Source organism: Dasypus novemcinctus, chromosome 21 (genome assembly GCF_030445035.2).
Source record: "Dasypus novemcinctus isolate mDasNov1 chromosome 21, mDasNov1.1.hap2, whole genome shotgun sequence".
NCBI classification, from domain to species: Eukaryota; Metazoa; Chordata; class Mammalia; order Cingulata; family Dasypodidae; genus Dasypus; species Dasypus novemcinctus.
This window is the reverse complement of record NC_080693.1, coordinates 19,533,256-19,677,434: the sequence shown is the minus strand read 5'-3', so window position 1 is coordinate 19,677,434 and position 144,179 is coordinate 19,533,256. Positions and strand designations below refer to the sequence as shown.

General features: G+C 40.2%; 1 long non-coding RNA gene across 1 annotated transcript; it reads right to left on the bottom strand.

Moving 5' to 3' along the window:
• Window positions 1-24,370: 24,370 nt before the first annotated feature.
• On the bottom strand, window positions 24,371-139,454 carry LOC139437128 (uncharacterized). Its single transcript, XR_011646780.1, has 4 exons — window positions 139,284-139,454; window positions 124,139-124,217; window positions 119,943-120,195; window positions 24,371-26,998 (listed from the first exon to the last, which is right to left on the bottom strand). It is a non-coding gene; the product is annotated as an uncharacterized lncRNA (long non-coding RNA).
• Window positions 139,455-144,179: the final 4,725 nt, after the last annotated feature.

Below are 144,179 nucleotides of genomic sequence, written 5' to 3'. Positions count from 1 at the left end.
TAATCCAAATATCAGACAACGTGGGGCAATACTTAAAGAATTTTGAGATGAATAGATTGTGAGGTGAGACTTTTATACCCAGCCGTTTATGTGAGAGGACACTAAAAATTCTCAGAAAGTCAAGGATGCAGAAAATATAACTACCAATATATACTTCTTGTAAATTTACTTAGAGGGCTCTAGCATATTACGAAATGAGTTAAAGTTAGGATCCCAACTTCCTTTCCAAAATGGCAGAATAACCATTCATATATCTCTCAATTTCCACTCCAAATCCCAGGGAAATAACACAAGGAGTATAAAAATGAGATTAAATATTTAACTCTCCTGGAAAACAGAAAAGGTTTACCAGCAGATCAGAAATTTTAAGGAATTTTGGGAAACTCTAAAGCAGACTGGTTTGACAGGGAGAACAGAGCCATGAAAATCACAAACAAATAGATACATCTGCAAAGGGTCACTGAAGAAGCAAGTACCAGTCTTCTACACAGAACTCTGGAAAAACTCCAAGATCATCATCAACTAGGGCTAGAGATATTTGTTGAACGATGTTGAATGAATGAGCAGACTGTGTGGCAATTAGCAGCATAATTGATTGAGGGGATGCCAGCCCAATTGGGCTGGTCCTCAACTCTGGCGCACAGAGTGGTTTACTAGAGCTTTGTTCTCAGGATATAGCAGACAAAGTCAGCTATCTAAAGAAAGTAGGGATGTTGTCTATAGGAATATGAGAAATAATAGGAAAACAGTTCTATAGAGAAATGAAATGCCCTAAAACTTTCTGCATTCCGAGAAATGTCTTCTCTAGCTTACTCGTAAGTCACTTAATGCTAACATGTTCTCTGCCTACCTAACCTGAAAGAAAGTCTATTTTTAGGAGCATTCCTACCCATCCATGCAAAAAATCCCAGAGTAAATCCCATTCAGGGGAAAGACCTGGTGTAGCCTTCACAATTGCTAGGAAAGTCAGTTAAGTGAGCAAAATAGATCATTCTAGTCTTCTATTCATATTATAAATGGACAAGCAGGCATTTGAGGCAGAGCAAAGCATTAAAGGGAAACATCCATAGGAGCAGATGGAACGGATGATCACTGAGACATTACAGAGAAAACCCAAGATAATCATATTTCAACTACAATCCTCAAAAATATTTGAAAGGTTATTGAATGTATGAAAAAAATGACAGGCTTCTGTGAAAATGAACTAAGTTATAAATAAGAAAGGGTGTGGGGGATATATGGGGACCTCATATTTTTTTAATGTAATATTAAAAAATACAGACCAAAAAAAAAAGACCAAACAGAAAAAGAAAAAAAAAAAGGGAAGATAATTTTATCCCTCTTTTTATTTAACCCGCCCCCCCCAAAAAAGAAAGGGTTTGAGAAATTAAAAACATGAATACTTGAGAAGAGCTGACTAAGGGAGCGGGTATAGCTCAGTGGTTTGAGCGCCTGCTTTGTATGTGCAAGGTCCCAGGTTCAATCCCGGGTACCTACTGAAAAAAAAAAAAAAAGAAGTGCTGATTAGTACAATAGACAAATCTAGAAATCAGGAGAGGAGAAATATAGAATGTAATAATAGCAAAGATATGAAAAAATATTACTGTTGCATTGAAGTAACCTTCCTTCACCTCTGTTTTTTGTATGAATAATTTAGCAATTTCAGTATCAAATGTATCATGGTTTATCTTTCATTCTTTTAGAATGGGTAAACTTTCTTTCATAATTTTGGGATTTATTTTCTCTTTCCATAACTGCCTTTTCTCCTCATGGAACTTCTGGTTAATGCTTTTCGAATTATTGAATACATTTGCTATACCTCTTAAATTTATTGTGAAAATAGGACTGTCTCATTTTTATTTTTAATATATGTTCATGTGCTTAGAAGCCAAATTAAAGATTTTTATTAATCTTATCTTTTTCTTTTTGATTACTTCATTTTTGAAACTATAATAATAAAAATTTAAATAGACAAGATCATATTATTTATGAAATACATTTTTAGTTGAGTTTAATTCTTTAGTGGTTTTGTTGTTAATTTTTACTCTTTTGCTTTTTTTAAAAAGGAGTTTGGAAGATTTTATTATAAATATATGGGCACAGAATTTAAAGAGTCAAAAGGTTTGGTATGCAAATCATAAATCTCCTTCTGGCCACCATCTCATTTCCCCTTCCCAAAAGAAAACCACTATCAAATCTTTTAGCTGATACCCATGGTGTTTATTTGTATGTCTCTAATGCCTTGGTCTTGCTGTTTCTTGATTTTTGGGCTTTACAAATTTCTTTTTTTTTTTTTTAAAGATTGATTTATTCATTTTTCTCCCCTTAACCCTCATTCCCCATTGTCTGCTCTCTGTGTCCATTCGCTATGTGCTCTTCTGTGTCCACTTGTATTCTCATCAGGCAGCACTGGGGATCTGTGTCTCTTTTTGTTGCGTCATCTTGCTGCATTGTTCTCCGTGTGCGCGGCACCATTCCTGGGTGGGCTGTGGTTTCACTCAGAGTGGCTCTCCTTAGGCAGGGGCCACTCCTTGCATGGGGGGTACATTTACATGGGGACATCCCTGCATGGGCAGGCACTGCTTGCATGCAGCAGCACTGCACTTTGGCCAGCTCACCACATGAGCCAGGAGGCCTTGGGTATTGAACCCTTGGACCTCCTATATGGCAGGCAGAAGCTCTATCTGTTGAGCCACATCTGCTTCCCTACAAATTTCTATTGACTTCCTCCTTAGCAAGATGAGGATTTAACTTTGTTTTTCATCTCTTTAGTCCTTTCCATAGAAACACATCTTTCTCTCTCCTTTAATCTTTCATTAAAATTATACCGCAATTTTAACTTCATCAAATATTTATTGCTTAAATTGTGATAACCGTGTACATACTGTTGAGAGCCGAGCCTAGTAAATTATAATAATGTTTTCTTTCCTACACAACGTTTCACATTTTCTTGTTAATAACTAACTTTTTGTTCATTTGCTTGCTTAGTTTCCTATGAATTTATCACCCATTTAATCATAATTCTATAGCAATTGTTTGAATCTCTTCTCAATAAATTCATTCACATTGGATATTTTAATACATTCTTCTTGAAGACATTCCTCTGGATTCTTCCCGACATGTTGCCAGGTGGAATGGCTGTCTTCTCCAAGGGTGGTCGCAGGTTCTCCTGGGGATTTTTCATCACTTCTCTCTAGTGTTGGACGTCCTGTTTCTTTGATCTATGTCTTCTCCTTTTTTGGTTAATTCCCTGACTTTGGTGGAACGCATCCTCTAGTGCCTTCCTTCAGAGGGATACTTAAAAGGCAAATTTTTGCAAGACCTATAATTTCCAAAAATGAATATTTTTCTTTTACCCTGTCACATGATGGATAATTTGGCTGGGCACATAATTTCAGGACTAGGAATAGAAAAGGAGACAGTGCTCATATCTCTTCTAGTTTTCAATACTTGCAACTGGGAAATCTGAAGTCACTGGATTTCTAATCTTTCATATGACATTTATTTATTTTTTCCCCCTCTGGGAACTTATAAGACTTCCTGATTACCTTCTGTATTTCCTCAATTTTAACCCTTCATCAATTAAAAAAGCACCATAGGGGAATCATAAACCCCATTCAAGATAACTGCAAATTACAAGATGCTTCAAGTAAAAGTTCAGAAATGCTTTAAGAAAATGTGAATTTTAGAATAGGAAAAATGTCTATGAAATTGATGGTTATGACCAATATTGGGAGGTAATTATCAGTTGATTAATGGTGGGCCGCCAATGAGAGATGTTTTGGCACAAAGAGGAATGGAAAACGCTGCTAGGTCAGCTGTAGTAATAGATCAAAAAGTGATCCATTTCCCTAGGAAGGCAGAGGGTAGCATGAAAGTAAAGAGAGAATCCTGTCTGCAGAAACTGGAGGTGAGCTTGGAGCCAAATGGACAAAAAGTCCTCAAGGTAGCCTAGACTGTGAGAAAGAAACAGTGGCTGGATGAGCTCTATCGTCCCCCTTAGTCAGGGAAACCTCAATTTTGATCAGACTTTAAAACCTGGTATGAAAAAGAAATCTCGCATTTCTTCAGGAGTTGAAGTCTGGGCCCTTTGGGGCTAATTTATGTTCGTAATTATGGAGAGTGGGTGTAGCTCAGTGGATGAACGCCTGCTTCACATGTAGGAGATCCCGGCGTTTAATCCCCAATACCTCCTAAAAAATGCTCATAATTATCTTGTGTTTGGTCCTGATATAGACTGCAAAATAAACTGGATTTCTTTCCCTGTTGAACACAACACATAACTATAGGAATAAATTCAGGAGAGCACATCACCTGTTAAGAGTAATTATTGGGCTTACGTGTCTGGGTCCACCCTGGTCAAAACTGAAAAATGGGCAGAAATGGTAGCGTCACTTACCCTGAGGCTTGCCCTCTTTCTCTCTTCTGGTGTACCCCCTTCCTCGCCCAGGCTCTCTGCCTGTGTCAGGGTTCATCACACCTCACAAGGCTAATCCTAGGCAAAGGGTGGGCAAAATTGCTTATGGATAAGGCACCTTCCAGAGTGTGAGTACCTTAAAAAAAGGGGGGGGGGGGAGGGAGCACCACAAAAGAAATGCAGACTTGAAGCAATGCCCAAGAAGATATTGTATCAATTCTGAGAGACAGTTATAGGGGGATAGGAAGGTATGAGATTTTTCCTTTTGAAACAGTGAAAACGTTCTAAAATTGACTGAGGTGATGACAGCACAACTCTGTGTTGAAAATGAGAGCCACTGAATATACACTTCGAATGGATTGTACCAACCATGGGACTGTGTAACACAGGGAGTCCAGCGGGAGAAGACGGACTGTGGATAAGAAGACAAATATAGGGAAGCAGACTTGGCCCAGGGGTTGGGGCGTCCGTCTACCACATGGAAGGTCCGCGGTTCAAACCCCGGGCCTCCTTGCTCCTGTGTGGAGCTGGCCCACGCGCAGTGCTGATGCACGCGGGGAGTGCCCTGCCAAGCAGGGGTGTCCCCACGTAGGGGAGCCCCACACGCAAGGAGTGCACCCCGTAAGGAAAGCCACCCAGCGCGAAAGAAAGTGCAGCCTGCCCAGGAGTGGCGCCGCACACACGGAGAGCTGACACAGCAAGATGACGCAACAAAAAGAAACACCGATTCCCGTGCCGCTGACAACAGAAGTGGACAGAGAGGAAGGCGCCGTGAATGGACGCAGAGAGCAAACAACCAGGGTGGGTGAGGGGGGAAAAGGGAAGGAGAGAGAAATAGATAAATAAATAAATCTTAAAAAAAAAAAAAAAGGAAGACAAATAGAAGAATAATCTCTCACAAATAATAACAAATATATAATGCAAATACAGGATGTTAGTAATCGGGTGGGTTGGGGGAAAATGCACCAAAAGTAAGATATGAGCTTTAGTTAATAGTAATATTTTGACACTGCCCTTTCATAGTTGGTAACAAAGTTTCACAACAATGCAAGGTGTTCGTTGTGGGGTGAGGTATGGGAGCCCTGTATGACGGTATGCATGTTCGTTTTTTAAGTTTATAAGTTGTAACTTGTAAACACTTACTGTTTATGGATGTTCACGTACGAATGATGTACTTTAATAAAGTTTTATTTTAAAAAAGATATGCAGACTTTAAAACAGTGACACAGAGTTTTGATCTAAGAGTGAACACTGTGATCAACAAAAATATGGGGTAGCAAGAAATCAGATGCTGGAGCAAGAGTGGCTCTCACCAAACACCTACAGGTCAGTACTTTACCAGGCATCATTTCATTTAACTCTTACAATAAAAACCTCCTGGGGTAGATGGATTGCTCTACTTTATGGATGAAAAAACTATGCTTTAGGGACATTAAGTGTTATTCTAAATTTCATGTGACGGTAAGTGGTCCAGTTCAGATGTGAACTGAGAGCCCACGTTCTTGCTTCTCCATACAAGACTTTAAAAACATTTTTTTATTTCTCTCCCCTTCCCCTCCCCCCAAGTTGTCTGCTCTCTGTGTCCATTCACTGTGTGTTCTTCTGTGTCTGCTTGCATTCTTGTCATGCAGCACCAGGAAACTGTGTCACTTTTTTGTTGCATCATCTTGCTGGGTCAGCTCTCGGTGTGTGTGGTGCCACTCTTGGGTGGGCTACATTTTTTTTGCATGGGGCAGCTCTCCTTGAAGGGTGCACTTCTTGCGCATGGGGTTCCCTACACAGGGGACACCCCTGCATGGCACGGCGCTCCTTATACGCGACAGCACTGTGCGTCGGGCAGCTCACCACATGGGTCAGGAGGCCCTGGGTATCGAACTCCAGACCTCCCATGTGGTAGGCAAATGTTCTATCAGTTGAGCCACAACAGCTTCCCTCCATACGAGACTTAGGATTAGAACACAGCGGAGAGACCAGCGCCAGGCACCTGGTGCCAAGGAACACCTTCAAGTGTCCAAGGGAGGCCTGGGGCAATCCTCATTCACCCGAGGGATTTTGTGATATTCTGAAGCACCATAGGCCACTGGAATCCAGCAATTATTGATAGTATCTACTCATAATCTTATCTCTAAAAATAAAAATAAATGGAGTTCCCACCTCATTGTAGTTGATATTTGCAGACAGGCGATTTGGCCTCATTCTAACATCCTACTTTTTCCACTTCCCATCACCACCAGGCTCTTGTCCAGAACAGTGGCCAAACTTTGACAGATGTGTGCAAAGCTGAGACGAGAATGGGTAAGCGGGCCATTGAAGCCAAAATCTACATGTGTCCTTTGTCTGTGTAGTAGAAGGTGGTTTTATTTTTTGCCCCCATACATCCCCTCTGTTCTGGAATACAATCTCTCTTTTCAGCAATAACCCTGATTCTGGAGTAGAATGCTGATCACTTGCTATGAGAAGGCTGTGGGATTTAAGGAAAAGGGCAAGCTTCTTGAAGATGTGACTCCATAAAGAAGTGCATTTCCAGCACTATCTTAGGAGAACCACATGTCTTGCCCACTGCCTTCCTCTACCTGAGATAAATTTAGAGAAAGTCAGCTTGCTATTCCTTTGGCATGTTGCTGAGCACACTGTGAGAGGCATCCAAAGACATATTGAAATAAATACATGTAAACATATATATGTATTTTTAATCATAAAGTCAATTAACACCTGTGACAATGCCACTCAACAGTGACGTGCTGGTATGCTTTTTATTTTTCTCTCTCTCTCTTTCAAGGTCTGCCCCCATGGCTAAATTGAGATGATTCCTTTATTCCAGTAGGTAAGGTATTAATAAAACCAAGACCCAAATTTTAGAACACCATGGTAATTGCCTCGGGACCGGTCCTCTGGGAGACCCCTATTTTGCTAAGTGATGGGTAATGACTCAGGGAGGTGACTCTTTAGCAAGGGCTGAAAAACATATGGCACTTGTGGAACCCAAGGAAGAACAGAAAGCGGCCTCTGACATCCAGAACGGAGCTGAAGTTCGCAGCTCGACCTCAAAATTATTCCGAGCTGGTCTGAGCAGGCTGTTTTGCTCTCTTTTTGCACATAAACAGCCTCAAAGAATACCAGCCTCACACAAGGTTACTCTGAGTTTGTGATAAATGAGATAAAACAAGGGCATGTCACAATTTTTCTAAGCACAGATGGAACAAGGTCACTGTGCCACCCACAAAACACCTAATCATAGAATTCTCCACCACTCTACGACAGGATCCAACCTAGAGGGAATCCTTTCTTCTTTAGAGTTTCCCTCAAATCTCCTAACCAAAGTGCTAATCCTATAATAGAATAGGGTCTTTCTAGCTCCCTCTTACTGCGACAACCCCCAGTTCTCCGTGACGTGTGTCCTCCCTCCTGGAACTTGTTTGAGCACAGGTGGGGTCCTGGTGGGCGTTGACTAAAGGGTGTTGGTACACCGCAGAGTGGACCCGCACCTCCACCACCATTAAGGCAAAGTCCTTCCTTGGCCCCACCCAGTGCCTGTGATGTTCACAAGTATGAGGGTTGTGAGGGTGGGGTACACTTTTCCCTGCAGTCCTGAGGACAGAAGATTCTCAGCATCCTAAGGGTTAAAGTCTTTTGTTTCTAGGCAGATGGCCAAGTCCTCTGCTTCACAGGATCGAATTCAAGGTCTCTTCCACCTCAGTCAGGAGGGTACAAGTGGTGGACCTTGAGATTCACCTTCATTCCTGATGGCATGTATCTCCTCATCTAGAGTCCACGAGAGACTCACTACATCTGCCTCATGCAGGGATTTGTGCAGAGTTGCCAGTAGACTGATGCGAGGCACAGGCTACCAGACCTTCGCTCACCACAAATGTGTGTGGCTGGGCACGTCGTCACCATTCCAATGATGGCAGGGCCAAGCCTGGTATGTACATGAGCAGCAGGAGCCAGATACAGTGTAATACCAGGTGATGGGTCTTTGGTAAACTGGCTAGACCATGCCCTTTCTAAAGAAGGGAGCAATTTATTTGCCCAGTTTAATTGCTGCTGGCTGCTGCCGTGAGGCTGTGGGATCTCAGTTTGGCCAGATCTGATTTTTCAAGATAAGTGGAAATGCAGACTTTAAAACATGAAACCTCCTATTTTTCAGATGCCATTGAAATCAAATTTTTAAAAATGCTATGGAGGAGGAGTATTTTAAAAACAAAACCAAAGAAAATTCAGTCTGTTGGTTTTCGGTTTGTGATCCTGCCATATCACTTTTTCCTACTCTACTGAATAAAGGCAAACACTTGAACGTCTAGATTTTATTTTATTTTATTTTAGTTATAGAAGTAGGCCCCTCTTTTTGGGTTTTCCTAACAATATGAACTTTTAAATATTTGGATTTCCTTATAAATACATACAATTCTTAATGATAATTATTTCCATCAGGCTACTCCCCATGAACAATTCTAAGATAGCATGATGGAGGTCCAGGGAAATGAGCAAACTCACTACTTCTTAAAATGTCAATTGCACTTTGAATTTAAGGTGAAATATTAGAGGCAAGGCACATTTTTTGTTTTAAAAATATTTAAAAATTAAAATAGGATTCTTTGATCAGGTCCTTTATTAATATTAATTATTTGACAAGAATATAAATTACTATGAATTGTTAATTAAAGAAAGGGAAATTATAAACCTAATTCTAAGATAATGGTTTATGTGTTTTATATAGGAATATGCAGCAAAAAGATTTTTTTCTGTTCCATCACGGTGTTTGTTTTCCATGGTTATGATCTTTTCTGATGATTAGCTGAGGTTTTGCTAACTCGATTGCCAAATGATATGATAATTCATTTTTCACACCTCTTTTGCGAATTTCTATTTTTATTCGGGAATAATTGTCTAGGACTTGGCAAACCTTCAAAGAAAACAAATCTAGCCATAAATATCAACCATTGCGTTGAAGGTTTAAACTGGACAAGCCTCTTTAGAATACGAAAACTCGTAATATAGCACTTGCCCTAGAGGGATTTATAATCAAAACTTACAGTCATAGGAATAGAATAATCCTCACTCATTATTAAATCCAATTCCAGCCATTCCAATCATTCAGCCTGTACTCAGATCCTTTGAGTAATGAAGAACATATAAATCCCACCCCCAGTTTATCTTGAACTGCTCTAATTAAAAGACCTTCCTTCCATGGGCTGATAGCCCCCATTATTTTGACCTAGTTCTGTATTTTGGGTTCTACAAAACATTTGCAATCCTTCTTTCATATGACAACCCGTCAAATAGTTGAAGATGGGTTTCATGTTGTCTGCAGGCTAAACAGAGTTCCATCAATCTCTTGCCATCATGCTTCCTTCAAACACCTTCTGTGTTCACCATTGTAGTCACTTTTCCTTCCTTGTGCTTCAGTTAAACTACATCCACTTTAAGAGGCAGGAACCAGCAGCAGTGTGGCTAGTAGAGAGTTCTTTATAACCAGGATAAGATTCCTTTAGCTTTTTTTTCTTCCCCTTCCCTTTGCCCCCCCTGCTGTTTTTGCTGTCTGTGTCCATTCATTGTATGATCTTCTGTACCCATTTCTTTTTTTGTCTTCTCTTCTCGTCTTTCTCCTCTAGGATTCATCGGGATTTGATCCTGGGGACCTCTGATGTGGAGAGAGGCTCCCTGTCAATTGCATCACCGCATTTCACGGTCTCTGCTGTGCTTCACTTTGACTCTCCCCTTCGTCTTTCTTTTCTGTTGTGTCATCATCTTGCTGCGTGACTCACTTGCATGGACACTGGCTCACCATGCGGGCACTCATGCGGGCACTAGGCTCACCACGTGGGCACTTGGCTCACCACGTGGGCACTGGCTCGCCATGCAGTCATAGTTTCTCTTCTTCTTTTTCACCAGGAGGCCCTAGGTATCAAACCTGGCTCCTCCCATATGGTAGGCAGAGGTTTTATCACTTGACTCACATCTACTTCCCTGCTTTAGCTTTTTCAAAGGACCTTATCAGGTGGTTGAAACATTTTGCATTATTGTCAACTAAAACTCCCAAGTATTTTCACTTAGATACGGCTACCAAGGCACACCTACATCATGCTGCTTTTGTGTAATAAGTCCCTTGGATCCAAAGACAGACTCTTAGAGCTAACCCTGTTGCATTTCACCTTGTTAAATTTGTGCTTTACTCTAGTCTGGAAACGTCCAAAATTCTTGCTTGAGGGTAGCAGCTTAGAGGTTTGTGCTGTCATGTTGGGAATTAATTCCTTTATGATACTGCTCTTTTGAACTACATATTTTTATAATCTTGGTGTTTTTCTCTTTTTGCTCATCCCACAACTAAGAGGTTTATGTTTGTCCTACATTCAGAATTGAGAGGAATTTGTTCAAAAAATTGCAGGACTCTCTCTTCAACTAGTGAGGGTCCAGATAAGCACAGTGGGGAAAGTTCAGATTTTTGCTAACTTTACTTGGCCAGGTTAGAGTTTCATTTGTGTGGGGGGAGTTGGGATGGCTCTACAGCTGGAGTCGGCTGTGGGATACCCCCTCAGTGACAAATCGTTTCTTTTGTTTGTTGTGGCAACCTGCAGTAAGCTGGGACAGAGTCCATAGATGCTAAGTGGCAGGATGTCCAGGGATTCCATCCTCAAGTTCATTAGTACTTTTGACAAAATATCTGGATCAACGGCTGCCCGCCTCCCTTAGTCCCAGTCTATATCTCTCGTTTCCCCTTTGATCTGAAAGAATTCTTGCTTGAGCTTCAGAAATCTATATACTCCTTGAGTTCTGAGAACCAGGTTCTATTGGCATAAAGGGTTTTCCTTGGAAAACTTTGGCCATGATTATTTATCCTTGGTTATAAATGGGTACTGAATATTTTCTTTTAAAAAAGCAGAGTGGGGAAAATGAGAACACTACCAACTGTATAAAGATAAGTAGCGATAATCTCACAATGTATAATAGGCTGTGATAATAATGCCCTTGCGCTGTTAGATTTTGTCTTGTGAAGAAAATTAGTTGTTAGTTAACCAATGGGAAATGAATACTTTTTCTGACAGCATGATGGAAGAGCAAACTTTGGTCATGACTCACTGTTTTAAAGGAAAAGCATCTTGCTATTTGGATCCCATCCCAGATCTGGCTCAACACTCTTGCCTTCTGAGGGGAAGAGATCAGCTTGGCATGGTCCATAGAAGGTCTTACCTGAATCCTAGTCACAGAAAATCAGTTGTAAATGATCTCTTCTTAGACTGAAGGGGATTTAATACATTGATCCACTATCTGGTACAATAAATGGGTTCCTGTTCATGGTGCATTAAAATTACCAACCCCCAATCAGTTAATCAGTTAAGGATTATAGGATATAAACACCTCCTTTTGTCTGAGGCAGTGAGGCCAATCTATGAACTTTATCTCAGAAAGGAGACATGCCTTATAATAAGTCTCTCTCACACCCCACACCCTGATGCTCCCTCCCCAGGAACTAATAAGTTTGGTTCTAAATCAGATCAGGAGCCCTTGAACCCAAGGGAGACCCATTTAATGAAAATTCAGAAGCCAACATAACATCTTGTAAATGGAATCTCTTGCATCCAAATCATATTCGTTTAACTCTAGTCCAAGTCACATATAGTTAAGATGCTAAAGCCATGACAGAGGCAAAGACAATAATATTAATATATCTAAAAACAAAAAAAAAATTAACTTGTCAAAAGAAAGACAAGTTCAAATTAACACAATAAGGTGGGGTGGGGAGTGGTAAAAAAAAAGCTTTTTGAAAAAAAGTATAGCAACAAAATAAATGCCTCTGATTGGAGATAAAAATAGAGATACAAAAAGTTTTGGAAAGAGAAAAGAAAGCTAAAATCACAGGTCATCGTCATCACCAACTGCACTTACCTGCCATGTATTATACACTAGGCAACTTTCCTGTGTTTTACATGTATGAATTCCTGTATTCCTCACGACAACTCTGTGATGTAGGTAATATGATTATTAGTCCTTGTTTACAAAAGAATCAAATTACCAAGAGGTTACATAAATATCTGATGTTTCTAACTCTGATATATTTTTAGTTTTATAAAAGTTATACATTACATGTGTTTTGTAAGTTCTCGAGGTAGTAGCAATACTAGCTACTTTGATTTATATCTTTCCCTCAACGACCACATCCAACATCTCAACAAGTCCTGCAAGTTGTACATCCAAAGTATGTTCTAAATCTGTCACTTCTCTCCATCTGAACTACTGCTATCCTAGGCTAAGGTACCATATTTCACCTAGAGGACAGCAGTGACCACCAGTTTGGTCATCCTTCCACTCTTTCCCCTTCGCAATCCATTATCCAGCCAACAACTAATGTAAGCTTGTAAAATAAATCAGATCCTATTTCTTATTCCAAACTTCCCAGTGGTTCCGCATTGTACTTAGAGTAAATCTGAATACCTTACCATGGTTTATAATTCTTTACATGATTTGCCTCCACCCTACCTCTCCGACTTCATTTCATTCTACCCTCTTTCTTTTTCATAGTTACAGGGGACTTAAGTTCCAATAACTTGTTCTTTACCTTAGAGAAAAGACACCCTTGTGCCCCCAAGCACTGGATTGCTACGAATCTCACCAATGGGGCAGCTCTCTGAAACTGTGAAGGGTTTATATCTCACTCTTCAGCAGGCATGTGATTTACAAGAGAATCAGAGCTTGCCACTTCCTTCTCATCGTGTCTTATTAGCATAATTTCAATGCGGTGAATCAGCATGCTGTTCTGTGAAATGCCAATCAAGGGCCCTGACTACTATATTCTGGCAGAGAACAAGAGAATTAATAAGGCCCTGGAGAATTAATAGAGACAGTGAACATGAACTGCTGTCCTTCCATAAAAGTAAACTGCTTCTGATTCTCCAGGTTGGTAGTCATACATCAAGCACCAGAGCTCTGTTGATCTGTCCAGGTTAAGATCTCGCACCTGACACGGCAGCTGGAATTGGGGCTGCAGCCCTCCACTTTCATCCACGGTGATTCATCTGTTCTTGCTGGGACCAGTCAGTTGAATTAAAAGGAGATGGGGTGGGACCACCCCTGCCTTATTTAATGCCTTTCGCAGTAATCTTCTTCAATTCGCCCTAGAAGGCAGTATAGCTTCTAATTTACCTTCTTGGCTAGGATCCTGTGGGATGGGTAATTTCTGGTTCCTTTACTAGCTTTTCCTATCATGACTCTTACTGCACAAATCCTAGAACCATTGTGAGAGTTCTGCCAATTGCTAAATATATTCATGCCAATTACACACTTGGGGGTTGGGGAAATAACCACAAGTTGTTTCTGCTGACTCACAGCAGCCACCACGGACTCGTTGCAGGATTCCATTATGATCAGGATTCCATCCGTGTCCAGTTTCACTGGAGGACCACGCTGACATTTAAGGTGCCCTGGTATCACTGTCATCTAAGACTCCTTATCCAAGGGTCCTTAAAATATCTGGGTGTTCCCTGTTCCCCAGTGTACAGTTTATTTCGGGGAAGTGCTAGGGAATGTCTACAGTCAAGGGGACTGGCATCCACATTAATGAATGCTTCTGAGTCTCCGAACAGACTTGAATCTGGAAACCGTGTAAAGGATTGCAGTTTTCCTTTGTAGCTACTGTCATTCTTCTTTACAAAAACCTCTTATTTATTGCACTTCTACTTTTACAAAGTAAATAACATCCTAGCTGGCAGTCTATATATGTTGCCCTGTAGGGCATCATGACCTATTAGCAATTGGCAGAGGGAGGCGCCTAATTGTTGTCTTGCTGCCTATTAACAATAATGACACCCACCTTGCCCCTGAAAGCCAAGTGCCTTACCAGTTGTCTGCCATTATAGAAACCTAGCACCCTTACTGACACGAGGGCCCAATCTACTATCGTCAGTGCTCGTCTACGAAAGACGAACACCACCAGACTTCTCAAACATGCCAGCTCCCCTTCTGTGCTGCACTCCTCATTACATAGAGAAGCATGTGTCTTCTGTGTCCCCCTGGGGTTTACTGTCAACTGGTGGATTTTCTGATCTCATGTGATGAATATATCCTAACATCCCCACTTTCCTACACCTGCTTGATAACTTCTTTTTTGACCAAGATACAGAGTTATCCCATCAGTATTTCAGAATCACCTCCTCGAGGCTTTGCTAGGATGTTGAACCTGGAGTCATAGGAGAATGTTCCCATGTCAATAAAACCCCTATCTGGTCCTATACTTCATTACTCCCTTTTCCCAACCCAACACCCTCAAGATCCATTTTCACCGTTTTCCCCAGTTCTTGCCAAAGAGTATTAACCAGGTTCCTTAATTGCTTAGTGTGTAGTTAAGGGAGTCTAAGGGCTGCCTCTGTCAGAATTAAGAGGCATCTAGAAGCTTCATAATCTCAGGCTCATCCACCCCAAATATTTTCAACAGGGATGTAATGCTCTCATTCTTTTCCTATAAGGAAACCCATCCAGAGATACTTCAGATTCCAACAATATGGAATAACAGAGACCAGGCTTACCCTTTGGCTTGGGAAAATAAAACCAACAAATGGAAAAGACAAAATATATGAAAGAATGGTTTCAAAGCACTGGACATCAAGCAATGAAGGGGAGTGATTGCCGAGTGATCCCAGCTTTGAGAGAGTCTCAGGTCATGGCACAGGGAGCAGGAAGCCAGGTCTTGCCTGGAAGACTCCATGAATTCAGGAGATGGATGGAGATAAGAGTACAGAAAGATAAAGGCAGCTAGAATTTATACAGCAAATTTCCAAAGCAATAAGAGTTTGAATTTAAAAAAATATATTTCATTCCCAATAGATCATGTTCATTGGTGGAAAATGTATTTCTCTTCAAATTAATCTATAGATTCAACACAACCCTAAACAAAATCCCAGCAAGTTTCTTGTAGAAATTTATAGGCATGCTCTAGAAGGGTCAAAGTACTTTGATAAAGAAGAATAAATTTGGAGGACTACTCTACTCGATTCCAAGATTTTTATAAAACTAGAGTGGTGGATACCTGTGGTATTAGCATGAAAACTGACAACAGAAACTCCAGAATTCAACCCACATAAATATAGACATATTCTTTTTGTTCACAGGCTATTTGGTGAAGAAAGGATTGACTTTTCAATGGAAATCCTCAGCAAAAATAAATAATTTTCTATCTATACTTCTCACTACTACAAAAATTAACTCAAAGTGGATTGTAGATTTAAATGCAAAACCTAAAACCTTGAAATTTCTAGCAGAAATATAGAAGAAATTTCTTAGTAACCTTGGAATAGGCAAATATTTCTTAGAAATGATCCAAATGCACTATTCACTAAAAAATTAATAAATTCGACTTCATCAAATAACAATAACTGTCTTCAAAAGACAATTAAAAGCATGAAAAGCAAGGCATAGACTGAGAGAAAATATTTTCATACCATATATCTGATAAAGATTTTTTCCAGAAAATATAAAGAACTTTCAAGACTTGAATATAATAAGATAAGAAAACAACCCTAATAAATATTCAAAAGATTTATAGACACTTTATTAAAGACAATATACAAGGAGCAATATTTTCTTGGGGGAATATAAAATGATACATTCATTGTGGAAAATAGTTTGCCAGTTTTTTAAAAAGGCAAACATACTCCTACCATATTATGCAGCCATTCTTCCAATAGGTATTTATCTAAGAGAAATGACAGTAAATATCCAGACCAAGACTTGTAACAGCCTTTCACATTTAGGTCCATAATCTTCCTAAATTCATTGTTGTGTCTGGTGTTAATTATACACCAGATCTCCATTTCTCAATGTGAGGGTCCAATTGTCCCAGCGCCCTCTATTGAAAAGGCTGTCCTTTTTATATTGCTCTGTGAAGTTACCTTTGCCATTAATCAAGTGTTTGGATATTCATGAGTCTCCTTCTAGGTTCTCTGTTATGTTTCTTTGGTCTACTTTATTTTTCATTCTTGCATTAATATTACACCCTTGGCCCTTAGCATTCCCAAACACATTTTGAATCATCCTGTCAAGTTTCACAAAAAATGTTCGAGTTTTCATTAGAGATGCACTGAATCTATGAATCAACCTGAGGAAAATTAACCTCTTTGCAATATTGAGTTTTCCGATTAATGATCATGACATATCTTTCCATATGTTTAGTCTTGTTTAATTTTAATTAATAATGCTTTGTAGTTTTTAGCACAGAAGTCTTGCAGCTCTTTTGTTTGATTTATACTTGGGAAATTGACAGTTTCTGATAATAAGGCATCTTTTAGAATTTTGTTTCTAACTCTTTGCTATTGGTATATGGAAAATTCAATTTTTAATATTGACTTTGTATCTAGCAATCTTGCTAAACTACCTTACTAATTCTAATGATTTATTTGTAGGATTTTAAAAAAAGATAAATCCTATTGGCTTTTTTCAATAGTTGGCATTTTATTAGAATAACTTTGAAAGGGAGAATCAGCTAGATGTACACAGTATAAAAAATTTCAGGATGTTTTGTTCAAAAAAAAGGGTACACAGTATAGAAATAATACGTCTTTTGTAACTCCATGAAATCATTACTCATGGGGAATAACATGATATTTATATCTAATTCCTAAATTTCGGTCTCCAGTAAAGTTCTCTACTAAAAACAAGACAAATTATTAAAACAAAATCAAACAAGGTGTCTTGGAGTAGAAATAAGTTAATATCTTGATTATTTAGTTTCTAGGGAGTAAAGATTCTTTCCTATATTCAGAGGTATAGTTAAAAAGCACAGGATGGGAAACGGACTTTGGCCCAGTGGTTAGGGCGTCCGTCTACCATATGGGAGGTCCGCGGTTCAAACCTCGGGCCTCCTTGACCCGTGTGGAGCTGGCCATGCGCAGTGCTGATGCGCGCAAGGAGTGCCGTGCCACGCAAGGGTGTCCCCCGCGTGGGGGAGCCCCACGCGCAAGGAATGCGCCCTTGAGGAAAGCCGCCCAGCGTGAAAAGAAAGAGCAGCCTGCCCAGGAATGGCGCCGCCCACACTTCCCGTGCCGCTGACGACAACAGAAGCGGACAAAGAAACAAGACGCAGCAAATAGACACCAAGAACAGACAACCAGGGGAGGGGGGGAAATTAAATAAATAAATAAATCTTTAAAAAAAAAAAAAAGCACAGGAAACAAAACTAAAAGGGGTTTCCACTGGTTCATTTGTGACATTTTAAGTTTTAAAAGAAAATTAAAGGGAGTGGTTGTAGCTCAGTGGATGAGAGCCTGCTTCCCATTTATGGGGTCCTGGATTCAATCCCCAATACCTCCTAAAACATAATAAAATAAATCAATAGTTTAAAAAAAATTATAGTTAGACAAGTTCAAGCTCATCATGGTTGTCAAAAGAAAAACTTTTTTTTTCCTTCAAGTAGCTAGTGCTCATATTCAAATTAATTTATTCAGGAAAACACATCCAGATTTAAAAAAAGAAAAAGGCTATCAGCCAAAAACTTTTAAAGGAATTAAGTTGAAAATGTCCTTTTCTATGAATAGCAATAGGGCATTTACATTAAAGGGAAACTTGCCACGAAACTCTATGATGCTTTACAGAATTAACAAAACAGCGACTGCCCATGCCACCCAGAATTACACCCTCTTCATTTCTTTTTAGAAGGGTTTCTGAGATCTTCAGACTTTCTGCTAAAACCAAATAGTCATATTCTTAGAAGGATGGTCACCTATTAAGTAATATTTTACTGAATCTTTACAAATCTATACTGGATTCTGGTAAAATATTCACTTAAAAACGCATAGGCTGTCCTTGTCAGCACGTTGTTCAAGGTATCAAACTCCCTCCCTCCCTCCCCGCCTCTTGCAACAACTCATCCACTTTCCGTCTTTATCATTAGCCTATTCTGGACATTTCACATAAATGGAATCATACAATTTAGGGCTTGTTATGTCTGGCTTCTTTCACTAAGCATAAGGTTTTCAAAGTTCATCCATGTTGTAGCATGAATCCATACCATATTTCTTTTTATGGCTGAATAAGATTATATTGTATGGACTATTACACAGCTATTAAAAAAACTTGATAGGACTTTGCAGACATGGGAAAATACTCATGACATTGTTTTAAGTACATGAAAAGGTGAAGAATTATGTATGTTGTTACTAATTATGCTTAAAAATCAACAAAATAAAATCATAACTTTTTATCTACTTGTGCATGTGTTTGCAAAAACCTGTAAAAACACTGGAAATGCACATGCCAAGCTATTATCCTTGGTTATTTCTGTGGATAGCTGTGGAATTTTGGCCAGGTCTGGGGTGAGGGTAGGATGCAGGGAAGGAATGGATTGTTCAAGAATATTTACTATGCTTTGTTTGATATTTTAAAATTATATGTATAATGAAAATAAATTTATGCAATATATCAACATACAAAATTATTGTCAGATTTCACAGGAAAATTTAAATAATAATTACCACTATGGTTGTGAGAAGTTAAGTGTAAATTTAATTTTCTTATGTGTACTTTTTGATCTCTCCACATTTTTCTATAATAAACATGTATTACTTTGGAATAAAAAAATACAAAAATTTAAAATTTGATACAAATAAATATAAAGAGTAAACTAGGGATTTCTAAATACTGTTTTTAAATCTTGCCTAATTGTTGGGACAAAAATTTATTTTTGAACAGTAGTGCAACTTATCTCTTATAAAAATATATATAAAACTTGGAGAATATACTTTTTATGGCCCTAGAAGCTATCATTAGTAAAATAATGAGCTAAAATGTTTGTTTCCCTTTGCTTTGTATGGGACTGCTATATATTACGACTGAGAATTTCTTAGAGATTCCCAGAAGGTTTTCCTTGAAAATTATACCTCCAAATAACCTTTGCTCATATTAAAATCCAACCATAGTCCTGGAAAGTAATGTAATCTTTAATTGAAGATATGTGGTTAAATTCCAGAAGATGAACACAAGTTTACTCAACCTTTCCATCATAAGTTCTTAAGCCCTTTGAAGTTATAGACTGAAATGTATTTTATATCCACATGACAGATGTAACCCGAGAAATGCCATTGAATTTTTAGAATTTCTGCTTTGATTGCTCAACCCCTCAAAAGCAATCTCTTAAAGGTTTTTATTTTGTTATTTCTTGTAAGACTATGATATTCTGCATACAAACATCACAGTAATCACAGGGCTAGCATAAAGAGTTTCTAAAGATGTCTTGAAATGAAGCGATCTAATTGCAAATCTACTCTCTTACTCCTCCTGAAATACCCTCGTCATCATAGTCATCACTAAGTCTGCTGAAAGAATGTGCTAGCATCATCCTCTCTGCCCCAGAAGAACCCAGATTGATGTAAATGTCCCAATACTACAACACCCCCAGACAAACCGGTGTCTACTAATGTCAACTGCCTTCCTGGGGTTATAGAAAAGAAAAAGTGACCCGAATAAATAACGTATTGCAAATGTCAAAATAAATTTCAGCTAAAAATGATATTTTTCAAGAAGATCTAATGAAAAACCTGTTCAAAAGGCAGCGTTAGAGTTTCCCGGTTCCGCATTTAATTAACTCAATCTGACTTTTATTGTGCTTTGTGTTATGTGTTTCCCTGTTCAGTAAACAAACAGCAGAAAATTAAACTAGGGCAACTGCCAACGAGCAGTAAATTTAATTGAAAAATAATGAATTGCCATGGGGTAGCATAGGGTTTTGTGCAGATAAACTTATTTCTCCTGGAAAGTTTCCACTTGCATTTGTCACAACATGGTCTATAAAAGAACAAAAGCAGTGAAATATGGTCCTTGATGGTAGATGTATTAAGAGAGGAATGGCCTTGGAGGATAATTCAGGGACTGGTTTCTAGTACTTTACACAGGTCAGCCGTGTTGCCTTCTGACGGACAGAGTTGGCTGCAAGGGGAATTCTAACTCTCTGCCCCCGTGGGTCTGCAAGAACCTGCCTAAATCGTGCCCTATCAACTTTCAGTCAAAGGGGAGCTCACTGCGGAAGAGAGTTAACCATGCAAATAAGAAGGGAGCATGATTTAGAGAGAAGGGAGACTTCAGACAAAAAAAAAAAGGATACTCCCAAATAACTCTGTTCTATGTGACTAATAACTGTTTCAGTCACTCAAACTTGATATTAATCAAATGCATTTCCAAACATTTGGCTGTCTGTTTTCTTTGCTTGATATCTTTTCCTGATGTGTAGGTACTCTTCTAATAAGTCTCTGTTTGGGTTTATGTCCAGATAGGGAAAGGTTTGAATTAAACATGTGGATGGGGGGAGGGGGAAATCTATGTCTGAGTGATATGAAAATGTCTACATCCAGTTCTCTCACTGTGTGGAGAACAGGTGTCCGATTATCTTATTGTAGATTCTATCTTCCCAATTAGGAGTATGTGGGTGGGAGGGTGGACAACTCCTGCTCCGTCTCCTTATTCCCCCAAGCGGGAGCAGAACCACTGGGCTCCACACCTGAGTAATGTTTTCCTCTTTTGTTAGTATTATCCTCCCACCAGCAACAGTTTCCACAGATGAACCAGGACACTTTTGGATTTCTCTCTTGGGAGACTGGCATAAGAGCATCTACCATTTTTTGTTAGACATTAATTTAGAATCGATATCCATTCTTCGTGTGCTAAAGAGGCATTGGAGAGTCATCCATTCAATCAATATTTTCTAAGCACAATTATGTGTCTGGCACTATTCTACGGACTAGAGCCACATCAGGGAACTTGAAATAAAAAACAAAAACAAAATAACAATTTGATTTTTTTTAAAAATCGCCAAGGTTGTAGAACTTACAAGCAAAAAGTGAATATTACAACTTACAAAGTGATCATTTGTAAAGAGAGATATACAGAGTTTCCAGGTCAGCAGGGGCTTCCAGTAGACCTCCCTGAGAAGTAAGCACTTGAGAAGACTTGAAGGAGGGGAAGGCTGAGGGGAGGACTTCTGAGGGCAGAGTGGTCAAGCAGAGGGACGGTTCCCACAAAGCTCCTAGGCAGGAGCACGTCCAGGGATCTCCTAGGACCGCCCGGAGGTCAGTGGGGCAGAAATGGAATGAAGGAGCAAGAGATAAGTCAGCGCGGATGGCAACCAGATGGCACTGTGTGGATTCCCACCCGTGAGCAAGGTGAGAAGCTACTAGAGGGCATTGAGCAGAAGTGAGAAGATGTTACTCCAGCAGACTACAAGGGACTGGTGGGGGAAGCCGGAGACCAACGAGACCCTGCCGCGCTGGCTAATCAGTGAGAAGTGAAGGGCTAGGAAGTAAAGTAACTTTTTTTAGCCAATTTCATAATCTGTACAATGAGAAAATGAAACCTGATGGACTTGGCTATTTTGAGGACTGAAATAATGTATATAAAGTGTTTGGCACATGTAATTCATGTACAATTAAAGAACAATACCAATTAATTTCCAGAGAGATTTAATATATATACACAAAATTTTTTTTTTAGAAAACGGTTAGACTTTATAAACCAAACTCATGATGGTTATTGCACTGGAAAGGAGGAAAAATGAAGGGGACTGTTTAGTGGAGATAATCAAAGGGAATAGTAGCTCTATTGGGGAAATTTTGGTAATAGATGGTGGTGACAGTAGCACAACATTGTGAACGTAATTATCAGCTTTGAATTATATGTGTGAGTAGGGTTAAAGGGGGAGATTTTAGGTTGTATATATGTTGCTAGAGTAAAATTATCTAAAAGAACCCATGCAATCGCACAACACAAAGAGTGAACCCTAAGTTAAACCATGGACTACAGTTGATGGTAAAATTATAAAAATGTGTTTTCATCAATTATAACAAATGCGCACACCAGTGCAGATTGTTGATAATAGGGGAATATGTGGAAACCCTGTATGTTATATACATGATATTTCTGTAAACACACTTCAATAAATAAATAAATAAATAAATAAATGGAATGCCTCCCCACCCCCGCAAAGGGGAAGGAGACTTCTCGTTGCGTTGTGTGGTTTTTTTTTTGAGAGACCGGGGATTAAATCCAGAGCCTCGTATGTGGGAAGCTGGCCCTCAACCACTGAGACATATTGGCTTCCCTGAGTTAGTTCTTTTGTTTGTTTTGCTTGGTGTTTGCTTTTTGTTTTTTAGTTTTTGTTTTTTCAGGAGGGACCAGGAACTGAACTGGGGACCTCCCATGTGGGAAGTAGGTGCTCAACCACTTGAGCCATCACCACTCCCGAGGGGACTTGTAGTTTCATCATTGTTATTTTTCATTTTTTTCCCTTAAAGCGACTAGGAGGAAATATTACTAGTTGTCAAGTCTGCATGCTATCAACAAAGGTGTTTACTATATTAAGCCTTTTTTGTTATGGAATTTTTTTTTTAGGTACCGGGTCTGGGGACTGAAGCTGGGACCTTGTATATGGGGAGGCCACACTCAACCAATAAGCCACAGAAGCTCCCCGAAGCCAGTTCTTTTGTTTGGTTGCTTGTTGTTTGCTTTTGTTCTTAGGAGAAACCAGAGTTCAAACCCGGGACCTCCTATGTGGGAAGCAGGCACCCAACCACTTGAGCCATATCTGCTCCCCTGTGAAGAAATATTTAAATATTAATTTAAAGATTAAACAAAAAATAGAAGTAGGTAAGGGAGGTGAAGAATAAAGAGAAGAAGGAAGAATAAATCTTTAAGAAGATTTTATTTCAATTTGAAATTTTTAAAGAAAATATTTACCAACAACTAGATGTTAATTGAAAATCATATGCATCATTAGTGACAATATAAACTGACATTAGAATGGCACTTTACAGATTGCAAAGCCCTTTCATATAGCTTAATGCATTTAGTTCTCAAAACAAGCCAAAACAACAATGTAGCAGTTATGGAATCTCCTTTTTACAAGAAATTACCATCCAGAGTGGCAAAATGATTTTCACAAGATCTCACCTGTCTGGTTCCATGAAAAATTCTATGCTTTGAAGATTGAAGCAATTCCGATGATGGAGCTAATACTTACATTCTCTTTCACTTATATCCTCCTACCCAGAAATAACTGCTATTGTTGGTATTTATTTCTTCCAGGCTTTTTCATTATTGGATTTAAGTTCACGGGAATATACGTGAATAGATTCTCTTTGTTAAAAAAATGAAAATGGTAAGGGAAAGGTCTCAGGTGTTTGTGATCATCATCTCCAACACTAAAGTCCTCTTTGGTGGTAATTACAATGGCCAGTATAGAGTATTTCCTTCCAGAACTTTTTATTGTTGTTTGTTTGGCTTTTTTAAAGTGGTTTTATTGAGATATATTCACACTCCATACAATTCATCCAAATTGTCCAGTCATTTGGTCTCCGTATATCACAGAGTTGTGCATTCATCCCCACAATCTATTTTAGGACATATTCACTATTCCAAAAAGAAAAACCCCACACCCCCTATACCTCCTACTGTTGACCCTTAGCATTGGTGTGGTACCTTTGTTATAACTGAAGAAAGAAAGTTAAAACATTCTAACTATAGTCCATAGTTAGCATTGGGTGTATTTTGCTCATATACCACCCTCTCTTCAACACCCTGTAATAATGACACACATTTGCTATAGTTCATGAAAGAATATGCCTACATTTGAACCATCAGTCACTGTCATCATCTCCAACAGTGGGCAGGTATAACGCTGTGCTACACAGTCCCATGCCTTAGGCATTTATTTGGATGTAGGCACACAAAATACATACAGGACTGATGTTTAGCCGGTCTACAATCATATGTTTTTACTGATTATTAAAATATGGATCTCCTTCTGTACTGCTTGCCAGAGAGCGCCCACCTCCTCATACAAGTCCCCTCCATGGGCTGGGCCACACCACCCCTTTCTCAGAATCTCACTCTCACCTGCCGTAAATTCTTCATGATACAGTACCTGCTCACGAGGAAGGGCTAATGCCTCAAATAGCAATGGCCCCCGTCACTATAGCTAGCATCTTTTTTTTTTTTTAATTTATTTCTCTCCCCTTCCCCTTCCCCACCTCGTGCCCCCCCTTTGTCTGCTTTCTGTGTCCATTTGCTGTGTGTTCTTCTTTATCCACTTGCATTCTTGTCAGCAGCACCCGGAATCTGTGTCTCATTTTGTTGCACCATCTTGCTGCATCATCTCTCCGTGTGTGTGGCCCGACTCCTGGGCAGGCTGCACTTTTTTCACGCTGGATGGCTTTCCTTGAGGGGTGCACTCCTTGCGCATGGGGTTCCCCTACGCGGGGGACACCCCTGCGTGGCACAGCACTCCTTGCGCGCATCAGCACTGCACATGGGCCAGCTCATCACACAGGTCAGGAGGCGCAGGGTTTGAACCTTGGACCTCCCATGTGGTAGGTGGACGCCCTATCCATTGGGCCAAATCCGCTTCCCACTAGCATCTATTTTGATCAACCAGTCTCCTGCATACTGGTTGTTAAGTAGGTTGACTGTTGCCCTTGATTACAAACCACTCCTTTGTCTTAGTAAATATGTAAGACTTACAATTGAGTTAAAAAAACCAAATTGTAGAATGTGGTAAGCAGAATCATGGATCCCCAAAATTGCCCTCATCCTAATCCCTATAACCTGTGAATATTGTATTACATGGCCAGGGGGAATTAAGGCTGCTGATGGAATTTAAGGTGGCTAATCAGTTGACCTTGAGATGGGGAGATCCTGGATTATCCTGGGGGGCCCAATGTAATCACCAAGAGGGATGCAGGAGAATCAGCATCAGAGAAAGCCTTGACGATGCTATGTTTGTTGGCTTTCAATATGGAAGTGGCTACAAGCCAAGGAATATGGGTGGTCTCTAGATGCTGGAAAGCAAGGCAATGGATTGTCTCCTAGAGCCTCCAGAAAGAATCTGTAGCCCACCCAAGCCTTGATTTTAGACCAGTGAAGCCCATTTCAGATTTCCAGTCTCCAGAATTGTAAGATAATACATTTGTGTCGTTACCACTAAGTTTGTGGTAATTTGTTACAACATCCATAGGAAGCTAATATGAGAAACCAAAAGTACTATATACAATTGTTAAAATTCATGCTTTTAATTCATTTATAAATTCCATTGATTTGTAAATTCATTTATTTATAAAAATAAAATAATTTACAAATTCATTTATTATAAAGCTGTTTCTGATCTGTAAATTTTCAGAAAGCCATCCCTTTAATAAGCTCCTGATCATGGCATTTAATGGACTAGCTTTAGTTCTCATCTTACGAGTGTTAGTGGCAATTGCCAACGTAGCCTCATGTTTTCCTCTGGAAATGCCTTTTTCTCTTAATTTGCATGTTCCTATTTTTTCTTTCCCAGTTCTCCCCCTGCGTCTTTCACAACCAGCTTTATTTCACAAGCTCACTGCTACTGCTACTGCTGCTTCTCCGTCTTCTTTCCTTTCTTGCTGCCTCTAAAGTATTGGTGTTCTGTAAGTTCTGTTCTCTCCTTCCTTTTAAATCTATATGGTCTCCTTTAACAAACTCGGTCTCGCCTGTAACTCCACCCTCTCTCTGGTAATGACTCTCAAATGCTTGACTCTGGCTCAATTATTAAGAGGGAAGTTTTATTGAAACCAGGGTGGGACTCAGAGAGGAAAATGATTTATGGAGGCCAATACAGGAGAGACATTAGATGAAAGAACAGAAGGGAACAAGGAAAGCAATTATTTAGACCCCCAAGGTTCTGCACTTTTTGGGTGCACTAAGCCTCTCTTTAAGAGTAAAAAGACTGATCCCGAGACACTCAAGGCCCCTGCAGTGACTAGACATCACTGAAGAGACTGTGCTTCTGTGTTTTATAGAAAAAGGTGGGATTCCATGACCAGTCCAGAAAAAGAAACCTCCACTCAGAAGCGTAGCTCTAAGGCCATCTCGCAGGAGTTTGATAAGCCAGAGAGAAGAGCTTTGCTGGTCTCCCAAGACCTGGCTTGACTTGGGCTTGTTTCTGCCTTGTTCAATAGTTAAAGCTACAGACTGGACAGTGGCAGTGGGGGAAAGATGCCTCGGGGAGAACCTGGGGTGGGAGCCAGCCCGTGTATCCTGTAGCCTTTTAACAGAGATGGCTGCTCACTTCTGGTTTATCCCGGTGCACGAGAAGCTCTGCCTGCACGTGCAGCTGAGTTTCCTATGGGGGCTGATGGCATCAGTTCTGGTGCAGCGATGCCCAGAGATGTACTCACCAGATGCAATGGATGTGTCACGATGATGGGGGAGAGTGTTACTGTGGGGGGAGTGGTGGGGTGGGGGCGGTGGGGGTGAATGGGGACCTCATATTTTTTGAATGTAATATTTTTTTTAAAAAATCAATAAATTGAGTAGAATTTGGAAAAAAAGAAAAAGAAAACAAACAAAACAGACTCGACTCATAGACCCAGATTCTTTCGTCATGGAGTGGAGGGTAAATAAACTTAAGGGTATGTGCTTTTTGAGGGGCCGTGGAAGCTTACTTGGAGAGGAGGAGCAGAGTGGAAAAGACAACTTTGCTTTGAGAAACCATAATGAATCTCTTTTGCAGTGGTGGGTACAAACCCTTCTTTTTAGCCAATTCCAAAAGAACCATCTGCCTCTGGGGAATAGCTGCTGAGTAGGCGCTTCCTTCTGCAAGAATGCAAGGAGAACAAAAACAGTCAGTTTTGGGTATCCAAAATAAAATTTTGGAACCAAATAATGAACTCAAAAGCCAGGCCATCTCAAAGGATTTTCTGGCCCATGTGGATTATTTTCTTTATACACGACAGTTCCCTGCTGCCTCGCTAGACCCCTCCTGCTCATATTTTGATGTCATGCCGGCTTTCATTTTGCTGTTACGCTGTTGTTGCACAGTGTTTGGGCTGAAAACTGGTGGTTTTGGCTGCCCGGAAATGCCCCTTTCTCCTTCTTTTGCCTTAGCAGTGCGCCCCCACCTCCAACCCCAGCTTTAACGGGTGGTCAGATTGGTGACTGGCGGCCTTTTGCGTGGTCCCCCCTCACTGGCCCCAGTGGCCGGTGTGCAGTGAGTTGCTACATCGTGGGGACACAGGTTTAGGGCACAACAGAAACTTTCAGCAGATGATCCCATTATTACTGGCATGGTATAGAGTCCAGGAAGGGCAAATGATGTCTTTGTCACTTAACAGAGCACAAAAAAAATCCAAGAGAGCAGGGAAAGAAGTCCCATCCTCAACACTCTCCCAGCGTGGCCGAAAACTGCTACTTCTCTGGGTCAGGGCTGTGATGTGGAGGCTCCACCTGCCCCACTTCGTGCCGTGGAAGCGAGACCAATGAATACCACTCGAGTGTGGTTTCCACCCCTCGCGGGGAGGGGCCCTGCCTTGGGGAATTTCTATTCTGATGAGCATCTGGGGCTGCTCGTTCCCAGTTTCTGGGTTTAAGGTCTGGCCGGGCCTTTTCATTAGACTCGACATCTCCCCCAGCTCGTGGAAGGCACACAATGGAAAAGGAGATGGGTCAGTGGGGGGCCGGAGCATGGGTGCTTAATGTGTGTGTGTGACTAATCCAGAGAAGAAGGTGGGGTAGGGGAGGTCTGGGCGATGAGCTGCTGAATGGGTGTTTTTGATTTCCCTAACCACTGGCTTGAGGAAAGGGCAGAAAATCCAGGGGAACCAATTAGGGTCCTTCTTTAAAATGTATATGTGTATTTAAATTGTGGTGGTGGTAACATGCATGACAAAATTTTCCATTTTAACCATTTTTAAGTGTAAAATTTAGTGGTATTAATTCCATTCGTAATGTGTGCTACCATCATCATCAACCTTTCCCAAAACTTTTTCTTCACCCCAAACAGAAAATCTGTACCCATTAAGCATTAACTCCCCACTCGCCTCACCCCCTGCCCTTGGTAACGTCTAAGCTACTTTCTGATTCTATTATACATTTCCTTATTCTGGCTATGTCATTTGTGTGGAATCCTACAATATTCCTCCTGGCATATTTCAGCCAACATGATGTCTTCAAGGCCCATCCCTGTTGTAGCAAGAATCAGAATGTCATTCCTTTTCACAGCTGAATAGTACTCCAGTGGATGGGTACATCACACTTTGTTTATCTATTCATCTGTTGAGGAACACAAAGTTTACCTTGGCCTTTTGGCAATTGGGAATAATGTTGCTATGAACACTGCTGTACAAATATATGTTTGTGCCTCTGAGATCTTTTGAACCGCACTGAGTGTCAGTCTTTCCTCTCTCTGATGATTAAGCTCAGACGACGTTAAGTCCAGAAACTGTCAGGAGCCACAGTTTCAGTGTTAAGGGAAGAGTCCTGCAGCAGGAGGGAGGAAAGCTGAGATCCAGGCTCAAGCAGAGTCCAGCCAACGCTCAGAGGGAGCCCTGACAGGACTCAAATCCTCCACGCCTACCTGGCCTGCAGCTTGGCTGCATCGGACAATAAATTTCCCTGTTTCATCCCAGTTTGCTCAAGTTTGGTCTCTTCATTTTGCAACTAAGAGTTCCGACTGTGCAGTGTTCCAATGAGTGTCTGAAGTATAGCAGCATCAAATGACACTCCCCTCATTATTTCAACCTTGCAATGCAAGATAAAAGTATTCCTAATAAATGGAGACACTTCCTAGAAAAGATCTGGAAAATATTTATCCATTTGTAGAAAATTTAAAATAGCCTTTCCTTTACATCCCTCTTACAAATAATACCGGCTACCTTTTGGAATGAACAGACAAAAGGAAGAATTGTTCTTCAGAGATGTGGGATGTCATTCAACAACTCATTCTTTGGGGAATGATTTTGCTATATCTCTATTTTTCGGAGATCAAACAAAGGAAAAAACACATGATTTTCCTTTGTGTGTGTGTTTTAAATGAACACAATTTTCAAAAAAGCCACCAAGACCCTCTATTAGTTTCAGCTCAACTCCTTCAAGCACCATCATATACCTAAGAACCTGGTAGTGGTATCTGTTTTCACAGTTCTTTCCAATTTTAATGAGCTCTAGAGAAGTTTATTTCAAAATAATCCTTCTGTATTAAGAGTTGGCTCATTGACAGGTCTCCTTTTATCATAATTGTATGAAGTTTATTTTCCAAATGAAGGTTTATTTTTGCATGGAATTCTGAGGTTTTGCATTGTGTATATGAAGCAATTAGTTTGGGATTTTTGGAATTTATTGTAGAACAGACAGATGTCTTCAATTTACACGCTCTAGGAGGTGACAAACCCTATTAACATTCGAAAGCTATCAATTTGCTTTATCTTTGTTCTTCAGCATTCTCAGCTATGATCCAAGTGAACTCGTTTTTATTTGCTTGTTTGTTTTTAATTCAGCTGTGTCCTGTGTTTTCATGTAGAACAGAAACAAGAATTCGAGAAAAAGATGGAAGATAGCTTTAGCAATTTCATCACTGTCACAATCCATGGGGTTACTTTAAGAACTATTTATTTTACCCTTAATAGGAATGTGTCTTTTGTAGTTAAACTTCTTTCCTTTTAGCAGTCATAGTTTATGCTTATGCACTTTCATGCTAGTTTGCTCATCGTTTACTCATGCTTTATTCTATAACGTCTTGTGGTTCTTGGCCTAAATCTGATGCTCCTTTGCCTTTATTTTCTTTCTTTAACTGATGATTGTTTTTGTGCTGGTAATATAAACATGCGTTTAAGCACAACACTGGTTTATTCTTGTACTTATTAAGAAAATCCCTTGTAATCATACCGCTCTCGTGTGCAAAGTTCTAAGCTCTAGAGACTTAGGGCAGGAGGTTCTGGAGATGTTCCCACTCACTTTTATTCTAAAATTGAAGCCCACCCCAATTTTATTTTATTTTTTCAGGTACACGCTGCAGCCACTAGATGGCTCAGTAGATCTGCTCACGTCTTCAGAGGCATGACTTCTAAACCAAACACCCAAATTTGCAATTCATTACTCACACTGAAGTCCAAAACTGTTCCGGGATTGTGCTGATGATAGGATTGAAAATGAGGGCGCAATAGACCCGGAACTCAGTCCCAGCAAGCGCACCCCACCACGCGGCAATCCTGTTTATAGTGTTTGCTTTATATTACGGCTGCCGTATTGTATTTTCAGTGACTGTGGAGCATATTATTACTGGCAAGGAGAAGATTATGGACTACCAGATGTCATTAGTAGTGTCAGATCTAGATCAAATGTAAAGTTATTATACTTCCTGACATAGTTGTTTTTGAAATATAGGATAATCCATTATGTACAGGATATCTGACAACTCTAGTTTTAGGGATATTTCACTTGACTTTGAATTCACACTGTTTCCTTTATCTTGGATTAAGCTATTTATGTATGAGTCCAATAGAGCTAAAAAACAGTTAGAATTAAAATGAGAAGGATACTTCCTTAACCTATCTATTTCAAACAAAAGATCAAACCTGTTTAATGGTGAATTCCATAGGCTGGTCTATGGTATGAACAAGAAATGTATACTTGTCATCATTACTTAAAAACGTTTTTCTGGACATCTAGAAAATGCAGCAAGTCAAGAAAAATTTTAAAAAGATCTTAGTATTGGAAAGAGAGACAAAATCCTTATTGCATGTAAATTATATTATTTTCCTCCTAAAAATAGAAAGTTATGATAAGGCAGCATTGTAAGTGGGCCAGTTACAAAGCAATTGTATAAAAATCATTAACTTTTTACAAATTAGTTGTACAAAAATGTTTAACTTCTCTATGCACAGCAATTATTAACAAAAATATACTTCAATTACCATCATATACAGATACACTTAAAAGAAATGTATGTGACCATATGGCAAATAGTACAAAATTTTCCTGAGAGGCATAAAATTATGTTAAAAAAGAAAAGATTACCCACTTCGTTTGGAAAAATATTATGAACCTATTAATTTCCCCTTAACTAATCTAAAATCTCCGATAGCCCAATAAATGTCACCCTGGGATATTTTTCTCAAATTTCACAAAATATTTATTAAGTGCATGGGTAGAATCAATGGAGGAAAAGACCCAAGAAAGTAACTGAATAGAAGAATGAGGATCATCTCCATTGTTAAATACTTTATGATTTAGCATAAAATTACAGTAATTTCAAATATTTAGTAATAAACAATTAAAGAATAACAGTAAGAGTATGTATACATATGTTTAAATATATATTTATCATTTTAAAAAATGGCACTTAAAATTATTGGATAAAGAATGGATTATTCAATAAAGTATGCTTGTTTAATATTTTAAAATAATTAATTTAATTTCCTACCTTGAATTTTACAGTCAAATAAGATCCAGGTGGATTATAGAAAGTAATGATAAAATATTAAAAATATGTTTTGAAATGGCCTCTCGCCAGCAGCGTTCCCAGTACTGACCTCGTCTGTCCCTCCCCCTACCCCCCCTTTCCCCACTGCTTTTGTCCCCCTCTCCTTCCCATATACACACTCACATGCACCATTTTTATTTTGGGGGCCATTACCCTACATCCCTTATTGCTGCCAAAATCACATGGGAGTGGGGGGGGGGGGCGCTGGATGTACAGGTACCTTTACCCATACCCTCCTGTGTGTGGTTGGAAAAGTTTTTTTTGGTTTTGGTGGGGGAAGGGGGTTCTGAATAAAGATTCTACTACAAAAAAAAGTCTTGGTTTGAACATTGGTATAATAGCGGAGTAGGGAAATTCTCTTAAGCAATTAATTAAAAGGAAAAACATATTATTCTAGAATAAACATTTCCCCCACATCTTTTTGAATGATAAAGCAAATGATCCACAAGGACTTTTTTCTTTTAACTTTAATGAACAAATGCTATCATCCTCAATATACTGAGCTTTACAAATAATAAAAAAAGCACCATAGTAGAAAGTAAGGGCAAAGATGTGAACTGGAAATCAGCAAGGAAGAAATATAAATGGAAAACAAACATTTCTTCAAATATTGAACTGTACTCATAACTAAAGACATGAAAATTAAACCAACAATGAAATACACCTTTTGTTTCAAATTGGAAATAATTAGATGGAAAAATGAATTACACAAGTACTGGTCAGTGTACAGAGAAATGGACTTTCTCATAGGCAATGGTGGGTATGTAAATTGGAAGAGCATTTCTGGAGGGCAATTTGGCAGTGCATTTCAAACACATTAAGATGTGCATATCTTTTCACCAAGGAGTATCACATTTAGGAATTCATTACATGAACATAGAGGTATCTGTGCAAGAGTGAGCACCGTTCTATTTTTCATTTCTGTGCAGACTGGGACCAAATTTAAATGTTCAGAAATATGAGAGAGATGAAATAAACCACAGAAGGTACAAATAATTCTTTTATGGAGTCATTCAGCAAATATTTACTTGCAAGAAGAAAATAGGTACTCAGATTTGAGGAAAACAACAAAGGGCTGAGGGAATGTGCACGGCACATTGCTGAGTGGCAAAAGCATGGAAAGGAACTAGTGCGAGGGGAGAGCCCATCTTTCTGAAACCTCCAGCCAGTGAAGACGTGAAGGAGGTTGTAGCAGCATTAACGAATTGGCCTGGCGTACAGAGCCCATGACTAGACTGCAGGGTCTTAGCTCCTGCTCAAAGGTTTCCTCACTTGTTATTCTTAGATGAACATAAAATTGGCTAGAACCCCCTATCCCATATCTGGCAGGAGGTTAAATAACTTCCCAACATTTCTGAGAATTTTAAGGATTTAACATCTTGCAGTCTTTTCAACGTTCTGATATTCCTATCTTACCAGATTCTGGAACCTCCTTAACCTGGCTTTGAGGCCAACTTAAACATGGAACATTGCAATGGCATGCCCCACTCCAATGTTTAAATAAATGTCTCTAATTTACCATGCACGCAAAGCCTAGTTATGTGCAGCAAACTTACTGCAAGTTTGGATGATGTAGTTGGATACAATTCAGAGCACCCACCCTCCCCAGAGAGTCCTCATGGGTGCATAGTTCTCTATTCCATCCTATCTCTTGGTAGCACTTCTATCTCTTTCCTCTGTAGTTTCTCTGCAGTTTCTACCTCAAATTCCTGTTCAGTTCTTTGAGCAGTTTAATTATCTCTTTGAAAGGAATCCTTTCAAACTAATTACAACCTGGAGCCTTTACCTTTCATTCCCTTCAGACCCTCAAGACAATTTCCTAAACACTCAATGGTAGGGTGACCCCTTCAGGGATAGAAGCATCTATACTCTCTTGCAACCTCAAATAGAAAACCACAGCAACAAATCTTCCTAGGTTTACATGTTAAAACAATAACAGCAACAACAACAAAACCCTCTGTACAATGGAATGACAGATGGTTGGTTTTTCTGTTTGTTTTGTTTCTTTAATATCTCAGCACTATTTTGCACTTTTAAAGTTTCCAGCAATATTATATTGTAATGTTATTTTGTAACGTGGGAAAGCCTCTAGGAATGCATTCATTTTAGCAAGCATCTATCTGTTTAAACTTTACCCATTGATTATTTACAAAACGGACCTTAGGGTGGGGACTGTTTATAATAATAATACACACTTAAAGAATGCTTTGCTTCTTACCATTTTCGCAAACATTTATTATTTTATTTGCTTCCCGGCATCCTGTGAAGTAGTCAGGGAAGTTTTTACAGTTGTCACTGTAGAGAAGTAAACCTAAGGCACCAGGAAGTGCCCTTGCTGAGATTCAAATGAGTCATGTGGCTCTGGGGCAGTGTTGTTGTTTTTTTGTTATCACTTACAGCAAACTCTGCTTTGACACAGGGCAGAGCTGCCCCATGTGCTGCTCACTTCTTTACTGCTATACATACTAGTCAGGGGGAAACCACAGAGACATATTCTGTTGCATCCTGTCTTCTTCCTAGTAGCAATCATGGAGTTTTTCACTAATAAATCCTGTACTACGGACCACACGGTATACCTATTTGTGCTTCCCTGCCTTAATTAGAGGACAGAAGAGGACTTGCTGTGGACTTAAACGACGGCACCAGTTCATTCGGCAGTTACTGTACTCCTCGCCTTGCTGTCCTTTGGTTCCTATTAGATTTTCTTCTTTTTACTAGCAAACTCCTGGTCTTAGTTTCTCACGGACAGACCTGCTCTAGAATTCACAAAGTTCTTCCTTAGGGAAAGTTCTCTTGTTCCTTCCAATTTAACATGTGGAAAACTACAAAACAGTTGTCATTCCATTGACTCTTTTCTGGGACTAAAAGATCATTTGTTATGGAAATAGGCTTCAGAAAGCCATTTTTTGTTGTTGTTGGGTGTTTCTCAACAGTGGATCTAAGTGAGAATGGCATACTCAATGGAAGAAAATGATTCTGAATATTTCATTTGCAAGGTAATTGTGGTAGTTTGAGGGTTTTATGGATTCCAGAAAAATCATGTCTTTAGAGCTAATCCATTCCTGTGAGTGTGAAGCAATTGTAAGTAGGGCTTTTTGATTAGGTTACCGCAGTTATGGACCCTTTGATTAGGTACTTCAATTAAGGCATGACCCAGGGTAGGTGTTAATCCTCTTCCTGGAATCCTTTATAAATGGGATGAATAGAGACAGAGAGAAAGACACAGGTATAGAGAGACAAAGCCACAGAAGCTGAGAAAGGAAGCCATGGAAACCAGGAAGCTGAGAGTGACAAGATGACCCTGGAGGAGAAGGGAGAGACCAGTAGATGCTGCCATGTGACTTCCCACATGAAAGAGAAGTCCAGGATTGTCAGCAGCTGGTCTTCATGGAGAAAGCATTGCCTGAAAATGCTTTGATTTGGACATTTTTCTTAGCCTAAAAACTGTATCCTTGCAACCAAATAAATCCCTATAGTAAAAGCCGCCCCTTTTCTGATATATTGCATTTCAGCAAACTAAAACAGTAATCATTAGGCATTGTAAATTGTATTGCAAATTCTAAGCGCAATCTAATTGAACATGTAAAATAAAATTATGTTAGCAACTTCTGGTTGCATATATTATAGGTGCATGGTTTTAGCTTTATTTAGCAAAATCTAATGCTTATTTATATTATGCTTATTTAATGACTTCTGTTTTAAATACTTTAGCAATAATAACTCATTTAGTTTTCATAACCACTCTGTGAGATAGATATTATTATGACTTTCATTTTCTAGATAGAGAAACTATAGCATGAAGAGGCTAAGTAGTATGTTCAAAGCCACACAGCTTGTAAATGGTGGAGCTGAGATTCCACCCCAGAGTTTGCCTGTTTACTTTATTGTTTTAGTTTCCTTATTGCTAAAGCAAATACCATACAATGGGTTGGCTTAAAGAAAGGGAATTTATTTGTTTGTGGTTTTTAAGGCCAGGAGAAGTCCAAATCAAGGCATCATCAGGGAGATGTTTCCTCCTAAAGACTCCTAAAGACTGGAGTTCTGGGGATGGCTTCCTGGCGATTTGGGGTCCTTGGCTCCTCTGTCACAAGGCATTGCACATGGCGGCCTCTCCTGGCCTCTCCTGGCCTCTCCTTTACCTTCCAGAGTCCATTGACTTTCAGCTTTTGGCTGTTCTTGTGACTTTCCATCTGTCTGAATTTCATTCTGCTTATAAGGGACTCCAGAAATAGGATTAAAACCAGTCCTGAAATTCGGTAGTGGTTGGTGGTGATGGTAGCACCACATTGTGAATATAATTAACAGCACTGAAATATATATATGAATGTGGTTAAAAAGAGAAATTTAAGGTTATATATATATAACCTAACATATATATTTATAAATATATATATATAACAAATATATTTTCAAGAAGACCCATACTGATTGAGTTTAGTCACACCTTAACTGAAGTAACCTCATCAAAAGGTCCTACTAATGATGGGTTCACACTTACAAGAATGGTTATATTTAAGAATACGCTTTAAAAATAAATTACCACACCTCTCCTCTGGGCTTTATACACATCATACAAGTCCTTGCTTTAGATGGATTTATTAGACATCTTCTCTAAACTCTACACTAGGCATCTTATATGCTATCTCAGTTCCCCTTAAAAGCACCTTTTTCCTGATGGGGAAAATAAGATGTGGGGTGGTTAAGTCACTTCCTTATGGCCCATCAGCTAAATATATATCACTTGGTTTCAAAGCTATATCCATTGACTCCGAATTCTCAAATTGATCTGATTCTAAAATATATGCTATATTGAGTATGCGACACTTCACTCCTGATATTTTCTTTATGGAAGTGCACTTTCTTTCTTTTTCTCCCCCTCCTCCTCCCTTCCCTCCCTGCTGTTTTTGCTGTCTGTGTCAATATGGTGTGTGATCTTCTGTATCTATTTCTCTTTTTCTCTTCTCTTCTCATCTTTCTCCTCTAGGAGTCACTGGGATTCAATCCTGGGGACCTCTGACATGGAGAAAGGCTCCCTGTCAATTGCACTACCTCAGTTCCTAGTCTCTACTGTGCTTCACCTTGACTCTCCTCTTCTCTCGCTTTTGTTATCATCTTGCTGCATGACTCACTTGCACAGCCACTGGATCACCACGTGGGCACTTGGTTTGCTGTGCAGGCACTCAGCTCACCATATGGGCACTTGGCTTATTGTGTGGGCACCCATATGGGCACTGGGCTCACAGCATGGGGCATTCAGCTCACCATGTGGGCATTTGGCTCATGGTGCCAGCACTGGCTTGCCATGCAAGCACACCTTCTCTTCTTCTTTTTCACCAGGAGGCCCCAGGGATCAAACCTGGGTCTTCCCATATGGTAGATGGAGGCCCTATCACTTGAGCCACATCTGCTTCCCCCTCTTGATATTGAATGCTATATTTTAAGTTAAGTAATGAAATACCTGAATGTTTTTATGGGAGAGTATTTAACAATATTCTTTGGGTGTGCCTAGTGAATACTTAAAAAGTATTATCTCATCATGAGAGTCTTGCTTGAAGAGTCCATGATAGTAAAAATAGGAGGCATAGAGAGGAGGTCTGAAATCCCATGCCTGCAGTGAGGGGGCACTGGAAAGGATTACAAAGGAGCACATATACCCCATCAGGAAAGAATGTAACGGGGAAACCCCTGAAGGGACTTTCAGAGAGCTTCTGTGTAATCACAGGAAAGTTTCATCATCAGGACACCTGCCACAGAGCAGTCACCCATGGCCAAAACAGACAGTGTGGAATTTCAAGGCTGTATGTACCCCAGAAAATCATTTCTTGAAACTGGTCCATTCCCGTGGGTATGACTCTGTTATAGGTGGGACAGTTGGATTAGATTACTTCAGTAAGGCGTGACCCAGGATGGGTCTTAATCTTCTTACTAGAGTCTTTTATAATGGAAAAATACAGAGAGAGGGGGCCACAGAGACAGAGAGAAATCCCCATGTGAAAGGGGTTCTGTGGAAGCCAGAAGCTGAAATCAATGGAACACAGAATCAGAGAGAAAGCCACGAAGAAGGAAGCATGGGCAACAGAGCCTCAAAGAGGAGGGAAAGTCCCAGCAGATGCTTCCATGTGCTTTGCCATGTGAGTAAGGACTCAGGATTTCCAGAAGCCAGTCTTTGGAGACAAAAAGCATTGCCAGATAAAGCCTTGATTTAGAAATTTTTCTCAGCCTTGAAACTGTAAGTTTCTAAACTAATAAATCTCCATTGTAAAAACTAACCCATTTCTGATATATCACCTTGGCCACCTTTAGCAAACTAAAACAGGTGGACAAGTGCATTTACCAAGTTATAAGGCTCTAACCCTTTTCCTCTAACCCTGGAGAAACAAGAAGCAGAGGCCTGAGGAGGGAAAGGTAGACTAAAAGACCACGGAGGTACATGTCTAAAAGAATTTAAAGCAGGGGAATTGAACAGACACTTGTATGTATGTGAATAGTTCATAGCAGCATTATTCACAATAGCCAAATGTAGAAGCATCTCAAGTGTCTTTCAGCAGGCGAATTGCTAAACAAATGTGACATGTACACACAATGGGATAATATTCATCTGTAAAAAGGAATGAAGTTCAGGTACATGCTACAACACGGATGAACTTTAAAGACATTATATTGAGTGAAATAAGTCAGACATAATAGGACACGTATTGCACGATTCCACTTATATGAAATTCCTACAAAAAGCAAATTCATAGAGACAGAAAGTGGGTGAGAGGCTACTAGGGACTGGGGTAAAAGGATGAGAATGGGGAGTTAATGCTTACTGGGTACAGAGTTTCTGTTTGGAATGATGAAAAAGTTTTGATAATAGATAGGGATGATGGTTGTATAACATCACGAGTGTAACCAGTGCCACTGAATGTTACACTTAAAACGGTTAAAATGACAAATTTATGTTATATACATATGTTACCACAATGCAATTATTTAAACAAAAAGAGTATAAGGAGTAAAAGGAAAATACAATTTTCCCCCTGTGCTCATCCTTAGGGTTAGATGGACTGGAGAAACTGAATTAGGTCTGAGAATGAAGTTTTCACTGTGACTAGATGGAACAAACTTTTTATTTCTCAAAGTATATGTTAACTTGCACGAGAATGCCTTGGGTCTGAAAACAGCCAGAAGGGTTTAGAACACGGACAGCACTTCACCACGAAGCAGGAAGGAGAGCAGACGGCGCTCTTTTGTCGCCTCCTCCTCTAACGAGATGTGTGCGGGTGGCGGGTGTCTTATCAGGGCTCACCCAGCCCCGACGGCCTATGTTCCCCGGCGATTCTCTCCCTTTCCTTCTCATGCCATGCTCCTAAGACACCTTTAGATCAGCGGTCACGCTCGACGGGTGCTTTGGGACTAGGGTAGGTGTTCTCAGGACAGGCACTGTGAGCGTGGGGTCAGTTCTCCACAGCAATACTGTGACATTCTGAATGCCACACGGCGCCAGCGAGCATCACTGAAGCAATGGGAGAAAGGACGCTCTGGGTATTCTAGTGAAATCCACTATCTGCCTCTGGAGGCCCGAGGGCATGGGCAGGCGCCGCCGCTTCTCTGAACCCCTGGCGCTGGGAGGATTCCTTCCGACGTCTTGGACGATTCTCCGGCAGCAATTCCTCGGCCTCGCCGTGAGCTGGTCTTTCTTCTCCCCTCACTTAACAGTTCCTAGAGCAGAACCATCCGCCCCCCCAGTCAGCACTGTGCCTTGCGTGTGGCGCTTGCTCAGTAATTTATTGCATTTAAATGAATTAAATGTCTTCCAGACTCTTTTCTTCATCCAGTGGCCCAAAAGATTAGACACTATCCTCCTTAGTGGGATGAGTTCTCTTTTTCTTTCTGGATAGAATTTATCCTCAGAGAGCTAAAAGTAAAAATATCCCCTTAGATCAAACTGACCTCAGAAGTGCCAGCCTCCTGACAAGTGGAGCTTCACTCATGCTTTTAAAATTATTTTTAAAAAATTGAGTTTAATTCAAGAACCATACAATTCACCCTTTTAAAATATAGTTCAATAATTTTCATTGTCTCCACAGAGTTGTGCAACTATCACCACTACCTAATTCCAAGAACATTTTTGTCACCCCAGAAAGAAACCCCAAACCCATTAAAGTCACCTCCCGTTCTCACCCGCTCCCTCCCAATCCCTGGCAACCACTAATCTGCTCTCTGTCTCCATGGATTTGCCTATTCTGTACATTTCATATAAATGGAATCATACAATATGTAGCCTTTCGTCCTTGACTCCTAATTTCAATTCAGTACTTTAATCACTAATCTAAGCAATTCACTAATTCAAGTGATAATCACATGCAGGAAAAACTAGATCTTGTAGAAAAGGTTAATGCCCGCTAAGCGAGGGCACCTATCTCCACCTTTAAATACGGAATTAAGTGACAATAATTATTTGGTTGAATCCTTTCCATGCTATAGTCTCAGTTATTCTGACTGATTATTGTCTAGAAAGGACCAACAAACAGAAATCTATAATCATAGTCCATATGCCATCCCAAATTGAATTTTACTCTGGAGATTAGATCGCAAGCTCTGGAGTCAAAATACCTTGGCTCAAATCTTGGCTCCACCCCTTACCAGCTGTGTGATTTAGGGTCAGTTATTCCACCTATCTGCTTTGCCATCTGTAAAATGTTAGTTCCTACTAACATAGGGCTGTTATGAAGATGAAATAAGTCAATGTATGTTAAAAACATGGAAACAGGCTTCTAATACAGTAAGCAATAAGCATTAGTATAATTAAGAGGAACAGAGAGCTGTGGAAATGCCGTGCTTTGTATTCGCATCGATTCTAGTCACTAAGCTTTTGGAGGTAACTTCTCTCAGGGACCATCTCTCCCAATTGCAGAACTGTATTTGTCTTTGGCAAAGTCTGTTACTGTGTGCAGAAGAGACATCCAAACTATGTAATAATCTGTAAGGAACAGGTAGTGACCAATCAAAACAGAAAGACACTGCTCCAAAATGCATCCTACTATCAAGCTTTTAGATGATGGCTTATGGAGAGGTCTGGCGGTGAGGCAGCTGCTGGCTGCTGGGGTGATAATGGAAGCCCCCCAGGCACTCAGAGAGGCATCTAATTACCAACCTGTGGAGAACTAGTTCAATAGTTTTCCCATTGGCAAAATGGATGTCAGCCTTGTTTGCACAATTACCATATGAATAATATTCTTTTTTATTGTCTGTATCAGTTTGCCATGTCTGCTATGACAAATACCCCACACTGGTTATTTTCCCAACAGTTGTGGAAGCTAAAAGTCCAAAATGAAGGTGTCAGCAAGGCCATTCTTTCTCTCCAGCCTTCCAGGGCTGCCTTGCCACAATCCTTGGGGTGACTTTGCCTCCTGCCACATGGAGATCTCTTTCCTTGTGTTTGCTCTCCAGATTCCACTGACTTTCAGCTTCTAGTTCTTCTGGCTGTTTCTGAATTTTCTCTCTTAATAAGGCCTCCAGGTGTATGGACCAAGGCCCACCCTTATTAACTTGGGCCACACCTAAATAGGATCTTAGAAGATTCTATCCACAAAATGAGTCCATACCCTAACTGATACTACTTCTTCAAAGAGTCCTATTTAAAACGGGTTCACATCCACAGGAACAAGGACGATGGTTAAGAACACATCTTTGCTGGAGTATGTGATTCAATTTACCCAACCCTCCTTAACCAAAACGAAGCAGGAAATGATTTTAACTAGAAAATAATGAAAGAAGTTTACATTCCAATTAGTTTCAGAGAAGTTAAAGCATATTTCACTTTAATTTTTTAAAAAAGTAAGGTAGAACTGTATTTAGATTGTTTATCCATTACATTTCTCCAAATTGGTGAATGAACCTGAACTTGAAAGTGGCTCTGCACTAACTAGCTGTGTAGCATGAGTATGTTGGACTAGGTGATGTTTTAGATCTTTTTATCTCTTTAAATTCTATTACTTTTTCTTCTTTAGTCATACAATTACAATCTAAGGGAAGCAGACTTGGCCCAATGGTTAGGGCGTCCGTCTACCACATGGGAGGTCTGTTGTTCAAACCCCGGGCCTCCTTGACCCATGTGGAGCTGATGTGCTGATGTGCACAAGGAGTGCTGTGCCACGCAAGGGTGTCCCCACGTAGGGGAGCCCCTCGCGCAAGGAGTGTGCCCCATAAGGAGAGCCGCCCAGCATGAAAGAAAGAGCAGCCTGGCCAGGAATGGTGCTGCACACATGGAGAGCTGACACAACACAGTGACGTAACAAAAAGACCAGACACAGATTCCTGTGCTGCTGACAACAACAGAAGCAGACAAAGAAGACGACGCAGCAAATAGACACAGAGAACAGACAACCGGGGCAGGAAGAAGGGGAGAGAAATAAATAAATAAATATTTTTAAAAAAACAGACAAAAAAAAAAAAATCTAAGCTACAGCCTGAATCCAGAGCTTAGCCCAAATCCAAGATGGTAGGAGTGCGATGATAAATCTACTGCATAGTGAACTCCCAGGATGATTCATGTGCCCCTGAAAAAGGTTTTGCTGCTACAATTTTTGTTCAGAACATTTGAGCCAGCAGTAGTTTGGTCTAGACACAAAGTGGCCAACATGCTTTGAACAAATCTGCTTTTAATGTGCACAGTGTTCTTGTTTCCGGTTATTATTCTGAATGATTAAACAAACTGCCAAACTTTTGCTTGCAGCAGTCATCCTTTATTACAGAGATACTTATAGGGGATTAAATAGTATTCCATTTAAAACAATATCTTGAACCTTATGAATTCAAAAGAAAAGAGATGTATTTTTGGCACAAATTGATAGAGTTTCAAGATTTCTGTGATTATATACACGCAATCATATTATTGAGGTGAATGAAATCTGTTTCCAATAAGCAGTATTTACTGGGATTTAGCAACGATGCAATAGTTACCTGTCTATTACATGGTAGTCAAAGCTAAAGAAATGTGTTTTTCATAATCAAGTTGCATTTCAAATAAATGCAATTTATTTGAATAAATTGAATAAAGGAATTTAAATTTGAATAAAGGAGATAACTGCCATATGAAATCTGAACCCAGATTCAACCCATATTTTAGACTTGTTCTTGAGTCTCATTTTTGAAATTGAGGTATCAATGATTGGTCTTTATAAAAGGATTCTATCATCAAAGGACTACAACTTTTTTTTCTTTTCTCTTACACCTTCTCGCAATCTTTTCCCATTCTTCCTTTTCCTCCTACTTAGCATTTATTTCATTACACCTTGTATTATAAGTCGTCATGATTGAATTCCTCCTATATAAAGAAATATACCCTTTCTCCTAATTGGAAAAGTAAGTAACTACAAAGCATCTTTAGCTCATTTCATCTGTATCCAGAGAAAAGAGATGGAATAACTCGAGACTGTGGCGATGGTAAACACGTGGTGACAGCTTCGCTTGGTAATAACGCTTCTGTAACTTTGCAGTTAGTATTTCAGCCACTCTAAGCCCCAGGGCCACCGTGAGAACAGCCCATTCCCCCACACGACCACCAATCCTGCCTCTTTAGTATATGCATTTGGCAAATATTTATAAGGTGCCTGCTCTATGCTAAATTGCTCTACCAGGTTCTAGTGCCACAAAAATAAAAGGAAATCTACTTGCGTTCAAGGAACTCTGTTGGACGGGAAGAGGGATGAGTCAATCCTCAATCGCAGTACCTTCCTCTCAGGTAGCTGCAGTTTATAAAGCACCTCCCTGCACCCTCCTTCCCACCTTGCCTGCTCCGCTCTTTCCTTCGCCTCACCCCCAACAGCGCCCAGCTCCACAAGTGCATCTCAACCCAAATGTCACCACCTCCAAAGTGACCACCCTCTCAGAGGCGCGCTTCCTCAAACCCAGACCCCTTCTTCTCTCACATCACCCTGGTTTTCCCCTAACACTAGGTACGCTGTCATGATCTCGTTTGGGTAACAGTTTGTAATCTGTCTCCCCCTGCTTGATGGAAGACCCACAGGGCAAGAATCTTGCCCACCCTGCAGGCGGCAGAAGCCCTCACAGGTCGGCGGAAGAGCAGCTGCAAGAGAAGGACTGAATCTGCAATTGTTGAATGAATAAATTCACAGACTTATCTAGCTATTTAAGCTTCAGGGCAACAGTCACCCAGGCAACCACTGGCTGAGACTTTTTGGATAAGTGAATGCCATTGGCTGAGGCTATTTAAGCTAAGCATTGTCATTGGCTGCAACTTTTTTTTTTAAATTGAAATGTGCTCATAAGTGGCATTTGGTATAATTATAGAATTATGCATTCATAACTTCAATCAATATTAGAGCATTTTCATAACTCCAACAAACAAAAAAACCCTACTCCTTAATCACCTCTCAATCTCTCTATCCTTCTGCCACACACAACTACTCATCTATTTTTGCTCTATAAATTATTTGTATTTACATTTTGTATAGATGGAGTCAAACAATATATAGTACTTTTTGTCTAGTTTCTTTCACTTAGCATACTTCCTTTTTTCTTTTTTTACTGCTGATGGAAGACAATTAATATACTACTATACACTACTGTTCTAGTTTGCTTTGGTCCTATTTTCGCTCAAATAACACCCTGATATTAACATCTTGTAACATTAACTTACCCTTGTTCTGTTTCAGAGAAAAAATTCTTATATACATTCTATTAACTACACTCATTTTTTTACACAAGTGTTCACTATGCTATACAGTCCCATGTTTCATTTTTCAGCTTTCCTTATAGTGGTATACATGGCCTTAGACTTTTCCTTTCAGTCATTAACATACGGCTGGGATTTTTTAAGCTGGACAATGCCATTGGCTGAGACTTTTTAAGCAAGTGAATGTCATTGGCTGGAACTTTTCAAAGCTAGCGAATGGCATTGGCTGAGCATTTGGGCAAGTGAATGCCATTGGCTGAGACTTTCTGAGCCAATGAATGCCATTGGCTGAGACTTTTTGAGCTAGTGAATGCCATTGGCTGAGACTTTTGGGGCGCGTGTTCTATTACCTAAGCAATAACATGCTGTTTAGGAAGTGACACGGAAGACTGGGCATTAGGTGTGACTTGGTGCCCATGCACAGGTTTGCTTTGCCTCCTGCCAAATCAGCTCTTCCTCTAGAAACATCTAGAGGGCTCCGTCTGGGGAGGATCCCTGGATTTTGTACTGATCATCCTCTGTCCCACGACCCATCTCCCCGGTGAACTCTGGCAATGAGAGCGACATCCAGTCTTTCTGGCCAGACGTGGCCTGACGTGGCATCTCAGCTTGTCGCTAACCACAGCCTCCCCCGCCCCGGAAGCCGGGGCAGATAACTGGAGGAAGCTCAAGGCAGGAAGTATGCTCCCGCGATGCCAAAGCCTCTTAGGAATGAGAGCTCATTAAGAGCATGTGTCTCCACTCACCGCTTCTGCCAAGTGTCAAACTTCATTACAGGGTTGGGGGAAGATCAATTGCAGAGCCCCGTTAGTCTGGCCAAGGCAGGAGTTCCCTCCCGAAGCTCCAAATGGCTTGGGTAGCAGCTCTGCAGCGACTGGCAACTGCGGTTCCACTTGTCAGACCGTGAGCTTTCCGTGGCATTTATCCACCCCAACACGTGCTCATTTTGAAAAGCAAAGATCTGTTGATGTCGAGAGGTAATCCATTTTCCATGGGGTCTCCTAATTCTACCGCCCACCTCTCCTCACCTGTCCTTCCCCCTTTTTGCTCCCCATTTTGCATTTTGAGAACCCACGTAAGGACGCTTTTCTTTGTGGCTTAAGGTGATTGCTTGTTGGAGGAAGTTTATCCTAACAGTAATAATATCTTGAATTTGCACAGTCCTTGTCAATTGGGGATTATTGTTCTTAAAATACTGTTAAACAACTATTAGCTCATTTTGAGTTTTGAACCTAATTAATAATTGTGAGATGGCATAATTCTTTTAGACATGAAAGTTTTAGACATGAAAGGAAACTGAGACTCAGAGAGGTTAAAACGTTTGCCCAAGGTCACACAGCAGATAAGCGATAGAGAAGAAAATGCAAGACTTTGCTTTGCTTTGCTTTGCTTTGCTTTGCTTTTTTAAGACTTCTGTTTTCTCTACTGCATCACCTCATGTGGCTCTCTCGGTAATTTCTAATTAAGATATGGTTTTGAGAGACAGAAAAATTCCTTCATGGCTTGGGAAATATTCCTTTCTAATCTAAAAGAAAACAATAGCTGTATTCACAGAGAAGCTTTGAAATTAAATATATCAGCAAACATTCACATATAGCAGGTGTAAATGCAGCTCATGCAATGAGGTGTATGTGGTTTTTCATAGACATTTTTAATATTCCAAAATATGTCCCTAAGGATGAATTCTTTGCAAATATACACACACGTTTCTCCCTCTTTAAACACGGCCATAATTTTGTAATCTGATATTGAAAAGGAAGCAATATATAGTTTTTACACCACAGACGCTGTTTTACTCTGTATTAAAATTATTGCTTGATGCTTTTAAGTTTTTATGAATAGTAATCCCATTTCATCTGTTTTGTTAATACACATAAAGTCTCTCTAATCTGAACTCTACTGATTGGAAACTCATGACCATTCAAACATGAATTCTTTTACTTTTGTTTCACTAATGGAGAAAACAGGTAGCCAAATGAAATATATAAATGCTAAGTGTTTGATACACTTAAGAAAATACAGAGTTTAATCTCTTTATAACCAGCTGCTTATAGTGTATACACACTTGATTTATTTATTCATTAAGACCAGTCCCCAAGGATTTCCATATGCCAGCAATTGTTGGCTTAAGTATGAAGTTATAGTAATAATTCACTTTTTCTTAAACTTTAATGGTTTTCCAAAAATGGACTGATTTGAGCTAAAGTACTTCCTATTAGGCCAGATTAGTAATATTTAATAGCAGTGGGAAGGACCCAGGGGTTAGAGTCAGACAGACGTGGATTCCAGAGCAGTCACTCTTTAGTTGATTGTCTTGAGCAAGCATTTTCATGGATTTCCTCATCATCTAAGCCCAAACACTTCTGAAAATAAGGGGTGTTCTTCATAATCACTTTGCAACAAGAAAATCAGAGTTGGTCTGGGCAAACCAGGCTGACGGTTACTCTAGCAAATGTTTTTCACCTCTCAAATTTCTCGTCTTTGAATTATCTAGGTTGGTACTACATAGTGCTTTATCAGTCATATTCAGTCATAAATATGTGTGTGTGTGTGTGTGTGTTTAGGTACCAGGGGCTGGGGAAGTGAACCCGGGACTTCCTATGTGGGAAGCTGGCACTCAACCACTGAGCCACATCGGCTTCCCTGAGTTGCTTCTTTCATTTGTTTTGTTGTTTGTTTTCACTTTTTCAGGAGACACGGGTACTGAACTGGGGACCTCCCATGTGGGAGGCAGGAGCTCAACAACTCGAGCCACACTCCCTCCCCAATAATTCTATTTTTATCAACATTGTTCAGTGATACGTTCAGGCATAAAAGAATACTATCACTAAGTATAAAACTTCAATCTCACAGGTAACTCAAAGTTTTTCTCCTCTCCCCACGATATCAGGCCTGACATAGCCCTGAGGGCTGACGTACAAGAAAGGTGCATTTTTCTCTTTCCTCTTTTAATCCTACTTCCTCTCTTTCATCTGCCACTTCTAGCTCCTCCAGGGTCAAGGCAGGGAACATGGGGATTACAGCAAAGGGGCAAAAGTCCCAGGCGGTGACTGGTTCTCTTGGCCTCGCCTGGTTGTGCTGCCCTCTGTGCACTGGTGTCCATGTGTGCGCATGTCCCAGGCTTTGGAAAGACTGGAGGTTGCCCCTCCACTCACGGGCCTCGTCCCATTCCTCCTCCTGCTCCCCCTGGCTGTACGCACACTGAGTGATCTCCCGGGTATTTAGCCAAATGAGTTGAAAACACATGTCCTCGCAAAAGGCTGCGATGGATATTTACAGTAACTTTATCCATAATTGTCCCAGACTGGAAGCAGCCAAGATGCCCTTCAGTAGGGGAATGGGTCAACAAACTGTGGTATATTCACACAATGGAGTATTATACAGCAATAGAAAGAAATGAGGTCATAAGCCACAAAAAGACACGGAGGAAACTTAGTGGACATTGCTAAGTGAAAAGAGCCCATCTGAAAAGTCTCCATATTATATGATTCAAACTAGATGGCATTCTGGAAAGGGCAAAAGTATAGATAGAGATACTAAAAGACCAGTAGTTGCCAGGGGTTCTGAAGGAGGAGAGGAGGGATGAACAGATGGCACACAGGGTATTTCTAGGGCAGCAAAACTATTCTGTAGGATACTACAATGGCAGATATGTGACATTATGCGTTTGTCAAAACCCATAGAATGTACAACACCAAGAGTGTACCCTACTGTCATCTCTGGACTTAGTTAATACTGATGTATCAATATTGGTACAATTAAACAAATGTACCACACTACTGCATGATGTTAATAATTAGGGAAACTGTGGGGTAGGAGGGAAAGGGGATGTGGGAATTCTCTGTACTTTCTGTACGATTTTTCTGTAAAACTAAAACTGCTTTAAAAAGTAAAGTTTATTTTAAAACCTGTGCCGATGGGGGCTTCAACTGGCATCCTGTAGGCTAACAGTGAGGTTGACTATTTTTTCACTTACACTTCTCTTCTGTCGATTACTTATTTCCATTGACTTACCTTTTTTGACTTATGTAAGGCTGTTTTCTTTTTTCATTTTCTTAAAAAATGGATAATAAACAGCCATGTCTATAATGTCCCTGCCTAAAAAATGAGGGTCACTCACATTTCCTCTCTTTCATAAAAGATACAAGTCACTACGATAAAATTGAGGCCCACCTTACAGTCATATGAAACAGTGAGCCCTAAGAGCACGTTATTGTTGTGTCTGGATTTTAAATGCATATAAATGGTAAAATACCATACCCACATCATGTAAATAGTTTCTTACCTGGCGATATGCTTTTTGGATCTTTTCATTATTTATGTAAAATACATTAAATATGCTCTTTTTAAAAGTTTCTTTTAATTGTTATATCGTATTCCACATGCGCATAAGATTAAGGCCCTTGTAACTGCCATAGAAATATTCCATCATGATGGTGCAGCAAATATCCTTGCACGTATCTCCCTGTGCTCGTGTGCAAACATTCCTTGAAGATGGTTGCTTAAAGTGGAATCTGAGTCATAGGATATGTACATTTTTCATTTGTCAAGCTCCTGACAAAATGCTCTTATGTTATTTATACTTTATACCCCAGCCAGCTAAGGGTGATATACTGCATTTTCTCCACATTCTTACCAGCAATTCATGCTGCCAAATATTTCCATTTTTGTTAATGTGGTGAATGAGAAATAAAATTTTGTTCTAATTTGTCATTGTCTGATCTATTTTTTGTCTCTGTGTTCTTTACTCAATCAATGTTGAGTTTCAACAGTATTTGCTATGTTTATTGGCCACTTCTGCTTCTTGATTTGGAAATTTCCTGTTTGTATTCTTTGTCCATTTATCTTTTGGAATAATCGTTTTTAATGAGTGTGGTTTAATAGATTTAAATTTACTGAGGATAATAGCTCTGATTCTGTTCCAGCTTATATTTTTTCTTTATAAGTGTCTTTGTGGTGTTTTAGACACTTTGAAATTGTAAGTATTTTACGTAGTCATACATTATTTTCCTTTATGGGTTTTTCTAATTCTTTTATATTTATTATATTCGAATGCATGGATGGAGGTGAATGTACCTATAAAGCTATTTTAAGATAAAAAGGGAGCTTGAGGGGAGCCGATGGAGCTCAGTAGTTGAGTGCCTGGTTCCCATGTATAAAGCCCCTGTTCAATTCCCGATACCTCCTAAAAAACAAACAAACAAGCACACAAACAAAAAACCCCAGCTCTCACCGGGGAGCCGATAGAGCTCAGTGGTCGAGCACCTGCTTCCCATGTACAAGGTCCTGGGTTCAATTCCTGGTATCTCTTAAAAAGAAAAAAAAAAATAGGGAGTTTGATAAAGCAACTCATACTGTAGATTTAATAGTTTTAAATGGACTAGCAATATTATAGAAGAAAGGTAATATATAGTGTGGAAATAAATAAAAATATTACTTTGAATTTTTTTTTCAGGAAACATATATAATTTGATCTTTGTCAGGAGTAAAGTAGCATTCCAGAGGATGGCTCCTTATTTAACTCATCCTTTTCAGAATAGGATAGTCTCAGTCCAATCACCTTCAAAACTACTCTTATGACAACTATTTCTAGATTTCATGTCAAAAGTAATACAGAGTCGTTCTACCAACACTGTGAACTTAAGAAACGTATTCCTTTTGGTGTCTAGCTGGCCAATGAAATAAGATTACTCCAGGATGATTATAGCAGAGAGAGACGTACAATTATCATGTGGACAAATAACCGATATAAACATAATCAGCCTCTTTTAACAAGTGACACCTGAAGTCCCTGGGTTAGCAAAGTGAACCTTCCTGATATTACACAGAGGCAGTCTCTGACTGACATTTCCTGTGTATAAACTCGACTCCATCTGTAATTGTCGGAACTGATTATTTAAGTGTCCGGCAGATGATGTACTTCTCTGGACCTGGCATGTGTCTGAGCCCCTGCCTCCCAGGCTAATATCCTTCATGCAGGGTGCTCTGGGATTCGGTGTCCTTCCGGGACCGGGTACTGGGAAAGAAACGTAAGATTCAGGAAACTGGTTTCCACAGGATGACACTCGGTAGGGGGGAAACACTCGTTGGCTGTTGGTCCTTACCAATAAAAGGTAGATGTAAATGATATACTCTCCAGAGACTGGCCTGAAGAAATAAGGATATTAAATATTTGAATGGCTTCAACCCCAACTCGTTAACGCCACCCACATTGGCATGCCATGGTATAAACGAGCTCTAGATGCAGTGGGAATCTTCCCATCAGTGCGACCATATCCATCCCTAACCAGCTAAGAGTATCAGATACAAGCTTCTGCTCCATTTGGGACAATCTCATCATCTTATTTCACCTGATTCTTTAAATAAAGATCCTTTTCTCCTTTTTCCCTGTGGTTGTGGGAATAATGTAATTTCATTTGCTTCATGGAGAATTCCCTTTTTTACCTGATGTGAAGGCTCTCCTACCCTCATGTGGAGAGAGGAAAGAGTACTTTTGAAGCTCCTACCATGTATGGTAGGTTGAGTTATTTATCCCAAAAATACACCTTCTTAATCTAATCTTCAGTCCTGTGGCTGCGAGCTCACTTGTAAATAGAACCCTTTGAAGATGTAGTATCAGTTAAAGTGTGGGCTCATTTGTAAATAGGATCTTCAGAGGTCCTGTGTAGATGTGGCCCAAATGAAGAGGGTGAGCCACGTGACTAGAGACCTTCTTAAGAGAGGAAATTCTGACGCTGCAAAAGGAACCCAAACGCGGAAGTCAGCAGAAACCCGAAGAGCAGACACAGGAGAGTGAGATTGTCATGTGACTGGATGCAGAGCTGTGAGCCAAGGAACCCCAAAAGCCTGGCAGTAAACCAGTGCCAGGATGCTATGGATTTTGGGGAGAAAGCACAGTCTTAGCAATACCTTGATTTTGGATTTCTAGACACCAAGACCATGAGCCAATAAATCCCTACTATTAACCCAACCCCATTGTATGATATTCGTCTTAGCAGTCCTGGCAAACTAAGATACTGTGCCATGAGCTCAGTCATGGGCTATGTTTTTTCAATCCACTTTTAAAATTAATCCTCACAACAGCTCTGTAAGTGTGATGCAATGGTCCACACCTTTTGCAGACCAAGCTACTGAGATGCAGAGAGGCCAAAGGTACATTCGTATGTGGACAGCCCAAGATTCAAACCATGTTTACCTGAGATTAAACCTCTTTTTTTTTTACTGTTACACTCTTATTGTACCTGTTTGATGTCCTCATCTGAAAAATAATAAAGATAGGACAATATCAGCCAAACCACATTATCTTTCTTCTCCTAATTCATAGTGCCTAATGTGAGAATGATGAACTAAATAATTACAAGCATTCGTTTTTATCTCAAAAGTCTTCCAATTCCATAAAAAGGAATGGAAATGTTGAAGTTTCCAGATAAGTAATTATAACAGAGGCAAACTAGAATCAAAATGAGATAAAGCCTGTGGGTATGATTTCTCTCCATATTAAACAAAACTTTCCTAAGTTTTACCATATACAAAATGAATAGAACATTTACAATGCAATTTTCACTTCTGGCAGTAGCAATGATATATATATAATTGCAAGTTTATAATCCAATTAATCTTATTTTTCCTTCAAATGTTTGTTTACTATATGTGATATATTAAGAATTAACATATCAAATAATAAATTGGCAAATCAATAGCAACAAAATTTATAAAAATAATCACAAGTTAGCCTAAGAGAAATATATGGGCTCTATAATTATTTGAATAAGTACATGGAAACAGTTTCTTGGAAGAAGATTTATTGTAGAAAAATGATAGATTCTCTTCAAATGAACATAAATTTAATGAAATGACAGTAAAAATAACCATGCGGTTTGGGGGGAAATTAACATAATTTTAATGTTTACTTGATAGAATAAACACATAAGAAAAGTCAATTTTTGTTAATGAAGGCAATTTGGGGATAGGGAAGGAGTCTTGCCAGATTTTCAGTTGCATTATTAATTTTTGTTCTAAAAATGCTAAGCAAAGTTTTGATGAAAATGTTAGAGAATAAATAGGCTCCCTTATCCAATATATCAATTTAGCATTTTAGAGATTTAAATGGGGTACCAAGGAGTCTGTTCAGGCATAGTTTAGAATAGTTAAGGATGAGAGTAGACCTCTCAAGAACAGGGTTGAAGTTGGCGTTCTTACCCATTAGCTGCCTCATACCAACACAGACATTCGTTGTATCACTTTTGGTGTTTGGTAGGGATTGAGTGTTACCTAGGATGGAAAGCAGCTGTGAGCATCTAGTCCAGAGAGGGAGGAAATTTCTGCTCCCAAATTCTCTTCGATTACTTACTCCAGATTTAACGTTGCTATCCCTGAAGTGGAGCCTTCATTCTTTTGGTTCAAGACGATAGCCTTTACATAGTAGGCAGTAAGATGGGGGAACAGGCTAAGAAGTGGAAGCAGGCAAAGGCCATGGACCAATAGCCTTAAAGAAAAGTTCCTGAAAGTTGTCTTCTTCTTATATCCCATTGGTCAAAACCAAGTCGTGTTATACCCAGCTTCCAATGCCACTGGAAAAGTTTGTCTTTTTCTGAGTAACCAATGGCCAGCTGAAATTCTAGTATCATGGAAAGGAATGGATCTTAGTAGATGACCACAAAAGGAAGATAGAATTGAAGAGGGAGTGATATGGGAAGGTATTATAATTTAGAATTTTGGGACCTTTTTGTGAACTCTAGGTAGAGATGAGATATTTTGGTAAGTATACTATCTATCATGAAACCTGCAAAAGTCTCCTAATACCCTGCCAGTCTGAGTCATGCAGTGTTAATTTATGTTACTTATATAATTTAAGTGATTCCAAAACCTAAAGCAACACAATTCTAGGTAGAATAGGTTCTTGAGGTAGAAAATAAAATAATTAATAAAATAATTTTTGAGGCCATGGAATCATGCTGCCTATAATATATTTTTTTAATTAAAGTTAATAGATCACAAGGAATGTTACATTATAAAAACAAAAAAACATAAGAGGTTCCATATATCCCACTGCCCACCCCCCACCACATCATTTTTGTAAATTGTACTTTTTGAAGATATACACATTACAAAAAAAATGTTACACTAAAAAATATAAGAGGTTCCTATATACCGCCCCCCCCCACTCCTCCCACACCAACCACCTCCCTCATCATTGCGGCACACTCATCGCACTCAGTGAACATATTATGAGGCACTGCTACACTACATAGATAATAGTTTACCCTGTTTTGAAGTTTGAGACTATCATCTATAGCAAGAGCCGATACAGAGTGAGAGATTCCCGAAATAAATACATGTTTTTCTTTAAATAATAATGTGCTAATGGCTTAGTAGCATGTCGCCATAATTTATTTTACCCATACTTCATTGTCAGATTGCCACATACATGTAGTTTTTGTCACAACAGGCAGAGCAGCCCCTGGCTCAGCCAGATTTAAAGACCACAAGAAGGCCTCTAAGTATCAAAATCAAACAAACAACTGCTCGACTACTACAGAACCCGTTTAGTTTAAGCCTCTTGCTCTGTTTTCTCAGGATCAATTGTCCTGGCAAGTCATTAATCCCAATTGCTCACTTGGTTTTAAAGGATTTTCCCCCCTTTCCCTTTAATCAGTGCTACCAAAGGAAACCACAAGGAGCTCTGCCTCTCAGGTATCAAAAGCTGTCTCCCAGGTCTGTGACAGGTTGAATCCGATGTGTGCTACAGAGGACACAGAGTGTTGGGGCATGGGCAGTCTGGGGCCCAGATGGCCCTAGCCCGTCTTGTTTTACTTCTCAATCGAGCTGACAGACAACAAACAGGATATTTCACATAAATATCCAGAGCTCTGGTTTCCCTTAAAATATCAGGATTTTAAAAGATCAGATCTGGTTGTTCCTGACCTGCACACTCACATGACAAGGAGCTGGGACAGCGTAGTGACCGTCCCCTTTAGGAAATGCACTCTAGCTCTGCTCAGGCATCATCAATCCAAATGATCCCCTCGACTCTGAAGCCATATGTCAGTTGCATTTATAAACATGCAGAGAGGGGTTGGTTTTCTTGCGAGAGTGAAATCTTTCTATCTGATTATGTCTCTCTAAAATTGAAAACATGAAAAATAAACCAAGAGGGCCGCCTCCTTCCAGAAAAAAGTGAGAGGGTCCATATTGCTTTGGGCAACACAAGGTTCTTAAATAATTGCATGTCGCATCAGTTTCATACAATTATGCTATTATCTTATTGGCCTCTGTAGGTATTAGAGTTTGAGACACCTGGCATACAGCTTACTCCAGAAATGTTTACCCAGTGGGAAATCTGACTAGAAGTTTCATCTCGTAAGAGAAACCATCCCCGTAACTTTATCCCATTCTCCATCTTCTCATAGTGCCATCTTGAAGTGACAGAGTAATGCTTCAGGATTGTCTGATAACTCTAGTCATGCTCATGATACCATTCATTCTGAGCATCTGGGACCTTTGCTTCCAATGCTAAGGTTTTCTGCTTTTCACATCTTGACTTTTTTTCCTACACAGATCTCATCAGCTACAAAGAAAACGATTGCTTCTCTCTACTACTGCTGTTTCTTCCTTTCACTGCAGATACTTAAACAGACAGCGTGTGGTCCCTGCTTCAAGCTTTGTTGTCATCCATGTCATTGGTCTCACTTACTTCAAGCCAACCTTAACTCCATGCCAACTGGGGTCCATACCAACAACTTTCCTGATACTTCTCTCATCAGGATCACTGTGATGTTCAAGTTCGTGGGTCAACTTGGCCAGGCTATATGGTGTTCAGTGGTTTGGTCAAGGCCTCATTGTTATTGTGAGGGTATTTCATGAATTGTAATCATCAGCCTGTTGATTGTATCTATGGCTATCATCTACAATCAATATTGCCCCAGCAATGAGCAAACTCTCATCCAAAAGTTGAAGACCTTAAAGAGAGAACTGGTGACTTCAGCAGACAGAAAAGAAGAATTTCTAGCTCTCTTTCAGCCTCCCAACTTCTGGGGAATTCATGGAAACCTTTATCAGAGTTCCCAACTTGCAGGCTGCCCTGTGAAATTCAGACACAATTGTATTAACCAATTGCTATAACAAATTTCTTAATATTTACATATATTGTTTCTTTGGAGAATTCTGCCTAACTCAATCACTGATGGTCTCCTAACCATTTCCAGTTACTTTGCTTTCATTGAACTTTCTGGGTCTTTTAGCAATATTGACTTTGCATACTTTCTTGAGACTTTGTTTCCCTTAGATTCCATGATAATATACAATTCAAATTTTCTCATCCCTAACAGCAAATGACTTCCTTGCTTCTTTATTTCCTCTCTATCAACTCTTGATGTTCTCTGGAAAGTTCATTGATATTTACCATGTTAATTATGACATATATAGTGTATACCTCCAAAATATACATCTTTACAAAATCTTTTACCTTTATATTTGTACAGCCTTCTAGATTTCGGAAAAGTATTTTTCAATAAATATTTTGTCATCTTCCCAACAATGCTAATGTGGATACTTTTATTACTACTCCCATTCCAGAAATGAGTGAGTCCAGAGAAATTAATGTGCGCTGCTCATACATGATCAGGAATTCACGTCAGGTCCAACTTGCTGGCTGAAGGACCACTGTAATGGGGAAGACTGACTGATGAGAATGATCAGGCACCATGATTGAAAGTAGGAAATCCATGTTGTGATGGAGTTTAGTGCCAGCTCTGTTACTTGGTAGTTAATATATTTTAATAACTATATTAAATGATTGCTCTAAAATGAAGAATATAATAGTAACAAAAGTAACCGCAGCTGGGGTCTGGGACACAGGTCTTGCTTTTAGAGTGAAGACATCTGCAAAGTCTTTCTCCTCCTTGTCTCCTTGTTTGTCCTACCTGAACCAGTGTGATTTTCCATTTTACTTTCCTGAACATCCTTGTTCCCCCATCCAGCCTTGTCCTGTGGGTGTTAGAGTGAGAGCATGCTCCCTAATATTTACAACTCCAGCTGGGTGCTCCCTCTGTATTCTCCATCCTCTGGGAGTTTCTCACTCTCAAGGTAGTCTTGGCCCTCAAATTCACCATTTGGAGTTCATTTCAGTTATGGCTTCAGTGGTTTCTGCTCCAGGTAAGCAGACCTCGGCTGGACTCTCTACAGTCACCTATGTCTCCAGAGCATGGGGTGACGGTTTACTCTGCAATATCAATTCTCTGGTGGGCATAAGTGAAGTTTTTGATTTTCAATTTATACAGCTTTTTCTTGTTATAAGGGCAGGAATGACAACTTCTAAGCTGTTTATGTACTACAGCTGAAACTGGGAGTTTATAATTCCTTTTAAATCACTTCTTTGTATTCCCCAATCATAATAATTTATGCCCTTATCATGCTTTATCTAGGGCTTTCTAGGAGACTTCTGCCTTGTCCTTCTGCTTCAAGCCTTTTTTCCCCTGACATCCACAATTTCATGTCCATTATGTCATTCTTCTATTCACCAGCTATCAATGACTACTGGTTGCAAATAATTTACACAAATGCAAAATTTTTATCCTGACATTGAAGGTTGTTTGCAATCTTTCCCCATAATTTACCTTCAGCTACTTTCCAACAAGAAACTGATGATGCAATCTGCAGTGTTGTTTCATGGTCCCGCCAGTGCTAGTTATGCTCACTGCAGCTGGAATACTGGAAAAAGTCTTTCAAATAAGTCCTCCTTTTTCTTTTAGCTACTATCTAATATCTATCTTTTCCATTAACCTTTTACTGACCACTCTGTGTCATAAATTTCCAGATGATTAGAGAGAATAATATTACTGAAAGAGACCTCAGAAATCTTCTGATTCATTTGAAGAAAGGAAGGAAACCGATGGGCTGAGTTGAAGGGGCTTTCCCGAGGACTCGTGGGCAATTAGGGTTAAAATTGGATTTAAGAACCTACCTCCCATTTCAGTTCTCAAATGTCAGTATGTGCAAGAGCCCCCAAGGGGACTAGTTTTTGTTTGTTTATTGTTTTAACTTTCTTAAGTCCCATCCCCTAAGACTCTCATTCAGTAGGTGACAGCTGGAACTCAGGAATCTGCATTTTGACCAGAGGATCCAAATGCTGGTGGTTCAAAAATTTCCTCCGAAAAACACAGTTCTAGAGGACATTTATGGGATATAGACTGGTGGTCCACACCAGGGAGTACAGGACTCCCTGCAGCCGAGTGGGAAAGGAAGTGATTTCCACCCAGCTGCTGTTTCCCCCCCAAAAAAGTAAAAAAAGAAAGAAAAGTTTTATTGTTGGCCTTTTGGACCTTTAACTACAAATAAAAATCTTGTTAGCATTATTACACACATATACCCTTAGTTTACAGGGAAATTAGAAAATGGTTCAATGTAATTCAATATTGGAACTTAAAATATATGTAATCACTATTATAGATTAAGAAAGAACTCACTCATCCAGGCCTTCAACCTCTACTTCAATGAGAGTGAACTATATGCCCATCGAGAAATTTGGGGGAACACTGAGAAATACAAATATATACTAGGTATTATTTATTGAACTTCTTATTTGCCAGTACACTGTGTCTCCTTACCTGGATTATCTCATTTAATTCTTGCAACTGTTCTATGAAATCGGTTTTTAAATCTCCATTTAATAGCTGAAGGAAGTGAAGCTCAGAGAGGTTCAGTGTCTTGCCCAAAGGCACACAGCTAGTGCACACCAGTGCCAGAATTTAAATGTGCATCTCAGATTCTAAAGCCTAAACACTTAAACACTAGAATGCCTTCCCATGAAAAGCTGTATCATTCCTAATTCTGTCAACTAAAGGTAAACCTCATTAACACTTCATGCCATTCCTTTCAGTCCTTCTGAAGCCACATGAGTCTAATATTGAAAAGTCTGGACTTTGGAGACACAATGAGCTTGGTTCAAATTTTGGCTTTGACACTAACCATGTAAGTCAGAGTAAATTTCATTTTACTTCTCTGAGCTTCAGTTCTCTCAGTTGTGAATGGTAAGAATGATATCTTTCTTGTAATAGGGAATAATTTATTTCGTTAATGGTTGTCAAGCATTTAATGCAGTACTTAGATGACTGTAAGTGCTCAGTAAAAGTAAATATATACTTAAAATTGGGCTCAGACTGAAAATAGTTTTATATACTATTATTTTGCCATCTTTTATGATCTAGTCAAGCCAAGTATCCAAATGTTTGTACTATAAACACTCCCAAGAAAATCCAGTAAAGTCTCAAGGGGATTTTACCTGGAATTTCCAATATGACTAAGTTAATTAATTTAGAACAATAAACTCTTAGCAATAACTAAGAAAATGAGTAATAAAGAGTGTCTCTCTGCCAGCTTAAAACTGTATCATACATTAAAGTAATGAGATAGAGTTGTGGTTTACATAGACTGATCAATGAAACAGCATATAAAGTCCAGAAACAGATTCACGAGCATATACAAATCATTACATAATAAAGATGGCATTTTAATTTACGAGGGGAAGGACAAATTTGCCAATAAATGATATCGAGGTACTTGGCTCACCATTTTGAAAAGTATGAATCCAGATGCTTTTTTCACACCCTTCACCAGCTAAAATACCAGAGGAATTAATAATTTAGATTTAGAAAAGGAAACTGTAAGTAGCCCATTAGAAGAGACAGGTGAATATTATATTATCTTTGGTGGGGAGCAAATTTTCTAGGTAAAACTTCAATGGCTTCCATCACAAAGGAAAATATGATGGATTGGACTACATAAAAAACAAAAACATTTGCCCAGAAAAAAAAGGATTAACCAAGCAGAGGCTAATGCCAAACTGGGAAAACTGTCTGCAACATGTATACCAAAGGATTAGTCCTCTTTCTCTAAAGAACCCTCATAAGTAATTAATAAAAGGCATAAACCTCCTTTTAGAAAAATCGAAAATGGACACTGCATATATAATGTGGTTTGCTTTCTGTGTTGTACTTTTTATAATGTATTTATATGCACACTTTATGTATATATGCTTGTATATGTTTTGTGTAAAACATATGTTTTTAATATTTTCTAATGAAGGGAGGCACATCTTCAGTGCCCAGGGTGTAACCAAATATGCCATTTTTATCTTCTAGGACAAAGGAGTAGTCCAGATGGAGGAAAAGCACTTCTTATTCACTTGTCTCCAATAAGGCCAGGCTGACTTTGAAAAGGTAAACCCACTCTGTCATCATTATTGTTTCATAGGTATGGGTTTGGGATGATGAAAATTGTCTGGAAATAGATAACAGTGAAAGTTACTCAATATTGTCAATGTACTGAATGTCACAGAATTTTCTACTTAAACATGGTTAAAATGATTTTTATGTTATATATATTTTTTGCCACAATTAAAAGTAAATATAATTTTTAAAAAACATATCTTTTTAAAGAAGAAAATGAATGAATTTGATACTTAGATTAAAAATATAACTGAAGATGCTTATTCCAAATTGTAAAAAGTAGAATAGGATCACTGGCGATTTTTGTTGACTTCTTTTTTTAGCTTTCAGTATTTTCCAAGTTTTCCACAGTGAACAGATTTTTCTTATGTAAGCAGAAAAAAATTTTTTAAAAACAGGTGAATTGATGTAGTCAGGGGCATTTTTTAGGGTAGTGAAACCATTCTTATAACAGTGGATGCATGACATTATAGTACGTAAATTATGAAATTTAGGTACTAATAATGTATCACTATGGGTTCATCAGCTGTAACAACTGCACATACTAATTTGAGATGTTAATGATAGGCCATAGGTGTGGGGGTAGTATATGAGTACCCCCTGTACTTGCTGTGCCAATTTTCTGTAAACTCAATTCTGCCCCCAAAGTAAAGTTTATTATTTAAAAACCCTGAAGCATATGAATGCTGCGATGACTCTCTACCCGATTTTGTTGGATATTGCAGGTTTTCTAAAGAGGCTCTAATTCTAGGGGGCACCAGAAGCTTTGAGGACAGAGTTCCTCAGCAACAGTGTTCTCTGGAACCCCCGGGCTGAGCCTGGCCGCTAGGTTCTGACGTACCACACAGAGGAAGCCATTGTAAGAACCAGGCTTGCTGGCCTGTCTCAAAAAGGCGTGTTCCCAGGACCAAACTGAAGAGCACAATGAAGAAAGAAAGGATCACAGTCTAGGCTTATGTTACAATAAAGAGCAAGCACGCCTCCAAGAACTTTCCAAGGCGTTTCCAACTTGGCATTTCCTTCCTTGACCTTTTAGCTTCTAACTTTCCTTCACATACACTGGCCCAAAACTAAAATTAGCATTATCTTTAGAAAAAGGCAGTTTCCCCCCAAATCCAAACTACAGCCCCCTGAACGCAAGAAAGCATGAGCCAGGGGCCTAGCCTTGCACTTGGCCTATTTAAGGCAAAGTTGTATCACTGTGGAATGCCCCAGCCTGAGTCAGGCCTGGCAGTTGGTGCCTTCTCAGACATGAGAGAAGTTGGCTATTCCATGAGTTTTGCCTTTACAAAAGCGTGACATAGTCGAGTACTAATGCAGATTCATTGTTATTTAATTCTGCAATCTCTCTTCATTGATTTCCCTTGACCTGCCTCCAAAGAACAAGATCTTGCTTTTCTATTTCACACTGACGACAGTTTTGGGTTTTTTTTTCTTTTTAGGAGGTACCAAGGATTGAACCCGGGATCTCATAAATGGAAAGCAGGTGCTCAGCCACCAAGCTACACCCGCTCCCCGACAACTTTGATCATTGGGATGATGTGGGCCCTGGTAGAAATCAGCAAGGAGGGTCAGAAGGTTTAAATATGTGGGTGATCTTTATGGTTTTTGAACTTGCCCATTGCTCCAGCTCCGTCTCGGCTGCCACTCTTCTGCCCCCTAAGTTTCGGGCATGCAGAATGGCTTGGGGACCTCAGAGTAACTCGTGCTGTTTGAAAACCTCTGGTTGCCCTCTGGGAAAACTGCCCCCATCTGCCTTCTCTGCCTGGCTAATGCCTCCCTCAAGTCCTAACCCTGTGGACGTCCTCAGGTGCTCTGGGAGCATCCTTTCATTTCCTTGAGTCAAGACGGTATATGCTTGCTGCCCTTTTGCTCCTCTGGCCCCCGTACCTCCCTCCATGTCCCCTACCCACCAGGTGGCTGTGCAGCTACTGAAGAGCCTGGGCTCTGCCATCAAAAGGCCTGGGTTCAAATCCCTTTTCCCCGATTTATGTGACTCAAACTTCTAACTTTCTCTTCCCTCATGTATAAAACCCGGATGGTGGTAGCAACATCTTTCTTATAAGTTTGGAGTGAGGTGAAACCCGTGATGGCTTTGCCCAGTATTGGTTACATAGTAAACCGTCAATGAATTTAGCCTCTATCATTCTTGTCAGCTTACGGCTCAGTGCTCACCACATATAAGGCTCTGTTCATGTCCCTGTTTTGCTGCTCTTCCTCTCACTAAGTTTTATAGCGAGTAACTGTCTTAGTTTGCCAGAGCTGCTATGACAAATAACACACAATGTGTTGGCTTAAACAACAGCAATTTATTATCTCTTGGTTTTGGAGGCTGGAAATCCAAAACGAAGGTCTCGACGTGCCGAGCTTGCTCCTGGAGTCTGCTGTGCTCTGGCGCTGGCGTGCCGCACCCTTGGGGTTCCTCGGCTTGCATCTCTGCCTCCGTCGCACGGCTTCTCCTCCTGGCTTCTAATTCTTCTGCTCAGACATCGGTGTCTCTGTCTAGATTTCCTTGCCTTATAAGGACCTCAGCCATGTAGATTCAGGCCCACCCTCGTTCAGTTTGACCTCATCTAAATAGGGCCTCGGAAGATCTACTCCCAAATAGCTCTGCACCCTAATTAATAATAGTGTCTTCACGTGTCCTATGCACAGATGGATTTACACCGAAAGGAATGTGGATTGGGACTTGCGCATGCGTTTTGTGGGAGGCATGATTCAATCCCCAACTGAACCTTTCTGGAAGTTCCTAAAAGAGTTCACCTCTTTCCTGCTACAGGGCCTTGGCTTTGGCTATTCCCTATACCAGCTCAGTTGCCACCTCTTCCAAGCGTTTTCTGGACTTTTTCATGAAGGCAGGTAACCTTAACCCCACCCCCAACCCCGTTTTATCTCCTATCACAGCACCAAGTTCATTTCTTCTACAATCACATTATTGGTTTTCTTCTAGGTTGCCTATGCCTTGTACCAACTTGTAAATTCTCAGAGCCAAAGCTCATCTGCCTTTTCTGTTGGTATCCCCAGCACCTCTATAGCATCTGGCTCAAACCTCAGTAAGTATTTGTTGAATGAATAAATTAATGGGCTGAAGAAATGTACTCCTCTCACAAAATTCAGCAAATGGAAAAGTGGACAGCTATAGACTAGCAGGAAATCCAAGTTCTTGTTTAGAGTCAGCTGCTAACACGGAAGTCTGTCTCCATTTTCCCTTATCCAGCCTGACCAGACCATGCAAAGAGACTTGAGGTTCTTCGAGGGGAAGAGCAAGGCACAAACACTAAAGATACTCTTATTTCTTTTTATGAATTCAAAATAATTTTTGAAAAGGAGCAGGCCTTCTCTAAGTATCATACCCACGCAATCTTAGCTTGAAGTAGCAAAAAAAAAAATCCAGATAGTTTTATGATCTCTAATGTAATGCAGATGGAGAGGGTAAGAATTTGATGGTCAATTAATTTAGAAAATATCCAGGGCCTAGCTGAGGTTCAACTTATTGACTTTGAAATTTGACTCATGATTACAAGGCCCTCCCCCTACTCTTTTCCCCACCCCTAGATATAAAAAGAAAAGAAAGCTTGTAATATTGCTTATGGAATGTTCTAGAGGGGTGGGTAAGCTGTTCTTCATAAAAACTCTTGGACCACATTTTCCAGGCCTTTTCCAACTGGGACCATTCCTGAGCATTGATGTGAAATAATATTAAACTGGCAGGCTGCTGAGAGCCGATTATTGTGGGGAGTTGAAAGGAAAGTGCTGGCATCTTTGTGCTTCATTAATCTTCAAGGAAAGAGTGCTCTGGTCACTGGACCAAATGCCCACATCTCAGAGCTCGATTTCCTGTTCTCCGGGGTTTTGGTCTGAATGTGAAGCAAATGTTCCAGGGAGGTCCAGATAGCTAGAAGGCATGCTTCTGCTTCCACGTGGCCAGCCTTGAGCTCCTTGATTAACCTCCAGTTTCGAGGAAGCCAAGAGCCATCACAGCTGGAGGCAATACGGTGCGGAGAGGTGCAGGCACAGTCGGCCATCAATCAATCAATCAACGAATGGGTTTTGAACTTCCCAATGCTCTTAGACAAAATAATGTCCATCCTCCTCCTTGGGTGCAAAGTTCTTGGCACTTACCTCTAACATGGCATTTTCCACATTATATTGCATTTGAATATGATGTTTCCCTCAATAAAGGGCAAACTAGGTTGTGGCATTTTGGGGTAACAGCTTTATTGTGATATCATGCACATAGATGACAGTTCACTATTAAAGTGTACAATTCAGTGGTTTTTAGTATATCTGCAAAATTGTGCAATCATCCTAGCATTCAATTTCAGATCAATTTCGTCATCCCCAAAATAAACCCCATATTCTTTAGCTATCACCCCTCTATACCCTCATTGCCCCTTGCCAAGTAAACCACTAATCTACTTTCTGTCTCTATAGAGTTGTTCATTTCAGACATTTTATATAAATGGAATCATACAATATGTGGTCTTTTATGACCAGCTGCAATAACATTTTATTTATGACTTATTAGCACGGTGCCAGGCACAAAAATGTTCTCAATAAAACAAGTTATTTGAATGAATCTATCCACCACCGCTGTGCAATAACTGTCTAGAAGGAATATAAGACATAAAGCTAGACCACAAGTTATTTTTAATGTAGATGTTGAAGGAAGATTGATATAAAGCACAATTAACTAAATTATATGAGCTAAAATGTTCCAGTAAGTGGTACATGGACTGGAAGAATGAAATGATACATCGCAGTGTGGCACTTCAGAGCAAAATTGGGGACAAAAATTATTAAGTAATACGCTTGATAAAAATAGTTTATACATTTGGATTCTAACTTAATTTCTCATCAAAACATTATTCTCTGCTCTCCATCTCTATTTATATGTCTACATCTATGTCTATGTCCCTATCTTCATCTCAATGTTGTTATCTGTACAATCTACTTCTATTTCTACCTCTACATCTATATCTCCCTATATAATATTTATCATGTTTTGGAGAAGCATTATAAAGCATTATAATTTTCTTTCATTCATTGCCATAGATTTTGAACCTAAACATAAATAAGTAAACACACACCTGGAAGAATATTGGGCAACCTCAAGCGAGATAACCTTTCAATGGCTCCCCAGTACTATTTTTTTCCTCCCCCTGGTCCTTAACTCGGCACTATTCAAATCTAGACTTCAATTTGTTCATTTGAAATGCATCACTATAACTTTCTCTGAATCAGGTGTGCCTTTCTCCAACAGGTCCTTCCCACTTGGTTACTCCATCTGGCATCAAACTCAGTATGCTTAAAAGAGAACTCATTTATCTTTTTCTCATACCATCCTCTCCATTCTCTTTCAATGAAACCATTCCTGCCTGAAACTTGAGAATCTTATTTGACTCTTCCCGGTTGTTCATATTCTATTTCCAATTAATTATCCAAGACTATGAATGTTTGCCAGAGATGGTATTTTACCAGTTATTTTTATTATTTTTTTGCTTTTTCTTGAATCCAACTCCCTAGTCACAAAATGCAGTTAACTCTTCCCACCCCATGAAGGACACTGTGAGTAACAAAAAGAAAAGGCACCCAGTCTTTATAGTCGCAAATACACAGTCCTAAATGTGGCTCCCAGCCCTCAAGTTTGTCTGAGGGTTAGCTGTGTGACCTTGGAGAAGTGAGTCAACTTCTGTGGTTCCCATACAGGGGAGGTACTAGTAGCATGGGGTAGAGGCATGGATTAAATGAGATGGACTATAAGCAATGTTTAGGAGGGCGCCTAGAGCAGAATAAGAACTCAGGAACTGGGGCCTCCTGGTGGAAACGCACATTTTGTGGGTGTCTTGCTTTTCTACACAGAAGGACCAAGGAACCCCTCTCAGGCTGTCCTAGCACAGCTCGGCAGGTGTATGCCCTCCACCCACCCTCACCGTTATCAACTTTTACAAACACGTGGCGCCTTTTGGGCTTTGGCCAGTGAGACATCGACAGGGCTTGGTGCCAAGAGACTTTGTGAAGATGATTGGAGCTGGACATCTAGGAAAAGTCAAATATTTAAAGCATTTAATATAATTTCCTGTTATATATATATATATATCTCTTAAAATTTCAAGTCTGCTATGTCATAGGGAACCCTGACTGAACCTGAATGAATTTCAATGGGATGCTTTAAACTTCCAAACCCACTTTGCATTAAGCCACAGTTTTGCTTCAGGGCTAGTCTCAGATTTCCACTGGAAAGGTAACACAACACATGCAAAACATCCCAGACATCGTTATGTCCCACCCTGACCGGCTCACTTCCTTTCCATTTTGCTTTTTGTTCTTTGACCTAGAAGAGAAGTAATAAATATCAGGTATTTCATTTATTTGTTTATTTAGTTTTAACTGTAATTTTACTTTTAATTATCTACCTTATTCTAAGTGATTTTTAACTGTTTGGAAAAAACACAACCATCCACAAAACATGTCACAGACGCAGGGGCCCACAGTGGGCTCCAGAAAGGATGTGAGGAAGGGGAGCAGGATTTTATAAGTTCACGGTCTCTCCAGGGGCCAATGTACGATATTCCTGAACTCACTTGTATTCATAATGTCTGGTATGTTGGTTAAAAGAAATCAGTCTCATTACCTACATAAATTGAAAAAAAAAAAAGTTCGTTATTATCTTTGAATAAAATCGACCTGTGTTTATCCTGGTATGCAGCCATTTCCAAAATGCATTTTCTTTGGCTGTTGATTTTATGCATGTTCACAAGGAAAATCTAAAATAGCCCATTCAACTGGAATGCAAATGTGGCTTGAGAAGGAATGAGTGTTCTTATAAAATTTCCCAAAAAGGGCCAGTCCGCTATTGGATCCTCAGATCCTTCTTCCACTGTGAATATCAGTTACAAATCTATTAAGGGGCCTCATGGTTTGACCATCCTGTCCTAACACAAACGTTCAACATACTCAGACAGAGATGTGCGCACAGGGTCACCGCAGACCGTGCGCCTTTGTCCTCCTGGGGCAAAGAGCCACCATCTTCAGAAGTAGCTTCACAGTCTCTTCTCTGAGGTTTGGGCTCAAGCAGCTCATGCTTGTACCACGGGGTTGTAGATGTGAGACTTGCCCAGTCTCAGATCCAACTGGCAAGGAGGTGGCAGTCATTAAAAAGAGATCATTGCTAATAGCATACTTAGAAAATGCAGACAACAGTCTGGTTTTCTTTTTTTAGTTCTGATGAAAAAGTCATGTTAACCAGCAAAACAGCATGGGGACTGTTTTAAAATAATGCCAGATACTCCCCAACAGCAACCCAAGAAAGAGGACAGACGTTGACTTAAAAATACCACTCTTTTCTAGGCTTTTCCCCTTCCTTCATTATTCGGATGAATATTTAGTGGTAGTTTACAAGGCACCAGGAACCAGTGGGTAAAGTAATCCTAATCCCTGCCCTCCAAGAATTTACTGTCTAGTGGAGTAAGCAGAAGGTATGTGCTACTAAAAGAGGGTTAAGTGTAAGGGCTAAGAATCACCTGGAGAAGTGTTTACTACAACCGTGAGGGGTCAAGGAAAGCTTGCTAGAGGAAGTGCTATCTACGTTGAGACTCAAAGGATGCATAAGAGAACCAGGGAAGAGTGAACATTCTGGGAATATAGAAAACTTGTGGAAAAATCTGAAGATTAGAGTATGGCACAGAGAAAGCAGTCCCCTGTAGGAAACATTAAGGCATGTTAAAGAACTTGGGGCAGGACAACTAACTAAAGGATGATGATAGACAATGCCCATCCCAAAAGACAGAGAGTATCTACAACTGCTAACAAGACACTTCCATCCATCTGTCCCATGGTCTCTAAGCCTCCTCTCAGTTAGAAGCAGAGTAGGCATCACCATCCCTAAATCCTCAAGATCAAAGAATGAACACACAAAAGGGGGGGTGGTGGTGACTATGACTAAAGTAGACTTATTATTACTCTAGTAATGAAAGAATTTGTAACAGTGATAGAAAGACAGTGGTCACCAGAGGTTCTGAGGGGAGGGAGAGGGAAGAATAAGTGGCATTCTTGGGATATTTTGTCCTGCTTGACATTGCAATGTTTGATAGAGGTCTTTGTACATTTGGTCAAAACCCATAAAATTGTGTGGGACAAAAAAATGTAAACCATAATGTAAACTCTAGACCATGGTTTGCAGCAATGCTTCAAGATGTGTTCATCAATTGTAACAAACATACCACACTAATGAAAAGTGTTGTTAATGGGAAAAAGTGTGAGAGGGAGAGTGGCTGGGGCATATGGGAATCCCCTTTATTTTTTATGTAGCATTTATGTAATCTAAAACTTCTTTAAAAATGAAAGATAAAAACATTTTAAAAAATCTAGTCAGGAGGACGTGGTCTAAACTTATTAGCAACAGTGGGGGTGGACGTCCTAGCTGCATGAAGGTCCCTCTCTGGAAGTTGGACCCATGCTATGGATGGGATTTCTGGGATTACTAGAGATGAACGTCTGTGAATGGTACTGTCCAAAGGCCATTTGATCAGGATACTTTGTACCTCCTTATGGAAAGAAGCGCGTTAGGTGAGTTGGAATTTGGGGGGCACTATAGGCAGAGAGCTGAAGTAGGGGGCGACTACAGTAGCTTTAGCCAGTGGATTTCAAACTCCACTAAAGAGGGTAAAATGGAATCTCAGAAGGAAACAGGCCACCAGAGAAGTAGAAACAGGCCAAGGGACAGCAGTGCCCTGTCTCCCATCTTCAGCCACATCAGTTCATTTCTCTCTGTTTCTATGTATATCTGATATTTGTAAGTGTATTTGTCTGTGTATATATATATATATATATACATATATGTCTGATATTTCTACATATATATCTATCTTGCATATATATATATCTAATACACACACACATATATATGAACATACCTGCATATGTACATATATATAGATGGAGATAGAGTGATAGAAAGGTATAGAGATAGAGAGATATAGAAGTTTCCAAGTCAGATTTTTTTTGAAGAGAGAAGTCTCCACACAGTTTACACGAGTATAAAAAACAGCAGTTCAGGCTGAAAGCAATGAATTTTGAATTTGGTGAGATGGTAGTAGAAACGGGAGGAGATGGAACAGATAAGAGACTACTGGAAGAAGAACTTATGGGATTTGGCCAGTGATTGACTGAGGGTGCAAGAAGGTTGATGAGAAATTACTTGTACAGTGAAGTCACATGAGATGTACATTTAACTCATGCACATTCAGTGATGACTATAGAGGGAAATAATTTCATAGTGCAATGAATTCCACCTACCTTTCTACTTGCTGAAAATGTGTCCCTGAGTGAGCTTGAGATGAGAACCACAACTCCCTGTTGCTTTGGGGGGCTTTGGTTTGCACAGTCCTTTCAAGGCCATTTTTATAAAATATGTAAATACTTACCCCAGGGCTTCTCAATCTCAGCCCTAGTGATGTTTTGAGCTGGAGACCTGTTGTGGGGGCTGTCCTATGCAATGGAGGATATTTAGCAGCATTGTTGGCTTCTATCCACCAGGTGCTACTAACACACTCCTCTTCCCCAGTTCTGATGACCAAAAAATGTCTTCAGATATTTCAACTGTCCCCTGGGGGAAGCTAATCACACCCATTTGAGAACCACTAACTCTTACTCAGAGTAGCAAGGGGCTAACACTGAGCAAATTTTCAAAATATTTGCTCAGTAGAATTATGGGTTGAGAGTATTTCTGTCTCCAAGCACTGTAAATATGTTTAAATTCAGTCCTTTAAATCCAGGGTTGTTTTTCCCTTCAGCACTCCCCTGAAGAGAAGTCCACCACTCTTTGTGTCATCATTCCCTGTATGCAACGCCCCTTTTTGTCCTTGGCCGCTTTCCAGATTACCTTTTTAACTTCAAGCTTCAGCAATTTGACTATAATATGTCTATGTGTGAATTTTCTTTGTATATGTTCTCCCTGGGGTTGACGGAGCTTTATACATCCATAGGATTATGTGTTCCACTAAATTCCTCCCTCCCTCCCTCCCTTCCTCCCTTCCTCCCTTCCTTCCTTCCTTCCTTCCATATTGAGTTAGACTTGACATACAATGAATGGCACATATTTCAAGTGCACAACTTGGTAAGTTTTGACATATGCATCACCTGTGAAGCCATCACCACAATCAAAATAGTGAACTATCTATTTGCTCCTATAAATTTTCTTGTGCCCATTTTGAATCCCTCACTCTCATCCTTCCCAAACCTGCTCTTTCCCCAGGAAACAACTGGTCTGCTTTCAGACAACAAATTAGTTTGAATTTTGTAGAATTTTATATAAATGGGATCACACAGTATTTACTCTTTCATATCTGCCTTCTTTGACTCAGCCTGATTGTTTTGAGGTTAATCCATGCTGTCACATGTATCAATAGTTCATTAATTTTTACTGCTAAGCAGCATTTCACTATATGAATGTACCACAATTTGTTTATCCATTCATCTCCTGACAGGCATTTGGAATGATTCCAGTTTTTGGCTATTACAAAGAAGCTGCAATGATCATTTGTATCCAAGTATTTATATTAACCCATGCTTTCATTTCTCTAGGGTAAATATCTAGGGGTGGGATGACCAGATCATATGGCATGAATATGTTTAACTTTTAAAGAAAGTGCCAAACTCTTTTCCAAAAATGTTTATACCATTTACTTTTGCACCAGCAATGTGTAAGAGTTCCAGTTGCTCCACATTCTTGCCAACACCTCACTGAGGTCAGTGTTTTTAATTTATACCTAGTAAGTGTATAATTATATCTCATTGAGTTTTTAACTTGCATTTTCTAATTCTAATTATTAATCATGTTGACCAACTTTCCACATGATAATATGCTATCCATATAGGTTCTTGGTAAGTGGTTGTTTAAATCTTTTGACCTTTATTTTCAGGTTCTTTTCATGCATTTGGAGAGTCTGTCTATCTATCTATCTACCTATCTATCTATCTATCTATCTATCTATCTATCTATCTATCTGGATGCAAGAGCTTTATCAGAATACATGATATTTCAATATTTTCTTCCCATCTGTCACTTATCTTTCATATCTTGACATTGCTTTTTTTTTGAAGTTTATAAGTTTTAAACTTAGATGAATGCCAAGTTATCAATTTGTTAATTTTTTTATGGATCATGTTTTGGTGCTATGTCTAAAATATCTTTGCCTAATCCAAAAGTTACAAAGATTTGTTCTTATGTTCCCTTCTAGAAATGTTATTGTTTTAGGTTTTACATTTAAGACCAGTATTCATTTTTGAGTTAAACTCTGTAAGTGGTGGGAGGCCTAGGTGGGAGTTCATTTTATTTCAAGCAGTAGTTGTTGGAAGATTTTCTTTTCTCCACTGAATTGGCTTTGAACATTTGTCAAAAATCTGTTATCCATATAGCGTCTGTTCAGATCTGAATGCTCTTTTCTATTCCCTGGAGCTATTTGTTTAAATTTATGTCAATACCACAGCCTTGATTATACAGCTTTAAAATAAATCCTTAAGCCAGGTAGTCGTAGCTTTCCACTTTGTTTTTCCTGTTCAAAGTTGTTTCATTATTCTAGATAATTTTGTATTTCCTATGGATTTTAGAATGAGTTCATCAATTTTTTAAAAATCTGTAATAAGATTTTTATTATGATGGCATGATGGCAAATAATGAAGTTTCCAGGTATGCAAAGATTAAGATTTGCCTTTCATGAACCATTCTAGGGAATTTATTTGAGACTTTATACCAACAAAGAGACAGAGTAAAGAGATGAACTCGTGGGATGTAGTAAATGGTAGTAGAACCCAGTAGTGTCCAAGAAGCCACAGAGCATCTGGTCTGATTTGTAATAGGAGGCCAGAGGGCTCTGAGATGGATGTTCCCAGGGAGAAATGGGGTTCCATGGAGTAGAAGCCATTTGGAGATGTGCAAATTGAAAGACTGGAATATAGTGGGACACGTTATGTTGTTGAAAACAAGACAGTAGAAACGTATTTCAAGACTCTTAGCAAGGTGAGGGGGAACCTCGATAAGAAAGTCCTGATCAGAATATAAGACAAAATTTTGAGAATGGCACTTTTAAAAATAAGTTGTTAGAGTATAAGAAAAGGACATCCGTTTGACCTTGAGTCTAGAAACATTTTGCATAATGTGGTCCAGAGACAATCACATTGAATCAGTATAGGAAAAAATAGTAGGGAAGAGAATCGTGGAAGAGTTGTGGCAATTCTACTCCCCTGCATCTTAATGCAAGTAAAAGCAGCTGAAGACTTGGATATAGGTTCCCTGACATTGGAGAGACCCAGAGTCTAGCATGTGACACACACCTAAGAAAACAGGCCTGATGGAAAAGAAGAGAGATAAATGCATTGGCGGTAGGTTGCATTTCCATTCGGGGCAGGGATTTTCCTCGGATTGGGGTAAGGATCCAATGGAAGCGAGCCACCCCAGGGTTGTATCTAAAAGTGTTCCCACCCAGGGGGATGTTTGCAGTGGAGAAGGGATTTCCAGCAAAGAGATGGAATGCATAAATCCCAGACCCAGCTCTACAGTTATCTGTCACCTACATCATGGAAACCACAGTCACAAGAGCCCAGAAGAACATCTGTGGGAAACCCATAAATAATGCCATATCAGAAGAATCCGCCTATGGAATCTTCCACGTCCAGAAGGTATCAAGACCCCCTTTAACTGTGTCATTCAAGAAAGTCCATTCCTGTTGACGACCCCGCCTCCCTCCTCCTAGGGCTGATGCTGCTAAGGCATGGGGGAAGAGGTGGAGCTGGGATATCGGAGTGAAGATGACCCTGCCCTTTCTATCAGTTCTGGGCTTACAGATCAGAAGCAAGTCAAGCTGAAGGAGGAGAAAGGTTTCCAATTTGAATGAAATTTAGAGATTTTCAATTACAAGAGGCTGGAGTTATGTGATTATTAGAGAGGTCTGGGTTCTCTACTTTATAGAGTGACAGAAAAAGCTATGAAAACCATGTGAGATTATAGGTAGGAGTTGATAAAGAACTTTCCCACAGAACAAGCTGGATGGGGAGTGGTGAAAAAGAATAAGGTGAAAAAGAATTTCAACCTGTACCCCATTGAGTACAGGTCATTCAACTGACAAAATAATTTTCTTGAATTATTGTTAAGTTTTTTTAACAAATTAATTTGTGGCTAGCTTTTGAACGCCAGAGAGACCACTCAAAAGTTTATTTGGCTTCTAAAATTAATATTAGATGCATTACAATGGTAAGGTCAAAACCCTAGCTCTTCCTTATCCTTCTAAATTCTGCTTATAAGTTGTGTTATTCTATTTATGCACTTAATAATTTTAAAATTCATTCTTAACGTTATTTTGTCCCGATTATAAACTTAAGTAATTAAAGTCCTTCAAATATTTCAGACTGCATTTTTAAATTTGATAAGTTTTATTTCCTCCATAAATGCTTTTATTTCTAACTTAATTAGTGGACTCTTCCTTATATTAATAAATCTAATAAATCAAACTTATAAACATAACAGATTTTGAGTTCTCTTAAGCATTCCAGTAGAATACATAAACTTAGAAATATTTCAAATGAAAATCCGGGTCTAAATTAAATATTTAATTGTGCATTTTAATTTGGAGTTATTGGCCTGGGACTCTAATAGGCCAAATTTTGTTAAACATAACAAATTAATAAATATCAAATATTAAAATCATTGTGCAAGCAAAAAAATAAAAAATAATAATAATAAATCATGATGCTACTTCTCTTCCATATTTGATTATTGAATTTTAACCCTTAGGAGGTTGTGAGATGGAAGATATTTACCTTCTGATGTATTTCATGTGAACTTTTGCTCAGAGATTTCTGTTGGGTATGAAATGTGGGGCTGCATGCACTCAAGGCAGTGCTTTTTTCAGCCACTTGAGCACTACTATACTATTGCATGTATGATGCAAGGTTGCTTTCTCAGCTTTCTTGAGGTTGCAAAAAAGATGAAAGATTTCAGCCAGGAGGCTGACTGGGTTCTTATAGGCAACTTTGATGTGATGCATTAAACCTTCCTGATAATTGTTCCTTCAGTGAGTCTATAGCTCAGAGGAGGTTTGCACATGGTACAAGAGCCCTAGATTCATACACTGCCCATTACCTAATTCTTCTTCCTTCTCACACACATCTGTGACATGAACCCAGGTTGATTACCTCATTAGGGTTTCTGTTGCTTTGGGTCTTAAATTCTGTCCATGTATTTTCTGTCTACCTTCAACCACCTTTGAACCCATGGAAATCTGCGTTCTTTCATCCTCTCAAGACCACCCAACTCTCCCAGATATTAAAATGAAAACCATGCATTTTGAACATGTCAACTAGGGCATTCTACTTAAAATTTGCACAAAGAGAACTCAAATAAAAAGTAATAATAAAAACATGACTGGAGACATCAGTCTGAGACATCCTGCTGTACTTTTCTATCTGCTAAAAGCCCTAGGATGTAGTCTGCAGAGACGCTGTTTATTTTCTATTTTATAGATTAATTAAGTTGTATCTAAAGAGGTTGGGTAACCTATTCCAAAACATGTAGATAATAAGTACCAGAAGCTAGACCCAAACCCAATTCTGATCCTAAATGTACTATGCATTGTACTGTACCTCCCTGCCTCTCCTTAAAAGTTCAGCAAAGGAAGTGAAAGAAAACAGACACAGAGTCCTACATATTGTATGATTCCATTTATATAAAATGTAAATATAAATCAATTTATAAAGATAAAATTAGATTAATGGTTAAGTAGGGCTGGGGAAGGACTGCTAAGGGGGTGTGAAGTTTTTCTTCTTGGAGTAATGAAATTGTTCTGCAATTTTTTGTGGTGATGAATGCACAACACTATGATTAAGCCCATTGATTACACACTTTGTTGTTGTTGTTTTTAAAGATTTATTTATTTATATCCCTTCCTCCTCCTTCCCTCCTCCCCCCACCCTTACGCCCACCCTGCTGTTTTTGCTGTCTGTGTCCATTTGCTGTGTGATCTTCAGTATCTTTTTCTCTTTTTGTCTTCTATTCTCATTTTTCTCCTCTAGGATTCACCAGGATTCAATCCTAGGGACCTCTGATATGGAGTTTCCTTGTTAGCTGCGCCACCTTGGTTCCTAGTTTCTGCTGTGCTTCACCTTGCCTCTCCTCTTCCATCTCTCTTTTTGTTGTGTCATCATCTTGCTGCATGACCCACACTCGTGCGGGCACTGGCTCACTGCGCAGGCACTCAGCTCGCCATGCAGGCACTGGCTTGCCAGGCAGGTGCTGACTTACCATGTGAGCACTGGCTCACCACACAGGCACACTTTCTTTTCTTCTTTTTCACCAGGAGGTCCCAGGGATCAAACCTGGGGCCCATATGGTAGGCAGAAGCCCTATCATTGAGCCACATCTGCTTCCCTGATTATACATATACACTTTGGATAGGTCATATAGTATGTGAATATACTCAATAAAACTGCTTACTAATATATACATGTGCAAGAATAGACAGAAATAGCAGCTATGTATAGCAGGGGAAATATAGAGAGATTGAAAGGTAAAGAATTTTCTTGCTTGATTGTTTCTTGTTTATTATTATTGAAATAATGAAAATGCTCTAATAGTGATTGAAGTGATGAATGCACAACTATGAGATTAAAGCAAATACCACACTTTGGATGAAATGTATGCTTTATTAATATGTATCAATAAAATTGATTTGTTTAAAAAAAAATCCAACAATGACACACCAAAAGAATAAACACTGAGAGAAAACTTCCCAATAACTTTTATTTTTTTAAGGAGGTACCGGAGAGTGAACCCGGCTCCTCGTACGTGGGAAGCAGGCCCTCAACCTTTTGAACTACATCCACTCCTTCCAATAATTTTTGATCTTTATGAAAAACATAAGAAAACAGCTTATGGGGGGGGCACTGGTGGGTGTGTTATTCGGGTTAAACCTTTCCAACAACTTCCATTCTTCAGGAATGTCTGCAAAGATGTAAACTTTCAAACTCTGGAAGAAGAAAATGCCTGCTGCAAGTCTTGCTGATTATCTACTCAAGGCAGACTCGTGAAGAGTTGGTAATTTCTTAGGAGCACTGGAATTTTCTTTGCTGTATTTCAAGCCTTGTAAAAACTTCTCAAGCAAATTCACCGAGCCATCTGCTAGAAATCCATCCCATGCCACAACATGGGCTGGATTGCCTGGGCCCCAGAATTAGGACCCGTAAAGCAGAGTGCCACATCATAGATCAGTGATTTTCAAAGCCCCCTCGCCCTTTTTTGTGAAGCAGTGGAACTGTTTCAATAAACCAGATCTTACTTAGGAAGCCAACATATTAAATCTATAGAAGCAGGGCGTCTCGAGTTTAAACGCAGATTCCACGGGGGCTGTTATGTCCTTCACCAGCACCCATAATTGTTCCTGGGGTATGGAAACCCCCAGATGCTCAAAGCAGAGCGTGGCTCCAGAAGAATCTATGGAGGCCACTTCTGAGAAGATTGCTCCCCCTCTCAAGGAGCAACGTCATTCTGACTGCCTCCCAGCTACCTAACGTTAGAAACAATAGCCTTATTGTTCTGGTCATTCAGAAGCCTAACGTGATATTTGCCAGATGTAGCACATCTCTGCCATCTTGTCTAAGGCAAGTATATATTTTGTCAGAGAATAATTAGTCAGCACAGGCTGCTAGAGTCAGGTCTTTGTGGGAGAACTTTTTCCACGCCCCTGTTTTATCTCTAATCTCAAATGTGGCTTTTGCAATTTAGGGGTGTTTATCTGACTAAAGCTTTTCCATGAAAGGGGGTGAAGCTAGCTAGTTACTCCCTAATTGTGCTTTTCTCACCACATCTTCTTAATTGGCCCTCGGGCATCAGGCAGAGAGAAAAAAAAAAGAGGAAGAGGAAAATGTGCTGAGGGCAAACCTGCGGGTTAGCCTGGGCCCTGTGCAGCAGCTGAAAAGCCTGCCTGCACCGTCCACATGTAATTTATATACCAGTTATTGATTGCTTCTGCTACCTCAGAATTATGGAGACAGATTTGGAAGCCATCAAGAAAAAAGAGGTAGAGCCTATTATTATAATGCTTACACTATCCAATCGTTTGTGGTTTTCCTTTCGCAGAAACTCGGCATTTGAACTCCAAGGCCAAGGGGGAAACAGCGCCATAAAAAACACGGGGAATCGATTGCATTCCCTGGAACGATTGTGAAGCGCTTTGACTATATTACACACCTCCCGTCCCCACCCCCCAAAAAAATTTCAAGCCCAGATCCCCTTAAAGATTAACAAGCTGACAAACCTCGCTAATGTCAAGGAGAGGGAAACAGCTCCCTGCTTGCTGCCGGAAATGGACTCCAGACTTCCTCTTGCTTCGGGTGAGGACACTATGTAACTGTTCAGAAATGCGAAGGGTTCTTGAAAGCATGATGACTATTACAGAACCGAGACGCAAACTTCTCTTGGAGCCAGGTAGCAACATGCAGCCAATGAATCAGACCCCGGTCTGGCCTGATGCTCAACAAGGAGATGATTTATAATGGGACGCAAGGGCAGCTGGCGGATACACCTCGGAGGCTGCATAATGCAGACCAGCTGGGCACAGAGTGTGGCACTTCTCTCCCCTCCGTGTCACCCTGCAGGCCGGGGAGGCAGCAGGGCCTCCAGAGGGCGGCTTCAGGCAGCACACGAAGATGCAAGCTTGTCAAGAATGGGTGCCCCTCTATGTCTTTCAAAAACCAGTGGGATTCTGGGAATCGTCAGAAAGTCACAATATACAGAAAGATTATTTCTTCCTCTCTGATTTATTGTTAGTGGGGGTGCAGGTTTAGGGGAGGGTGGCTGGGTTCAAAGAAGAACAATCTTTTTTATATTTATTTCAAAAGGTTAACATCCTTAGGGCCATAATAATTTTATTATTTTTTTTTCTGTAGATATATATTATGTTTGCTTCTATAGACAGACACACTATTTACCAGCATAGCAATATACTTGGCAGGTAACATTATCACTCTAATAAACAAATAAATGTAAATAATTATGAATGTTATTCTAAAATATATGAAATCTATAGACAGATTATAATATAAAGGACAACTTTCACAAACTGGCAAAATTCACATTATATTTTCAGAAACATTCCTAGACCCATTTTGATAGGAAATGATTATTATATATGTTTAAAGGGATCTAATTTTCAGCACTGTAACTGAAACCAAACCCATGAAATTGGTTAAACATGGGTCAACCAATTATAGCCTAGCAGTCTCTACCATATTTCTCCCTTCATTTTTCCCTCCTACCCTCCTACTTGCCCTTCTGCTCTTTTGTTTTCTACCAGCTCAGGAACACAAATCTTGCTTCTCCTAAACTGTACTGCCATTTCCACTACAGGGCTACTCTATTGAAATCCTCTTCAAACAGCTTTGCCTAAATTAACATCTGAATTAACCTTTAAAAAAAAAACGTTTTATTATAGTGACTGATATAAACTAAAATTTTTCCATTTTCCATTAATTTTTTTTTAAGGGACTGGGGCTGGGGCTTGAACTCAGGACCTCATGTGTGGGAAGCTGAAGCTCAACCACTGAGCCACATCAGCAACCCTGAGTTGGTTTTTCATTTGTTTGCTTGTTTGTTTGTTTGTTTTAGGAGGCACCGGGACTGAACCTGGGACCTCCCATGTGGGAAGCAGGTGTCAATCACTTGAACCACATTTGCTCCCCTCTACAGTAAATCTTTTGCCATTAAAATTATGTCGTAAAGCTCACAGGAAGGGTAGGAAAGCTCGTTATGCAAAGGTGCCTATCTAGGAAATTATTTTGCAAAGCAAGTAAGGGCCAGGCAGGTCCAGGACCTCTCCTCTACAAACTTAAATGCTTAAGAACACTGGAGGAATCCATAAAAGGGTTTAAGAAGAAAATTTAGTAACCTTCAATTTCTGGACAAAATGTTATTCACAAGTGTAGATAATAGAAAGAATTTTTTCTAGATAAGTAAGTGCTCATAAAGTATACAATGCACCTACCTGCCCTGAAAAATGTTACCCAAAGATTAATTCTAATGTAATAAGAAGCAGAAACAATTTTTAAAACAGTAATGAGGAAGTAAAAAGACTAGAAGGGAAAGTTGAAATTGTTTAAATATATAATTAAATCTAAGTTTAAAATACAGTTACAAAGCACTATGAAAATGCCATGAATAGTTTTTGAAAGAAAAGATTAGAAGGCTTTAAACTGAGAAAAATAATAATAAGCAGCTTCTAAAATCTCATAGAATACATAAAATGGGATGTGAAGGAAAAAAATATATTTTCTAATTTTCTTTTCTGAACCAAAGGGCATCTGGAGAAACTATTTCCTACTTGAGGTTGATAATTAAAGACCTAAAGGATGCAGTTCTTCTTTAAAAATTTCAATTAAATGTAATTTAACTAAAAACAGGATTTATGTCTTACAAATCCCTTGGGAAAATTAATAAGTATATGTAGTCCATAGAGTAAAAAATAGGGAAAGAAAACCAATGTACAAGCATCTAAAGGAAAGAGTAAAGCAAGAGGGCATGTGGACAACAAATGTAAACTGGAAACTGGTTAAACATAAAAGATAAAGACCCGCTTACATTATAAAACAGAGGTCAACTATATTCTGTATACAAGAATACACTGAACACAAAGGAACTTAGAAAGGTTCATATGCAAATGACATGAAAACCTGTATCAGACAAAATGCAAGCCAAAAGAAACCAGGTATCACAATATTAATATTAAAAAGTGCACAATTCTGAACATTAATAGTTAAAATACAAAGAAAATTTCCAGGCAAAAAAAAATTGTTTCTGTTGGGACTCTTCATTGGATTTAGATTCCAAAGAAAATGATCACATTGGCGTAAAAGAGAAAATTCTTTATCATAGACAGAATGTATCACATATCCAACATTTAGAGAAGCCGTAGCAATAAATGATGAAGCAAGGGCAGACATTCGGAGGGGCAGTGAGGCAGATCTCCAACAGGAGAGGCTGAACGGACCAGACCGCAAGGAGATGCTGGCTTCCTGCTAAAAGAGTGAGCCAGTGGTCTATGAAAAATAACACAAAGGGACCAGAAATGGCAATGAGAAGTAATTGCTCATCAGAAAGAATTATTTTATGATTTATTAATGTCAGAAGGCAATGGGATGTCTTTAAAGTGCTGGGAGCTGGGAATCAGATGTGACTCAAGTGAATGAGCTTCCCCTACCACATGTGAGGTCCCGGGTTCAGTTCCCTGTGCCTTCTGACATACATGGTGAGCTGATGCAGCAAGAAGACACAAAGAGGAAAGACAGTGAGACGCAGCAAAGCAGGGAGCTGAGGTGGCTCAGGTGATTGAGTCCCTCTCTCCCACATGGGAGGCCCCAGGTTCAGTTCCTAGTGCCTCCTAAAGAGAAGACAAGAAGACACAGAGGGCAGACAGAAAATGCAAAGGATGAGGGGAAGGGGGGTAAATAAATCTTTTTTTAAAAAGTGCTGGGGGAAAAACAGGATTCTAGATGTATTAGAAATAGCCTTCAAAAACAAGAGTGAAATAAAGATGTTTTCAGATAAAGAAAAACTAAGGGAATTTACCAAAAGACCTAGACTAAAAGATATACTTACTCTATCCTCTTTAGACAGAAGGGAATTTATATCAGATGCTAATTGCATCTGCAAAAAATTAAAAAGATACCAGAAATAATAAGCATGTGAAAAAAATAAAGGGCAACTGACTATAGTATGTAGAAGTACTAATAATATATATGGTCATACCACAAAGTAGAGGGGGCAAAATGGAATTACACTATTGTAAAATTCTTATACTCTATGTGAAGTAGTAACTTCTAAATAGACTATGATAAATTAAAGAAGCATATTGTAATCCCCAGAGAAACTAAAATAATTATAACAATAATGGCAACATTATAAAGAGGTATAGCTAAAAAGAAAATAGAACAAAATGGAATATTAAAATATAAAATAATAAAATAAGGCAGGATAAAAAGGAACAAAGAATAAAAAGAACACATGGAACAAACAGAAAATAAACATTTAATAAGCAGCAGATTAAATTCAATCATGCCAAAAACTACATTAAATGGACTGAGCAGTCCAATTAAAAGTAGGAATTGTCAGTCCAGATAAAAAGCAAGACTAAACTATATATTGTCTACAAGAGATGCATTTCAAAATTTAAGGCACAGATAGGTTATATCAAAGGATGACAAAATGATTTAACATGCAAACATTAAGCAGAGGAGAGCTGGAGTGGCTATGTTAATATCCATTAAATCAGACTTCAAGACAAGGAGTATTACTAGAGATAAATAGGAACATTTCTTCATGATCAAAGATAGAATTTATCAGATGAACTTTCTAATCCCAAATGCATATGAATCTTAATAGTAGAGATGTTTTGTTTTGTCTTTAGGAGGCACTAGGGATTGAAGACAGGACCTCATGCATGGGAAGCAGGACTCAACCACTGAGCCACACCCATTCCCCATCTCTCATAATAAAGTTTTAATGTGAACTGTATCAGTAAAGATGTTCAAAAAATCCATGTATAAAAAATACAAAAATAAAGGGAGAAATAGACAAGCATGCAATCACTGTTGGAAATTTTAATATACATTGAATGATCATGAAGGTAAGCCACATGCTGGGCCATAAGTAACTGTCTATACATTTTAAAAGTTTAAAATCATACAAATAACATTCTCTGCTCCAAATGGAATTAAATTAGGATCAATAACAATTCGGTACCAAGAAAAGTTTCAAAATATTTATTAATTAAACACGTGGTCTTAAAAATCCATGTCAAAAAAGAAATCGTGAGTGGAATTAGAAAATATTTCAAAGTAAATTGCATTACAAACACAAATTAGGCCAAATATAAGGATAAAATAATAAAGATAAAGACAGAAATCAGTAAAATAGAAGCAAGTCATAGAGAAAATCAACAGTCAGTACTTGCTTCTTTGAAAAGATTAAGTAAATTGATACACCTCTTAGGAAATCTAATCAAGAAAAAAAGAAGACAAATTACTAATATCAAGAACAATAGAGGTGATATCATTACAGATCCTATAGACATTTAAAAGTATATTATGGGGATATCATGAATTTATCCAATAAATTTGATTACATAGATGAAATAGGCAAACTTAATTTTTATTTACCAAAACTGACTCTAGGAGAAATAGAAAGTCTGAATAGTTTAAAATTTATTAAAATATTTCATTAATAATCAAATACCTTTCTAGAAAGAAAACGCCAACTGAATCAAACATTTAAGGAAAAACTAATACCAATCTGACATGAAATATTTAGAAAATATAGGCAGAGGGAATGCTTCAGAATTCATTTTGTGATGTCAAAATAACACAATTACTACAGTCAGACAAAGACATTATAATAAAAATACAGACCAGTATCATATAAAACATAGAAACACAAATCCACAATATATATTAGGAAATCAAATTCAGCAATAAAGGACAGTGATAAATTAATGTAAATTTACTCTAGGAATGCATGGCCAATTTAACATTTGAAAATCAGTCACTGCATTTAGTCACATTAGCAGAATGAAGGAGGAAAGCTTTGTGATCATCTTAATAGATATACAAAGTAAATGGGTAAAAATTTGATACCCATATACAACCAATTTTTTTTTTTCCCAGCAAAGCAGGAGTAGAAGGAAGCTTCCTCAATGTGAATAAAGGGCATTTTTGAAAACCCTATCATTCTTAATGGTGACATTCTAAATGCTTTCTTCCTAGTAGCAGAAACAAGGCAAGGATATCCAGACTCACCACTTTAATTCAACATTGTACTAGAGGTTTAGCAGTGCAATAAGACAAGAAAAATGAATAAAAGGCATATGTTTTGGATATAAAGAAGTACAGTTGTCTTCATTACAAATTAATTGATTGTCTATGTAGAAAATCCTAAGAAAAAAGCAAAGACATCAACTAATAGAAAGGTTACAGGAAGCAAAGTCAATATACAAAAAGAAATTGCATCTCTACTTGCCAACAACACACAGTTGAAAAATGAAATGAAAACATACCAATCACAATAGTACTAAAATAGAAAATATTTAGGGATAAGTTTAATAAAACACATATAAGACCTGTATACCAAAAATGACAAAACAACGTTGAAAACATGGAGAGAAGTTAAAGACTTAAATAAATGGAGATAAATGCATGTTTATGGTTTGGAAATATAAATATTGTTAAGATGTTCATTTCCCTTTAAATTATCATAGATTCACTACAGTCACAATCAAAATCATAGCAGTCTTTTTGTGCAGAAATGGACTAGTTGATTCTAAAATTCAATGGATGTGCAAAAGACCTATAATAACTAAAACAAACTTGAAACAAAAACAGAGTTGAAGAACTTAAACTGCCTGATCTCGAGATTTACAAATACCCACAAATTCTTTGGGACTCCTCCCTCTAGGATGAGTACAAGGATGTTTATAATAACTTTATTTGTATCCACTAAAAACTGGGGAGAAAATCCACAAATGTCCATTTGCTATAGAATTGATAAAGAATTGTGTACCACTCCATCATCAAAAGGACTGAATTAATGGTACATAGAACAATACAGATGAACCTTAAAGAGAAAAACACTGCAACAAAATGGGGCTCGTTCTTAGATTAAAGGTTAGTCCAATCTTGGGAAATGTATCATGTTAATGTCTAAAGAAAAAAGCTAATGATCACCTCAATAGTTTCCAGATACATTCATGATTAAAAAAACATACCGGTAAAAGAAGAGATCATGCTATATTCTCTTTCCTTCCTAATAAATATGGATGGATGGATAGATAAATAGATACATAGAATGTGTGCATGGATGGATAGATGTATTGTGTGTATATATATGTATATGAATGTATATATGTATGTATATAATTTATATACAGTACTTTTGTTCTATTACTAGATTTGTGGGTAAGTTTTCAACTCTTTCTGGAGTAAATTTTCATAATGTGTATTTTTTCACAAGTCTGTTTCCTTGAGACTTTTTTTTTTTTAGTGTGAGTGTTCTTGAATGAATTCTTTCATTCTTTCTATTTTTTTCAGGATATTACCCATTTTATTCATGTTTTTTTACAACTTTCTTTTTTTAAAAAATTTATTTATTTATTTTTTCCCCTTCCCCTCCTCCCACCCTACTGCTTTTAGCGTCTGTATCCATTTGCTGTGTGAACTTCTGTAACTATTTCTCTTTTTGTCTTGTCTTCTAGGATTCGATCCTGGGAACCCCTGATGTGGTGAGAGGTTCCCTGTGAATTGCACCACCTCTGTTCCCGGGCCCTTCTGCACTTCACCTTGACTCTTCCCCTTCGTCTCTCTTTTGTTGCATCCTCATCTTGCTGTGTGGCTCACTTGCACAGGCACTGGCTCACCACAGAGGCACTCGCACAGGCACTGGCTCACTGCACAGGCATGCTTTTTCTTCTTTTTCACCAGGAGGCCCCAGGGATCGAAGCTGGGTCTTCCCTTGTGGTAGGCAGAAGCCCTATCACTTGAGCCACATCTGCTTCCCTTTATTCAGATTTGAATAATTAAAATTCTCTCTGTTTTTCCTGTGATTACTTCCCCTTTTGTTCTAGCAATTTTATGACCCATTTTTTCATTTTGATGAAAATAAAGATTTATCTGATGGTTATTTTTTTCAAGGATCAGCCCTAAATTGATTAATTCTATTATTTCCTTTTTCCTAATTGTTTTTTTTTCCAATTTTATATTTATTAATTTCTTTCTCCTAAATGACCTTATACGGAAGGTTCAATGCGGATCAGCAGAATATCCATGTCTACATAAAATACCATGACTTTAAAATGCTGTTTGACCTAAAGTAAGGGGGAAATGGAAAGGAGAAATGAGTTTATATGGCTACGAGTTTCTAAAAAAGAGTCTGGAGGCTGGCAGAAGGTTTGCCCTCATGCACAACTGAGCAGAGTCAGAGAGACAGATAAAGCAGATACAACCCCCAGATATTGGTTCCTTTGAGGGCTAAAGAGACCCATGGGAGTTATGGTCATGGCCGATGGGGTTAACTACCAGGGCAGATGGCCCCTCTTTGGAAATGGTGTTTATGTGTGATGAATCTGGACTCAGATGGGATCTCCCTTCATAAGACTTTCATGCTAATGTGCTGGAGGTGCAGTTAATGTTGGGGTTTAAGATATATTTAGGGGATTTGAATCTCTGGACTGACAATGTGATAGCCAGATCCTGAGCCTCAACAGACTCCAGCACCTACAATCTGATTTATTGGACTTACCACACTCAGCTAAGATGGAGTTGAAGAAGGACAACCACCACACCATGGAGCCTAGAGTGATTACAACTGAAAATGGGAGGATTGCATCCAGCATCCAGGTGGAATCTGACCCTCCTCTTGACATAGAGGTGCAATGGACACAACCAATCCAATGTCCACATAGAAGAGGTGGCATTGGATTGGGAAAAGTGGACATAATGGACAAAGGGTATGGGGAAAGGCAGGAAGAGATGAGAGGTGGAGGCGTCTTTGGGACATGGAGCTGCCCTGGATGGTGCTTCAGAGGTAATCACCAGACATTGTAAATCCTCACAGGGCCCACTTGATGGAATAGAGGAGAGTATGGGCCATGATGTGAACCAATGTATATGAGGTGCAGAGGTGCCCAAAGATGTACTTACCAAATCCAATGGATGTGTCATGATGATGGGAACGAGTGTTGTTGGGGGGGGGGGAGAGGGGGGATGGGGGGGTGGGGTTGAATGGGACCTCACATATATATTTTTAATGTAATATTATTACAAAGTCAATAAAAAATAAAAAAATTAAAAAAAAAATTTCTTTCTCCTGTGTTTTTAGTTAGTTTGTTGCCCATTTTTCTTTTTATTGAATTAACATCCTAGAGCTCCTGGAACAAAGTACCACAAACTGGGTGGCTTAAAACAACAGAACTTTCTGTGTCTCATAATTTTGGAGACTACAAGATGGAAATCACAGTGTTGGCAGGGCCAAGCTCCTTCTGAAATCTATAGGGAAGCATCCTTCCTGGCCACTTCTAGCTTCTGATGCTTGCCAACCGTCCAAGGCTTTCCTTGGCTTGCAGCTGCCTCACTCCCATCTGCACCTCCTCGGTCTTCAGATGGCCTTCTCCCTTGTGTCTGTGTATCTTTGGGTCCCACTTTTCCTCTTCTTTAAAGAACACTCTCATATTGGACTTGGGGCCCACCCTAGTCCAACACAACTTCATTGTAACTAATTACATCTCAAAGACCCTATTTCTAAGCAAGGCCATGTTCTGAGGTATCAGGTGCATATGCTTTTTTTTTTGTTTGCAGTGGGAAAGAGGTGAGGGGTATGGTATTCACTATTCAACCCAAAGCAAACATTTACTTTAGGTTTCCTTATTCTTTGGGGGGAGTTCAGTAATGAAAACATTAAACCTATAATGTGTCTTTGACCAAATTCTAAAGTTTTTTTTTTTTTTTTTTTTATTAATTTTTTTATTTTTTATTGACTTTGTAATAATATTACATTAAAAATATATATGTGAGGTCCCATTCAACCCCACCCCTCCACCCCCCCTCTCCCCCCCCCCCAACAACACTCGTTCCCATCATCATGACACATCCATTGGATTTGGTAAGTACATCTTTGGGCACCTCTGCACCTCATATACATTGGTTCACATCATGGCCCATACTCTCCTCTATTCCATCATGTAGGCCCTGTGAGGATTTACAATGTCCGGTGATTACCTCTGAAGCACCTTCCAGGGCAGCTCTAAAGTTTTATTTGTAATTTTCTCTATTTTATTTCCATTAAGTATACTTACAATGAGGTTTTTATCCTCTTTGCCCAATACTTACAGGACAACATTAGGACTTTTCCCCCATTTCCAAGTATTTGGGATTTTGTTGCTACTGTTATTCTAAATGCTTAAATTTCTAATTTAATTGCATTGTAACCTCCTAAGGGAGCCTGTGCATTCTTGTCCTTTTAGAAATTGTTGGAGGTTTTATGTATCCTAGATTATGATCAATTTTCAGAATTCTCCCTGGGGCTTTGTAAAGAATATGTATTCTCTGTTGGTTAAAAAGTTTGACATATCTAGTAAATCGACCTTATTTCTTTTATTATCCAATTATGGATGTTGTGTCTACTTGACCAAATGTGGTATGTTAAAATCATCAACATTCATATTTCTGTTAATGTTGTCCACACTTAAAATCAATTTTCACCTTATATATTTTGAAGACCTTTCATTTGATGCATAGAGTTTCATGTCAATTATATCCTGACCTTGATAATAATTATCAAGTTGAAATGATTCAGTTTCCCCATTGATGAGTTTTGTCCTGCCTTTTGTGTTGTCTAATGTTAATGGCTCTTAGTTTTTTTATTGCTCAAATTTACTTAATATGTTTTAACCCTTTTATCTATGCATTTGTACCTAATCTGTGATACTTTATTTTGGGTGCTTTTATATTCATCACATAATTGAACTTTTTTGAATGAATTTAAGGGTGCTTCTCCCAGCTTCCCCTAATACTTAACAATGGTACATTTACCAAAATTGAAAAATCAATATTAGCACAATATTATTCAGTAAATGACATGCTTTATTCAGATTTCACCAGTTTTCTCAGAAATATCCCTTTCCTATTTCTGGATCCAATCCAGGACATTATGTTGCTTATAGTTGTCACATCTCCTTGGGTCTCCTCCAATCTGTGACGCTTTCTTAAGCTTTCCTTGTTTTTCATGACTTTGGACACTTTTGAAAAGTACTTTTAAGGTATTTTGCAGGCTATCCCTGTTTTGTTGTTGTTGTTTCTCATGATTAGACTAGGGGTGTGGATTTGGGAGCAAAATATTACAGAGGAAGTGCCTTCTCATCTCCTATCAGTTGGTACATGATATTGATGTGACTTATCATCAGCAATATCAACCTTGATCATTTGGTTAAGGTGGTGCCTGCCAGGCTTCTCCTCTACAAAATTACTGCTACTCCCTTTCCATATGTTATTCATTTGGAAGTGGCTACAAAGTCGAACCGGAACTCAAGGGGTAGGGAACCGAGCTCCACCTCCTAGGAGGAGAAATACCAAAGAACCTGTGGACATTTATGAAAACCACCCCAGCGATTAATCAAGATGGGGGAGAGTTTTCAAACGATACAAATAATCCTGGTTGCTTCACCCACTGCTTTTAGCACTCATCAAGAGTTGTTGCCTGCAGCAATTATTACTGCATTCCTTCTACATTCATTAACTGAAATTCTTCTCTAAGGAATATTTGTACCTTCTCCTCCAATTATTTATTTATTCAATTATTTAGATCAGTATGGACTCAAGGATATTAATTTTATTCTTTGGGTTATAATACAAGACTATTATTTATTTTATTGCTCAAATTGTTCCAGCTTTGGCCATTGGAGGCTCTTTTAGGTTGATTTCTGTGGCCTTTTGATAGGCTCCTATCCTTTTTTCTTTTCTTTTTTCAGCATTTCATTACTTTTGGGCATTATGAGACCTTCCAGGCTCATCTTGTATTTTCCCTGCCCAGCCCTAAGATCAGCCATTTCTTTAGAGAGCCTTGGTTTCTTTAGTTGGAGAAGAGAATTTAGAAACTCAGATCTGGACACTAGATGTGCTCCTTGCTATTGGGCTGTCACTGCTTCTAGGAATTACTCCGCCTACAGAGCAAGAAAATATGTGTATATATACTAAACCAGGTATGCACACATATCTGTATTTCTGCTATCTACCCACCTGCGTATATTTGAAATAACAATAGCTTTATACTGACAACTCCAGCTTTTATCCAGCACCAAAGGTTTCATTCCGGTCTCCTCTTCTTGTTTGTTTATAAATTCTTTCTCTGTCAGGAAGAAACCTGATTCCCCTTATCCACAAATCATTCTGCCCTAGTACACGTATAAACCATTTCAGAATTGTTAACCTTTATCCATGTGGGAAACAAATTTACCGATGTCTAGGTAAAGTTCTTTTTGTCTTTAGCCTTACAGTAACCAGTCAACACTCTGTTTTCCAGTTGATTTAGACTATCTCCTTTTCTTCCCCTTAGTGATTGCATTTTAACGGAGGGTTTGGAGCATGGATGAAACTCCTTGACCTTTTCTCCACTCTTCTCTGGAGTTTCAGAAGCAGAGACGAATTCTGATACTAGCCTGGTTTTTGTTCCTTTAGGGTTGGGTTTTGTTGTTTTTTTTTCTGCCTTGGTATATTGTAGCATTTTCCTTGAAACTCTAACATACCATCAAGGTAATTCTGGATCTTAGCATCTTTTCTTGAAATGAACAGGATTATTAGTAAAGCAATTAGATCTGCCACTCAGGCCCTTGATTTGCAAAAAATTTTACTTTTTTCATTTGAGGCCATAATGAAAATACTGTATTGTGAAAGCCTGGCAGGTCTGGGTGGGTTCTGGGAATGGGATAGTGATTTCCCATGTGGAGACAACACGAAGACTGAGAGAGCATATTTCGTCGTTGTCTCCAGAAGGTTTTCAAGTGGACCCTTAGCTACAGCAGTCCCTTCTGCAAACTCCACTGAATGCCAGGCAGCTCAATCCGCCAGTGCTGCCATCATCAGGCAAGCCGATAACCACAGCTAAATTTAGGGTGACTGTAAACGAGACGTCACTCCGGTCAGACAAAGCCAGTCAGGGGCTCTCGAGTCGAGGGCTTCGTGGAAAGATGGCTGGTATTTTGGTCTCCTTACAACAGCTGAGTCAACGCCCGGACACAACTCCAGGTGGAGATTGGAGGGAAGGCATGCGCTTCCAATCCCAGGCAGACACCGTGGAGACAGGGAGATTCTGGGGATCGGCGGGGATGTCTGTGTGTGTAAGTGTGAGCCCGTGTGTCGAGGCTCAGGCACTGTCCAGCCCAAAGAGCGGCTGAGGAACCCTTCCACACTCCTGTAGCCAGTCTTCTCCCATCAGCGGCTTCCAACACGCTGCTCCCTAGAACTCAAGGAAGAACTCTGGATTCCTAGTTTGATAAGAAGGGTGATGCTGGTAAGAGATTGTGAAGGGAACTGTCGGCTTCCAAAGAGGTAGGAATTGTTCTGGAGCGAAAGTGAGGTGGTAAGAGTTTTTGTTGAGTAAAAGATGTAATGTTTGCCCCATAACCTCAGAACCAAGAGTTCATTCTCAGCTCCTCCAGTTCTGGGGACTCAGAGTATCAGAGACTGGGATTCCTCAAAGCACACCTGGAAGATTTTGCTGCATTTACTGATGACCCTGTGATTTGTCTTGGAAGGATATTTCTTGGTTATCGGAGAGCCTGGATTTGAGTCTTTGCACTTCCTCTATGCAATCTGGGAATATCCTCTGGTTTCTTCCACTGGGAAATAGGGACAGTGAATGACCTATTGAACTACCCATCATATGGGGACATTATGAGGCTCACACAATAGACAGGAGGAGAGGGTGTGGGGAAAGCTGGTAGGCACTGTGCAAATGTGAAGTCTTGCTGTTTCAGGGACATCTTGACAGTTGTCATTGACAGCACACCCATCCACCATGTGTGACAGGGTCAGGCAGTAGCTAAGAAAGCAGCCTCTGGAGTCAGATCACCAGGCTAAAACTCCCAGCCTTGACCCTTAGCAGGTGTGGACCTGGAAGGCTGCTTAACCTTTGGGTCTCAGCATCCAGGGGAAGCAATGTTCTCAGTCCCACCTTTAAGGACTGTTGTGAAAAGAGCACATATAGAGCACATTCATCGGTGGCTGGCATCCAGCATTTGTAATGAACCAGGACCTATTAACTTGGAGCTGATATCCAGCCCCGTATTGCAACTACTGACCAACCTTAACTTCCAAAATGTCCTCCTCCTGGACCTTTAAAACATCACCCCAAAATCCTATCATCTATAACCATAGGAACGAATGGGTATTCAGAATAAAAAATTATGAATATTGAAGCACAAATACCCCGGCATTCAAAATGTCTTCCCATCATGTATTATAAGGGCAAAATACGAAAGCAACTGCTATCAGTGGACTAAGGAACGCCGGCTTTCAGATTCCTGAAAAAGGAATGGGAGACTTGAGTTCCAAGCCTGGTCCTGACCTGCCACTAACCATCCGGTAGCCCTCTTACCTGCCAGGTCCGTTTTCTAGGCCTCATGTGCTCATTGCAGAGTTTGAGCTAGGTGCCCTCAAAGAACTGACTCATCACCTTGCATGGTTTTAGAATCCTGGACTCTTGATTCACAGACCATGAGGGTTTTTATTTCCTGCTACAGCTGGGATTCAACCTCCAGAAAGCACCACTTCAATAAACCTTCTCAGAGAAAGGTGTGGTCTGAGCTACATCACAGCCATTCTCCTCTCAAGAGTTATTTTGCACTTTGAAAGTGCATTCGGGAAGATATAAATAAATACCTTCCTCTCAGAGTTTGCGCTGCCCCCTCAAAGATGAATGGAAGAGAAGGACTGAATACTAGCCTCTCTGCTCGTTTAAGGAGAAGAGGAACAAAGTTCCCTTTGATACACGTCTATTCTCCCCAATGGAATCGATCAGCCTTTCGAACTCCATTTTTTCATCCATTTATTTTCCTAGAGGCGAGAGGGTGACAATTTCGTCGAGTAAACAAGAAGCAAAGTATAATGGATAAAAGTACCAGTTTAGAAATATGCCTGCAAGGTGATTTTTAAATTATGGTTTATTAAACATAACGTATGAATACATTTCCAAGAAGTGGGCTACCCGCAAAGGTAAAATGAATATAACGATCTTCATTCCCGACATTTCATTTTGCGGTTCCATTTACTTGAAATGATACGAAGCAAAAAAAAAGATATTATGCAACAAATTTGCCATTCATGCATATACTTACGCATACTGAGAGATGGGATCGTTTTAGTTTGATAGTTGGAAAAAAAGAGGAAAGAAACTCACGCGGCAGATTTCAAGCTCTAGCCTGTGTTTTGTTCCAATGTCAAATGAATTTCATATTATCTTGTCCCGAGGTATTACTCCAGCTGAAGCCTTGGGGAAACCGTTGCATCATTGTCTAGTTGGGCAAATCCATTAGTGAACATTGGCACATTCATAGGTCATGTATTACGTTGGCAGATGCAAATGAGTTTGTTAACATCTGCAGCGCCTCTGCGTCAGACCTGCTTTTTGACCTACATTTACACATGCACAGTGATTGATGGGGTTGAAATTCTTCCCTGGTCAGGGGACACAATACGTAGCAGCAATGGCGAGGGCAAAGGGTTGGGCTACCTCCTTTATTCTATAAAATTAAACCTCAGTAGGCTGCTGACAGAGGTCTATATGCTCACATTTTCTTCACAAATGATTCTTCCAAAAAGAGCTTAAAAGCCCCCAAAAGGCCAAACTTCTCCTTTTAAGATGTAGTAATCTAAGTATCACAACGCACACTAGCTGTGGTTTCTTTGACTTAGCAAGTTTCCTTAAAGTCGCAGAGTTTTCTTAGCTGTAAAAGGGGGGTCTTTATCTGTCTGCCCATTCATTATATTTGTGGACATCCTGTCTCCCCAGACTGGAAGGTTTAGAGAGTAAGAACTTCCGCATCTAAGTGCTCCTTACACATTTTCCAGTTCTTTGTCCTTGACAACCTGCCGGCTCTTTCATTGCTGCAGATATGCTAGGTCCCGAGTTATTCCTGTGGGCTGCAGGTTACTGGACAGGTTGCCATCTCTGATTTTCTCATGGATGTCAGCCTTTTATCATCCATTTGCACCCTACCACAAAGTGCCATGGTCAGCTTCCTCTTAAGAGCTTGCTTTCCTTATTCCTGTAGAAAGTCTAATGCGTTAGTCAGATAAGCAGTCATTCAATCCATGGAGTCCAGGGGCATCAAAGTAGGGGCTGGAAACTGCCCAAGTAGCAAGGTGGACAATGGGTATAGGCAAGGGCTGCTTGAGAAATATCAGGCCAGAGGAATAAGTAAAAGGAGAATGCAGGGCATGGAAGGCAAGGTGGAGAGATGCTGCAGACTGGAAAATAAGCCAAAGTATACTCTGAGCTGGTAAAAATGCTAATGATACTGTACTTACTGAGATCTTACCCTGGACCAGGCCCTGAGCTGAGTGCTCTGCACGCATCGTCTCATTTAATCCTAAAAACAACTCCAAAGGGCATCATTATCTCCACTTTAGGGATGAGGAAACTATGGCTCATCATGAAGGAACTTGACCACAGACATACACACACATAGCCAGGCCCTTAATCACTACTCCTGCAGCCTCTCTCCAGCCCAAGTCAAGAGAGAAAGTCAGTTTGGAGGAACTGGAAGAAATGAACAGAATGTTGTCTCAACTCTACTCGTTTGGGGAATTTACAACCCAGGTTATTATTGCAGCTTCACCTCATCTATCTTTGAAAAGTAATGTCTGTTTTTACCTATATTTTTCAAGTGTAAGGACTGTAAATAATGGTGAATCAAACAAAAGTATAGTATGTAATAAGGCCTTTTTTATCTTATATAATAAGAAATCTGGTACAGGGAGTTCTGGGGCATTTTAATTCGGTGATGTATCTATACCCCAGGTGCTTCCCATCTTTCTGCTCTGCCACCCTCAGCCTACTGGTGAAGTTGTTCTTCTTGATTGCAAGACGGCTGTAGCACCTCCAGGCATCAAACCTGGGCTAAAGATGACCAATAAAGAAAAAGAGTATTTCTCCAGGACATCTGTATTTGTTAGAGAGGAAAACCTTTACCAAATCCTTCGGCTTTATGCCCATGTCCTAAATCAATCACTGGTGAGGAAAAGGGACTTATCACAGCTAGCTCAGATGAATCATGATGCACTCCCTGGCTGAGGGGGGCTTACTTTCTCAGCTACATGAGAAAGATAAGCTCGAAACAGAACTGGGGAGGAAGAAGATGTGTGCATGTAGGGAGGAGGCGTTGGGGAAGAAAGCTACTGTGTGGGCAAACAATCATGATGGGCAGGCTGGGGATGGAAGAAAAGGGATTGCTGGATCACCTTGAGTTTTTCCCCACTTTCCCATAGGATTAATTATGAAAACAACCAGGGGTACTCACACACACTGAAGGACCTGCAAGAATCACAATGGAAATTTTATCTACAACACAGATCTTCTCCACCACTCAGTCTGTACGGTGGCAAGTGCCTCTGGGTCTTTTATAAACAAGGTAATACTCAATCCCACAAAGGCTTCTGTATAATTTCCAAAGCACAGTCTCCTTACTGGGTACCTTTGCACTAAACTACTGTTCAAGAACACAAAAATCATTTTTAAAAGCCGTAATAAAAGTAAAAAATAAAATTTAAAACAATCCCACAATACCCCCACCTCATCACATGCCAGGCTTCATGATCCTCCCCTCCACCTGCATTTTCATCTACAATGAGAATATTAAGGAACTCAGACCTGTCTAATCTCTCTTTTGCAACACACCTCAAGTTAGCTGTTACATGCCCTGATGGCTCTTCTTCAAACAGTACTTACATCTTGACATAGGAGAAGCTGGGGAAATTAGTGTTGAGATGTCTTTTAATGATCTCAGATGTTTTCTGTTTCGCAGAGTGGATCCAAGGAGAGCTTTTGAGTTTACATGTGTATTGCCTGCAAATATGCAGTAAACCAGGTTCCCTACTGGGTGCCAGGCTAAAGAACAAAACCAAGTGTCCCCATGAAATTTATTGTAATAACAGAGGCCCACAGTAGTGTTTCCACCACTGAGAGTGGTCCTTCCAGTCAGCAGAATATTAACCTGGGTGCTAAAAAGTGAATTTACCAACTGTCTTCCTCTGCCCTGAATTCTCACCACACGCTCCTCACTCAGGAAGACTTTCCTAATTGGTCCTCTCCATGCCACACTCACCTGCGGCTCTTGAATCCTAATTAAAAGCTCTCACTACTTTAGGAGTCGGATGAGATCCTTTGGAGGAGAGCCAGGCAGGGCTACCAGTTCAAGGTATCCTATTCTTAATGCTTCACTTTGCCGTGTGAGCTGAGAGCTGGCATCCATCATGGCCGTCATGATCACAGATTTCTCCACGTGCCTGGGAACTGCGGTGATGGGATATGGGTGCTGCCTCTAAATGTTTGCTTTTCCTCCTATATCAGGCTGCTTCCTGTATTTCAGAACAAAAAGCTTTTAGGAAGGGGAGAGCCCAAACGCAAATGTATCTACTTAGAAATAAGAAAGTCCCAGATCCATTTCTTCTCCTTACCATCCTTACAGAAACACAATAAAGGTCAATGAAAACTGAGTGATCTACAACATGGGTCATAAAATGCCCAAGTTTATTATATTCATTGCCTTTTTGAGACTCCTGTAAGTAATTATTTTGTCTTACAGATTCCTTGATTCCTAATTGAAAGCAGTCTGTAAACAAGAAGGGTCTTCTTTCTTGACCACTTTCTTCCTGCTCACCCCAGCCAGGACATGATTGTAGTTGAGTTGTGAGCTGTTCCTCCTTGCCTGCACACTCAGACGGGCCTGTCCTATGGAAGAAGGGACGCTGAAATTGATGAAGGTCTCCGAAGAGATTTTGCTCCTTTTCATGAACTGAACAGATTGAGATGAAAGAAGACACAATCACCTCTCAAATATCTATGATGGGTCAGATTCTCTGGGAGGCGCTTTCACCTGCCATGTCCTTTGATTCTCCCAATGACCCTCTGATGTTCTTCGAAGCCCAGGGAAATTAAATGATTTGTTCAAGTTCACTCAGAAAGAGGCAGAGCTGCGTGATTCAAAGCCAGGCTTTTCCCCTTAGATCTCACTTCTCTCGCCCTTCTGCGCCTTCTTCTGTCTGCACTGACGACATATAATAAGGGATAATCTGATGAAGCAAAAATGTATTTATGTAGAACTACCGTGGACAGGACACCTTGTGGTGAAACTTGAGAGACGCTTTCGAGCTGCGCAGGGCTCAGATATGGAGAAAGGGAGCAGAGAAGGTGTGAGGCTGGAAGAGGCAGCTGAGCGAAGAGAACTGGGCATGTCACCAGATTCGAACTGACACCAAGCAAGGACATCCACAGAAGACAAAGTGTTGATTCCGAAGTGCTGCCTGCGTGAGCCTGGAATGCCGGGCTCCGAGGGAATTTGCCCGGCTGCTGCTTCCTTTTCCCAGAGCTCTGAAGAGACAGTCTGAGATGTGATCATTGTACTCATTCCTGGGAGAAATCCTGATTGAGCTGTTTCTACGTGCCAGGCCCGACACTGGATACAAGGGATGCCACGGGCCGCGAGAGAGGGCCGAGGTTCTTGTCTGATGGACACGCATTGAGGAGAGACAGAGAGGCAGTAAACAAGGAAGCAAATACTTAAACATGGTAACTGACTGTGCTAGGAAAGCAAAATAGGGAAAAGAGTCAGAGAGCAACCAGAGTGGGCGGGAAGGACTCTCTGAGTAGGTGACATTTGAGCTGAGACCTGAAGGTCCAGGCAAACAGCCAGAAAAAGAGCCTTCCCACGAGTCCTTGAAAGACCTTGGCACATGGAGGGAACCTAAAGAAAGCTGGTGGCCTTGGGGTCCAGTAAACAGGAGGGAGGGTGGGGGGAGGAGAGGGAAGGAGGGGCAGGGGGGGAAGGTGTTCTAGGTCATGGGTGAGGAGCCTGGCTTTTATTCTCAGTCTAATTGGAAGCAGAGAGTGACATGATCTGATTTACATTTTTAGAAAGATCCCTCTGGCCGCTGGAAGATGGGATGGGAAGCAGGATGGAGCATAAAAATAATATTCGGGGTGCAAGTGAGATCACTAGTAGAAAAAGAAAGTCCTTTAGAATAACCTGAATAGTGTAAAAAAAAAAAATCACACTTCTAATTCCACTCTTGTTTCCAAAATTCTCAAGATAACAACTGGTCATGGTTCAGCAGTCTCTTTCCTGTATTGGCACATAGCAATTTTTTATCAGGAAAAAAAAAAGGAATATATATATTCTGATTTGTAACCTGCTTTTTAAACTTAATCACTTATTATGAGCATGTTCTTATATCATGGAATATTTTTACTATATAATTTGTGGTGGTTACATATTTCAACATATTGATATTTTTCATAAATTTCACTATTATAATTAGTGCTGTAGTGAGTAATCTCAGACACAAAACTTAGTGAATATGCTTTATATTTTCCCAAGGAAAATTTTCCCCAGGAAAAATTTCCAGAAATGGAATTGCTGCTTTAAAGACGAAACTTTCCAATTTTTATAAAAGATTTATTTATTTATTTATTTCCCTTTCCCCCCACCCCCTTTGTCTGTTCTCTGTGTCTCTTTGCTGCGCCATCTTCTTTGTCCGCTTCTGCTGTTGTCAGCTGCACAGGAATCTGTGTTTCTTTTTGTTGCATCATCTTGCTGTGTCAGCTCTCTGTGTGTGCAGCACCATTCCTGGGCAGGCTGCACTTTCTTTCGCACTGGGCAACTCTCCTTACGGGGCGCACTCCTTGTGCATGGGGCTCCCCTACACGGGGACACCCCTGTGTGGCACAGCACTCCTTGCGCGCATCAGTCTGCATGTGGGCCAGCTCCCCGGGTTTGAACAATGGACCTCCCATGTGGTAGATGGACACCCTAACCATTGGGCCAAGTCCGTCGCCTTTCCAATTTTTTGATGCATATTGTTAAATTTTGAGTTCTTCTTTACTCACACTCTTGCCAACTTTTGCCAACACAGATAATTAGCTATTTTTAAAATAAAAACTTGGCCATTTTGATAGCTATAAAATATACCCTTGTATTTCTTAATTTATATTTTATTTATATTTTTGCAATTGCTAATGAGGTTTAGTTTCTTTCATAGGATTATTGGCTATTTGGGCTTTTTTTTCTGAATTGTCTATCAAAGACCTATATCCATTTTTCTATTTGACTATTTACCTTTCCCTTATTTGCTCAGACATATTTTTCATTAAAAAAGAAAAAGAAAAAAGAAAAAAACGGGGAGGTCACACCTAAATTCAGGTCAATTTAGAACCTCTTTGAGCACCAAACTCAGTGAGGCTGGAACCAAGCCCCTAACCTTGACCTTAAATTGGATACAGTCCCCAAGGCACATCCATGTGAATGGATGTGTTTATGCTATGAGACTTCCACAGGAATGTGTTTGTTTTTGGGGGGAGGATTTTTTTTTTTTTCATCTAAAAGGAAAAAAAAGAAGTGGGGGCAGGAAACAGCTGTCCAGATTTTTTACTTATCCTCCTGAATCTTTTTTGATTAAACTTGTGTTTCCTTTTTCCTTATGGACAAGGAAAGCCAGGTCAATTCAATACTGGCTGATCACTTATAATATCTCAGGCACATGTCTGTGCTCTGGGGATTCAAAGATAATTCAAAACTTTCATCACCCTCAAGGAGTTCAGAATTTAGTCTTGGAGACAAGCAAGCTAACCAAGTTGCAATGAGTATGCTAAGAATGGTATTAGAAGGCTGTGCAATGTATACAGAGTCACACAGAGAGGGTGAAAGTGCTGAAAGACATGTGTGGCATTTTGAGATTATTTCATGAATCCCAAAAAGAGAAAGATTATATTTGTAAACCAATCTCTTGTTCTGGGTGTGATACCCTTTGATTGTATTAAATTCATTTGAGAGGCCTTTGATTAGATTACCTATTAAGATTGCTTTTAGGGCTTTTTGATTCAACTACACCAGTAGGGCTTGACTCAGGCTGAGTCCCCACCCCCCTTTCTGGGTCTGATATAAACAGACACTCACAAAGACATGCAAGAAGAGAGCTCTGTCATTTTTGATCCTGCTGTGTGACAGAAAGGAGAAGGCTCTAATATAGGAGGCCCGGAAAGAAAACAAGCCTTATGCCAGGAGAGAGAGGACTACAGGATCATTTAAGCATGAAGCCTCAAGAGGCTGGGCCATGGAGCTCAAGAGAAGGGGAAGCTGGAGAGACCAGGCAGAGATGGTCCGCTATCTTGGGTGAGAAAGCACCTCTTGTGGTGCCTTGAGCTGGACTTTCCATTGCCTTGTGAGTATGAGCTTTTATCCCAAATAAATACCCTTTATAAAAGCCAACAGATTTCTGGTACTCTGCATCAGCACTCCTTTGGCAGACTAAGATACCATCCTTTACCCATAGGGAATAAAACATGAAGTCAAAGTGTTGAAAGCTAATAGAAGCATTCTAAGCCGATTTGAGAGGGGAGGGCACTAAACAGCATGGAGGTGGAAGAAAACTTGCAGGAGGTAGAAGAAAGTTTGCAGGATGTGGAGTGAGCAGGAAGAAAGAATGGCCAGAATGGCCTAGACAGGGCAAGTCCAGGAAGAACAGGGCTTGGCAAACTATAGCCCACCAGCCAAATTCAGCCTTCTGTTTGCTTTTGTGCAGCCCACCAGTAGGAATGGTTTTTACATTCCTAAATTTAAATTGTAAAAAAAAAAAAGATTAGTCTTTGTGCTAGAATAGTTGCTTCATTTTGCTTCTTGGTCCACAAAAACTAGTATATTTATCTGGCCCTTTGCAGAAAAAGTTTCCCAAACCCTGGTGATGACCTTGGCATTGTATGCTTGGGGGACTAAATTCTATCCTGTGGGTGACACATGCCATTAAGAAGGAGACAAACACGTTCTGTTTTGCATTAAAGAAAAAACGAAAGAAAACAGAGGGTAAAATTAAGCGGAAAGAGGCAGGCAAGAGAGACCTGTTAAAGGATTACACCTATAGTCTAGACAAAGTGCAATTATCCAAAGATAGGCAATTATTTCCATTAGATGCTTGAAAGTACTGGCACCATTTTGTTTTCCCAATGAACAACAAATGAAAATCTTAGATTTGAAGAATAACTCCCCATAATTAATGTGACCCTTGAGGGGCCAATTCTTAATCATGGGTCTTGGCTATACCCACACAGCTTAAACACCATTGCCACCACACTCTGCAGTGACCACAGTTATTCTAGAGGACATGCATGTCCAGAACTGAAAATTCTAGAAAACTGTGTCAGTGCCTACACAGATCTGACTGGAAAAACCCTAAAAGGAGATAGTTACTGGAAAGGAAACAAATATTTGAATTCCTCTTCAGGCAATAAGTGGATCCTACCACCTCTTCAATGGATTTTCTCTAGGGCCCCTCAAATTGCAGCACATGGAAAATGATCTATGTTTCTAGATCTATCCCCACTTTTCTGGTCAATGCAGAACCGAAGAGGTAGAGAATGGTGTATTAACAAACCAGATGATAGGGCTGTGGAAACTGGGGTTTAACCACAAGGAAAACAGCTGTTTTCTCTCAAGCGTCCCTGGAAAGCAAAAAGAAGCATGTGGTCTGAATCCTCTTATAATGACAAAGTCTATCTCAACCCTCTTCCCAAGTCCTGGCATTAATTACAATACTGTAAGAGGGAAACGCTCCAATTCAGAGTGGTGCAAATTTCTGGATGCCTCCTTTTTCTCCTTTCGAGTTTTTGTCGTCAGTGGTATTTAATCTCCAAAGCAGTAAATACTGGTGAAGATGCCCTAACATCACACAAACTTAGTAGAAGTCTGAAGGTCAGGTTACAGTTCACCAATTGATTTAAGCCTTACTTCATGGTGCGTCTGGAATTTCAGCAAAACCAGTGTAACTGACAAGAGGTTGTCCCAATTACTTATCTGTGCAGGTCAATGAGCAGGGCCTGGGAAATCCTTTTCCCTTAGGCAGGCTCCTAGGAAGGGGACGTTTAAGGTCATCAATGGCGGCTGGTAGCTGGTAGACAGCTTTCTGGTGGCTCTTCCTCTTAATTACCATCTCCTGTATCCCATCACCCTCCAGCCACTCTCATCACATCTAGCCACCATCTTGATTTCTCTCAGAGCCTTTTGGCATTTCCCACTGAGCCCTCTGGCATCATCTGTTTGCATCTCTCTTCACAGGCCTGAGAAAGAAAAATAGGGACGCACACTAGGATAGCAATCAGCCTTGATTTTACTGTGATGTATGCTGAGTGAGGCCATGGCCCTTCCTTCACTTGGCAAGTGCTCACAGTGTCCAAGTGTCCTTTCTAGGACAGTCTGGGTGGGTATCCTCTCCTTGCTATGCCACATTTAGAAACTGAGGGCTGTGGCAACAATTACCATTCTTTCCCCTTGTGTCTCCTAATATACAGGACAGAATTACAAATTGGATTTATAAAAAACTTTGAAGATCTCATAGTTCATAATTTACCAGGTAGAAATTACCCCCAATAACATCCCAGGCTTAATGTGCAACTATGTACAATTGGCCTTGGGGGAGGTGCATCAGAAACTGTAAGAAAGACCTCACATTACCATCTATTAATCATGTGGGCTTCACTGAAAAAGCCCATCATTTAGATAAGTGTGCTGCTTTTAAACTGAAAAAAGAAAATATGAACACAATTGATCTGAGAGCAAATACTGCATAGGCAAATCTTCAAAAGTTTGAAATGACTATAACTGGAAGAAAACAATTGCAGTTAATCATGTTTTCTTCAAAAATTTCAGTTAATAAAGCATTATCATGGAAAAATGCAACATTATCTAAAGATCACTCTGGATTTCTCCAGCAAACTGAGGAAAGCATGAGGAGAGAGAGTTGTGTTAGAGACATGTGCTCGTGAGTGCATTCAGAGGTATAACCAACCACCCACAACTTAAAGGCTTATAACAACAAAGAAACATTTATTTGATCATGATTCTGCAATTTGGACAAGGCTTTGCAGAGATGTCTCATCTCTGGCTCATAAGGTATTAGCTGGGGTGACTTGCATTTGGCTGGGAGCTTGACTCTGGCCAGAATATCCAAGATTGCTTCATTCACATGACTGACACCTGAGCTAAGATGGCTGGAATGGCTGGACCTCTACCTAGAGTGGGCTACTGAGACAACTTAATCATGTCTCAGGGTTCCAAGAGAGTGAGAGCATTCTTAAGGGTCAGAAACTTCTGCTGCATTCTATTAATCAAAGCAAGTTACAAGATAAGATTCAAGGGGAGGGAAATTGACTCCTCCTCTTGTTGGAAGGGCTGCCCTGGGGTTCAGGAATTGGAGGAATTGTTTGGAGGCCATATTTGAGACAATCTACCATGGATGTCCTTGTGTTTGAGTATTCTTGTTAGAATATTCAAGGCAGAGGTTGCCTTGAACTTGAGTAATTACATTGAGGATGTAGAGAGGTGAAGAAAAGCGAGAAGTATTTAGGAGCTGGACCAAAACCTGGAGGGTGAGGGAATGAAAAACAAGCAGGAATCAGAGATGATGTTCGAATTCAAGTTTGGGCAATTGCAAGAATGGGTGCACCATCCATTGAGATTGGCAACATAAGGGCAAGGGTTGGTTTCATACTTGCTGATTTTGACCAGTCTTCCAAATTGAGATGCCCATTAGGCCACTGGGTATGTGGATTCGAAGCTCTGGAAAGAGATGTACTGGACGAGTCATTGGGAAGCCCTAAACATTTCAAGGACTACTTAAGGACATTGATAGGATCTGAGAACAACCAAAGAGAGTGTTGAGAAGGAAACAAAGAAGGCTTCAGACATTTGGGATTGAGTGATAAATTATTGATCTTAAAGAAACTGAGAAGGAATATCCAGAGAGGGGGAAAGATGAATGGATGCCAGGTATTGGTGGAGAGGCTATCACTATACAAGCATCACTCACTACAGGCTATTCCAGAAAGTGAAGGCTGTTCTTCCTGATAGCGTCCAATATTTCAGTGAAATCAGAGGAAATTTAGAGTCCTGAGAACAAAAGCTAGGGTGATAGGGTAGGAGAAGAGTACAGAAGGCTTGAAATATTTACTGCAGGAAATGTAACCAACGTGTTATCAAGACTCTACATCAGATGGTGTAAAGATGGGGGTTGGCTACCCTATACCAGGATGAACAATACTAATTCTGAACACTACTGTTGGTTGTGAAGAAAGAGAAAGAGAAATAAATGAAGCACATAAAAACAGAGATTTTTCCATAGCCATTTTCAAAAATATACCAATATATGCATATATGCATGAATATTGGAGTATTCTGTCTAGGGGTTGGAAGGAAGCATATGGGAAATGCCTGGGCTTTTAGAAAAATTTTTATAACTGCATTAAAATTGCCACAATCACATGATTTCCCTTAAGGGAGACAGTGAACTGAGAGGTTTGTTTAATTCTTGATATTCGTCTGTATGTCACCTATATAGTCAATTCTAAGCAGAAGAATATTCTTCTTCCTTGCCATGAAGTCCTACTCTCCCCAAATTGCTGGTAGGGGTTTAGGTATGTGCTATATGCTCTTGAGTTCAACTTCTATAACCTGCTCTTGCAGAGTGACCTAAAGATGCCTTAAATCAACAGTAAATATCGTCAAGTGCCTGTTACATGCCAAACTCTGTGCTTCCTTGCCGTTAATAGCTGAGTGTTGAAGAGTTCTTCATCTTAAGGGTATTGAAAGATGAACTTAAAGAGCTGCTTGGATGGGATTTACTTTAGCTGCTAATTAGTTCCAGCCACCAGGCTAGGAAAATTCTGGTTTGAAGGCCACATCTGACCCTTGACCTGAATTTTATCTGTCCATGGAGAAAGGATCAAAAACTAAAACACTGAGACATACCCAGAAATCTGAAAACACCATGCCACACTGAGAGGCTGATTTAACTACAACATCTGATGAAGGCATAAGATGGAGGGAGATGTTTCTGTGTCAAAACTTCTCTTGTGCCCTTGTCCCTTCTCTGTCTTTCCTATTTACTGGCAATTAATATAGGCCTAGGGTACATCCATTGAAATATTCATCCTGACTTCAGAGGTATTAAAATGCAAAAAAAAAAAAATGTGCATCCTAAAATAATGAAATAAGGTACACACAGTTTTGTTTAGCTGGTGAATTAAGTGAAAAGGAAAAAAGTAGAGACAAGCTATTTACAAAGTCCAGGCCTTTGATAGTGGGGAAGAGAAACAAGGTCAGACTTAAGTTATTTCTGAGCTTGAATTAACAGGATGTGGTGACCATCTGGTGCCTAATGGATGTCCAAATAGTTCAAATAGTTTCTAACTCCTTGTGATAAGTAATACTGGATTCTTTACTTACAATAATGATATCAAGGTTCTTCTAAATACATATATACATATATATATATAGAGAGAAATTGATTTAAAGAAAAATATTAAATAAATTATTTATATGTGGTATGGGACCATGATAAATTTTTTGAAGATGATACTGATAAAATTAATGAACAATAGTAGGGTTTTGGTTTGTAATCTTCATCATGAAGATGGTAGATAGAAATATAGGGAATGGCAAGCACATCCCAAGAAAGTGTGTCGAGTGAAGCTACAAATGGAGATTGACAATAACAGTCTTTAAAATAAAAAAGAGAAACATTTCAATTTATCCCAAGTTGGGATAAGCGTCCGTAGTTTAGGCTCAGCCTACGCAAAAGATATCTTAGACGAATCTGTCTTCTGTTTCCTGAATTGACATTATGAGCTCATAAAATAAGTTTGCCAAACGAAGTGTGTCTGGCACAGGAACACTCAGACTCTTCATGAATGGTGGGCATTTCAGGATTGTTGTGGAAAGAGGGCGCCAGACTCATTAGTAACCAAGAAAATAAAAGAGCTATCTAGAGAATGAATGGGAAGTTCTGAAACTCAAATGATTTCCAAGGTCGGGGCACCCACCCGGTGGTTTGTGCAGAGTCATCAAGGAAAGACCCCTGCAAGATGAGTTTCCTGTACCTCCTCCGTTCACATCCAGGCAGCCCCATCCCAGGGGCCTTGAGCATGGATCTTATGCCATCTGACAACAGTAGCGATGATGTCACTTTTGGCTTCTTGCAGCAGCACTTTGAACTGCTCTTACTCAGGAGCTCACAGAAGACAGTTAGTTGTAAACCTCATCACTTGCCAAAAATGTGGGTGGCAGGCCACACTCGCTTTCTCAAATCACACTCAGAAAACACAGAAATCCAAGCTGTTGCCCGACATTCCACCAGGGTGTTTAGATTCCACATTGGGCTTGTGTTCTTGCTATGAGGTCTCTTTCATACAGAGCATAGCCCTCTATTCAGGAAGCCAATGTGACACCATCCCTGAAGAAACCAAAAACTATTAACATCCCACCCCTGAGTATTCCATTTGGAGGACAAGTAGTAATTTTCCATTTTTCAGATAAAATCTCTAAAGCACAAAGAAATAATTTGAGTTGCCCAAGTCCTTTTACATAAATCTCTGAAAGCCTCCCTGATGTTCCATTTTAAAGACAAACAAAATAACCTCTGAGAGAAATGTGAGTTAAAGACCAGTTAGACTTAGGCCAGGTTTGTAAAACAGTAATAAGACTAGATAAATAGGTGGATGGATGGATGATTAGTAGATGAATACACTGATCAATAGATTAGGTGGGTGGATAAACAGATGAGATTAGATAGATGGATAGATATAAATAGAGATGGGGGGGGGAAGAGAGAGAGAAAGAGAGCGAGAGAGAGAGAGAGAGAGGAGAGACCGAGAGAGGAGAGATCATGGCTAACATTGCGTGGCACTGAATACTGAAATGTGAGTCAATCATAATGCTGTAAAAACACCCTTGAATTTGGCCTCTTGGGATCACTACTTCAGTGTGTGACCTTAAACCAACCCCTCAATTTGTATAACCTACCTTGACTCATCTGTTAAATGAAGGTACGCTTGACCCTCGTGGACTTACTAGCAATAGTACCATGATTATTAATAACTAACTCTGTATTGAATGTCAGTCATTGGGTTGAGAACTTTACATACAATATGTTGTGTCATTTGATCCTTGATCCCTGCAACAATCCTATGAGAAAGATTATTTTTCTAGTACCTTTTGCAGACAAGGAAAATGAGGCATGAGATGTTTCCTAACTTGTCCAAGGTCATTTACCAACAGGTGGAGGAGGCAGGTTGGAACCCAGGTCTATTTGCTACTAAAACCTGTATTTTTTTTTTTTAACTACTGTTCTTGAGACACTAGATGTGCAAATGTTTGGAATCTTGCCAACTGAAATACATACCAAATACCTATCAATGAAATATACATAAAGTGCATATGCATATACAGTACGATTCCCCAAATCAAATAAGCACACCATTCCAATGTCTTGGCTTAATTCCAGGGAAGGACAAATCCTGGTACAGACTTCTATACAACTCTTTAGGCTAGAGCTTCAAGAGGACTAAGGTAACGGGTGGGGTCAGGGTATTAGCTTGTCTTCAGAGCCACAGAGATTCTCATTTCCCACCTTGCTCCTCCTGGTTTCAGGAAAGGACCCTAAAAGACTTCTGCATTGGAATGAGAAGGAGGGCGTGGTCTAGGTGTTCCCACATTTGAAACTCAAATGGGGCTCTGTGAACCACAGTCATCCCTTAGAAGACAACGACACAGCAAGTAAAAGCACTATCACAGCCCCAGACGGGAGTTACTGGAAAGGATGGATTGGATTCCGTCCCCTCAAAAGACATGCTCAAGTCCTAGCTCTCGGTCCTCTGACTATGAACGCATTTTTAAAAAGGATCTTGGGAAAATGTCATGCATTAAGACGAGGTCAAACTGGATTAGGGCGAGTCCTGACCCAATATGACTGGTGTCCTCCTAAGCAGACGAAATTTGGAAACAGAGAGAGAGAGAGAAGGCCGTGTGATGGAGGCAGAACCTGAATTATGCCATAAGTCAAGGAACATCATGGGTTGCCGGCCACTGCCAGCATCTCACAGATTCCAGAGGACACCTGGCCCTGCCGACACCTTGATTCAGACTTCTGGCCTCCAGAACTGGGAAACCAGACATTTCTGTTGTTTAGGCCAACTAGTCTATGAAACTGTGTTACAGCAGCTGTGGAAAAACCAAGACAGGAGAGCAGGGTGCAACTCACAGGAAATGACAGATTGGTGAACATTAAGGGAGAGAAGGAAGAAGAAAATCCATATCCCCAGCCATACCTGCCCTCAGTTCCCTATTCATTGCTGAATTTTCTGAAAAGGATACTGAAAGGATCCACCTATATACCTTGAGAGAGCAATATCCAGAAGACACAAGAAAGCCTGCATTCTAGTTTGTGTGATCTCCTTTCTCCCTTTCCCATTATCTGTGCCAATATTGCAAGAGGGAGAAAATCAATATCCACTTAATTGACCACTCAGTTGGGACAAAGAATTGTCAAATTAAATTATTAAATTATTAGGAAATGAGTGCAATAATAAACATAAGTAGTAACAATCCTATTGCATTCTTTTTGGATAAAAGAAGATCTGCAGTTACATGGGGAGAATATAACTAATGCAATGTATAGGCTATAGTTAACAGTAATATTCTAATGTTTTTATGGCAAAGGCAAAGAAGGTATTATATCAAAGCTAAGAGTCAATAATGGGGAGGATAAAGTGGTGTGGAAATTTTCCTTTTGGAGTAATGAAAACATTCTGAAATGGACAGAGTTGATGACAGCACAAGCCTATGATGAAACTGAGAGCCACTGAGGGTACAACTTGGATGAACTGTACAAGGCAGGGGACTGTATAACACAGTGAACCCCATGGTAAATGATGGACTGTGGTTAACAGTACAGCTATGAGAATGTTCTCTCATGAACTATAACAAATATACAATACTACTTACATGGTGTTAATAATAGAATGGTTTGTGGGAAAAATACAGCAAATATAAAGTATGGACAATAGGTAGCAGTAATATGATGATGTTCTTTCATCATTTGTAACATGTGTGTCACAATGATATAAGGTGATGATTATGGGGCAATGTATGGGAATCCTGTATGGTATGCAAGATTGTTTTGTTAACTTACACCTTCTCAAATAAATAAATAAATAAAAGATCTTCAGAATTTCCATGTTTTTGGTGCTTAATAGGGTAGTATGTATTGAAGAGAATAAGAACAATAGCCAATCTATGTTCATTGTTACTGGGTGTCAGGAACTGTTAGAAGTACTTTATGAATATCATCTTGTTTAATTCTCACAAAAAAATCCTTGGAGTAGGTTTTGCATTTGCCTGAGTCAGGAACCCAACAGGAAGCAAGTGGACACCAAATGAGGTGATTGAGGAGAGTCTAATGAAGAGTCTTTTTACAAGGGTAGGGCAGTGTTACAGAAAAGAATGTGGGATGTTGAAGCACCCTGAACCCAGCAACACAGGGCAGCTGGAACTATCCTTGAGTCTGGAGATGTAGGAGGAGCTGGTTACTATCAAAGAGGTGGAGCTATAGGAGAGGACTGATGACAGAAACAGTGGCCTTCAGATGAATGCAGCTACTGCCACCCTTAGACCCAGAATTGAGGAAGATGATGAAAGACAGCAGACTCCTCTCCTCCCACCTTTTGATCCCCTTCTCTTGCCTCCCATTTGCCAAATCTGGAAGAGCAAACTGAGATATTCCAAGGCATTATTGCAGGCAAACTCTTCTTTCTTCCCTGCTCTGGCATCCCCTTCCATGTGAACAGAGGTCAGTTAGTGTAACTAATTGGTCATCCACTGCCCCTTTACTCACTCTGAACCAGAGCAAGAGGAGTGACTTTCATGACTGGGAAATTTGAAGGAATAACTGGGCATGCTTAGAAGCATGCTGGCCACCAGGAAAGGATATTCTCCTCTGATTTCTGCAGTGACAGGAAGTGAGGGAGGCCTCCCTGGCCCCTGCTCACCTCCAACTGGGGAAGGTTGAGTTTGCAGCCTTGGTCAGCAGGCTTGTGCAGCCCTCTTACTTTGCCATACCCTCTAATATATGCTTTAGCACATACATAGGTGATGTTTGGATATCATCTCTACTTGTCTTATTTCATAATTTGTCCAGAACTTGGGTACCCTTGCAGAACCCTAACATTTGAAGTATGGGTAAGGGACATTAAGAAATAAAGTCAGAGTCAGAACAATGTAGTGAAAGGACACTGCAGTGACTGAGGCACTTGTTGCTGCTGGGACAAGTGACCTTAGGCCATGGACATCAGTGTTTCCATGATCAGGCCTTTTGAAATTAAGGCACTAATGATCCACAGATCATGTATGAGTTTCTAGCTTTACAATGTTCAGGCCTGGCCTGTGTTGGCAGCACTAAATCAGCTGCCCAAAATTCCATTCTGCATTCAGGGCAAAATTGCAGAGCGACTAATGAATTTATGTGGGATGTCCACAAGTCCAAGAGTGGAAAATGTCCAAAGCATCACCAGGGTGTTTTGAGATAATTTACTTACTGTAGGCAAGTGTGAAGGCATTGTCTGTCCCCCAAGGAAATATGCCTAAGATGTGTATAGAGGACACAGATGGGGTCTAGAAAAGCACAAACAGGACATCCTGGTGCCCAAGGGGAAGAGCAACTTCCATTCAGGAGTTGCTAAAGGTGATTTTCCAGCCAAAAATCAATGTGGGGTATTGGGTAAAAGGTTTTCCTTAAAGGCTGGTGTCTTAGGCCAAATGCAATTCCATAGTAAGGGGCAGTAGCAGAAGCCCTATATCAAGACGGATGCAAAGATTGTGGTTGCCATCTTATCAGAACATACAATGCGGAAGTAATGTAGGAGCCACACAGAGCCCAAAGAGGAAATGAACATCAAGAAGACCTGTCAACCTCTCTCTAAGCCAAACTCATCATATGTCCTGGCATGGGACATGACGCCCAGGAATGAGCCTCCCTGGCACTGAAGAATTATTACCAAGCAACAACTAGCAATGCATCTGGAAAAAGATCTTGATCAAAGGGGGAAATGGTAAATACAAATGAGTTTTTATGGCTAAGAGACTTCAAAGTGAATTGGGAGGTCATTCCAGAGGTTATGCTTACGTAAGTCTCAACAGGACTTCATTGACTGCCATAGCAAACACTGCCTCAAATAGCAGGCTCCTGAGGGCTCTAGAAACATACAGAAAAAAAACAATATAAGCAAGGCAGACAGCTCAGGAATTCAGCACCCTGTTAATGGGACTTACTTTGGAATTTATGCTCCCCAGTGTAACAGAGTTAGACTCAGTTATAGGTTCTCTACACCTGGTTCTTCAGGTCCTTTTACTTGAACCTATAATTAGCACTATACTCAATGAATATATGTGCCAGAGACTTAAATCTTTGATCCATCCATGTTCTTTTTGAGCCCTGAATTTCAGCAGAGTTGTAACACCTACTCTCCAGTTCATTGGACTCACCCAGAACTAACAAGGAGATAATGATAGACCATGCCCATGCCAAGGAAAAGAGAGTGTCTGCAACTGCAAGCAAGATAGTTCCATCCATCTGCCTCATGGGATCTAAGCTCCTTCTCAATTAGAAGCAGAGTGGACATCATCATCCCCAAATCCTCAAGACTAGGGAATGAACAATGGACTAAAGTAGACTTATTATTCTACTATAGACTTATTATTATTCTATCAATGGAAGAACTCGTCATTGATATAAAGGCAGTGGCCATCAGAGGTTCTAAGGATAGGAGGGGCATTTTTGGGACATTTGATTTGTCTTGCATGACATTGCAGTGATGGATACAGGACATTGTATATTTTGTCATAACCTACAAAATTGTGCATGACAGAGTGTAAACTTTAATGCAAACTGTAATCCATAGTTAGAAGCAATGCTTTAATATGTGTTCATCAATTGTAACAAATGTACCACACTAATGAAGGATGTTGTTGGTATGGGAAAGTGTGGAAGGGGAGAGAGTGTGGTTTATGGGAATCCCCTATATGGTGTGCAACATTTATATAATCTATAGCTTCTTTAAAAATAAAAAATTTAAAAATTTTTAAAAAGACCCGTCAATGGCATTTCAAAGATGGGGCAATAGGAACAGTCCATCAAAGGAGCAAGCAACAAGGGGTACCATGTCTGTAGGGGTTGTGAAGACAAAAATAAAGCCAACTAGGGAATATCTGCATTTAATTATTGCGGTCGCCCTCGGGCTGAAATGTGGTTTGCTGGCCTGGCGGGGGAGCGGCCGCAGTAGGCCTAGTTCCAAACCACTGCCCCCATCATAGGGTGGCTGGTCGGACTCACCGCCACCCCTGAAGGGAGCTTGGCATGGGCGCAGAGTGCCCTCGGGTCTCCCCTTCTCGGCAGTCATGTTTCCGCGGCCGCCCCTCCTCCCGGATAGCGCCACACGATGCCTTATGAGGCAACACCCTTCTTCTTCTTTCTCCCTGCGCAGGCGCAGGGCGGAAAATTCCAGTCTGCCTTCCCCTCCCCCCCCACCCCCGACAGCAGCAACAGCCAGGCGCAAGGCGGGAAACTCAAGTCTGCCCTCTACCCCAGCAACAGCAACAGCCAATCCCTAACCACCACCCCTCCCCCTTCCAGTACCTCCCACCGACCTTTCTCCCCAGTAGCTGCTTGCGGCAACCAATCAGAACACAGCATAACTTTGACCAATCAGCCTTCCTCAGCCCCTATAAAACTGTAGCCACTTCCTCAATAAAATTGGACCTGCGTGTTTACCTCGTCTCCGCAGTAGTTCTTCTGCCATGCGCCCTCCAGTCCTGAGAGCCCCGGACAAGGGCCTGGCCTCCCTTGTCCCCAGTTCGTCGCCTGCTTCTCCAGGCGACCCCTTCGTTGCCGGCTTTGCCAGACGACCCCGTCAGCCGAACCGCGCAACCCCTGTGAGACCGACCCCTCGTCTGCTGCCGGACCGACCCCTCGTCCCTAGCTGGACCGACCCCTCGTCCACAGCCAGACCCCACCACCACCGACAGAGCAAGCTGCCGCAAATTATCACCATACACTTGCAATTCTACACAACACCAGTGATAACATACTCCTCCTCGAGAAAAAAGAACACAACTAAGTTCACAACAATTTTAACTATTGAGTTTTGCTGATAACTATATGAGCTTTGTTATGACCTTGTTAATATTCATTTTTTAAATAAGTGTGTTATACATGGATGGTAATTCAAAGAACTGCCCGTCACACAATCAGCCTTGGACACCCATGGACACCATGACATACACTCATTTCAAGTGTTAGTCTCTCATAAGAGTTACACTCAATCAAGTCTCCCTTGTGCACAGATTGTGTCTACAAGCCCTGCGGTATTCCTGTGCTTAAACAGTATATTCAAAATGAACGCTCATAGTACAATGATTGTGGAGATTAAGAAGGAGAACTTGAGTCATTCTAAGTGACTGTTATAATTTTTCAGTTAAAAAGTCTTCGTATTTATTGGTAAGTGGGATTTTTATGACTCTGCAAAATTTATCCTTGTGTTTATGACTTTAACTATTTGTCTCTTTGTGTTTTCATATGAAAGAAACTTCTTGAAATTAAAATTACTGTAAAAAGAGGTCTTCAAACAACTATGAGTCAATATAGATTGGCCAACCTGGCTATGCTGTCCACTGAACATGAGTATGCAAAAATCAATTTTTGATGAAATTGCTGACAGATTTGCAAAAATCAAGACTTGAAAACAAATGTCATGTTATTTACTACTGAGACAGAAATATGTAGGTATCAGTTTTTTCCTTTAATTAAAAGGTCATTTAAAAATTAACACTTTACTTTTCTTATTACGTATGTGTGTATGTATGTATATTTTTGTCTTATATACTTGTATGTGTATAGATGTATACAAGTACTTATATATATTTATATTAATATATGTATATATTTTTAAGTGAAAGGATTATGTGTACAAATATCAATAAAAATAAAATTTTCACTGCATTTTTTCCCCCGGCCATATTATTTGTTTAACTTCCTGATAATTACTAAAAATAATTTGTACAGAAAAAGGGGTCTTAAAAAAGGATATGCTTGTCTCCAGGTATCAAGTGTGCTAGATACACCTACTACTGGATTTTGAATACACTTAAATGTAAAGAATTACATCTTTAAGACCCTCCTTATAGCTTTATGGACTTGGACACATGCTGTCATGCTTCTGAGCCTCAGTTTCTGGAACCACAGCATGGGACTTCAGAAGCCTGAGGCAGGATCAAATGGATTAGTGCTGGTGACAACACTTTATAAATCAGAAAACAGTATTTGGAAATCAGGCGTAATTGCCACTAGGGTCCTTGCTGGTTTCATGTCTGCTATTTGTTATTTGTATGTGGCATCAAAGGCCTATGATGGGTGATAAGATCTAATGGGAATAATAACATTGCACTCACGTCAGAGATCTGGTGATGAGTGAAAATAGAATCGTGCTCCCTGGGCACCTTTGAATTGCCTGGACTGCGAAGTTGGTGTGTGGGGAGCTGGTCCTGCAGTGGAAGAACCGAAGTCTTCAGGAGCAAACCCCAGCTGGGGAGATGCAGGAAGGTAACTCTCCAAGGACTGGCCTCTCTTCTCTAGGTGTATGTGGTACAGGCACCAGACCAGCTGAATGTGATTGAGTTGGAAGTTGAAATGATGAGGGAAAGCTGCGAAATTCAGCACAATCAAGCTAGCTCAAGTCCCCTGCTCCCAGTTCTCTGGAACTTACCTACTCTCTCTCCACCTCTGTCCTCCGGAGTCACCAGTGGAAGTGGGAGCCTCTCTATTCATCCATCCTCTCCATCCTCTGTGGCTTACCTTGCCCATAATGCTCTCTGCTTTCCCTCGCCTGATTTAGCCACTTGATCTGCTAAGGGTTTCCCATTTCCAGAGGAATGGCCTCACCTTCAGAGCAGGGGTCTTCACAAACCTTTTCCTCCTTTTCTGTGCTTGACAGAAAAGTAAACTCTCTTCTCTCCATAGCTACCACTCACTCACATTCCGTTTATCTCAGGGTCAAAGGTGGGACTTGCTGCTTTCTCTCTCCTCAGAATTGCCTCTAGAATTTAATAGTTTCCAACTTTAAGTAAAATGCTCTACTTCTTTAAGATTGATGCCAAATAGCTCTGTCTTCTTTACTATCATCTAATAATAACAGTGTAATTGTGATGTTGAATACATAAGATTCATGGATGTAACAAAAACAACAACCCAAACTTTTTTTCTCTCATTGTCCTTATGTAGCTAATTCAGCATGGGAAGTTCTTCCCCTCTCCTGAAAGAAAACTCAGGAAGTGCCATAAATCTGAACATTCCACAGTGATAAAGTCTGTCACATTAAATTACCGAGCCTCAATTCAGAAACAAGACTCTCCAATCCAACATGATATACAGAGCTTCCAACTTTATTCAAAGCCAAGGAGATCCCCCTTCCCTCAGCTCTCGCCCAGCCTGCAGTGGATGGCAGCCTGCTGGGGAGAACCGGCAGAGGTTCTTCATGTCTCAGCACATCTGTCACCTAAAGTTTTTGTGGTTCTGGTCATGCATGTGCTCTGGCCTGCTCCTTCTCATGCCAGAGAAGCTGGCACTCGTCCTTCAGCTCCAGTCTATCAAGGCGCCATTGTCCATCCAGTTAGCCCCCTTTGGACAGGCCTACTACAGCCACACAGCAACTTTCTCTTTGGTATGACCACAAGATCCATGGGAAATACCAACACAGCGTTTGCCTTGACCAACTCTAGGAGTTCAAGTTGACCCAACACAGCCATCTTTCCTTTGACTAATCCATGAGCAGTTAGCCCTTTGCATTTCTCAGGAAAAAGCAGGAACCTGGTACATTCTATCTCCTATACTGAAGCTCTCCAGATAGTTCTATTGAAACTCCTCTCCCCATACCTCTCTATAATAGGGCCGAGGTATAATTTAGGGAGTGGACTTTGCATATCGCTTTCTTGGAATAAATCCTCCTAACAAAATCTCTCCTTAGAGCCAACAATGGATACTTTCATTTTATTCCCTCTAGGCAGGTAAGGGGGTTGAAGAGCTATAAACCGATTCTGATTTTGTATTTTCCTTTTTGGTTTAGATATTTGCTCTGAAAATTTGCACTGTGTCTTTGGTATCTGCTATCTGTTGTCTTAGCAGCCTGGCCCTTGACTAAGCATTTACCATGTGCTATTGTTCTCATATAATAGTCCCAACTGTTATGATTTTCCCCACTTAATGGATGAGGAGATTGAGACTTATAGAGGAGACAGGAATTGCTCAAGGACACACAGTAAGTGGTGGAACTAGACTTTAAACCACATTTCTTGGACTCTGGAGCCCAGACTTTTATCGTATTGGTCTCCTATCGCTTCTTGAATTTATTGACTTTCCCAGGGTTCTTTTCCTCAATCACAGAAATTGTTAGTCCTGGACTCCCTGGCTTCCTCCCCACTTAGCCCCGCTGAGTGATTTCAGCTTGCACGATGACACCCTATCCAGTGGTCACAGGTTCTCCTCCATTCCAGACGCCACCACCTCTACTCTTCTTAGCCGCTTGCCTCCTGTGCTTACAAGTCTCCCTTCAGTTGTTGCCACAACACTTCTCCTTGGGAAATACCCAGACCTCCTATAACTTGATACTTCTAAATTATTTTGTTCCTTTTCGTTCCCATCTATGTTTTACCTCTTTCCTTCTCCAGTCTTGGTCTTTCCCATCTCGCGTGGCCAAATTTCTTGAAATGTGTTTTCTCTACTTTATTATTATTTCATCTATGGAAAAATAGCTCAGCTCCCACTGTCTCTCCTCCCCTCTCCCCCATAATGGCTATTATATGGGATATTATTTGTAAGAATTCCTTTGGAGGGGGGTGGTTATTTAACTCAGTTAATATATCATCCCCTTAGAAAAGCCTTCTTTCAACCAATGCACGGATGGGTCACCTCTTCTAAGGGCAGCTGCAGTGCTTTGAACTCACTCCTAGGGGTACTCTCACCAGACTATAAGCTTCTTGCAGGCAGGGATGGAATTTTGTGCACTCGTGAGCCCTCTTCACTTGGCAGAGGATTTGACATGCCACAGGGACTCATTAAATGCTTGGTGAATGGATAAAGAAATGGGCCTTGAGGGGGCTAAGGTAGTCTGGCAGGAAAACCTGTCAAGAGACAAATGGAGGCAAAGTTTTTGAGAGGACAGCTTTATGGAACAGTAGAGATGGAAGGAAATATATGGAATCCAGCCCCGTTTCATGACTAGAAGTTTTGTAGGAAGAAATTGGGGGTGATCCACTAGTGAGCAGTTGTCAGGGCAATTTTTACTTTCCGGAGGGAGAAAGAAAACCAAAGAAATGTCTCATGCCATTATTCATGAAAAGAGCCTAATGGCCAAATGGGCACATTTGTTAGGGGGGAAATTGAAAGGAAGAGTTTAAAAGCTAAGACAGCCTGGTGACTATTTTCAAATAGCTTGCTAAAAGTCCAGGCTAAATGCAAGCCAAGACACAAAAAGACCTGGCACTTTAAAGAAAACAAAAAAAGCACACATACCCTCTTCATGGTCAACTGGCAAAACAAAATAGGTTATTCTACTGCCATTTTTCAAAAATGGAAAGATAGGCTATGTGAGGCAAACAGGAAAGTATACACTAGAAAGTAGACATGCCAAAAAGAAAAAGAAAAAAAGTAAAAGAAAAAGAATTTAAGGCAGAATGGGAAATGTACACCAAGGCTAACAATAACAGATTTCTTTATATCCCAAAAAGGGAAGGTTAGCGAGAGGATCCAGGAGCTGGTTTAATGAATGTCACGCGAAAGAAGAACTCAGACAAGGTACAAAAATGGCACAACATAACATCAAACATCATATAACTTTTTTTGGTAATTCTTTTGAGGGGAGGTACTGGGGATTGAACCCAGGACCTCATTTATGTGAAGAAGGAGCTCAACCACTGAGCTACACACCGTTCCCATCATATAACTTTCAGTGCTACTAGCCATATGCCGGGGACTGTGCCAGTTATTTTAATGCATTATCTCAATCCCTATAATAGACTTTTATTAGTCACATTTTACAGAAATTGAGGAAACAGAGAGGTTAAGGAAATTGGGGCACAGAGAGGTTAAGTCATTTGCTCAAGGTAACACAGCAGCTAAATGTCAGATCTGAGAATTTAAAAAGGCCTGAATCTAGAGTCTGTATATTCTGTGCCTTAGACAGCAAATTAATAAACATCAGAGATACTAGATCCATTAATGGAAAATGTACATGATGAAATTGTCAAACCAGATATATATAAGCAAGTAAAGACCAGATAGCATTTTTCCTTGAAATATTGTAATGCTATTGACATGCAGCCTCTGTACTTGATGAGTAACAGGATTCATGTTCCATCCCCACCCTGCCCCCCGCAAAAAGACCAGAAGGAATTTTAGAGCAGTGAGTTTTGATTTCATACCAGATAAGTTAGTGCCACCAATAACCAAAGTTAGAATTACTGAGTATTTAACAAATATCCCCAGCCTAGAAAAGCCACATGGTTTGTGTAAAAGGAATGCATCTACTAAAGCAAGTTCCATGCTTTAATTTTCCCCTTCAAAGAGTTAAAGAAAACTAGTGACTTTGATTAATTTTGACATTACTCATCTATTGAGACCCTGCTGTGTTCCCAAAAGGGCTTAGGAGAGAGGAGTAAAATAGGAGGTAAATTAAAAGAAAAAAAAGGCAAAAATGATGGCTGGAAATGGGGATAAATCCTTTTTACATGGGTCCACAAATTTAGTTCTATGTTTTCTAGCAGGCGAGACGCACACCTACAAAAGGAAACAGTTGTCCTAAATGACATTACAGGGACAGATGCTGGATATTATATGTCCTGCCATAACCCACTGAATGTACTGTGGGAGAGTGTAAACCACAATGTAAACTATAATCCACGTGGTGCAGCAGCGCTCCAAAATGTATTCACCAAATGCAATGAATGTGCCACAATGATGAAAGAGGTTGTTGATGGAGGAGTGGGTGGTGGGGTGGGGGGGATGTGAGAGCCTCTTATATTTTTTAATGTAACATTTTTTGTGATCTATGTATCTTTTAAAAAAAAAGGACAATCTAATTTAAAAAATTTTTTAATGCTATCATTAAAAAATTATACAATTTACTGTTTCTAAGATATAAAAGCAAATCAAAGGTGCAGAAAAATCTATTTGTTATTGATAGTAGCATGAGGCATCTATTCGGGACTGGGAGGATTATCATAAAAAAGACCAATTTAACTAACAATGTCTCAGCATCCTCAAGAACAAAAGGATGAGCTTCAAAAGCTCTACCTTATACACACTGGCCATAGAGACAAAAATCAGAGCAATGCATTGCACAAACAGTCCCATAGGGGGCAGACTTTTGATGCCTTTGAACAATTCTAGGCCAAACTTTTTATTTATTTATTTGGATGACTAAGAGATTGTAAAATGGCTTAATTACTTGTTACTTTTCAGGCATATTAGGGATAAATAGTGAATTCTCTGAATGAAGATCTCTCCTGGGAATTAACACTTTTTAAAATAATCCTGAAGGAAGTATTTAGGGTAAAATCTTTGGATTTTGTGACATGCTAATTTATTTGAGCTTGTATATTTACTCATCTGTTTATTCACCTAATATTTATTAAACACTATTATATTCCAGACAGCATGGCTTTAGGTTCTAGAACTATATTAAACTTTATTGTCATGGAAATCCCATTCTAATTGATAAACCACAGGACTCTTCCATGACACTAGACATGAAGGCAAAATATTGTCAGCTGTTTTTAATAAAAAATGTCAGGTAGGTTGCACTTGGTGCAAGAGATGCACTTCTGTAAACTTATCATGAATCAAAACTAATTTTCCCTTAGGATCAAATGTAAACACGGGATGGGAGAACAATTAAATTTGGGGAAGATGTCCTCTGACAACTGTTGTTACGTATTTTTGCTTTAAGACTGCTTTTATTTTTTCAGCAATGTCTCCATGTCTAATGCTTCTCTTAGTTGTCTCTCCAAAATTAATACCATAGCAGTAAATATGTGGGAATTATGACAGAACTGATGTAACACATTATAATGGGTGTAACTAACACTGCTGATTTATAAATGTGATTGTGCTGAAAGGTGTAGTTTGGGGAGGTTAATATTGATTGAGAGAGAGCTAGAGGATAATCTAGGGACTATAATAGAGTGATCTTGGTGGTAGGTGAGGACTGCGGTTAATAGAAATACAAGACTGTTCCTCTGTTACCAGATGTTAAGAAATGGTCATCCATGGGAAAAATACAACTAATGTAATGTACAGATTATGGTTAACAGTAATACTGTAATGTTTTTCTTGCAAAAGCAAAAAGGTACTATATCAATGCGAAGGGTCAAAAAAAAGAATATGGGTTGTAGTTCTATGAGATGTGAATATGATCAAGCATTTTTTTTCCACTTTCTTCATTAATAAGGAGACCTTGGTCATGTCAGTTAACCAATCTGTGTTCATTTATTCTTCTTTCAGATCAGCGGAGAAACAACTGAGTTTGTTTTTTGGATTAAATAAGATAAATGTGCCTGGACAGGATTTTTTATTTTTAAGATTTATTTATTTATTTATTTCTCCCCCCTGCCTCCATTGTCTGCTCCCTGCGTCCATTCGCTGCGTGTTCTTCTGTGTCTTCTAGGCAGCTCCAGGAACCCATCCTGGGACCTTGCGGAGTGGGAGAGAGGCAGTCATTCCCTTGTGCCACCTCAGCTCCCTTATTTGCTAGGTCTTTTATTGTCCCTCCTCGTTGTGTCGTCTTGCTGCGTCAGCTCTTGGCATTGGCTGGTACTCCTGCGTGGGCCAGCACTCCCGTGTGGGGCAGCGCTCTGTGTGGGCCAGCACCCTGCTTGGGCCAGCTCGCCATCACCAGGAGCCCCTGGATATCGAACCCTGGACCTCCTATATGGTAGACGGGAGCCCAGTTGCTTGAGCCACATCCACTTCCCAGGATTATTTTGGAAAATAATGCTTATGTAACTTAAGCTGCCTTTTGTCTGTTATTTTATTTTTTGAAGTTGAAATAAAGTTTTAGAAAAGGTATCACATATTTTGGAACTTTGACTTAGTTTATAGTGTTTTCTTACTATATTCGGGTGACATTGCTGAAGGAGTTTTTTTTTCAGAATTATGTTAATAATAACAATGTATATTAAATAATAAATTGTAATAAAAATACCTATCGAAATGCCAGTATTCTAGTCACCAGAATGTCTTAGAAGTACCGATGTAAACTGCAACATGGTCCGTGGGATATGGGGACGTTAACGGTCATGTGGCAATGGCATAATTATGCCCTTCAAGTCTGCAAACTGGCTTTGAAATTTTGTAAATCTTGACAATCTTTTTTTTAAATCTGAGATTTGCCTAAAGGCCTTAAATAATATTTTGAACTACACTATTTTCAAATTTGCCTAATTCAAATTCCCAAAAAAACCTAATTGCCTTGCAGCTACAGAAGGCTTAGATATTACCTGCATGAAGTTCAGCACCGGGTTTTGGGGTGAGGCAGCCTGGGGCCTGACTCTTACCTTCGTAACTTAAAACTTTGGTCAAGGTTCATGCATCTTCAAGCCCTGGAATCAAGAGCCAAGGAGTAGGAAACTGAAAAGAGATTAAGCGAAGGATACAGACCTCAGCACTGAGCTGTGGAGCGGCTGCCCCTCTTTCCAGTAGAAGAAGAGTGTCTTTTGGAGTACTAGGCTTTGATTTCACAAGAACTGCTGCAAATGTCTTAACTGGAATCTCCAGAAGTTTTACTTTCAACTTAGTAGGCTTCCACTGGGGTTTTCCTGTCCCTGCAAACCACGTGCACCAGTCCTCGTCAAGTGATGCCCGCAACCAACCTTCTTTCTGGTCCATCTTGGCGGAGAGAAGAGCCCACCGGCTAAGTAAAATGTCCATGAGTCATGGAAGTCAAGAAAGAGAACTAATTAAGGCATGAGAACAAGCAGACTTAAGCTCGCGAGTAAGTATTCCTCCTGCACAAGGGATTTGCTATCTCTGGCCACCAACTTTGTCCTCTTCCCCAGTTTTGGGACGACTTGGGCCAGGCTCTGCTCAGGCCTGCGCCCCAGGCCTCCTGCCTCCCAGCAGCATCTGGACGCGGCACTCACCGTCAGGGCCGGGCCAGGCCAGGCTGCTGCCGTGACTGCTGGGCCCTCGGCCCGCCAGCCGCTGTGGTTCCTGCTGGCAGGGAGCTGGATGGTGGCTGCCCAGAAAGGCACTGAAGCAGATTGTAACCTCAGCCCTTTTCCTGATCCGCTCTTGGTAAAGCAGTCGCCGAGCTGTTCATGTTTAAATTGAGAGGACTTGGACCGTTTTACATTCCATTGCCAAGGAACTGAAATCCACAAAGAAACTAGATCCCTGATTAATTTGGGGATCCAACTGAAACATAATGTTGCGCTGGGTGATTTGCTGATAGAATATGTTGAGTTATGGCTACACAGTTGCTGTTAGAGGGAAATTTGCAAATAATTGGGATCCTGCTTTATGGGTTGCTTAGGGAAAATGAAAACACACGCCACTAAAATCCAAGACTATAGCCATGGGTTCTCCATGCCAGAGATCAGAGCACCGACTCCCCATTTTTTCACAAGGGAAGAGGATAACTTACAAAGAATAACGCCTCTGTCTTAAGACCACCAGCTAGTTGATCTTTCCATTGGAGTTAGTTTGACTTTCCTCAGTTCATGAGATAAGTTCAAAAGACAAATTAGGTTTCAAGATACTAAATTTAGATTACTAAATTGAGGTGTGACTAGAAATAGTTTTAAGGTAATAAAAGAAATCTCATTTTTGATGAAACCTAAATCTCTTTAATCTTATTCTCTAATAAAAGCGGAGATAGTCAAAAGCTTTCCGTTAGATTATGTTATAGCTAAACATATAATTCACGTTTGCCATTTTGTCAGAGACCACTTTTTGTCCTACAAAATAAGCAGGCTTTTTTGTCAGGTATGGGAGGGTGTGGCAGTTAAACGCAGTTTCTTTGTTTCCTTTTTACTGATATTTACAACTGACTCAAAAATATAGCTATAGGAAAGGGTTGTCAGATGTAGCAATTGAAAAGGCAGGATGCATTTAAATTTGAATTTCAGATAGATAACAATTATTTTTTGGTATAAGTATGCCCCATGCAATATTTGGGATGTACTTACACTAGAACATTATTCGTCATTGATCTGAAATTCAAATGTAATTGGGCACCTTGTATTTTATCTGGCAAACTTCCCTATCTCCCAATGTTTAAAGTGGAAAAAATTCCCTAATGGTCCTGCACACGGTGGATTCAAATTAAGAAGAGGTCTGGCTCAATTAAACTATCTTCCACGTGGAGTGACGTGAAGCAAGTCATGACCACAAGCCTCCACCAGGGCTGTGTTTCCTCAGACATCGGCATTCACTTTACCTTGTGTGGGGAATGGACAGCAAGCGAGGAGAGCATGGTTCCAGAATTACTTTAACAGACTTATGCTGCATTGTGAAGCAGAGGGGATGAGGTTGTTTCCAGGTATTTACTGAAAGCTGGACTATTCCAAGCTATGGAAGCATTTCATTTCTTCATGCCCTTCCCACCCTCCCACCCCCACCCCCCACAAATACCCCCAAAGCACTGTGTGCAAAAATACTTTTTTTTCATATTTTCAATTAGAGATAGAGCTATGTTTCCTAGGAACTCTGGATTTTTGCCTCTCCACACTTCTATTGCCCCTCTGGTTAGCCCATGATTCACTGGCCCCCTTCAAAAGCTCGAAGGCATCTTATTTTTGCTTTTATAGCCCCAGCATCAAAGGGATCTAATAATATAACATGGAGATGTTTAAATGAAATCAGTGTGGTAGAGTTAAAAGAGCATTTCAAATGGCAACTGGCTGCCATCCCGTAACTTCTTATTCACGGACCAGTCAAGATGTAGCCAAAGAACACAGCATGAACTGCCACCAAAGCCCAAGAACGAGAGACAAATGAGCTCTAGGATTTGGGGGAAATAGCCATCATTGAGGCAAAAGAGCTGATTTTTGGAAACTTGCTCAAATTTCCTATCACTGCATGCCTAGCCCCCCTCCTCTGAAAAGAAAAGCAGTCGGCGTTGCCCTCTCTGTCCTGCGTATCGAGTGGGGTCTGAATTAACTGTGGAATCCGGCAGACATTCCCTTCCACCCTCTTTTGTGCTTTGCCACGAAGAAGGCAGAATCCTGTGCCCTTTGGTCTCAGGCTCCCACTGACATCCTTCTACATCCAGACAGACTCCAAATCCCTGAAGGCAACTGGGCGTGCCGGGCGTTGCGGGAGCATCTGTCACCAGGGCACTCTGGGATTTGCTCCTGAAGGGGCTGTGGTGAGCATCTTATCCAGAGTGTGGCATGTGAGCAAGAGCTTTAAACGGAACTTAGAAAGCTTCCTAAACAAATGTAGAAAAACACACAACATATACAAGTCCGGGGCACTGTCAGACTCTGAACTACTGATCAAATCCATGCCAGTGGCCCCTTCGAATCCTCTGAGTTTGAATTCTTGGGCAGATTTCGAAGCTACCAACTTAGGGCACTGCCCTTATCTTGGTTATTTCCCATTCCCGTTTTCATCTGTAACCCTTTATAGACCTGTCTGTGGATATGATTGTTGCGCTTGCACACTTGGAGTTCAAATATTTCATTTTGCTTATTTGGCCCTCAAGACAAGTGACTCTAATGGCACGCGAGGTTTCTCTTCTTTTAAAGTAGCTTTTTGCATGTCAAAGCTGCGTCAAACTTTTGACCCCAGCATCAGAACACGGGGGCAGATGGTAACCAGCTCAGTCCCCGCTAGCTTATGAAAACCAGCTTCTTCTTAGGATTATTTTTGGGAGGTAGAGCATCAAAGAGGAAGTTAACTGAACTCCTGAACAAATGAGTGCAATACGAAAAAGGCATTTGGTGTTCATTAGCGACCATTCAGTAGCTGCTTTGTCATTTTTCTTGTTTGTCATAAAAAATAAATAGAGTTTAATAGATGATCTAACCGAGCAGATTTTGGCAACAAAGTGGACTGTGTCCCATTATAACCTTGATGGGTATAATTTAAAGTAGGATGGAACATAAAACCATTTCCAGCACACATAGGGGAGTGAGTGACATAGATTTAGTCCCTGATTGTGCAGAAATGAAAAACAGTGCTGTCTTGGACGGTGTATTAAATCATGTATTCTGTTTTATAGAGTTTGGGCTGTAAACAGCATATTTCAGAATAATTAACCCTGTCATTTTTGACTTAAAAGTTTGTTTTCAAAAATAGGAATGTTTTATGCAGAAAGCAGGAGCTTAAGTGCTTTAATAGATTGCACGAAGGCCAAAAGAAATGCAAAGGGCAGTTCCTGTTAACTCACAGGTCAAAATTACCATCAGTTAGCAAGAATTAAGACATGCCAGGGAAACCCAGGGGAAGCTCTGCGCTTGATGGGAAAGATCTGGGATTCCGACCAGGGCCCCTGGCCTGGCTAGGGCTGGCAGGTGACAGAAGGAGCCCTCAGAAGTGTGCCTCTGGCATGACACATTGGATAATCATCTCCTTTTCCAAAGAACAGCATCAGGAGTGGATTAACCTCCCAAGCAATTTGGGGGACTCTTATCAGAGGACCGCTCCGAGGTTCTGCCTGGTGGGTGAAGCCTCCCAATCAAGTCATCCTCGGGGGACCTTCCTTGAGAAATGTTTCCTGATTTGTTCTCAGAGCGGTAACCTCTCCTTGGTGTCCTTTGTTTTCAAAGCACAGAAATTCTCTCCACGCAAATGAAAGAAACCAGTGCTTAGTTGAACTAAAGCCTCTAGGTTTTGGAAGAAATACTCACCTAGATCAGGTCTCAGAAAAGCTCTTGGCTTCTGTCTCCTCCTCTTCCTCTCCAGGGGACCGCCTTTCATCTCCTTTGTCTAAAAATAAAACACCAGGCCATTTATGCCTACTGAATCATGCCCCCAAGCCCCACTTCGACGTGCGTTCTATTGCTGTGAAGCAGATGTCTCCAAACATCTTACAAGAAGAGGTATGCCAAGCCAGCCCTATTTTATCCATCAAATCAAAAGATTGGGAGACAGGCTCAATGGCCACCGACTAAATGGCAAGCCTGAAAATGGGTCATCAACACCCTGTCTTGGGGACTTGGGTGGGAAACTTCTAGTGATGCTTTCCTTTCCAAGTCCGTGATTAGAGGCCGATTTCCTTGACACTAGCTATCCCATCACTCAAGCCCAAGGTTGTATACAATTTATTTCTTCTGGTATTTAAGAAGATGACTAGTATTTACAATCTTGCAAATGGTCTCTTAAGAAATGGAGGGTTTTTCCTTAGGAGTTCAGGGATCCAGCAAGAAAAAATTAGTATTTACCCAGGAAAAGGCATCTACACAGACACCTACCAAATAGCTATATTCACTCTTCTAAAAGACAACTCCCAGAAAAACAAAATAAATAAATACATATATATATAGTAAAGTTTGTCCAGGGCCATCCCCTTAAACTACCTGGCAACCAGGAGTCTGTCTCATCTAACTTGCTGATTGAGTACATTTGATTGACAGAGTCCCAGTACCCACCCACTAGGCTCTCAGCGAGATCCCTGCCAATGAGGAAAATCTTCACTTGAGGTATCTGACATTTACCAAATATGAAAAAGATTTCCTAGGCAAGAAAAGAAGAAAAAATAGTTCTATAATTTTAAGAAAGGATAGGTTTTACCCTTCCTATCCAAACTCAGCAAACTCTTGTGATGTAGGATTGGTGGCCCCATTTCCCAGATGAGGTAACTGGTTTGAGAGGCAGCAACTTGCCCAAGCTCCGATGGCTGGCAAGAGGCGGGTCTGGGATTCACACTCATTCTTAAGTCCATTACATCAGGGAAGTAGAGAAATAGTCACCCAACCTTGAGAACACCTTAAGGTTTCTGGAGAACCTCAAAATAATGTTACTTGCATCAATCAAGTTCAGCAAATATTCTGTGTATTATCCAGATATTTTATTTTCATAATCTGCATATCATGAAAGACTTTTTTTTTAACACAACTACCTGGAGTTCAGAAAGAATTGACCTCAGTACCCATGGTTTCTCTTTCTTGTTTGAACAGTGACCAATACAATTATAGCTTAATAATATGTTTTATTATCTGAGTAGGCTAGTTACTGTTCATTATACATTATTTTTCCTTCTTTTTCCAGGACAATTTTAGTTTTATTTTACATTAAAATTTCACCTAATTTTATCAAAATCAAGGAAATCACTGAATTTCTAAATTCATTTGTGTAAACCTAACCTCTTTACAAGCATATTGTCTACTTACAGAGAACTAAGAAATATTCCCATTTATTCGTTTCTTTTCAGATCCTCTTTTTAGAGTTTTGTCTGCATATTTAAGTTTAATCCTTTTTACTTCTAACTTATCTTTAACTATTGTCCCCTTAGTAGTATATCTTTACCTTATCTTTACTGTAAATGGGACCTTTTTTTCCCTCTGACTTTCATTTGTATCAGGGAATTCTTTTTTCCCCCAGAGGTTTGAAGTTCTTTTTTGGTTTACTTATGTTTAAAAGAAAACAAAGGTAATAAAGTTTCAGTAGTTGGGTGTATGTGTGTGTGATGGATTATTTATTTATTTTTTTGGCTTTCATTTTAAGTGCTAAGTTTCACTTCTATCGGAGAATATACCCATACTATACCACGTAAGTACTTTACTATTTCTGGTGGTCTGGGGTAACTTTGGGTTTCTTTGAAAACAGCAGCTATCCGAGTGTTTCTTTGTAGCAAGGGCTAAAAGAGAGATAATTATGTTTAGAACTTTTTGTGCAAAGAGCCAGGTGGTAACTACTTCGTGCTTATAGTCAATTTGGTCTATGTTATTACATCTCAACTCTGCATCCAGCATAAAAGCAGCCACAGACCTAGTAAACAAATGGAAGCAAGTGTGTTCCAATAAATCTTTATTTACAAAAAAAAAAAAAAGGAAGAAGAAGAAGCACTGGCCTAGGGGCCATAGTTTTCTGACCCATGTTTTAGAGACAACCCCGAATATCTTTTGGGACCTAACGGCAGGGATGGAAGGAAGCCCAGATGTACTATTTTCTTTTTTTATATCACCTTGATTTACCAGATAAGTTCTCGTCTCTTGAAAAACAGGGAGATAGAGGAAAGGGAAACAAAATAGTGGTGGGGAGATAAGACTCTTCTGTAACAAGTAGGAACATGGGCACACAGACCAGCCCATCCTCCCTCCCTCTCCCTTCTCCCATCCCTGGAGGGCTCTCTGTGAAGGACCCAGGTCCAAGTCCTCTGGCTGGTGTCCGCCTCAAGAGCATACCTTGATGTTGAGCTGGCACAGTGGGCAGGGCACAACCTGGCCTTGAATCCCAGGTCTGAGATGCATCACTGTGTGACATTGAGCAAGTTACATAACTTCCCGAGCCTGAGCAGGAATAGACAGGCTGACTTTGCCAGACTAGCTCAAGGATATAATACATTAACATTGGTAAAGACCTCAACACATAACAGAAACTTTCACAAATGCTGTCTCACCCGCCTTGCCAGTACACATACACATGAACACATAGTGCTTTCCTGTCCTTTTGATTGCTGCCTGGCTCTCCTGAGGACGACCCCTTACTAGTTGTCTTTGACTAGTTGTCCCCAGCCTCACAGCAGAGAAGAGCTGGTCGCAACAGATTCCCCAGCTCCTTAACCTGAAACAAGTACCTAAATACCCCATTATATATATATTCAAATAAGTTTTTATTGTAGTGACATATATATAACTCAAAAGTTCCCTTTTTAACCACTTTCAAGTGGACAATTCCATGATATTAATTACATTCAAAACATTGTGCTGCCATCACCACAATCCATTACCCCAATGCTTTCCTCACCTCAGAAACTTTGCACACAAGTACATTTTAAGAGGTTTACAACCTGCCCCAGAATAGAATATTGTGATTAAAGACAATGTTGGAGGGAAGCGGATGTGGCTCAAGTGATTGGACTCCCATCTACCATATGGGAGGTCCAAGGTTCGATTCCTGGGGCCTCCTGGTGAAGGCAAGCTGGCCTGGGCGGAGTGCTGGCTGACAAGGGAGTGCTGACCCATGTGGAGAGTTGGCACAGGAAGATGACACGACAAAAACAGACACAGAGGAGAGACAATAAGAGACGCAGCAGACCAGGGAACTGAGGTGGCATAAGAGATTGAGTGCCTCTCTCCCATTCCAGAAGGTCCCAGGATCGACTCCAGGTGCTGCCTAAAAGAGAAGACAAGCAGACAGAGAACACATAGTAAATGGACACAGAAAGCAGACAGCAAGTGCAAAACAATGGGGTGGGAGAAGAGAAATAGATAAATCTTAAAAAAAAGAGAAAATATTGGAGACAGTGTTAAATCTGTAAAGATCTCAAAAGTGATAGAATAAGATTTTTGTTGGTGTAGCTTTGAACCTAAGCATGGTAGACCTTACTTTTTTCCTTTAATTTTAGAAAAATTATTTTCGTTCATATGAGCCGTCCTCCAACATTTTATATAAATTTAAATCTGGAGAAGAAGCTCTTGAGTTCTCCTGGGTTAGTTCCCTCTTTACATAGGTATGCATGTATGCATGTATGTGTGTACATTTTATTCCAATATGTCTTAAATATATAGGGATTTTTAGCTGAACTCGAGAGAAAATTATAAACTCTTTAAAACTTTGCCCCTAAATACGTCAGCATTTATCTATTAAAAAGGATAATATTCCTCTCCATAGCCACAATACAAACCATTTTTAGGAAATTTAATATTATTTTTTTGTTGTTGTTATTTGTTTTGTTTTTTTTTTAACAAATCAATTTTATTGATGCATATTAATAAAGCATAAATCTAACATTGTTTTAATTTGTGCAATTCATATTCAGATTTCCCCGGTTGTCTCCAAAACAGCCTCTACAGCTTTCAATCAGGAAGAGGCATCTGACCATAGCAACAAGCATTCATTTTGACCACAGTTAAGAACTTCTCTGAGGGAAAAAGAGGTGTAATATAAGGGCTCTTTCGGAACTTGGAATTGTCCTGAATGGCATTGCAAAGTCAGATACAGGCCATTATATATCCTGCCATAACCTACAGAATGGAGTGGGAGAGAGTGTAAACTACAATGTAAACTATAATGCATGCTGTGTGGCAATGCTCCAAAACGTGTTCATCAATTGTAACAAATGTACCATACTGATGAAAGAAGTTGTTAATGTGGGGAAAAGTGGGAGGTGTGGGGAGTGGGGCATATGGGAATCCCTTATATATTTTTATATAACATTTTATGTAATCTAAGTATTTAAAAAATATATATATATATTTTTTTAAAAAGAGTAGCTTGAATGCTTAAATATGTTAGGAAGACAGACCACTTAGCAAAACATAAATATTGCTCAAAATGTAGTGCTTAAACATGTTGCATTGTGAAATAAAATAAAAATAAAAATAAATAAAGAACTTCTCTGTTTCTTGCATGAGTCCAGTTGGAATTACGTAATTGTAGTTCTTCATAGAGAAAGGTAGCCTAGTTTAATGGAGTGGAGACCAGTAGACATGGTATTTTTGCTTTGTTTTGTTTTGCTTTTCAATTACAGTTTACTGTTTTTCCAAGTATGTAGTGTTTCCCTGAGCTCGTATTTTTATTAATGAGCCATCAGATTGTTTGGGTTAAAATTCCAGGTTGGTCTTGAAAGGATAATTGACACAAGAGGACATCATGAGAAGCAGGGGGTCAGCTCTGGCGAGCTTGGCCGAAGCCTTAGTTTGTTCTTTCCTCAGACTGAAAGGAAGCACAGAGGACACCCATCTTCCAAGGAAAAAGTTGACAAGAATTTCTTTCCATTTCTGTTTCATCTGTGATTTGTGGCCAGCAAACAGGAGCAATCAACTTAAACTGGTGAGGCTAAAAAAGGTAATTGAGCTGACCCGGCGCCTGATTTCCTTAGGGATGCTTTCTGTGGAGCAGAGGTCAAAGGCAGAAACAATAACTAAGGGCTTATTCAGCCCCTCAGCCTGTGGCTATTTTCCATCCTCTATGGGTAATTTGCCAAAGTAAACTGTTCTAAATGAACGGGGGCTCTCTCCAGTCACTTTCCCTCCAGCTTTAGCTGGAAACGTATTCACTGTGCAGCTAATGGGGTGCAGACCTCCTAAAGTAAGATGTACCTGCCAATCTAGGTCCAGTAATTACTCTATCTAATTACATTTCACAAGGGTTACCCACATGTAGAGCTGTCTTCTCATCACTACACTTCACACAACTTCTACGGTTCCAATGAGTCATATGATGGCTTTTAATTTTACAGTGAGGGGTCACACTGAAAAACACCCTGGGTTTTACTTGACAAATCCCCATTGCACAGGTTTCTTTTCCTTGCATGTCTGTTCTACACTGTCAGCCAGACACCTTTTCCTCCCCTCCCTTTTTCCATGCAGCACTCCCAGCTTTGCTAGATTTGTCTTCTCCCCCAGTGGAAACTGATTCATGCGTGACCATCCAAAACAATCCAACAGGGCCAACCTCCATCCATCACAATGCTTGGCAAACAAAAGGCCCTCCAGGGTCTACTGGCTTCTCCTGGAGAGTCTCCGTGGTGACTGAAACAAAGAGAAGTGGCTTCTGCCTTCAAGAAACTTACCCTCAAACGAGGGAGAATGATTTCCACTGAACAATTCAGTAGGATGCAAAGCAGAAAAACATGTGTACTACCTACCACTGTTACCAGTCTGTGCTTTTACATAGACATCCCTTTCAGTGCCAAACAAAGAAAGCAGATGCCTAACATCTTTCTCAATTGATTTAGAGACTGTGGTTTACAGGGGGTGGTAGATTGAATTAGGTACTCCTTAATTATGTACCCCAAAAAGGACACGTTCTTCATCTTCATCCACATACCTGTGAGTGTCAAACCACATGCAAACAGGATCTTTGAATATTTGAATGTGCTACGGTGAGTCAGGGTGTAGACTCAACTTGCAAATAGGGGCTTTTAAGATCCTATTTAGGTGGGACCCAGATGAATCAGGACAGGCCTTAGTCCAAAGGACTGGAGACCTTATAAAGAGAAAGATAGAGGGAGAGGAGCCAGGAGTCTGAAGGCAGTGAAATGGGAGGAGCAGCCCCAAGGAGAGATTGTCATAAGAAGGGAGGCAAAGATACAAGCCCAGGAAAGCCAAGGATTGTGGCAAGCCAATACGGGAATGCTACAGACTCTGGGGAGAAAGCATGGTCTTGCTGGTCCTAGATTTTGGACATCTAGACTTCTATGCCGTGAACCAATAAATTCCTGTTGTGAAGCCAACTCATTGTGGTATTTGTGATGGCAAGGCACAAGGGGTGGAAGGCCCAACCCCAGGTGGTTTAACCTGGAAAGAGGTAATGGCCCTGAAAGCTGGAAAATCTAGGAGGTAGGGTTAGTTTTAGTCATAGCTTATTTTGGGGTTCAGATCACATAACCAGAATCAAGAAGCTTATTTTGGGGGGCTGTGTGGTGGTTTGGAGCTATGTACTCCAGAAAAACATGTTCTTAAACTTAATCCCTTCCTGTGTTCCTGTGGGTGTGAACACATTCTAAGGAGGAACTTTTGATGTGGTTACTTCAGTTAAATTGTGGCCCAGCTCTACCGGGATGAATCTTAATCAATTGCTGGCATCCTTTATAAGCAGACTGAAATTCAGAGAGAGAGAGAAAACCACAGGAAACAAGAAGCTGAACATTAGGGCCACCCAGAAGAGAAGGGAGAGTCCAGGAGGGGCTGCCATATGCATTGCTATATGACAGAAGAGCCAAGGACCACGGATCATGGGCAGCCAGCTCCAAAACGCCCATCCTCAGGAAGAAAGCATCCCCTTCATGGTGCTTTGATTTGGACTTCTCCCAGCCTCAGAATTCCCATGGTTTAAGCCAACCCATTGCATGATATTTTCTTTTACAGCCAGGAAACCAAAACAGGCTGTGTCCAGGATGGGAGTCTAAGTGGTAGGTCCCCATAGGTCCAGGCTCATATGAATTGGTAAAGAGTTAATTCTTCAAAAGAGCAAGTGAAAGCCTCAGAAAGCTGATTAACCTACTGGTCATATGCCATCCCTGAGTCAATCAATGCAGTAGGGGGATAAGATATAAGGACTGAGGAGCAGATGTGACTCAAGCAGTTGAGTGCCTGCTTCCCACATGGGAGGTCCTGGTTTAGTTCCCAGTGCCTCCTGAAGAGATAGAAAACAAACAACAATCAAAGCAAATGGAAGAACCAACTCAGGGGAGCAGATGTGGCTCAGTGGTTGAGTGCTGGCTTTCCACATCTGAGGTCACAGGTTCAATCCCTGGCACACAGTACCTTTTAAAAAAAAAGAGAGAGAGAGATATAAGGACTGAACTAGCCTACATTGTGCTCTACCCCTGGAGGTAGAGTCAACTTCACATATGTTGAGAGTAGAATGAAGCAGATTTTCTAAAGGGAAATTAAAATAAGGTGGGGGTGGGGTGAACACATGCCGAATGGTAAAACAGATTACTACAGTAATACAAAATAAATCATGAGAAGAGGAATTATATTATACCAATAAAATTGGACCTGCCCCTAAGTCCTGTGGAAATCATTGAAGACCACTAAAATTTGAACAAGCCAAGACTATTTATTCAGCTTGCTAAATCAAGGGAGTCAGCTACTATCATTTGCATTTGGCAGAGACTCAAAGACAGGCACAGAGTGGCAAAGCTTTAGAAGGCATAAAAGGGAAACCTTTAGGTATGCCCTGATTGTTGGAGGGTGTTGGCATGGGGAAGTTGAAGATGAGTTAACTCGAAGCGGAGCATTCTAAGTATTGTTTAATGGAGGATATTTTGCTTTCTTTGGTTGGTTTGAAGTTGGAAACGGGTGAAAATTAGGGAAGCTGACAGTGACTGATTAAGTCCTGACAGTTTTGGGCTGATTGCTACATAGATAGTGTTTTGACTCCCTGGACTGCTTAGTGCAGAGAGTAGGTCAGAATTATATGTTACTATATAGTCTAGCCATTGTCCATTTGTACATCCAGTCTCTCAGTTCCACCTTTTGATTATTCTCTCCTTTGTGAGAGGTTGACCATTTCAGAGAAAGCTAGCCATCCAGATCTTCACTACTGACATTGTTCAGTCATCTTCATAATGAACAGTACAGCAAAGACTTCTCAACCTTTTTGTTGTATCTTTATAGCAATCATATAATGAGAAAGTGGCAGTGAGAAGCATTTAAGACTCCGTATAGAATGCAACTGACTAGTATCATGACCACCATAATAAAAACAAGGACAGGTAACAGTCCCCAGAAGATGCTTCAGGCCAAGAGAATAAATCCTATAAGCCATAAAGATCAACCTTAGAGAGCCAAATAGCTCTCTCCTCAAGGTGATGTATGACCTGTTTCACCTTGTCTATGTCATCGCTTCAAAACCAACAAGAAGTACTAATAATGGCACACATACTACCATGACCAGCCACCAAGAAATCTGGAGCAAAGCAATTGCCCATCACTTCTCATGCCAGTTGGTTGAGACTGATCTGTATTCCATCCATGGCAGAAGTGGTATATCAATAATTCCTTCCAGAGCTAGTGAATATGTTTCTTACAGTCTTTTCTATTTGTATGATTCTCACCTATAAAACACTGATTGTAGCCCCCTAAGGCAGTGTAAACTCCAAAACCTGTCTTCCTAATCTGCTGACATTGGTGCATCATCTTGACTCTGGGATGTCACAGATGCAAGTGAAGCAGCTGGTCAACCCGATCCTAAAGTACGTGCTGTGTATTCACAGGCCACCTCCAGCTGGCCCAATGCTTACTTCTCTGACAACCTAGTATTCCCAATCAAGAGGCAGCACTCACAGCCTTTGTTTCCCTACCATAGGACGGTGATACTTCTCTTCCTTTGGGGTTTAAAAGACCTGCCCCATTTCTTTACCCCTGAGCTGAAACACTGTGTGAGATGAGGCCCCCTGTTTGATGATAAAACTTTCCCAGTCCACAACCATTGGCTCTTGGTTTTTATGTCTCCTTTAGTAGTAGCAGCTGTAGCTTGTATCATTCAAAAGCCACTAAGGTTGCTGTCATCTACTACTACTGGTACCACTATTATTACCATTGCTCTTGCTTTTGTTGTCATAAGGTGGGAATCCACAGGAAATCCAGAAATAGGAGATGGAGAGTAAGAATTTGACCATGTACCTCCAATATTATCTAAGACAAAGAGACAGTTCTAGTAAACCAAACCCCTGGCAGTTACATGTTTCTGGTGGGCCTTTGAAAGGAAGGGGCTTTCATGTCTAACATGACTATTCTGGTCAATTAAAACCTTTTGCCCCGAATAAACTGGTATTATGCTTCATAGGGCCATCCCTTGCTAATCTATTTAGGGTAAATTATTCACCCAGAGTCTGTTGGTATCTGTTGGTGTCTGTTGGTATCTGAGCTTTTGCAATTTAATTTTGCTTCAGAAAATCGTTATTTTAAATGTTGTATCTCTTGCCTATGTTGGGATCATGGCTTCCAAGAAATTCTTTATGGGTTCCTTGAAGCCCTTTATGATGACCTGTGGCTTACACACTTTGTTAGAACATTGCCTGGGTTTTGAATCTAGAGAATGGGGTTTTACCAGGCTGACACTCTCCCAAAATAATCTAATGAAAAAAATTTCCCTCCATTTAAAATGTGCCAGATGATTGAGTCTCTTATTTAAATCTTGTGTGGCTTTTGGTACATTGGGAAAGGAGCCCTGAGAAATGTATCAAATTTGAAATCCCTGTGCTGAACAGATGCTGGGTGTTTTTCATCTATTTCCATAACTACATTTAAAAGGCATTAAGTGTTGTGACTGTGAGATTATTTTTGCTTGGCTTCATTGCCAATTCAGTATGTAATACAATATATTTCAAAGATATATTTTTATAGTATTGCATTTGGGGAATGGGAACTTTATTGTTTTACATGAGACTAATTGAGAGAATGATACCATGTTAATGATAATGGCCTTGAGAAATATTCCACATTCAAGAACATTCCCATCCAAAGCCATGCCCTTTAAATCATTTTCTCAGCTTGTACCATCTCTCCATGAAAACAGCACATTAACCTCTATGACTATTTTAATTACCAGCCTCATCTTATTTGAACACTGATTTAGGGCCCAAACCAGTTGTATTAGTCAGCCAAAGGGGTGCTGATGTAAACTACCAGAAATCTGTTGGGTTTTATAAAGGGCACTTATTTGGGGTAGAAACTTACATTTACCAGGCCATAAAGCGTAAGTTACTTCCCTCACTAATCTGTTGCCATGAGTTGGAGCAAGATGGCTGCCGACGTCTGCAAGGATTCGGCCTTCCTCGTCCTCTCAAGGCTCCATGGTCCCAGCATCTCCCAATCTCAGCTGTAGTCTTGGATAAGTCTAGTCTCTCTCCCAGGGCTCGTTTCTCTCCAGACTCAGCTGCCTTGTTCTCTCTACAAGATCAGCTGTAGACTATCAGGCTCTCTCTCTTCCTGGGGCCTCTGCCGTGTCTAAGGAGCTATCTCTATTCCTTTGTGTTCTTCTCCTGTGTGTTCACTTCCTGGGGCTCCAGCATCAAACTCCAACTCTCTTCTTTGCTGTGCTGTTTTGAGACCCCTTGATGGTAGGGGCTCAATGTTCTACCAATATGGCCAAATCAAAGCCCCAATTTTAATTTAATCAAATAAAAGTGAGAGGAATAGACCTGTTTACAAACATAATCCCATATCTATTTTTGGAATTCATAAACAGTGTCAAACTGCTATACCAGCCCAGGACGTGGAACGAGACAGACGCTTTCATTTTCTGAGCCAGGTTACAAGGCTGCTCTGTTAAAATGAAATCTACGCTTTAAACACATTTACAAGTCTCAGTTGAAATTTCTAGGTCAATCCCTACAGCCAGGCATCCTTATAGAAGAAACACAAAGCAAAGCTTGGAGTTTTCAAGCCTTTCTATTGTGGTGTAAATAATTTTTTGTGCAAGTGCGAAGGGATCTAGAAAAATTCTCACGGAGGAAAAATGAAACAAAAGCATGAAGTCACCAAACCTCAAAAGGCTCGTGGAAATAGGAAAGTTAACAGCAGAACCCATAAAACACGTAGGTTAAGAAATCCTGTGTATAATATATGTTGAAAAGAGAGAAAATAAAGGAAACCCCCAGCAAGGGACCCTGGATTTTAATAACCACAGGGATGTGGTAATGATGTAAAGGGGAGAAGTAGGTCCAGTGAAGGGCCTCAATGCGAAAAGTGGGTACAATGAGGGGCCAGGTAGGTCTCCCCTAAAGGTGGGTGGTCTCTGTACCAATGGTGTTTATGGCTGTCAGCAACCCACTGCTGCCAGATAATTTTAGTTTTAAAGAGAAGTTCAAGCCCCCATTTTCATGGGAAATCTTCTGATTTTGAAATGTTGTCTTAAAAATAAAATTCTCTCTCTATACGTTTACCTCCACCTTTGCCTACAGCTATGCCTACATATATGCATACACATATACATATATGGTGACAAATATTGATAAATACCATTGTGGGCTATTGTTTGGGAAGTTAGCCTTCTGACGCAAGCATTATGAGAACTAAAGGTAAGACACTAGTGGTAAATAAGACTCACCTCCATGTTAAAGACGTGGCATTTGATTTCTGGATTTTTTGAGAAAGTACACTCTTCTCATTTTAATTGTGCATGTGGTCACGTTTATTGAATTTAATTTTTAAAATTTGATTATTTTAAAAAAGAGGACTTTTGTTTTTAAGGAAAGGAAGTGATAAATGTTAGATGATGGAAGCAGCTTACTACTCTGTCTTGTGTCAACTACCAAAAAAAGAAACAAGAAAGGAAGGGGGCAACGTGAGATGGCAGGTGATCTCCCTTACGTGTCAGCCTCCTCTGCCATTAACAGCCCCCTCCCACCATCTTCTGGGTATTTCTGGAAGTCACTAGCAGAAGCATCGCAGGTCTAGGATCACAAAGCTCAGGTCTTTCAGTTTAGCCTGACTCAAGTCTGCAGCAGGGAAGGCACCTAATGGAGGGCCTGTGCTACTTCCCTACTTGCCAGTGCCCTCTGGGATAAAGGGGCTCCCTAGAAGCTTTACCACAGATGCCCACCCCCTTCCCTCCATCCCTGCTAGCTCGTGTTCTGGTGTCAAGCCTGAAAATGGAAAATATCCCTTTTCCACTGTGTCTTACGTTGTCACAGGTCTTCCTTGTCCTAACGGCCCTTTTGGATTTTGCTGTTACCTTCTTCTATATCAAGGGTCCAGATGAGCCCCTCATTCCTTCCCATCTTTCTCATAATCCCCAAAGCATGACCTCCTTCCTCCTTCTGTCAAAAAACAAAAGCCACGTTGTGTATCAACCCATGCCCACTCATATTTAGCTGTGTAATTTCACCACGATATCATTGACAGCTGTTAGAAACATCAAGCACACTCAACAAGTTGCATCTATTTTCTTGCTTCTTCCTAACAATATCGTGATCTTCAATCATGGATGAGATGCAGGAAGGCTTATTAACTTACCTAAGTCCTGGGGTACACATGGAGAGGGGACCCACTCCCTACTGGACAGCTCCTTCCACCACCAGGGTATACGATTGACTTCAACTATTGACTCCAACTGTATACTGTTGACAAAGAAGTGGAGGTCCTGTTTGACCTTGCGTGAGTCAGACCTCAGATTCAGGTCTCAATGATATTCAGTAAACATAATGCAAGAATAACAACAACAGAGTGTAGTGTCTCAAGAGGACAGAAACCAAGAGACTCTACACTAAGCTTCATGAGGACCGGCCCAGGGACATGGAGACTTTCAACCTGGGGATAAGGAGATTTAATAGGAAAGAGGAGAGTGTAAGAGCTTTCTTCAAACACTTAAAGAGGGATTCAACTTCAATGTGATTGTAGGGTATGCATGAATAGGAGTTATAGGGAAATATTTTAGGTTGCTTTTTAAATTATTGCTATCTTTTTTTTTAAGATACATAGATCACACAAAACATTACATTAAAAAATACAAGAGGTTCCCATATACCCCACTCCCCCAACCCCTCCACTCCTCCCACATCAACATCTTCTTTCATTAGTGTGGGACATTCATTGCATTTGATGAGTACATTTTGGAGCATTGCCTCACAGCATGGATTATAGTTTATGTTGTAGTTTCCACTCTGTCTCAGAGAGCTAGAGACTGAAAGATGGAGGGGAGAGGAAGGTTGTGAGCCAATGCCCACATGGACAAAATCTATGAAAAAGTGGAGGTAAGTAGTTGTGCAGAGAAAGGATAAGATGGGGTATCTAGGGATACTATTGGGTTGCGCTTTGCAGGCTTGCGGGGGGGGCTAGTGTTGACAGATTGCTCTTTTATATTAATAAAGAAAGTTGTTTCATGTATGATAGTGGATTCCACATCCTAGAATGCATCCTGAAATATATTCAGGGACTCCAACTACCAACTTTTTAGGAATGTGTTAGAGTGTGGCGCCTGAATCAGCAGCATCCTCATCACCTGAGACCTTTTTAGAGATACAAATTCCCAGGCCCACTTCCAGATCTACTGAATCAGACATGCTGGGGACAGGACCCAGCAGTCTGTTCACCTAATGAATCTGATTTGTGCTGAGCTTTGAGAACCACAGCTGCGGTGGAATATTTGCATGCTTTTTCTGCCTCTAGATGCTAAACTTGCTACTTCATCCTTATGTCACTGGTGTTTGGAACATAGTAGCTAAGCCCTCCTTAATCATTTGATGAACTAATGAATTGCTGTCCAAGGGAGCACACTTCTGGAGAAGAGTTTCTCAAAGTGTGATCCTTAAATTGCATACATTGAACCAACACGGAATGTTTGTTCAAAGTGCACTCCACCACCCCACACATCCCTGTGGAATCCAAATCTCTGGGACTTTAGTAATTACACTTACTTCACTCGCTTCTTTTTAGAAATTTAGATATTCAAAGAATTGATAATAAATATACCCACATGATGCATCATTCAACACGTACAGATGGGAATTCAATGAAGAATAAATCTTACCATCCTATACTGCATCCACCTGGTCTCCTCTTGTGATGCAATTGCAGAAAGTAGTTTTGCTTGTTTGTAGGTTTGTTCATTTGTTTTTATATGTGCTTTCAGAGATTCTACACTTACATAAGCAATTATACCTTCTCAGGTACACACTATACCAAATGTTTATACTGTACAGTCTATTCTAGCCCTTGCTTTTTTCTCTCAACTATAGATCTGGAATCTACATTTTAAACAAGTTTGCCAAGTGATTCTTTGGAGAATAAAATTTGAGAATTACTTTTTTTTTTAATTTTTATTTTTGAGAGAATTTGTAAAATGAGTTCCCAGAGGTAACTTATATATTTTCCAGACAGTTCTAGGCTAAATTTTAGTTCCATATCCAGGATATCACAATTTGTGAATCAATAAGAGCTGAATTAATGTGATAATATTTAATTCATACTTATTCTTAGATTCTTATTTTGTGCATATATGTGTTTCCCTTCAGTGTCATCAAACTACTAATGAGAAGAGACCAGGCCTTTTCTTTCTCTTTGCTTGTATACCTCATACTTAGCACACCTGGTACTCTGGGTGTTGACGTGAAGTAAAGAGCAAATAGAGAAGAGTGATAAATGTGATTGACTACTAGATTCAACTAGGAGAGTCAGAAGTCCTGAAGGAGGCAGATGAGAGACAGAGACAAAGAATTTTTAAGCCTCTATGCCTCTACCTTCACACTTTTCTCTAAGTATAAAACCTAACGTGATTGTGTGGCACTGTTACCGAGGCCATTAAGTCAGCACATGTGGTTTTGTATGTGACGAGACTTCTTTGGTACCAGTGCAGGATGCTTGCATTAAAGGAGCTGCAGGACCCCCACAGAACTAACAAACAAGCAAAATTCATAAAACAAACAAGCAAACCCACCTTCCATCCAACCAGTCCCTCAGGGAAGAGGACGCTCCTACCTCGGAAGACTCCTTGGTGGATTCTTGGCTCCCTGATCTCCACAGGTTGAAGACTGAAATAAAAGAATGACTTACATTAGTTCATGGATGCAGGTTATTCTTCCTATTAGTTCGCCAACACATTTTCCCAGTAGTTTACTCTCCCCAACACGCAGAGATTGAACTCAAAGGCCCTTTGTGAAGGTTGAGGTCATCAACAAGGCTGGCCTGGGGTGATTTAAAGTGATTCCACAGTAAAAACAAATTGGGGTTATTAAAGGACAAACTTGGTCATCGCCTAAAGATGAGAGTGGTTAGGGTAGGACTGAATGGCCCTGGAACTGTTGCAGCCTAGAAGACAAAGAGGTAAAAATAGCTGAATCAAAGGATGTCTATTCTAGGTTGTCCTTTACTAGACGTTCTGGGAAGGCTCTGTGCCTGGGGCAGCCCCACCAGGCGTGGGGGCAGGGGCAGGAGGGGACCAAGCAGGCACCACCCTCCCGCAGGCTTGGCTGCTGCCCACTGCAGTTTGCTTTGTTTGTTTGTAAGCGTTGCCTCCTCTGTCCCAGTGCCTCAGCCTTCAGGAGGCTGCTGGAAATAAAACTGGAGATAAAACCATCCCTGTGGGTAGGCAGGCTGAAGGAGATAAGTGTTGATGAAGACACAAGGGGCTCAAAAGGATAAAAGCAAAGGAGAACTTGGTAGAAATCAAATTTTTAGGAGTAGGATCTGAAACTGTATGTTTTCTTAAAAAAAAAAAAAGAAAGAAAGAAAAAACTCCAAAAACAAAAAACAAAAAGCAAACCCTGGGATGTTTTGGCCTGCACAACGTCTCCATTATGGAGCTGGAAAAGTTTCTGTTCTCCTCAGGGATGGATCCCCAGAGCCCTGCCTCTGTGCCTCAAAGTACTCTGACCTTCAATTCAATTCAATTCAACAGGTACTCACCTAGAACAGCCAAGACACTACACAACATTAAGCATTTTGAAGATGCAAGAGCAAACAAGGAGACAGAAAGAATTAGAGGTGCAAGGAAACTTAGAGATAATTTATTAATTCATTCAAGGAATAAATGTTAAGCCATCACTATATGCCAAGTCTTGCATCCCTGTAGAAAGCTGAGGAGATATCAATGAGCCAAGACAGGCAAGATCTCTTGTTTCCACGATCTAGGGGTACAGCTAGGGTCACCCTTACCTGGAGATACTGATTCAGTAGGTCTCTGTAGAACCATGGGTACTTGTGAAATTCAGACGTACATCCCGGCTTAAAGCCAGTGATGTTGAACAATTGTACTGTCACTCCGCTGAGAAACTAGGACTCAAGGAAGTTGTGATGTGCCCAGAGACATCTATTATTGAAAGCGAAGCCACAGTAGAGGCTTGGATTTCCTATGACACCATGCCATGGCCTAAGAACAAGACATGTGCCCAGATGACCTTAAAAATAGGTGAACCCTGACAAAGGTTTTTAGAAAGGACCAGAGTACATGAGGATACAGAGGGAGAGCCATTTCCAGGAAGACAATCAAAGGCGCCAGGTTAAAAGGATCTGAGAAGGGCCTTGGAGGATGACCGGGATTGTGTCTGGCACAGCTGGGGAGGGTTGGTGGAGAGAAGATACTTTGAGCAGAAGGAAGAAAAGGGATACCAATAAAGAGCAAGGCATGCTATGAAAACTATGTGGTGTAGTTGCACAGAACAATGTTCTCAAAGTGTGGGACAGATAGTTTAGATTGTGTCCAAACAGAACCTTGAGTAATTTTGAATCTGGATAGCATGAAGATGTATGGGCAGGTGAAGATGGTTTTCCGTTTATGGTAGGAATGTGAAGTTTTCTTTTAAAACAAGTTTATTTATAGAAAATAAATATTAAGGAAAAATATTAGGTAAATGACAGGTTTACAAGCAAAAGTGGCAAAAATTGGACATTGGAGTAATTGGGAGAGAAGGAGATAAGATTAAAAGGCACTTGGAGTGCTGAATAATGTACTAAGGAAATTTGGGCTTTATTCAGTGACGGAGAGGGGATCCCAGTGATTGTTGAGTTAAGTATTGTCATGGATATCCATATTTTAGGAAAATAACTCAGGTCACAGAATGAAGAATCGTTTGCCCAGATGGGAGAAATAGGCCAAAAAGAGGCTGACATGACCACTGAGTCTATGATCCAGGGAAGAAGAAGGATGTGAACTAGAATCCTGATGGTCTTAACAATGGAAATGAAAAAAGAGGAGTATAAGAGAAGCATCGGGAAGCGGACTTGGCCCAGTGGTTAGGGCGTCTGCCTACCACATGGGAGGTCCGCGGTTCAAACCCCGGGCCTCCTTGACCCGTGTGGAGCTGGCCCATGCGCAGTGCTGATGCGCGCAAGGAGTGCTGTGTCATGCAGGGGTGCCCCCTGCGTAGGGGAGCCCCACGCACAAGGAGTGCGCCCTGAAAGAAGAGCCACCCAGCACGAAAGAAAGTGCAGCCTGTCCAAGAATGGTTCCGCACACACGGAGAAATGACACAACAAGATAATGCAACAAAAAGAAACACAGATTCCCATGCCGCTGACAACAACAGAAGTGGACAAAGAAGAAGACAAAGCAAATGAACACAGAGAACAAACAACTGGGGCCGGGAAAGGTGGGGGAGAGAAATAAATAAATAAATCTTTAAAAAAAAAAGAGAGAAGCATCACTGGGTAGAGAAATATATGACTTGCAACTGGAGTTGCTGGAAGGATGGAAAGTGAAGTGGCTTCAGTGAGGAGGGTGGAAAAATTAAGAGAAATGAGAAACCACCAGGAGGGGAACAAGATATGTATGTGTTTGTGGACAAAGAGCAAAAGTGAGTTATAGCAATTTGCTCATGTGACCATGAGATTGTTAAATCCAAATACTGTAGGGCAGGGTGAACACCAGAACCTTTGAAAAAGATGATTCTGAAATCTGGCACCTCCAAACCCTATAGGGCAGGCTGCAGATTGGAAACTCTGATGAAGTTGTATTCCCCAGAAGAAGCTGGCTGGCTGGTGAAGGTGCAGGAATTCTTCTTTCTGACTGCTGAAATCCTCAGTTCTGCTTCAAGACCTTGAACTGATTAGATGAGGAGTCTCCTCTCATGCTTGAGGACAATCTTTCCTGTTGATTGTAGATGCAATCAGGCTTACATGCAATCAGCTGATTGTAGATGCTAATCCATTAATGAAATACCTTCACAACAACAGTCAGGCCAGTGCTTACTTGACCAAACAACTGGACACAATAACCTAGCCAAGTTGGCCTATGAAATTAACCATTACAATTATTTAATGGTGAAAGAAGGTCTAACTCATGTTGCACAGAAGAATGTAAAAAAACAAATGAAATAATAAATAACCATCAGTTTCAACTAGAGAAATGTTGGCGTGTTCAAAACACCTAAATTTGCTGTTGTTGTCCTGGGGAGATTTTCTAGAGAGAATCTTATAGTGTTTTGAGGCAAGATGTCTAATCTTCTAAGCAGTGAGGAAGTCATGGAAGAAACTCAGAATGGAGTCAGGGAGAGTAACACGTGAGGAAAATGTGGTAGGCTTGTCCAAAGGGAACAGAGTGTGAAATCCTATGAGCTTATCAACACAGAGAAGAAATTCTAGCTGGATGAGAACTAAATAACCTCTTAGGTTAGTTTCAGCTCAAAAATTATTTGCCTAAGTAACTGAAAAGTACTGTGAGTCCTGGTCAGCAGAAAAGGCTTTTATTGGTGAGGTTTCTCTTGTTTCTGAGTTTTGATTTTGGATGTGAGAGTAAAGACCAAAGTGTAGGTGCTTTTCTTCTTTAAATAAATGAATATTCTGAAAATACAATTGTGGTTGGTGAATAATGGTCTCCTTCTAGTGTCCATATCCTAAAACCCCAGTTTTTAAAACTTATGTTTTAGAGCAGAAGTAGGTTTACAAAATATCACCCAGAAAGAAGAGTTCCTATATACCCCCCACACACATCCATGCACACATTTATTAGCATTTTGCCTTAGTATGGTGTATTTATTACAAATTGATGAACCACATTATTGTAATAATATTATTAACTGTGACCGTTTGAATTTGGTGAATCCCCAAAAGAGAAAGATTTTGGCTTTGAACTAATCCATTCCTGTGGGTGTGAGACCCTTTTAATTGGACTAAGTCAGTGAGATGTGACTCAGGTTGAGTCTCCGCCCTCTTGCTGGGTCTGATATAAATGGAGACACAGACAGACACACAGGGAAATGAAGCTGCCATGTTCTATTGATCCTTCCACGTAAGAGAGAGGACTGCAGGGAAACAGAGACGCCATAAGAGGCTGAGAGAGGAACCAGCAGAGCACAGAGGCACGAAAAGAGGCCCCCAAGGGGTTGGGCTCATGGAGCGGCTCAAGAGGAGTGAGCTCATAGCTGAACTCGAGAGGAAAGCGGAATAGCTGAGAATGGTAAGGGAGGTCCTGAAAGAGATGAGCCATATGGTTGTTCTCAGTTGAGCCCCAGGAGACGGTAGATTCCGGAGGGGAAGGCAGAGACTTCAACAGAGATGGGCAGCTATCTTCATTACGTGGCAGAACCCTGAGAAAGCGTCTCTGCTGATGCCTTGATTTGGACGTTTCACAATCTTAGAACCGTAAGCTTTTACCCCAAATTAAATTTTCCAACCTCTTTCTGGTACTTAGAATTGACAGAACTTTGGCAAGCTAAGACATTAGCTAAAGTCAAAAGAAGGTTCACTCTTTGTGTTGTACTGTTCTATTAAAAAAAACATTTTGTTGTGGTAACATATATACAACATAAACTTTCCCATTTTAGCTACTTTTAAGTATATAAAGTCAGTCCTGTTAATAACATCCATAATGTTGTGCTACCATCACCACTATCCATTA